The sequence below is a fragment of the Erinaceus europaeus genome, chromosome 20 (assembly GCF_950295315.1).
Source record: "Erinaceus europaeus chromosome 20, mEriEur2.1, whole genome shotgun sequence".
Classification (NCBI taxonomy): domain Eukaryota; kingdom Metazoa; phylum Chordata; class Mammalia; order Eulipotyphla; family Erinaceidae; genus Erinaceus; species Erinaceus europaeus.
This window is the reverse complement of record NC_080181.1, coordinates 5,109,614-5,253,792: the sequence shown is the minus strand read 5'-3', so window position 1 is coordinate 5,253,792 and position 144,179 is coordinate 5,109,614. Positions and strand designations below refer to the sequence as shown.

Sequence of the window (144,179 nt, the reverse complement as noted above, 5' to 3'; positions counted from 1 at the left end):
TGAAGGGGGGGGGGTCACTTTGCAAGCGGTGAAGCAGATCTGCAGGTGTCTATCTTTCTCTCCCCCTTAATATCTCCTTCTCCCCTCTCAATTTCTCTGACCTGCCCCCCCATAGTCATAGGAGCAGTGGATTCATAGTACAGGTACTGAACCCCAATGATAACCTGGAGGCAAGAAAAAAAAAGAATAAGAAATACAATTAAAGGGCACATTCTATGAGAATGACAAGTGATACGTTAAAATGGAATATGTGTACATTACTTTGTGCTACGTGGCATGTAGCATTTTCACTGACTGCTACCTTAAAGGTTGGGACAAGTAAGATTACTGAACTTGTCTGGGGTCTGGGATTAATTTTGCTTTTGATATATTTTTGTCTCTTCAGTTTTAAGTCTAAACAGAGTTTTAACTCTGAGTTACTAATCACCAGGTTGACTGACTTCCTTTTTGTAGAAAACTCTATTTGGCTATAATAATGTTATTGGGGGGCTCCCCTGCTCCCCTCAGCACATGTGATCTAGTTGAGGGTGAATGCTTTTGTCCTCTCTGTAGTGAATGTGCAGTTCAGCAGGATGTAGGGATCTTCACATCAAACCAGTTGATTTAATTGTAGACTTCTGAATCACTTGTGGTCCAGGGGCCTGCAAACAGAAGTCACTATGTGCACTATTGCTTCCTTGCCAGGTGAATGTGGTTAATGCTGGGGGCTAGGAGATAGCTCACCCCATAGAGTGTGACCATGGATGAGGCCCTGCTCCCCTGGGAGCACCACAGACCTCAGCAGAGCAGCGCCATGAATGATGAAGCAGCACTATGGTGTCTCTCCTTTCTCTCTTTTTGACTCTCCCTCTCTCCTGTCTCTTTCCTTCAAGGTTTTAACACAGGGAGGCCACTTACCAGTGGTACTTTCTGCACTTCGCACCACCTGTGCTTTACCCAGTGCGCTACCACCGGATTCCCAGCAGTGATACTTTTTGAGGTCCTGGCTTCATTCTTCAGCCCCCAATTAAAAATAGTGAAAAATCATTGATTTATGGAATGTGTCCCTCCAAACTCTTCAGTTTTCATGTAGCCTGGGAAGGACTGGACAGTGGGTAAAGGACAAAAGTTTTCTTGACAAATTAAGACTGGGAGGTCTCTTCAGAGTACCACATGTACTCTGTTACACATATGCACTTGCAATTCGGCTGTGTTAGATATTTTAATAATGCTAATAAAATGGTTTCATGACGGACTTCTCTTAGAGAAGAAGATACATTTTCTTCATAAAGCTTTTAATTAAGGACCAGGTTTTATCTTTTGCAATGGAGTTCACTGATCTGATTACTCTTTTTTTTTTCTTGCACACCAATAGCATAGCACTGACTTACTCTTTCCATTGTTGAAGCTTTCCTTTTAAATGCTAGAAATCTTAGAACACTTGCAAGATCATCTGGATGCTACATTCTTCTAGATTTTGTTCGTCTTTCTCCTTCCCCACCATTTTAAGTTGCTAGCCCCACAGTTCTAGGCGAATTCCTCCTTTCCCCTCCCACCCTTCTTCATTTCCACCCTTTTCTTTCTCTGTCTCACTGTGGCTTCTCTTCCCCATCTCCCTCTCTCCCCCTCTCCTAGCTGACTGCACTTCATGTAATCTTTTTAAAACCTTCAACTTGGTTCTTAGAAATAACAGCTCTCTCTGTCTCTCTACTCCTATTGCATCTATTTACATACTGGTTAATTGCGTTACAGAAAAGCAATGCTAAGTGCAACTGGTATAAACAGGCTTAAGGATCCCTGTAAACATTCTCCAGCTGCTGGGTACTTTAGTAGTGCAGTGTGATTGGGGGGGTGGGCTGCTGAGGGGTGGGATGCCCCACTATAGAAGCCTTTACCAAACATTAGAACTGTCTACGGCCATACCACCCTGAACACACCCGATCTCGTCTGATCTCGTAAGCTAAGCAGGGTCGGGCCTGGTTAGTACTTGGATGGGAAACCAAACATCAGAAACACAGCATCTTAAAAAAAATAATTAAAATACCTCCGTTAACAGTGGAATGTCAAAATTTCAAAAACATTAAAGAAGAGAAAAAATTGGTGTTATCATGCCATTAGTAATTAGTTCCTCCCAATCTCTCTGTGGCCCCATACATTTTCACTTATGGACTTGGGCTCATCTTGGACATATACTTATTAGTTTTATTTTGCCATCATTGATATATACTGTAGTATTTCTATGTTACATATTTTTCTCAAGGTGCACTTTTCTTTAAACAAATTTCACATGGTTTCATATTGTGAATTCACTAGAACTGTATACTCAACTATCCTGTAGGTTTAATTATTTCTAAAGACTATTTCCTTTTATAAGGAGAAGTAGACTAAATAAAAACATAAACTTTGGGGGCCAGTCGGTAGCGCACTGGGTTAAGTGCACATAGTGTGAAGTGTAAGCACCCACACAAGGATCCCAGTTTGAGCCTGGGCTCCCCACATGCAAGGAGGTCGCTTCACAAGCATTGACACAGGCCTGCAGGTCGGTCTCTCTCTCTCTCTCTCTCTCTCTCTCTCATCCTCTCTCAATTTCTCTCTGTCCTATCCAACAACAATAACAGCAACAACAACAATGGAAAAATGGCCACCAGGAGCAGTGTGTTTGTGGTGCTGACACCGAGCCCCACCGATAACCCTGGAGGCAAAATAAATAAATAAATAAATAAATAAATAGGTAAATAAACTTTATGATCAGAATCTACTAATTACACAACATAGTACAGAGAGGAAGTGCCCAAACATGATAGTTAGTGGTATCTGGCAAAGCAAATCTTTCTTTCTTTCTCTTTCTTCCTTCCTTTCTTTTTTCTTTCATTTTTCTTTCTTAGAAGCACTAATTCCACAGCTCCTGGACTGACTTTTTTCACTTCTTTATGTAAGATAGAGAGAAGGTATAGGGAGAGACAGAGAGAGTAGGGCAGTCACCTAAGAACTGCTCTGTCATCTGTGGAACTTCCCTTGGTTCCATTCATGATGCTTCCATGGGGTGCTGGGCTTGAACCTGGGGCCTTGAGCATGGTAAGGCAGGTGTTCTGCCCTACCTCATACATTATTATTATTTAAATTGGGTGGCATTGATTTACACGTTATCAAATTCTTATGATTATGTGTTTTTTAAATGGAAATCTGTGTGTCAGTCATAAACTGTATCTACATCCTCTATACAGATTTTCCAGGAACGTGCTAGGGGCTGGAAGTCCAGATCAAACACAAATCTGTCAGCTGCACCACTTATGGGTCTCACCATCATGGAACAGGTGCTACTGTCCCGTCTATCTCGGCCTTTACCTCAAGTCGCACAGTTTGTTTATTGCTTACAGAGTTGATATATAGTTCTTATGCTTATCCCTAGGTACAAGAGTTTTGTGACTATTGTAAGACAAAACTTTCCTTCCTGTTCTGATTTGCTAGATTATGATCCACTGAACTCATTTTTAGTTTTCAATTTTCTTAGTTCAGTTTTTGGAGTCTTTTAAAGGCCTATTTAACACAATGGGTCATTTCAATTGAATGAAGACTAACAAAAAGTAGAAAAACAGAAGAAAGATGTGTTCAAATCAAGTAGATTCAGCATGCACCCAGTTTATACTGATGTTGTTTTTTCTGATAACTGAAAGTTGTGAACACTAGTTTCTTAGCCACTCTGTATTTGACTATTAGTACATTATAGAACTGAATTGCAACACTCATCAATACTCTTTATCTTTTAGGGTAAGTCCTAAGTCCTGAAACGAAAGTCATATCATTCAATCAAACACTGAAAGTGATTGAACATCTATAGTTCTACCTTAACTGTCATGAGTCTTCCTCAGCTTTTGAACAGGCACCATTGCATATGCGACTGAACTACTATGCAGTGGGGAGTCTTAAGCATGGCTATGCTCAATGTAGAAAAACACGGTGGAGCATTGGTTTTGGTGTTTACTTCTTTCTTTCTTTCTTTCTTTCTTTCTTTCTTTCTTTCTTTCTTTCTTTCTTTCTTTAATTTTCATATATATAAAAGGAAACAGTGACAAAAAACATAGGATAAGAGGGGTACAATGCCACACAATTCCCACCACCCGAACTCCATATCCCATCCCCTCCCCGATAGCTTTCCTAGTCTTTTAAATTGCTACCTACTTTCTATTTTTTGAATGGTAAAGCTAATATAAAGAGTTATATGGTGTTGAAAACAATTGTGTTGTTTAATCTACCTCTACTTTTGCTCACTCTTTCTCCACAAGACTTAATGAAGGGAGGGCTGATTTCCTACCTCCAACTCCTTTCATTGTGGTTTAAAATCTTATATCCTGGGGGCCAACCACAGGTGAAATGGCAGGACTTTTAACTGAAAAAGTACTTCCACTGCAATAGTCTAAAGCAAGAGCTGAATTTCAAGCTTCCTGTTCTTTCTCCCCTGAATGCCATGCTCCCCAGCCCACCATCCAGTACTTGCTCATCACTCACTCATTCACTCACTCACTCATCACTCACTCATCACTCACTCATCACTCACTCACTCATCACTCACTCACTCACTCATCACTCACTCACTCACTCATCACTCACTCACTCACTAATCACTCACTCACTCATCATTCACTCACTCACTCATTACTCACTCACTCATCACTCACTCACTCATCACTCACTCACTCATCACTCACTCACTCACTCATCACTCACTCACTCACTCACTCTTCACTCACTCATCACTCACTCACTCACTCACTCACTCACTCATCACTCACTCATCACTCACTCACTCATCACTCACTCATCACTCACTCACTCACTCTTCACTCACTCATCACTCACTCACTCATCACTTACTCACTCACTCACTCACTCACTCATCACTCATTCATCAGTCACTCATCACTCACTCATCACTCACTCACTCACTCATCACTCACTCACTCATCACTCACTCACTCATCACTCACTCATCACTCACTCACTCATCACTCACTCATCACTCACTCACTCACTCATCACTCACTCACTCACTCATCACTTACTCACTCACTCACTCATCACTCACTCACTCATCACTCATTCATCAGTCACTCATCACTCACTCACTCATCACTCACTCACTCATCACTCACTCACTCACTCATCAGTCACTCATCACTCACTCACTCATCACTCACTCACTCATCACTCACTCACTCACTCTTCACTCACTCACTCATCACTCACTCACTCACTCATCACTCACTCATCACTCACTCACTCATCACTCACTCACTCACTCACTCTTCACTCACTCACTCATCACTCACTCACTCACTCACTCATCACTCACTCATCACTCACTCACTCACTCACTCTTCACTCACTCATCACTCACTCACTCACTCATCACTCACTCATCACTCACTCACTCATCAGTCACTCATCACTCACTCACTCATCACTCACTCACTCACTCACTCATCACTCACTCACTCACTCACTCATCACTCACTCACTCACTCACTCACTCACTCACTCACTCACTCACTCACTCACTCACATGTCTCAGCAGCTACCTACACAGTGACGACTCCTTGTGCACTCAACTCAGAACACTCTGAGCTCAGAATGCCATTACATGATTGTTGCCTGATGACCAGGTGTTTAATGGCCCATGTTTGAAACCCAGCTCTCTTCTCCCTTGGATAGTTAGCTGCTATGCACTAGGCCACCTCAATCTAAGCCTACAAGTTAGATGATCCATAGAATCAGCAGGTCTCACCCGGATTCTCTTACTGCTGCTGTTTTCCCTGATTTCGACCTCAGAGCCTTAGGAACAGTGTTATATAGCAAGTAAAAATACTGTTTCTCAGGGACTGTATTATATTTTTTGCAGGCACTGTTGCTTTTATACTTAAGCACATGTTATCCACGAAACACAGAAGGAAGATAATATTATTGTAGTCTTGCCTATGAAGAAACAAAAGCTAGAATGAGGTAAATTAATTATCTAAAGTTAATGTAACTGATAGTAGATTAAACCTGTTTTCAGTAACATTCTCTAAGCCATAAGAGTTGACTAAACAAACCAATAATTTCCTTACTCATTAAATTTTCTGGGAAATGAGATTGCTTCCGTATGTCTCAGATAATCTAATGGCATAGTTTCTCACAAATTTACACTGTTATTACATACAAGCAATAACTAGAAAGTTATGTGGCCTGAGAAAATTATGGAAATGAATTTCCTGTCACAGTTGCCAGATAGTTTATTAAGATAAATCAACATATAACATTGTATAAATTGAAGGTATACAGCATGATAATTTCATATACTTGTAACTGCAAGAAAAACTCCACCACAACATTAGTTATGCCTCCACTATGCCATCTGCATCCCCTCTTTTTGTTGTTGCAGAAGCATTTAAGTTGTACTTTGAAGTCTATTGTCACCACATGCACCAGATTCCCAGAACTTATTCATCATATAATGGCACTTCGCATATTTTCTTTATCAATCCATCCATTAATGGACACATATCAAGTCCCATAGCTTGGCTGTTGTGAATAATGTTGCAATGGGAGTGCAGGTATTTCTTCTAGAATGTGTATATGTGTGACAAGAGGGAATGAACCCAGGGCTATACAAGTGTGCAGCTCCACTCAGAAGGTGGCATGCCCATGAAGAACTATTCCTTTATAAAAAGAAACTAGAGTAAGAAAGAGAAGAGAGAAGGTTTGGAGAGAGGGGAGAGGGACAGGCATCACAGCAGCACTCTACCATTTGTGGAGCTCCCATGTGGTTCTGGAACTCAAACTCAGGGTCTTGTGTGTGGTAAGGTATGCACTCTTTTGGGTGAACTATCTCCTGACCTGGGAGTGCAGATATTTCTTCAGTATCCTGTTTGCATTTCCTTTGGCTCTATACCCACAGGTGGGATGCTGGATCATATGGCAGTTCTATTCTTAGTCTTCCGAAGAACCCCCTTCCTGTTTTCTATAGTAGCTGTGACAGATGGCATTCCCAACAACAGTATGTACAAACTGTTCCTTTTCCACACACCCTCCCTAACACTCATCTTGCCACCTCCTTCTTCTGCCAGGTGTAAAGGAGCATCTCATTGATACTTTGATTTGCATCTCCCTGGTGACTAGTAGTGATGCTGCACATCTTTTCCATGTACCTTTTGGTCAAATGGATTCTCAGCTGAAAGACAGTTGTTTCAGTTCTTCTGCCCTCAGTTACATTAGAGTTTTGCTACTGTTATTTTTGAATTGTATAAGATCCTAACTTAAGTTGAATGCCAATGATACAGATAAACAATTTGCAAATACTTTGCCAGATATACAATTTGCAAATACTTCCTCTCATCTCACAAGTCCCCTTTTCATTTTATTGTAATTTACTATTTTATTGCGATAGTTTTTCCTTCTATTTTTTTTAAAGAATTTGAACTTTTCAAAAAAAAATTAGGGGGCCAGGTGGTGGCACACCTGGTTGAGCACACATGTTATAATGTGCAAGGACCTGGGTTCAAGCCCCCAGTCCCTACCTACAGGGGGAAAGCTTTGCAAGTGGTAAAGTAGTGCCACAGGTGTCTCTCTATCTCTCTCCCTCTCTATCACCCCCTTCCCTCTCAATTCCTGGCTGCCTCTATCCAATAAATAAACAAAGACAATAAAAAAATTTTAAAAATGTTTAATTGCATAGAAAGAGACAGAGAAATTGAGAGGGTGAGAGGGGTGGGGAAGATAGAGAGGGAAAGAGACAGAGACACTTGCAGCCCTGCTTCACCACTCATGAAGCTTTCCCCCTGCAGGTGGGGACGAAGGGCTTGAATCTGGGTCCTTGCAGAATGTAATGTGTGCATTAGACCAGGTAAGCCACTGCCTGGCCCCTTCCTTCTATTTGTTTTAATCAGTGGTTTATAGGATTATAAGATTACAGGTGTACAGTTCCACAGCACACCCATCAGATTTGATAGTTCCTATACCATAAAAAGCAGTCATCTCAAGCTTCTAGAAATATTAAAAAAAATCTATCATATGATCCAGCATTTTTTTTACTTCATGGGGGTGGGGGTTAGTGGATTACAGTACAGCTGCTGACACACTAATACAATTTCTCCTCTCCCCATGACAGGTATCTAGAAAAGTATATATACAGCAGACCTCCCACCAGCATTATACTCAATGGAAAGAGACTAAATGCTTTCCCATTTAGATGAGGGATAATATTACTATTAAAAATAGTCCTTGAATTTCTAGCCATTGTAATTTGTCAAGATAAAGGAATAAAAAGGACACAGGTTAAAAGAGAAGAGATAAATGGTCACTACTTACAGATGATAATGCACCTAGAAATTCAAAAGATTCCAGCAGGAAAGTCCTGGAGATTACTAAGCAATATAGTATAGTTTTAGGTTAAAAGATGAATACACAGTCAATAGCATCCCCCATGTAAACACTAAGTTAGAAGAAGGAAAAGATCAGAAATTGACCTCATATAGTATAGCAGCAAAAACAATCAAATGCCTAGTAATAATCCTAGCAAAGAAAGTGGGAAGACTTGTATACAGAAAACTATGAGTCACCACTCAAGAAAACAGAAAACAAATGCAGAGATGGAAAGATAGGTCTTGTTCATGTATTGGAAGAATTAACATCAAAATAACTATTGTGGGCCGGGTGGTGGGGCACCTGGTTGAGCACACATGTTACAGTGCACAAGGACCCGGGTTTGAGCCCCTGGTCCCCACCTGCAGGGGGAAAGCTTCACAAGTAGTGAAGCATTGCTGCAGATGTTTCTCTGTCTCCTTCTCTCTATCTCCCCCTTCCTCTCAATTTCTGGCTGTTTATATCAAATAAATAAATATTTTAAAAAATCTATTTTACCCAGAGCCTTATACAAACTTAACCCAGTCCCTATAAAGATCACATCAAATTTCTTTAAGAAAACAGGACAAAGGTCACAAAAGTTTTTCTGAAATCAGAAAATATGTAGGCTTGCAATATATATACATATGTATATATATTTAATATGGTTATACTTACTCATGTTTACCTTTTAATATTTATTTATTCCCTTTTATTGCCCTTGTTGTTTCATTGTTGTAGTTATTAATGATGTCGTTGTTATTGGATAGAACTGAGAGAAATGGAGAGAGGAGGGGAAGACAGAGAGGGGGAGAGAAAGATAGACACCTGCAGACCTGCTTCATCGCCTGTGAAGCGATGCCCCTGCAGGTGGGGAGCTGGGGGCTCGAACCGGGATCCTTATGCCGACCTTGCACTTTGCGCCAGGTGCGCTTAACCTGCTGTGCTACCACCTGACTCCCACTTATGTTTACTTTTAATGCCTGTGATTTTGGTGTTACATTTACCTGCATAAACTTTATTAAATTTTACAAATGAGGGAACCCAGCAAAGTCATAAGGAGTACAGTCCAGAGAGGACACAGCTGTAAACAGCAGCAGTGTGACAGCAGAGATCTCAGGAAATGTCTGAATAGACATGTGTGAAGGGAGGACTTGATGTGAGGGATCACAGGGCACTTAAGGCATGGATGCTCCAGAAAAAAAGGAGGGAAAACACTTTTAGGGAGATACAGCAACATGGCTCAAACTACAGAGCCTAGGAAACAGTGTGGTGGAAGCCAGGGGTAGGTAGAGGCAATTACTTTCATATCTTCATGCTGCCTACTGCAGTTTTCCAGCAGGGGAATACTTCTGGGACTTTTCTGTACTTAACTGAGGAAGGGAAAGAGGCTTATCTGACCACTGAGCATGCAAAGCTCATTCTCTGCCTCCCTCTACCTTCCCCCCCCCCCCCACTTGTCCACCTCTTTTCCTGCTAACTTCTGAGTGACAACTCAGATGAATGCTCAGGCCATATTGAGATTCAGGTTTCAAGGTTGTCTTTCTTCTATGTTGACCTAACTCACTAGGGCTCTCAGGGCAAGACTGTGATTCGAATTTCAGAAAGGTTGACCGGAAATGTGAAGACAGACGGTGCCTAATCTGGTTTGTTCCCCCAAATCAAAGCAAATACTTGCATCAGTCTGTCTCATGCCTCTGTATTTATCCTCGACTGAGACTTTGTAAGAGAAAAGGGAGTTGAAACTTGACTAACTAGTTTCTAGTCCCTTTAGATGTTAGTGTTGGGGAAGTGTGAACTCTGCTTACACAAATGAGTCTGCCAAGGCCAGCTAGAAACCTGAATTCTCAGGCAGGTGCTATCTGGAACACACTGAGGACAGGGCCCTGGCTCCTCTGGGTAGCACACCTCAGTTTCACTGACATTTATATTACCAGGCTCTCCAGTCCCAAACAGTGATGCCAACTCAGGTTCGCTTGTTCAGAGGCGCCACCCCAGCTACTCCTTGTACAGCTTTCTTTTTAGCATCCTTAAGCCCTCCACACTTGTGTTTAAAACAGTCAGAAACAAAGTCATGTAATGTAAGAGACCCCTGGCTCATCCCGCCAGAAAGATCAACCACCAGACAGCTATCTGAGAATATGTGGAAAGTAAACAGCACACTCCTGGAGGGGGTGGCATCAGCATCATGGTGCTGTAAGACATCCCTCCTTCTGTCCCCCCCTCTTTTTTTTTTTCCCCCTCCAGGGTTATTGCTGGGCTCGGTGCCTGCACCATGAATCCACCGCTCCTGGAGGCCATTTTCCCCCCTTTTTGTTGCCCTAGTTGTTGCAGCCTCATTGTGTTATTATTGTCATTGTTGACGTTGCTTTGTTGTTGGATAGGACAGAGAGAAATGGAGAGAGGAGGGGAAGACAGAGAGAGAGGGGGAGAGAAAGATAGACACCTGCAGACCTGCTTCACCACCCGTGAAGCGACTCCCCTGCAGGTGGGGATCCGGGGGCTCGAACCGGGATCCTTACGCCGGTCCCTGCGCTTTGCGCCATGTGCGCTTAACCCACTGCGCCACCGCCCGACCCCCCTTCTGTCCCCTTTTTAACAGTGAAGCTACCACTCATTCAAAATCAAACAAAAGTACCTCTGTGAGAGCTGTGGGATCCTGCACCACCACCTGCTGCAGCCTGGGGCATGTCTGGCGGCCCCTTGCAGCCAGACATGAGCAGACAGGCCTCAGTCAGGGCCGCAGAGCCGTGGCAGAAAGGAGTTCTTCAGGCTGGAATGGGAAGATATTAATTAGTGATGTGAAGACACAGACAGGAGAAGCACAAAGGGGAAGAAAAATATACGATCACCTTGAGAAAGATCTGATCCCATAATAAATAGTATGATGTGTTTCTTTTCTTTTCTTTTTTCTTTTCTTTTCTTTTTCTCTTCCTTTTCTTTTCTTCTCTCTCTCTCTCTCTTTTTTTCCTCTAGGGTTTTCGCTGGGGCTCGGTGCCTGCACTACCAATCCACTGCTCCTGGAGGCCATCTTCCCCATTTTTGCCCTTGTTGTTGTTGTTGTTATTGCTGTTGTTGTTGGATAGGACAGGCAGAAATTGAGAGAGGAGGGGAAGACAGACAGGGGGAGAGAAAGACACCCGCAGACCTACGTCACTGCTTGTGAAGTGACTCCGGTGTAGGTGGGGAGTTGGAGGCTCGAACTGGGATCCTTGTGCTGGTCCTTGCACTTTGCAATGTGCACTTAACTCACTGTGCTACTGCCTGACCTTCCCTCTCCCCGCCCCTTGGATCTTTTAAGAAGGACAGGGGAGCATGGCTGCTGCGTAGGCCACTGACTATGCCTGTCTTGGCACCAAGTACCACCTTTCCTCACACTGGTAGCCTGCACTGTGGAGCAGGCGACTCTGCATTCAAACCCTGATATATTTGGTTCTTCAGGTGACCTTCAGCAATACAGAGTCTTGTTTTATTTTTGATCATTAAAGTCTTTTATTAAATAAGATGCAGCAGCAAACATTAAACCACGAAAACTTTTAGGATTGTAGCTTTAGTTCTTGATTGTAAAGATTTAAAAAATAGTTGCTTCTTTCTTATTGAGAGAGTGAGAAAGAGAGGAGGAGAAAGAGAACCATAGCACCCCTCTGGCATATACAATGTCAAGGACTGAACTTGGGAACTTAAGCTTGAGAGTCCCTCGCTTTATCCACTGTGCCACCCTGCAGGCCTGGTTTTAGTTCTTGATTTAATTTTTTTGCTCTCATATTCCTAAGTCTGACAACTTCCTGCCCCTAGAAAAACCACTGGAAAATGTACAGATTGCATTCATCACTTTGCTGTTAAAGATTTTTCTTGAAAGATACATCAAAACTCTTCCATTTCTACAACATGAACTTGGTTCTGTATCTTTACTACTGAGTATGGAAACATTTATCGAGTTGGAGTATTAGCAGCAGGTTTTGGTTTGTAAGTTATCAGTGGTTACCTAACCTGCCTAACACAAAGACAGTGCCATGATGTTCTGAATGAACAAACTGTAAATTATGCAAAAGTCAGTGTCTGTTATTCTAAGGAAACTGAGATTTATTCCCTGGATTTTAACACCAATGTGTCACAAAGCCTGAAACAGATAAGGAGAGGCACAACAAATCTCATTTGACCTAGTTTCAGACAATGTTTGAGTTAAAGTTGGTCTCAGGCCAATAATGACCGAATCAGAATTAAGTCGTGGCCATGCAATAAAACACCATACTCATTTACCACTGTCAGTGTATGGAGGGTTGCTTTAAAGTGTTTGAATTCATTCTAGATGAGTTAAAGTTCATAAGGTTTAAGGCTATAGTCTATGAGGAGTTAGGAGAATATATCTAGGGCGGGAAATCCAGCCGGGTTAAGAGTTGTACTGCTTGTGTTGATATGCTCAGAATTTGTTCACTTGATTTTTTTTTTAAGTAAACAGACTTTTAGTGTTACTTTCCTGAAATATTTCCCTACCTGAAGTTGTGTATTTATTTATTTATTTATTTATTTATTTATTTATTTATTTTGGATAAAGACAGGGAAATTGAGATGGAAGGGGGAGATAGAAAGGGAAAGAGAAGTCTGCAGCACTGCTTCTCCATTTGTGAAGCTTCCCTTCCTGTAGGTGGGGACCAGGGACTTGAACCAGGGTCCTTGAGCACTGTAATGTGTGCACTCAACCAGGTGTACCATGACCTGGCTTCCTGCAGCTGTAATTTTTACCTTTGTACTCAGGAAAAAAAATCAGACTTCCCTTTTCCTGACTTTATAAATGTGATGTCTCAAGACTGTGATGAGGAAAGATTTTTCCAAGGGGTCCCTGTGTGGGAAAGGGTGGCCCCACCACCTTGGCCCAGCTCCAGTGCCCCTTGTCTACATGGAGGCCTGGGCATAGATAATTTCTACAACCCCTGGATGTGGTTTGACTCTGCTCCTCTCTGGGTGATCTTGGATGGGCTGCACCTCTTCTGTAAGCCTAGATTCCTTGGTATAAATTACTAATAAATTGGTTTACTTCACAAAGCAGCCCCTATAGAATTGTGGGAGTATGTTATCATTTAATTCACAAAAGTGACTAGAAACTAGATGTATACTATGACTTGAGCCTTTGAATGGGGGCAATTAACAATGCTGACACTCATGACTCCCTGTCACTATCTTGATGCACAGAGATGAATGCTTTACTGGCTGGATACACACTGCTCTGAGCACAAACACCTGGAGGACTTGTGACAGCTGTGACTTTATCTGTGTCAGTGTTTACTATATGCAATTACTCATTCGTGTGAATGTACAGGTGTAAAGAAAAAAGAATACTCAAATATTTATTATGATTTGTTAATATATATGATATATATGTTAGTATATATTATATATGTTAATGTATATGTGAATGAGCCAGCAGCCATGGGGGATGCACATAGCAACAGGATTTCTGACACATGGCTCTGATACAGAGGACAGAGGTTCAAAACTAGCAGAAAGGCAAGATCATCTCAGAAATGAGGAATGATGATGTAGGAGTTCTTTCAAAATGCATGTGGTAAAAGTTTGAGCTGAGGGTTACATTCAGGTCATACCAGAGCTAGAGCAAAGGTGTGTAAGAGAGGGGCTTAGCATTTTTCCTCTAGTGTGAAAGAGACCTTCTTAATGACATTTTAAGTATACAGTACAGACTTGTTGACTACACAGTATGCAAGCAACTCTCCATCACTCAGACCAAGAGGTTGCTAAAATAGGACTCCTTCCCCCTTCTTTTTAGTGGTTGAATAGCAACCCTTTCCTTTCTGTCTTCTTCCTTTCCTTTTTTCTTTCTATCTTTTTTTTTTTCAGAGTCAGGGCCTCACATGAGTGATTCCCCTCTTTTTGGACCAACTTACATTTAGCCAGAGAGAGAAAAAGAAAGAAGTTCCACATGTGGTTTCAGCTGAGTTCATAAGACTCTGCTGGACCTCTGTGTGGGAGGACACACTGCTGGCTTCCTAGCTCACCTCCCATGTTTTTCTGATGCCTTGGTGGTTACACACAGGAAGGACCGAAATTCTTATAAAGTCGAATGCCAGCATATTTTTTTAATTTACCATACTCATTTCTTTCTGGACTCTGGCAGGCAGAAGAGATTAATTTTCCAGGCTTTTTTCTACATGGAGTCATGTTCTTTTAGAAACATTTTCAAGTTGATTTTATCATGATTTGTTCTAGCTTTTTTTCCCCAGGCATATGGACAGGGCTGACTCCGGGCCAGAGCCATTCATTGCTGTCCTCAGAAAAGACATTATTGGCATTTGCCCAAGCTGCAGACATTTCTCCCATCTATCATAATCACTGGAAACAAATTTCACTGTGAGTGGCTGATAGCCACACTTAACAAATAACCATCCAAAGAGATGTACTGCAAAGTCACACAATCAACTTCCATCTACCAAGTGTACAAAATGCAATGCGCACAACCCAGTCACCTGTGAAATCACCAAACCTTGGCCATAGGAGATTAGAGGCTTCCAGAAGCCCTGACAGAGTCTAGGAAACTGTTGACCAGTAAGGAAAACTGCCAGTTTCTCAGTCTGTCCAAAGTACATTCATGAACACACTCGGTTTGTTGGGGAAAAAATGATTCTTGTGTGCCCAAGTTTCAGTTCTGAATGAGTAATCATGATTTCTCAGTGTGTTCTATATTAGCCATTTTAATAAAATATAAATTCTATTTTGATGTTTGGAAATGTCAAATGTATACAGGGCCTCCTTACCGCCCCTCTCATCTTGACTGGAGCCTCCACCCCACTTACTCAGCAAGTGCGTTAAGGCTGGAAGGTGACAGATGCATGGAAGGACAGGTCTCAGGTAACCCAAGTGGAGTTTTCACTGATGCACTCAGTTGTTCCTCACCAATTATAAATAATAACACAAGGCCCCAAAATAAAAGTGTGGCAACAAAGAGTTTAAGTTTTAGTTAAGGAGACAGAGAAGTGGGCAGGAAGTTACAGCCAGACTGGGAGAGGTAGAGATCCACCAAAGACTGAGTCTTTGGGACGCTTCCTTCCCTCCCCTGGAGTCATCTTATGGTGCTCAGACTTTACTCTTTGGTTTCACTTCCCTGTTTCTCATATTTACAACCTTCCCTGTCTTCTAGCAATATTCCCCTGTTTCTGCTTTATTTCTTCAAAGGCCTGATCTTTATTCTGAATTGGCCAAAGAAGCTACTCTTAATATGGTAGTAACTGGATAGGCCACCGTTTCTAGACAACATTGCTTAAAAATTAAGTTTAGTTACTAATCTTAAAATACATTTCTTCCCCAAGCCTTTATTAAAAATAAATTCAAACTTTAGGAGTGAAAACTCTAGACATTTTTCTAGACAAATGTGCACCCCTAAAAATAACATAGCAGTTTAGGGTTTTCAAAGCATATAACTTTATAATAATTCCTTAATTTACCTAAGATTTTGACATTGTAAGAGTGTTTTATCACGTAATATGCACATCAAGCCTCAATATTTTTTTTTCCATTTTAAATGCAAGGAAGCAGGGAGATTAGGTCAGAGTCACAAGTAGTAAATGACAGAATCTCAATCAAAGTCTACATGTGACTTTCAAGCCTAGTGTTTTTACAAGACATTTTTGTTGCCTTTCCAGTCGCAAAAGCCAAGTTTCTGAAAATGCTCAGCCATGTATTTGATTTGAAAGAAAGGAATGAGAGGAGAGGGATGGGGGAAGGCAGGAGAGAAGGGAGGTGGAGTAAGAGCAGTAGTGCAGGTGTAGGTGCAGGTACAGGTGTGAGGTGAGCCAGTCAAGTCTGGTACCTCAGAAAGCCTACAAGCTTCTTTTCCAGAATCTTCTTTCAGTGCTTTTGCCAGCAGCCAATCAAAAGTAAGAGTCCACTAAGGCAGAATGGATGCTTAAGAACGGAACTGCTCTGTCACCTTGGTGTTCGAATTGATAAATCAGAAAGGCAACAGCTGGAGAAGCATCTGCAGTTTCCCAAGTCAGAGATTCCTGAAACGTTGTGGCATAGTCATAAGATGACTCGCAGAACCAAAGAGCTGCTCTCTGCTGTGGGATGACCTTTGACCAAGGTGGAGTAGCTTTCGTGCTGAAGATAAGTTTAACTTAAAGTGGGTTTCATATATTATTTGCATGTATACAAAGAGTAGAGCTGATATAGAAAAAAATCAGTGATTTAAGTAAAAATCTCAAGGAACTTCTCTTTAGTCAAAGCATCCCACATTAGTAGCTCTCTTTCTTTGCTTTGTATATTAATTACTGAATCTACAGTACGATTTTTAGTATTTTTCATGGAATTTCTTATGTTAACCTTATTTCTTCTCTAGGTATGTATCTTGATATCAATGGTATGTCAAGTGATTTTCATAAATGCCTGGACATGCCTAGCAGAGCACCACTCACAGAAATTCAGAAAGTACTTATTACAAATAAAAATAGATGGAAAACTTTATCAAAAGACAAACTATCTTCAAGAGAATGAATTAAATATCATATTTTGTTATCTTTTTACACAAAAGGGTAATGATCTGATTATTTTTTAATTAGTGATTTAATAGTGATTTACAGGATCATAAAAAATAGGTGTGTATGACCTCACTACACCCACCACCTAAGTTCTGTGCCCCCTCCCACAGACCCCCCCCCCATTGATAACTACCATAGTTACCAAGGGCTTAAAGATAGTTTTTTTTTAAATTCTAACACGTTCATGTGTTTCAATCCTCTGTATTCCACTATAAATGAAACAATCTGGTAATTGACTTTCACTTGCTTTCTTCACTAAACATAATAACCTCCAGTTCATTTACTTTGTGCTGAAAAGCCCAGTATTGCCTTTTTTTTTTACTCAATTATTGGATCTTATTAATAAAACATGCCATACAGTGAAACCTCTTTAAACTAATATTGCTGTTCCAAATAATCAAAGGCTGAAAACAAACAACCAAAACAAACAAGAAAACAGGGTGAGGGTGGCGCAGCGAGTCGAGCAACCACTTTACCATGTTCAAGAAACAAGGTTCATGCTAGAGAAGAGTGAGTGCTGGTCGGCCTGAGACTGAGGCAGAAAGAGAACACACAGAGTGAACCTTGTATAGGGGACACCAAAGCAAAGGACTTTGGGGAAGAGCAGAAGAGGAGGATCAGGGGTCTCTGGGGCCCTAGACTGGGGGCGAGAGTATTTTGCAGAAACCCATCATAAGGTCCTGGGAAATACCTCCCAAGTGTAGACAACTGTGCTCTGAACCATTGACCCCCCCCCCCCAGAAAAGAAAATATATATACTATTCAAAAAATGTGTCCTATGAAAAAAAATAATAAAGAATAGAGAAGTTTCAGATAGAGGATATGGGATAGGGAACTCTGGTGGTGACAACTGTATGAAACTAAACCGTTATCTTACAATCTTGTTAATCATCATTAAATCATTAGTAACAAATTTTGAAAAAGAAAAAAGAGAAGCTGGGGTTCAAACCCCTGCTCCCCACATGCAGGGGGAAGCTTCATGAGCAGTGAAGCAGGTCTGTAGGTGTCTCTTTCTCTCCCCTTCCCTTTTCTTAACTCTTTCCCTTCTCTCTCAACTTCTTTGTCCTAGCAAATAAAATAGAAAGAAAAAAAAAAGGGAAAAATGGCTACAAGGAGGGGTGGATTCTGGATTCATAATCCTGATGGGGGAAAAAAAACTAGAAAAGGTGCCATTTTAGTTAACTTCCCTTATAAAACTTTAGTACAATATTAAATTAAGCTTAATATTAAGTAAGTCTAAATTCCCTTACTTTCTATTTCCTCTTTATTTCTATCTGTGTTTTGCTGAAATGTGTTTTGAGATGGCCAGCACTACTGTCAAGTCAAGAAACTTAAGAAAAACAACATCTTCTCAAAAAGGGTGCCTTGTTTTCAAATTTCCAACAAGTGGGATAGCTATTGCATTTGCATTGTGAGAAAGAGACAGCTGACTTCAAATGAGCACATTTGGTTAGCTGAACTTAATCATCTTCCTGGTACTCTGAATGTGAGGGAAAGGCCCACTTTAGGAAAGTAATATTTCTTTGTTTGAACATTTATACTTTTCATACATCTCTATGAAAAGAGAGGCTTAAAAAGAAATTTATTAACTTGGACTTAATTCTAAATTTAGTATTAAATCCAAGTTGATAAATATATAAATATTTCAAGTAGCAACTTGGAACCACTAAAAAGAATAGTTGGTTTGCCCAAAAACACATCTGAAATAATGGAATCAGTAATTTATCTTCTCGATATTGTCCTGTCAAATAACTATCATTCTTTTACTCTCAAGATATTTTGTTTGCCATTCTGTACAATGCACCTAATAGCTTACACAAGCATAAAATGTAAACATTTTCAGCATTTCTCCATTTTAGGCAACACATCTTTCTACAACTAATATGTCTTGTTGAGTTGAAGGGTAGGTTCATTTTAAACAAGTAAGATTTCCACTCTAAGTAGAAAAAATGAGTCATAAATTTAAAAATTATTAGTCCCTAGAACATTTTTAAAACCTAAACTCCTGATGAGCGCTAGTTCAGTGCACCAAAAGAAAGCAAGGGGCTGCATCCCAGGTCCCCCTCCTATGGTGGGCCATCGCGGGGTGTGACCTGGCTCCCTGACTTCATTCAGAATGAAACCCCTTCCCCTATCCATCACCATGACACCACATCCTGTTTTGTCCTCGTTCTGAGTAGTTCAATGTGCTTTCAAGACTGTGCTCTTAAATTGAGGCCTAACCACCATGACTTGTAGGTTACATCTGTGTTGCATACTGTTGAATCCGGGTAGGTTTTGTCCCTGTGCCTGGACGAAGTCTTTGTTCCAGGCCAGCCCCACTCTGTTCTGAAACCATAGGGTGTGGTTGGCAATCCTGGGCAGTCTGGTGGCCAGAACACTGATGAGCAGGCAGCTCTCACTTGGATAGATAGCTTCTACTGTGTTCGAGAAACTCTGACGTTAATCAACATCCCAGTGCACTGCCTTAGCACAGCAGTCAGCACTGATAGGTGACGCTCTGTGGCAGGTGGGCCATGAGAAGCGGCTTCAGACTAGGAGGCCCAAGAACGCTGGGTTTGACCTCAGGGCCTCCTTGTTGCTTTCACCCCTGCCTCAACAGACAGATGCCTGGTTCTGTTCTCAGAGGAGCCAAAATGATCATCTAGATATATTTTTTTCAACTTTTAGATTTCACAGAGTCTATGCTCCCAGTTATCTGAGAAGCAAAAGCTCTGGTGACATTGTGTCCTTCAGACTCTTTTCCTCCCCTAATTTTTAAAGAATTGCTTTATTACTGAGCAAGAGAGAGAGAGAGAGAGAGAGAGAGAGAGAGAAACCAGAACACCACTCCAGCACATGTGGCAAAGCCCTGCACTTTTCACTGAGCTATTTCCCCAGCAACCAGATTCTTAAAATACAGTTTGTTTATTCTCTCAACAAAACATTGCCAGATGTTTTATTGAAGAACAGTATTATTTATATATAAGAAATCAGTATATAAGGAAACTTACAAAAAATAATGCACAGAAAGCGCAGCAGATTTAAGTGATAAACATTTGGCACAGATCCAGTAGCAGGAAGCACAGGAGGGATGGGAATGAGCTCTGTGTTGAGTCTCCCTTTGCCAGTCTGTGCAATCCATACAGAGCAGTGGTGGGGCACTGCCTGGGAGCCTGTTAGAAACGCAGACTCAGGACCCTCCTACACCATGAAATGAGACTGTGTCTCTGAACAATCTTGCACCATACTTTGAGAAGTGCTGCTCTGAAACTGAAGATTTAAATCCCTCTGGAGAACTGGGGAGGTATCACAGTGACTGTGCACCAGACTTGTATGCCTGAAACCCCAGAGGCACCGGGATTTCCGTGCCAGAGCTGAGAAGTGCTCTAGTTTCTCTCTCTCATGAACATAAGCTAACAGATGAATACTTCTGTCGTCACTTGTGAATGTTTGAGCAGATGTCCTCTAAAATGGGAATGACCAGTGTTAGCCTCACAAGACTCAAGACTTGATGGATGTGAAACCCCTTTATGAAGTGCACAAATCATGTACAAGTGAAAGCTGCCTGCACTTTCAGAAAAAAAGGTTTTTGTGGAATGCACATGGCTTTGAGTAATCTGGATGATAAGTGTGCAGCCTGGACATTTGGTTTCCGACATCCACGTAACTAACCTCCCTTCCTCTCCCTAAGGGACTTGGTATTTGACTTGCTCTCCTGAATTGTCTTCTGAAGTGTTTTCCTTTTGTTTCGCTTTTTTTTTTAATCATAGAACTCTTGACCCATTCTACTTCTCCTGGTAGTATGAACTCAGTCTTTTCTTTTGTCTTGGACATAGGAAATCATCATTTTCTCTCAATGAATTCTAAAAAAAATAATGAAAGGAAGAGAGGACATGGGCTTATGAATAGCAACGAACTAACAGGTTAGGTCCTCATGGAATTGTGGCATCAGCTACAGAGAAATGGCCATGATGCCTTGAGCCCAGTGCTATCAGGTAGAAAGCCTCCCCTCACATCAGGATGATGTGTATGTGGAGAAGCAGGTATGGAAGGGCTGGCCTGACCCCAAGGATAAATGATTTGTTTTCAGTGGGGAGGGGGGAATCTATGACAATAAGCACAAAAATCACCAATCAATAGCATTATTATTGGTACAGATAAGTAACATAGACACTCACCTATAAAATGGCCGCATACTAAATTAAAGCTCAGGAAGTAGATGCAAAGGATTTTAGGTTCCCATTGTTAGAAACTCAGAAGCATATGAAACATTATTTTTCCTACTACTGATCTTATATCCCAATGGTATGCTGGTACAAGATAAACAACACCTGCTTTAGTCTTCCAAGCTTTTTTTCTTTTATCTTCTGCTAGCCACTACATATTTTTTTCTTTGAAAGCATAACATGTTAACAATTCATCCCATCACTGATAAGAAAGAACAATGCTTATTGCCAGAATATGGAAGAATTTCCCATTAATTGTGAGGCTTATTAAACAGAATTAACACTGAAAGTTGCTGGGCAAACTTCTATTTAAATACTTCCAAGACCATATGGAACACTGAAGGATGACCATACCTACATTTTATTATCGGTTCCTTTTGGCAGGGGGTGGTGAGAGTAGAGAGCAAAGACTTCCTATATATTTGAGGAAACTCCTAGGTGGGAAAATATTTTTCTTCCTAGAGAATGAAGCTGCTTGTCAAGTAGTAAGTAGTGGACTGAAAAATCAGTGCTTCACGCATTTCATTTCTAATGGGACACAGTGGAGAATAGCTGACATGTTTAGAAAGATTCTACTTATAAATAAATAAGAAAAATAAGTTAAGTGCATATGATGCCATCCTCATTCATGCCCCATCCTCAAACTAGAATTTGTGAGAAAACACTGGTTCACACTCTGCTGTGCTACCTAGAATCTATTTCCTACATGCATGTCCCTGGCCTCTGACTCCTCCATGTTTCTTATGGTATCCGGTTATTGAGGCTCAGAGGACAGTCATATTTGGTATGACTTATCTGATTGGTGTCACTGTTAGAATCTATCTACATTCACTAAGCCATCTGCATTTTCTTTTTCAGTGTCATGGATGATAGTTGAGGGCTAGGGAATTGACTACATTCAGAAAATCAAAAGACTTTCCCAGTGCTCTGTTCTTTCTTAAGAGAAGTGTTTATTTAATCTAAATGTTACATAATGACTTTCATAATTGCTTCCAAGATTTTTTCTCTCCTTGGAACCTGAAATTTCACAAGTATGTTCATTAATAATAACGGTTTGCAGTTTCATGGCACCCTTTTGTCTAAGAATCTCAATGTTTACCTGACCTTTGTCTTATCTTCTGAGAGATGTGAAGCTGTGATGTTTTCTGCTTCTTTACTTTGAACTGCAAGAAGTACTCTGATTCCAAACACCCACAGTCCTCAGAAAATCACTGGAGGAGGAGCTCCTGAAGGCTCTAGAGCATGACTGATGAAGACCGCACCTTCACTTCTTTCTGTTTACTTAGTATTTCTCACTTTACAGGTATAGGCAGTAACTGTGAACAGTGAGCTCTGCCGGAGCGGAGCACAAGCTGCAGGGGAAGGGCATGTGTACAGGCAAACTCCAGTCAGGGGATGGCTTCAGAGCCAGAGGTTAGGCCTAGAGTCCCTGAGTTAGCAATCTACTGCACAACAAATGAATATAAACGCAGGGGCTTAAACAACACATATGCCTTCACAGCTTCTCCAGACCCAAGTCTGGGCACAGCTTAATTGAAATTTTTGCTCAAACATGCAATGAAAGAGCTGACTGGGCTGTGTTCTCATCTGGAGGCATAAGGAGAATTCCCTTCGGAGCTTGTATGCAGAACACATTCTTTCTGTTCTGAAAGACCGAGAAGCCTGGCCTGCTGCTGGTTGATGGATGGCCCACTCTCAGATCCCAGAGACCACCCTCAGGTCATTGCCGATTTGACCTTCTACCACCACCCCTTCTTCGAGACTATCTAGGGAGGAGTCTCTCGAGTGAATCTGCCAGTCAGGGAGTCTTACACAAGGAATACAAATACAAGGGTGATGTCTTTTCACCTTTGCCACTTTTTCCTGGACAGGAGGTCCTGCTCACACTCAAGGGAAGATGAGTGTTTAAGGTGGGGATCATGGGGCCCACCTTTGGTCATTTACTCTTGAATTTGTCTGCACCTCTTGAGATTAGCTGTATACAGTTGAGGAAGCTAAGTTAACTGCAACTAAAATAGGACTTTGTTTTTCTTCTCATCAAAAACCAGAAGGAGGTAAATCCAAAGGAAAATCTATATAGTCTGTACTTATTCTATGCAATTCTTAGTGTGTGTTCAGGACAGTTTCTGTTGGGTTGTTGGAAAAGCCATGACACATTTCTGCGTAGAAAAACATGGAAAACTGCATTATGAGTTTTCCGACAGCCCAGTGGTTTCAAGGTCACCTTGAGTACTATGGCTGTTCATACCTAGACATCACCCTCAGGAAGGAGGGGAGGAAGTCCGACAGGAAGCTTCACCTAGCCAGCATAGCTCCTCCAGCAGGCCAAGGCCAAAGGGCTGACCATCAGTCTGACCAGACCTCACCTCCAGTGGGGGCCTCTTAGGGCTGAGTCCAGAGGGCAGCTGAGAAATTCCCTTTTTAACTGCAGTCACTGTTGTCCCAAATAAAACGGCATGTGCCACCAGGCATATCTCTGTGTTTCTGGAACGCTGACTCTGATGGCACCAACTTCAAGCTTCCTCTGACTCTAGGTCCTTATTGGCCAGATATCCTCCTGTAGAAGCCATGCTCTGGGCAGCCTCCAGCCACCCAGACAGAGAAGCCACCCTCAGGCTTCCCGGGCTGGTCCAGGTGTCTTCCTGGAAGAAAGTACCATGCACTTATCTCCCATCCTTTCCAGAGTCCCCATGCTGGACACATGAGCAAGGATCTAGCCAGTGCTCCTTGGACTACACCTTGTTTTGATGAATTCCGCCCTTCATCTCCACTAGAGACCCTGGCTCAGTGCCCACCTCCCTTCCCCTTGGAGATTTACGACCTGCTCTGGAATCCCCATCTCTGCGCTGGCCCTGTGTCAAGGCATGGAGCCTTCCCATTTGCGTCTTTGAGGTCAGGTCCTTTTTAGGGCAGGTCTTGTGCTCTGCCCCTCTCTTCAGCAGGCTGTTCTGTCCCCTACCCCTGAGGTGCCCCCCGTGTCCCCATGTCTCATTGCCTGTTGTCTTTCACATCTGCCTGTGGTACAGTCTGCTACTGAAGGAGGTGGACAGAACAGGTGAGCCAGTGGCTGCATTTCCAGAGAAGAGCCGAACTTACTGATGCCAATCTCCCCCTCAGACTCCGGCTGCCCTTTCCCTCTCAGAGAACATTCCCGTACAAGTCAAGGACCACCCAGACCTCAGGCATGAGCCTTTTTTTTTTTAATTAAGTTTTATTTTTAATCTATTTTTTTTGGAGGAGTGGGGTGTCATGCATATACAATATATCTATTCTAGCCCATTTGTTCATTCAGATAGGAGCAGCAGCAGCAGAGAGAGAAGCGCAGGCACTAGAACTCCTCCTCCCCTCATGGCTCAAACGTGGCCTGTATCTTATGGCAAAGTATGTGCCCTCCTGTGTGAGCGATCTCTCTAGCAGCAGTCTTCAGACCTAACTCTGGCAATGCCCAAAGTAATGAGAGTGGAGGTCTACTCCTTGGTGAAACATAGGGGTGGGTCGGTGGGTAGGGTTTTTGTCCCTAGTGACATGGCTACTAAGGTTGGAATTGTCAGGGTAAGGGAGAGACTGGATTCTGCTGAGCCGCCTGGGGCTTCTCTGGGCACCATTCCATCTGCTGTTGCCATCGGCAGCCTCCTTCCTTCTCACAGCTGCAGCACTGCTGTTGCAGACGTGTAGTGTGTGTCTCAATGTTTAAACTCCGGATGCTGCGGTGTGCCCATCAGAGATGGCTCTCTCTGTGAACATGGTGCCAGCCACAGGGCGATCCAGAAGCAGACCACTGGTCAGCCTGCTCTGCTGTACAGGCTTTGGTAATTGACTGAGGTGTCTGTTTTTCTGTTTTTGTCCTTTAAGTTCTCATTCTTATATCTTAGAGTCACCAGTAAAGAATGAACCCAGATATCGGCCCCCCAGCCTCAGCTGTAGTCAGAGTAGAGTTCTAGGTCTGAGTGCCTGCTAAGAAGCCACATGAGCAGTGGAACAGTGCTGCAGTGCCTTCCCTCTCTCATTTTCTATCTAAGGGAAAGAGACAGAAAAAAAAAATGACCACTAAGCACCAGTGGTAACTTTGACAGCCAAAAAAAAAAGAATTCTAGATTTTCTCTTTCTCTCTGTCCTTGCCATGTGACTCCAAACATGCTTTGTGTGCTTCTATCACAAACATAAGGGCAGCAAGTTTCCTAAAGGCTATGCTGACAGGCATCCGCAATCAAAGAGAAAAACTACCGAGGGGCTGTGTGAGCTCCCTGGGCAGGGCTCCTGCCTTGCCGTGTGTGTATGCACGTGTATGTGGCTCAGTCTCGAGCACCACATGGTGCTGCAACACTTCTGCGCTGTGGTGTCCCTCGGACTCTCTCTGCCACTTCTGACAATAAGGACGCCATGCAGGGTGCGATGCTAAGTGAAAGGACCCATTGGAGAAAGACTTGTGTTGTAAGACATTACTTACATGCAAAACTGGATTTAAAAAAGCTAAACAAATTTGTTTGGCTTTGTATGTTAACTCTCTTTTCAGCCACCAGGTTCCAGATGCCAGCATGATGCCAACCATCATGCTAGCATCTTCCCTGGACAGACAACCCCACCAATGTGTCCTGGAGCTCCGCTTCCCCAGAGCCCCACCACACTAGGGAAAGAGAGAGAAAGGCTGGGAGTATGGACAGACCTGTCAACGCCCATGTTCAGCGGGGAAGCAATTACAGAAGCCAAACCTTCCACCTTCTGCAACCCACAATGACCTTGGGTCCATACTCCCAGAGGGATAAAGAATAGGAAAACTATCAGGGGAGGGGATGGGATACGGAGTTCTGGTGGTGGGAATTGTGTGGAGTTGCACCCCTCTTATCCTATGGCTTTGTCAATGCTTCCTTTTTATAAATAAAAAAAAAAGTTAAACACTTGGAAATAGAGACTAGAATGGTTGCTGTTGGGGGCTAAAGGGAGATCAAACGGTGCAGACTTTCAGTCACAGCCCAAATAAGTCCTGAACATGGTGACCACAGTTCATAATAGTACTTGCTGTACTTGAAACGTGCATTTCCTACCCCCCACCCCACAACCCCACAGCACCTATATGAAGTGACGGATGTGTTTATCTACTACTGGGTTGTTGGAAAAGTCACGATACACCTTTGCATAGAAAAACATAGAAGGGCCAAGTGGTGGTGCACCTGGGGACCAGAGGCTTGAGCCTGGTCCTTGTGCACTGTAATGTGTGTTCTTAACCAGGTGTGCCACTGCCTCCCCCATATATTATAATTTTAGACTACAAATCAAGAAAAGTCTAACATATGCTGACTGAAAAAAATACCTTCCACTAGAGTGAGTAATGTTGACACAATCTTGAATACATCCAGATAGCAAGCTGCCACTAAAACCAGTGAGAACGTGTATGTGGCTAAAGAGGGGACTGTATAGCTGAATGTCTATACCAACAGTGTCTGGAGGCTGAGGTTGAGGGTGGCATTAGAAATGATCTCCTTGGGTTAAGTGCATGTGACACAAAGTGCAAGGACCAGTGTAAGGATCCTGGTTCGAGCCCCTAGCTCCCTAGCTGCAGGGGAGTAACTTCACAAGTAGTGAAGCAGATCTGCAGGTGTCTATCTTTCTCTCCCCCTCTCTGTCTTCCCCTCCTCTCTCCATTTCTAACAACAACATCAATGGCAACAAGAACAATAATGATAACATGGGCAACAAAATGGAAAAAATGGACTCCAGGAGCAGTAGATTCATAGTAAAGGCACCGAGCCCCACATATAACCCTGGAGGCAAACAACAACAACAACAAAAACTCCTTATGTTCCTTTTACAGTGAGAAAAATATATTTTTTTAAATTAAGTACATAATAAACTAGGAAAAAAAACAGAAATACAATCAGGCTCCCCCTGAGCATCTCTCCCCAGCATGCATCACCACAGGATGGAGCTACACTTCCCACTGACCCTCTGTTTTGACAAGATTAAGTATTACCTAAGGCTAGATTTATCAGAGGCCTGCCTGGGCTGGGGTGAAGCCATGTGCAGTCTCGAGCTACAGGGAAATGGAGCTTCAGACAAGCTAATGAGAGAAGAAACAGACCTCTCAAGTCGTCTGCTTCTCATGGAGCTATGAATTCTTTCCCCATTCACTTCTCTCCTGCCAGTGGTGCTGTGTCACCCAGCATTGTGCCCAGGAGACCTTGTGTGTCTAAGAGATCATGGTTGAGCAACAACTCACCCACACAGAAGGACTTGTATGTTTCCCAAGAAGAAGAAGTCAAAGTATCAATTCCTATACCGTCTAATCTTTCATTGTACATACACAACCGACTAACAAGACATATAGAGACATAATATTTCACAGTGGTTCAGAAAGAGGGAATCAGATAAGTCAGTATGGGTGCATTCCTTCTACTTCCCCCATTTTTTATACTCCTAGATAATTAGTAGTGTAGGACTCTAGTCAGCATGTGCTGAAAGACAGAAATCATTGTATTAATATGACAATTTACAATTCTTAATAAGCACAGAGATTTATATTTATTTACTTATTTTGCCTTCAGGGTTATTGCTTGGGCTTGGTATCAGCACTATGGTAATCCCCCCCCCTCCTAATTTATTGGACAGGATAGAGAGAAATTGAGAGAAGAGGGGGATAACGGGGGAAAGAGAAAGACTGATACCTACAGACCTACTTTGCTGCTTGTGACGTGTTCCCTCTGAAGGTAGGGTGCCAGGGGCTTGAACACAGATCCTTGTGCTGAGTACTCTGTGTGCTTAACCTGTTGTGCCACCGCCCAGGCCCCCTCACCCCACAGAGATTTATTTGTATGTGCATAATAATCTACTTGATGCTCCAAGTTGGACCCAAAGCCCTTAGAGTAAGAATGATCGTTAGAGATTGTCTTGCCTAGTATTGATTCCTGTGGAGGCACAGCAGCTTAGCTCAGAAACTCTACAGCAATAGAAGGCAGGGCAGAAGCTGTATCAGACATGATCTCTGAGGAGGGATGCACTTCAGTGAGATTTTTTTTCTCTGGGGCTCTCGTCTGAAAGGCACCGAGGCCTGAGTTGTTGATTGTAATGCCTGAGGACATTGTTGAGGGTTGCCACATGGGCTGGACTTTGACAAGGGAAGACACACAGAAGGAAGAACCCCAGGTTATGTGCATAAATTCTCCTCACGTTCTTGCCTAACCCAGATATACATATACCTGCAAGTGGAGTGGGGGGGGTGTGTCTAAGGATCCCAGAAAAAGCATTAGCTGAGGGACTGAAGGAGACTCCATGCACAGGCCTCCATAAGGGATCGAGGGTTTGGAATTTGAATCTGACCCTAGCTAATCATGGAAGTTCCCCACAACTTTAAGCTGTAGTAGTAAAAAAAAAAAAACAAAAAACTAGACCTTTTGATCCCAGATCTAGAGAGGGGTAAGATCCACTCCCTGGTGTGTAAAACCAAGTCTCCACAAGTTCAGCCATTACTGTTACTGCCTGTTAGAACAAACTTAGCACCATCCACAGAGTAACAGAAGAGCATCTGCACTGTAACAACCATCATATCTGGTGCATTTTAGCAATCAGCAGGCTTGCGAAGACACAGAGAAATGTGATTCACAGTCAAAAGAAATATGGGTCAAAAGCAAGCAGCCCTGAGATGAGGTGGATGTTGGAAGGAGCGACACAAATTTTAAAGTAGCTGCTGCAGCTATGCTCAAGCTGTCAGTTATCTGTTTGTTGTTTCTCAGCTCCAAGGCTCTCTCTGCCCTGCTTTGCTACTGGAGTCCATGAACACTGCTCCTCTGCCAGCCTGCACACTGCTGACCTTTGCGAGTAGAAGATGTTGAGGGGGCATCACAGGGAGAAGAGGCTACTCCTACTGGTCCTATGATTTGATTTTATCTATTTTTTTTTAATTGCCACTGGGGTTATCACTTGGGCTTGGCTCTGGCACTATAAATCCACTATACCCAGTGGCTATTTTCTCTTTTTATTTTTTGTTTCTATTTTATTTGATTAGAGCAGAGAGAAATTGAAAGGGGAGGGGGGAAGATAAAGAAGGAGAGAGAAAGAAACAAATGTAGACCTGCTTCATTAAAGCTTTCCTCCTGCAGGTGGCGAGTGGGGGCTTGAACCTGGGTCCTTGCACAAAGTAACATGAGCATTCCACCAGTGCAACACTGCACAGTCCCCTATACTGAGAAGGAAATAACACAAAGAAGTGGGAGGCAGGGACTATGCCATCTGCCTTCCCTCTTTTCAGTAACAGGCCTTCGTCTCTAGGCACAATGGGGCCCTGAGCACTGCGTGGCGGGACAGGTGAGGACACACATTCCTGTGCAGTGACAAATGTTTGTAGTGCCCATTAAGTGCCGCCTTGGAAGTGAATTCTACAGAACACGGTCATGACAGATCAATGCTATCACTAAATCAGAAAGAACACTGAAGTCATGAATATAATCAAATCTGAGTTTTAAACCAACCGGTGCAGTCTAAATTATTATACCAAAAATATTTCTTCAGAGGTACAAAAGTATATACAGGATTATTTTAAAAACCTGTCCCAGCAATATGTTTATACATAGCAACTTTAAAAATATCTGCTGGAATATAAACATCATAAAGTGAAATATTTTGAATACACACATAACTTATATACCTTATCCTTGAGTTGTTCTAGTAATGAAGAGCAAGCTAATTCTACTTTATTTCTAAGACAGATTAACCCTCTAAACTACCAGTGAAGTAGGTATCATCTCAGTGTCAGCATCTTAGGACCTGAAGAACACCACTAAAATAATACTCCTGCCCTATTGATTTTACACATCATGACTGCGAATACTTGTAGCGAGATTAGGTCACACCAGCAGTGAGATACGATGGCTGTCCACAGAAAGGCAACAAGTCTTGGAGCAGATGAGTGTTAGTGGAGAAGGCATGTCGCCCCAACCCCCTTTCCTTCTAAGCTGTGCATGGACGTGCCAGTGTTGGCACCGCTCAGTGACAGACGTGCAGGCAGCACACAGACTATCAAAGCGGGTCATTCGTGGGGGAGACCAGCCAGGGAGAAAGACAGGGCTGCTCAGTCTGCTGTTTCCCCATAACTGTCAGACTGCAGGGAGCCCTGCGGGGTTAGTTAGTCTCTGGGCTCCTCTGTGGTCCAGCTACAAGCATGCAGGAGACAAACATCATAGGATACCCAGTTTCCTTCCCTTTGTTATTGGTCTTTCAGTCATTGGGCATTTGTGGCTTTACCTGTGTCCCTGTACCCTCAAGCATTTACCTTCACATATTTTTATCCACCTTTGTTAGTTGTTCTTATTGTTGCTTAATCAGGTAGACATGAACTCTCCGCCCACCTTCTACAGAGCAGCCAAAATAATCTTTTCAAATCGTGGGTCAGATCATATTACTGTTGCAGTGGAGTCCTTTTCAAGGTTTATTAGGCCACTCAGAATAAAACCTGAGCTCCTTACTGCAAGCAAAAGGCTCCATAGGGCCCAGCTCTGACTTCCCTCCAACCTCTTCTACCATGGTCTCTGGTCTATGTCTCTTACTATGCTCCACCTGCCACAAACACCTTTCTGTTCTCAGGTTGGAATCACTACACACACCTTGGGATCTTTCATTCCTTTCTGCGTGGATTCCCCCCTACCCTAGAAAGCCCTGTGGATGATCCCTTCCTAGCTGGTTATCCAGAACTCCACTTAGATGGCAACACTTCAAACAGTCTGTTCCTGGATCTCCACATCGAAGAGCTTGAGAAGACATGATTCACATGGAGGTCTGTGCCAGTGGCACTGGAAGTGTGCAGAGGCCAGTCCTGTGCATCCCATGCATCCATTCCTGACCACTGGCTAAAACTGATCCCTGCCAGTCCTGGGCACTGTACCTTATCACTACCTGAAAGTGGGTTATTAATCGTGTTTATGGGATGCATGTTTGCATGCTGTCATGTTAATCCCAGGAAGGTGGGGAACTTGTGTTATTGTTCACTGCTGTTCTCACAGAGTCGAGCAGAACCTGCAGCATGCTTTCCCACTTCTTACACATGTGTGCAATGAGCATGGGTGGGAGGAGCACCTCCTGCTGGCTGCAGGCCACACACAGAACTTGTCTGATCTGCTCTGGTGGGGTCTGGCAACTCATTTTAGCTTCTTGTGCCAGATGATAGGAGTCTAATTAATATCTGTTGAGTATAATTACAATGAAGATACAGTAAAGTGGCATAGTATTTAAGCAAGGATAGAGAGTAATGGAATAGAAAGATACCAGAAACAGAGCACAAAAATACAGACAACTGATTTTTGAAAAGATCTCAATGCAAATGAAAACAAATTAAATACTTTACCAGTTAGTGGTACCAAAGGAGTGAGAAATTCACAAGGAAATGTGGTGTTTTACTTCCTAGCTTAAGCCAAATATAAAAATGTGGGAGAGGTCATAGGCCTACAAGTGAACACAAAAACTTTTAGAAGGAAACAGAAGGACGGCTTTAAGGCTTGAAGTATACAAGTACAGTTTTTAAACAAGAACCCAAAAGCAGTACCCACAAGAAATAAGACACCATCAAAATTTAAAATCTGCTCATCAAAAGGCATCATTAAGAAAGTTAAAAACAAGCCACACACTGGGAGACGTCACTAATTCATACATCTGACAAGAATTTTATACACTGAATATTTAAGAGAGATGGTTCACAATCCTATTTTTAAGACACAAATGACACTAAGACACTTCATAGGATAAAGTATCTAGAAAGCTGACAGATATAATAAAAATATTCTAAATACCATCACTCATCAGGAAAATATAAATTAAAAGCATAATAATATACCAAGCACATGCCTACCAAAAGGAAAAAAATTAAATGGCTGACAATACTATGTGTCTCTAAGGACTTAGAACAAATAGAAAGTTTAAGAAACAATAATAACTCAAACTAAAGATAATTCTAAGTGCATCAATAGGATACTGGCCGGGGCAGGAGTAGATAGCATAATGGTTATGCAAACAGACTCTCATGCCTGAGGCTCCAAAATCCCAGGTTCAATCCCCTGCACCACCATAAGCCAACAGGATACTGGCTAAAGGTATGGCTATACTTACAAACCATCGCTAAATACACGATGGTCTTAAAATACTACAAAGGGGGGCCAGGCAGGCAGTGGTGCACAGGGTTAAGTGCACATGGCGCAAAGTGCAAGGACAGGAGCAAGGATCCCAGTTTGAGCCCCCGCTCCCCAACTGCAAGGGAGTCACCTCACCAGTGGCGAAGCAGGTCTGCAGGTGTCTATCTTTCCCACTTTCTTTCTGTCTCTCCTTTCCTCTCAATTTCTCTCTGTCCTATCCAGCAACAATAACAACAACAATGGAAAAAAGATGGCCACCACGAACAGTGGATTTATAATGCAGGCATGGAGCACCAGAGATAATCCTGGAGGCAAAAAAGAAAAAAATACTACAAAGAGTGAAAGAAGGAGTTCTGATAGCATGTGGTTCCTTTTAACATGAAGATTAAGAGGGTTATAGCGTTTTTATTGGAGTGGTGATTACATGGACTTAAGTATATGCAAGAAAGATTCATTGAACTGTGCAACTAAGAATTCTGTGTTCTATTGCATGTAAGCCATAATACATTAACACCTAGATGAAATTTAAAAAAAGAGTCAACAAAGTCACTCACGTGGATAGTGAGCTACTTTTCTATGTGTGAAACACAGGTATAAGCGTCTGTGCTGTGTGTACTTTCTCCATCTCTCTCCCTGCCTTGCACTTTATATTTGAAAAAGAGAAAAATTTAGCCTGGAGAAGTGAAAGTCTAGAGATAACAGAGGAGATGTGGAGGAGGAAGGAGGGAGAAGAGGAGGAGGAGCAGAAGGAGGAGGAGGTACAAGTAGAGGAGGAAGAGGTACAAGTGGAGGAAGAGGAAGAAATAAAGGGACTATAGCAAAGCAAAAGATTGTGGACTAGGGGGAGATGGAGGAGTGGCCCAGAGAACTCTGAGTATCCTGTACGCAATGGTGAGGGGAGACATGGGTTGGAGGTGGAGTGGTGTGTAGACACCTACAGTCAGGGAGATAGGACACTGCGCATGTACCAAAAACTCTCCTGTAAACCACTACCAGCCCAATAAAATGAATTTGGAAAAATAAAATGATAAGTCACGTACTGAACAAAAGAATAAGGAAATTATTTAGTACACACAAATAAATGTTCAATAAAGGTTGAAAGACATTTTTCATTTACAGTCACATCCACTGATTTCAAAAACCTATTACTAATGCAGACGAATGTGTTAGAACGCAAGCTACATATGCTTTTTATTTTCTTGTTTTATTTATTTATTATTGAATAGAGAGAGAGAAATTGAGAAGGGAGGGGAGATACAGAGGGAGAGAGACAGAGAGACACCTGCAACACTGCTTCACCACTCATGAAGCTTTCTCCATGCAGGTGGGAACCAGGGGCTTGAACCTGGATCCTTGTGCATTGTAATGTGCGTACTTAACCAGGTTCGCCACAGCCTGGCCCCTCAAGCTACGTATGCGCAATACACATTTCTATCCAGAATTTTAAACCAAAAGTTCAAACTGATTGTTAACTGAAGAAAAACATGATTTCAACACTATATGCCACAGAAAATACCCTAAGGCCAGAATGCTGCAAACAGGTGATATCGTACTGTGGGCAGCAGTTCTGTACCTGTAATGACAGTGAGATGACCTTCCCCTCTGACTCCATGAGATAAATGGCTTGAGTGTCACAAACAGCGCAGAAAGAAGCAAAAATGGAACATACGGATAACTGTGCTTTGCACGTTCCACATTCTTTTCTTTATGTTTTTCAAATTCTGCCATTCCCTATCTATCTCACTGTGTCTCTTATACTCACCCTACTTTTGTTTCTTTGCTTTTTTGTGTTACAGTTTCACATGTTCCCGTGATAGGTACCAACAGACCAAACTCTCCACCAACTTGTCCTCTTCCTCCACCCCAGGACACTGGGCCTGCCATTTTTATTAGTGATTTAGTAATGGTTCACAAATGGTAAGATTCCAGGGGTCTAGTACAGGATTACACTACAATCACCACAGGCAAAAAGTGGTTTTGCAAATCACTTCCACGCCTGGTGTTCTGAAGTCCTGGGTCCACAGGATGTGTGTGTGTAGTACATAGTAGCAGCTCTGCAGCTTCAGGGAGCCCTGGCTTCCATTTCAGTAAAGTGGGATTTCCTGAGCCTGTCGCCTGGGGTTCCAGTTTCATCAAAGAGGGAAGAAAACCATAGCCCCAGCACCAGAGGGATATGAGTGTTGTCCAAGTAACTGAACAGGAGCTCATCCAGCAGAGGAGGCAGGGAATCCCTGGGCTCGGGGCACATGGAACAGCAGAGGAGAGGAGAGCAGAGCAGAGGAGAGCAGAGCAGAGCAGAGCAGAGCAGAGGAGAGCAGAGCAGAGCAGAGGAGAGTAGAGCAGAGCAGAGCAGAGGAGAGTAGAGCAGAGGAGAGCAGAGCAGAGCAAAGCAGAGGAGAGCAGAGCAGAGGAGAGCAGAGCAGAGCAGAGCAGAGGAGAGCAGAGCAGAGGAGAGCAGAGCAGAGCAGAGGAGAGGAGAGCAGAGCAGAGCAGAGGAGAGCAGAGCAGAGGAGAGCAGAGCAGAGGAGAGCAGAGCAGAGCAGAGGAGAGCAGAGCAGAGCAGAGCAGAGCAGAGGAGAGCAGAGCAGAGGAGAGCAGAGGAGAGGAGAGGAGAACAGAGCAGAGCAGAGCAGAGCAGAGAAGAGCAGAGCAGAGCAGAGGAGAGCAGAGCAGAGCAGAGAGAGCAGAGCAGAGGAGAACAGAGCAGAGCAGAGGAGAGGAGAACAGAGCAGAGAAGAGCAGAGCAGAGCAGAGCAGAGCAGAGAGAGCAGAGCAGAGGAGAGCAGAGGAGAGCAGAGCAGAGCAGAGAGAGCAGAGCAGAGCAGAGCAGAGCAGAGGAGAGGAGAGGAGAGGAGAGCAGAGCAGAGCAGAGCAGAGCAGAGCAGAGAGGCTCCAGCATCCCCTGCACCCTTGCAGGAGGGGCTCCACCTTCATCTGCTCTACAGACTGTGTTGTCTTCGAATATTTGGTCCTGAAAGTCAAATTAGACTTTAAAAAATCTTGAAAACTACTGAAAATCTCTAATCCTTTCAAAAACAAGGAAACCAGAAATAAAGTTGAGGATTGTTTCAGAAAACCAGAGCACTCTTCACTTGTGAGTCTGTTTGCAGTAGCTTACATGGTCTCCATGGCACCTAATTATCTACAAATTAACGGGCTACTTGTTCTGATGGGCTAAATCACGGTCCCTACGCAACATGTACACTGAAGTCCTAACCCCCAATGTACTGTATTTTCCCGAGGTTATCAAGGTCAAATGAGACCCTTAGACTGCACTCTAATCTAGGGGGTCATGCTCCCTCTATGAAGACACATACATACCCAGAGAAGACACGGCAGGAGGATGACCATTGACAAGCCAAGGAGAGACCTCAGAAGAACCCAGCCTTGCAGACACTCTGACAATGGGTCTGCAGCTTCCAGCACCGTGAGGGAGCCAGCTCCTGCAGTATGGGCCATGCTGTTCGTGGTACTTTGTTTCGGCAACCCGAGCTGATCAAGGCATTTGGGCCCCAGCTACAGAGGACCAGACAGGCTCAGAGAAGACTGGACTCAACTCTGTCTCACAAGTCCATAGCACTGCCTCCTGGACCTGGGCACCTTATGACAGCTTCCTGCAGCGGGGGACCATGAAGAAAGGTCTTGGCTCTCCATCCAGCACCGTCATGAGGAAACACTGGCTCTGGGGCCAGAAGAGCCGAGTCCTAACTTGGCCACAACTCCGAGCTCCAATTTCCTCACCAGGACAGAAGTGTCGGGACAAAGAGGTCTGCAGTGTGTATGTTCTACATGCTGTTCTGCCTTTAATGTGTCTGTTTATTTATTTGTGCCACTGTTGGGGCTCTGTGCCTGTACAACTCCACTACACATGACAGTCTTTTTTTTTTTACTAGAAGGTGAAAGACAGAGGGAGAGAAACAGAAAGAGAGAGACATGGTAGCACTGCGTCCTCCCTGCAGGCACTCCCATGTGATGGCTAAGGGTTCCAACGTGTGTGCATTTCGTCCAGTGAGCTGCCACCCAGCCTCCAGTACTTCATGTGTTTTAATTCATGTGATCTGTGGAATTAGATACCCTGTTCTACAGTTTCCCATGGCTGTCCAGCTTGTAATCATTACCAGCCTGTCTCCAGAGTCCACTTTAAACTTCCAAGCAGCGCTGTGGAGGGCTGCTGGGCCATGGAGTCAGGTCTCAGTATACAGTAGGAGCACAAAGGGCAGACACTAGCCCCACTTCCTTGGAGATACAAATCAAATCAACAAGTCTCAGCACTCTCACAGGCCAGGGGCCATGCCAAATCACCGCAGATGGGGACATATCCATCCAGTCATTTAGGTTTGGACATAGAGCAAAAGAGAGACGGAAGCCAAGAATGAGTGGCTGTTTACAGTGGTTGAAGGTAGCAACTAAAACATATGACACCATAGGTGGGAGATAGCACAATGGTTATGCAAAAAGACGAAAAGCTCCAAATTCCCTGGTTCAATTCCCCACACCATCTTAAGACAGAGCTGAGCAGTGCTCTGGTCTAAAGGAAAAAGGAGAAGGAGAAGGAGAAGGAGAAGGAGAAGGAGAAGGAGAAGGAGAAGGAGAAGGGGAAGGGGAAGGGGAAGGGGAGAAAGAGAGAAAGAGAGAAAGAAACAAACGTATGGCACTACTTCCACAAGTGACCCATACACTTATCTGAAAGTTGATCTACACACGTTGTGATGACAAGCAGTTCTACCCTGAAAAATGACAAAAATATATTTTCTTTCTTTTGGTGACCCAGCTTATCACTGGGGATCAGCACCCACACAGCTCCACTGTTCCCAGGGGCCCATCATTCCTCCCTGTCACACTCCCTCCCTTGCTTCCTTCTTCTTAGGTAGGACAGAGAGAAAATGAAAGAGAAGACGGAGACAGCGAGCGAGAGAGACCTGCAGCAGCGCTTCTTGCCTGTGAAGCTTCCCTTCTGTAGGCGGCGCCAGGGCTTGAACTCAGGTCCTTGTACATGGTAATGTGTGCACTCAACTGGTCAAGGAGAGGGAGGCATCTCTGGCACTGCTCCACTGCTTGTGCAGAGTTCCCTCTGCAGGTGGGTGCTGAGGGCTTGAACCTGGGTCCTCGCGCATTGTGATATGTGCTTTCTACTGGGCGAGCTATAAAGTACTTAGGGGAACACTCTTGGAATGTTTGGAGTGGCAGAGCAGAAAACTAAGATTCCCAAGAGTAAACACTTCTCACTTTTACTTCTTAATCAGAGAGCAACCTGTCCCCAAATAACCACAGATATGGAAAGACTATACAGTTGTGAAGAAAAGAATGTACACCGGCTTTTTTAGTTAATGATCAAGATGAGTGAAGATTTCATGTTCAATTGTATGAAGTCACTTCAGGAATCCCAGACTATAGAGGGGGATCACTGCTGCTGTGCCCCTGCCAGCCCTGGGATCACAGTTCATATACAGACCCACTACACCTCATCCTGGAAGGGCTGCAGTGTAATGGACGATGCCATTTAAGGCCAAGCTTCTGAATGCAAATACACAAATAGTAGGCAACAGCTGCCTTCCCCAAGAGCTTACTGTGCACTGGAACAATAGCGTTACATTATTACGGCATTTACTTATGACCACCCTCCAAAAAAATAATGAAGCTCACCCCAGATTAACTTCACACTATAAGGCTTGATCTTTGAAATTGACAGCTGTCAAAGGAATGAACAAATGAAAGGGAAACATTCCAAATTGTCTTTAAAGCTCATTCAACCAGAAACATCATATTTCTTTAACCTACTTCATCTCCTGGAATGGCAAACCTAGGTGGATTTGCTTTGTGGTGTACTAACTTATTGTGAGGGACTGCTTTCAGTGAACATTTAAGAACACCCACTGACAGCTCACTGCCCTTTCAGTGACAGAAAGATGAACGAGGGACAGATGCCAGAGAGCTCACAAACATGAACATCAACACGGGGATACCAAAAGTGATACCTGGGTTCTCAGCTTAGGGAGTTCATGAAGGGCCCCTGGAAACCATCAGTTCACCCTGCCCGTTGTATACAGTAAACCCTTTGTGAATGGCATGCACAGTCCCCGGTCGTCAGAATCCATAGGCTCCTTAGTTTAATATCTTAAATTCAAATGGCTAGAAAGCCTCCCTCCTGGCATTGGGGGCACAGTATGGCTCACCCCACACATGCTATTTGTTGAGGATTCGCATGTTTGTGTCCTGCACCATTTCTGTTTTTTTTTTTTTTTTCTTAAAGAACATGTGGTCTTACTCCACCTTTACTCCTGCAATCTTAACCCTCTGTCTCAAAGATATTCAAGCCATGGAGCACAGCACCCACCTTGGTGCCTTGGGAGCATCGCCCACCTAAGTCAGTAGTTTTGGAGTGACTGGAGAAGCACACTAAGGCAGTAGACAGAAGAAGAAGAAATGTGCAAGAATTAGCACAGCTAGTTAGGGCTAAAAAGGCAACAGAAACGCTATGCAGAGAAGTGAGGGGAAGAAGGGCATTCAGAGAGAAAACATAAGCAGCAAAGGTCAGACCAGGACGCTGGCCATGAACAAAGATCTTGTGCAACAATGCCTGCCCAACGGCCTGCCCGCCACTGTCCTCACCTCACTCAGCCTGCACTGGTTAAGGGCATAGCCACTGGGCTCCCTGCAGATGCATGTTGGAGGGCTGTGCATAAAGCTGGGCAGTGCCTCCTGTGTGTGCGTGTGTGTTTGCGTGTGCGTGTGTGTGCGCGCGCGTGCGTCTGTTTATGTGTGTGTGGGGGGTGGAGGGTCAGCCAAATTTAATTCTGCTGAATTTGGTAGTCAGCAGCCAGGCCCAAGTCTTCAGTAGATTCACTTGGGAATAAAGCATGTGGTGGCTCACGAAGGGGAGAGGGTGGCAGGAAGAAAGCCAGTTATGGTGAGCTTGGGGAGGAACTCAGGGGTGGGAGTGGACTCAGGCCATCCTTGGACCTGGCTGCAAAGATCAAATAGGACCTCTGCCCTCCTGTGGGTCACAGGTACTGACTCACCCTAAAGGGAGCCTCTTCCTCTTCTTCTTCTTTTTATTATTAGTGATTTAATAATTACTGACAAGATTGTAAGATAACAGGGGTATGATTCCACACAATTCCCACCACCAGAGTTCCTTGTCCCATCCCCATCCACTGGAAGATTTCCTGTTCCTTATCCCTCTAGGAGTATGGACCAAAGATCTTTATGGGGTGCAGAAGGTGGAAGGTCTGGCTTATGTAATTGCTTCTCTGCAGGACATGGACATTAACAGGTTGATCCACACCCCCAGCCTGTTTCTATCTTTAAAGGGAGCATCTTAGTGAACAGCCTGTACCCTAGACTCCATTTCAGAGTTCTTCAAGGAGCCAGATCTGTGACAGTAGTCAGAATAAGACTTCAGTTGTCTAACCAGCGGGCAGTCAGAGCCTCGGGTACAATGATGGCACTGGGAACAGAAAGGCAAGATATAAAGAACTCCATTTCTCTGTGGCATGACTTTGCTGTTATGTGAGTCACTGATGAGTCTGATTCACATTCATTAGGACCAAATCTCTGAGGTTGCAAGAATGAATGATTCAGCTGAGTCCATTCAAATCCTATGCAAAAACATGAATGAGTGAATGAATCAATGAGCAAATCAACAAGTGAAACAGATATGGGTAGTCCCTTTATAGTTCTGGGAATAGAATGCATCCAGAAATTCAGATTCACCATTTGCAGGGCTGTGCTAACAAGCCACCGAGGAGCCAGTGGCTATCTCTGTCCTCACATCTGAGTCTTCTGCACTTGCACAGACAGAGACTGCCATGGGAAAGCAGCACGGAGCATTTTCAAAGAGCTATTCACTAACCCAAACTGCAAATCCCCTGAATGGCAATCAGGGATTTGAGAGACCCTAAGCAGGTAACCCTTACTGCAGTCCACTGCCAGCGGGGGAGCATGAAATGCTCTCCCACTTCCATTCCTGGCTTTGAAGGAGTGTACACTGGAGCTCCCCCTGGCCAGGTTCAAATACCTGGAACTGAAGCAACCAGGATTTTCCTTTTAAATGAACACTTTCATTTTATAAACTAGGAAAAAACAAACAAACAAACAAACAAAAAAACAAGATGCCATGCAGAGTGTATAGTCAGTTTGTTCTGTTGGAATTTTTCTAGCTCTACTAAAGATAGCAAATAAAACTTGAGTCCATTTAAATATCACTGGTCTAGGATTCTCTCTCTCTCTCTCTCTCTCTCTCATACTTTTTATACTATGAAAGGAAAGCTCAGGAGATGGCTTCATTTCTCCCCCGAGAGAGGTGGCTTTCTATCCTGTGTCCACATCTCAGATTGGCTCTAACTGTCCTTGATTCACAAAGGAAAGTATTTAATCAATAGATTATTATCAACCAGGTTGCTTTTGCTAATTCCAGAACTATCCCCGACTATTAAACATGTGCCAGAGTACCATGCTACGACGGGAGACTAGATGTCATGAAAGGACAAAATCATTCCAGGAGAAAGGGAGGAAGAAGAAATCAGGGGAGACTTTTTCTAAAGTGCCTTAAAGGGAAGGATTGCTCCCAGTGTGACTATTCTGAGGGTTAAAATACAGTAAGGGGAGTCGGTGGCGGGTGTGGTGTAGCCATCACAGGGAATACAGACAGATGCAGGCACATCCTGTGGAGATAAGGAAGGGAGGGAGAGGGAGAGTGGGGACTTAGAGAGAGAACAGAGAGAGATAGCACCGACACTTCATTCAGTGATGTGGGGCCAGACTCAAACCTGAGTCACAAACATGGCAAAATAGCTCCCCACTCAACCCCAGTGAACTGTTTTCAGACTGATATAATGCCTTTCTATTCAGTCTTCACAGACAAAGAAATTAAGATTTAAGTTTCAGTCACATATCAAAGCAAACACATCCACTAAATGGTAGAGTAACTGGCACAGAAAATAGTTTTGCAGGAGCTAATTTTACCGGGCTGCACAATGTTTAGGACTTAAAAACAGACACTTGGAATTTTCTCAAGAATTCATACCGATGTTGCTTCCTTCTCAACTAGCAGGAGCTGTGGGTGCAATGACCATCCCACAGCCACCCAGCCTAGAAGGACAGACAGTCCAAGCAAAGGCAGAGGGAAGGACATGTCACCTTCACGCCCAAAGCAACGAGGGCTGGACACTGCCACACAGTGTTAACCCCTGGAAAGAGCAGCTGCCTTGATTCACACACAGACAGTGCCTGCGACTTTTGCAAGTTCGCTTTCTGCACCTAATTTTCTACTAACCGTAAGACAGGAAAAGTCGTACATCAATGGCTTCATACCTGACAGTACGGTGACTCACAGGCTAGGTGATTTCTAGTAAAATAATTAGCAGGCTAGGGCCCGTTTGCCAATGCTCAACAAAAAGAAGTTGTCAAAATAATCTGTCTTCATTGTGGACCAATTTATGATCCACACTGCACTCAAAATTTGTGTCACAAAAGACAGGAAACCCACCAATACAGTGCTACGTATCTGTGACTTTTTTTTTTTTTTTTTACTAGCGTGTCTGTATTTATCATCTTTTTTGTTTGTTTCATCAATACTTCAGTACACGTGAACTGGGGTTTGCAGAACTTTCTTCTTTTTTAAAGATAGATTTTCATAAAAGAGAAGAGCACTGCTCAGTTCAAGCATAGAATGGTGCTGGGGATTGAATCTGGGGTCTCAGACATGGCAGTATGCTGTGTTACCACTTCACTATCTCCCAGGCTCACATCTTTTTTTAAAACTTAATTTATTTGTAAAATAGAAAATATCAACAAAACCATAGGATAAGAGTGGCAAAATCCCACACACTTCCCACTACCAGAGTTCCATATCCCATCCCCTCCACTGGAAGCTTTCCTATTCTCTAACCCTCTGGGAGCATGGACCCAGAGTCATTATGGAGTGCAGAAGGTGGAAGGTCTGGCTTCTGTAATTGCTTCCCTGCTGAACAAGGGCGTCGGCAGGTTGATCCATACTCCCAGCCAGGCTCACATCTATCTCAAGTTCATGGAGGAGAGTGAGCCTTCCGAGAAGGTGCCTTAGGATGGTCCTAAAGGCAGGCTCACTCTCCTTGCTCTCAGTCAAGATTTATGATTCACGGAGGTCAGCCTTCATGGACTAAGCGGCTGGGCATTTTTGGTCTTTCAAATGAGACTTCATATTTTTTCACGGTTTTCTATTGCTCTAACTACATGGAGTGGCTGCTTGTCCTATGTCTCCTGTCAGCAGCTGCTTCCCATTAGGTAACTAACGACAGCCTTCTGGCTATTTCTGAAAGCATGAGTCAGGTTGCCAGAGCCTGACTACTTTGAAGCACTAACCTGTCCAAATAGAGGGCTATCTCAGAAGGCTTCCTCTCCAACCCCATGAGCAGATCCCAGACACTGTGTGCCCTTTGGGCAAAAGAAATAACTGCAGTTAGTTGCACAACTGCTTAGGCACTGTGGAAAGGAAACTGGGCCCTGAAGTCAGTGTGTGAATGAATGCTTGGGAAATTGCAAGAGGGTGTGCTTTTTAAAAGAAAGTTGAGGACTGAGGAGGTAGCATGATGGTTATGCAAAAGGACTTTCATGCCTAAAGTCCCAGGTTCAATCCCCACCACCATAACCCAGAGCTGGTGGCAAAAATATTAATAATAGGAATATAAAAGAACAGAAAATTGACTCAGTTACCCAGCCACCCCAGGAAGCAGTTGGGAAGTGAGCTTTTTATTTGCCCTTCCCACCATCCCTCTCTGTGACCTTGCTTTCACTTCCTGACTTCTCAGATCTATGTGAACCACATTAACGAGCAAGGAGACTTCCTAACATAATGTTCCAAAGCCACCTGGTGGTGTGAGTGTTACTCACTTCCTAGCAGCAGGTTCTGGAGAGGAGCACCTAAAGGTGAGGACTGTTTCCTCATGGAAACGACTCTTCTTTCAACTAAAAGCTATTCCCTCAGGGCCAGGCGTAGCTCACCTGGTCAAGTGCACACATTACAGTGCACAAGGATCCAGGTTCCACCTGCAGGGGGGAAAGCTTCACAATTGGTGAAGCAGGGCTGCAGGTGTCTGTAAATTTCCCTCTCCCCCTCCCTTTTCAATTTATATCTGTCTCTATCCAAAAATAAATAAACAAAAATGTGTTTTAAAAAGTGCTCTTCCGTATGCGCACACGTGTCCATAAACTACTGCAGAATATATACCTGAAAGCAGGATTACACTGGAGTTTGCAGTGAGTACCTCCCCAACACTTCCTCTCCACTATTCCAATCTTGGGATCCATGTTTGCTCAACAAATTGTTTGGCTTTGTATGTTAACTCTCTTTTCAATCACCAGGTTCCAGATGCCACCAGGATGCTGGCTAGGCTTCCCTGGATTGAAGACCCCACCAATGTGTCCTGGAGCTCAGCTTCCCCAGAGACACACCTTACTAGGGAAAGAGAGAGGCAGACTGGGAGTATGGACCGACCAGTCAACGCCCATGTTCAGCGGGGAAGCAATTACAGAAGCCAGACCCTCTACCTTCTGCAACCCTCAACGACCCTGGGTCCATGCTCCCAGAGGGCTAGAGAATGGGAAGGCTATCATGGGAGAGGGTGGGTTATGGGGATTGGGTGGTGGGAATTGTGTGGAGTTGTACCCCTCCTACCTTATGCTTTTGTTCACTAATCCTTTCTTAAATTAAAAATTTAAATAAAAAAAATAAATAAATAAATAAAAATAAAAAGTGCTCTTCACTCATTTATCAGATTTCCTCTGTCATTGTCTTTGATTGCACTTACCAAAAAGAATGAGCACAATAAAAAATTCTGAAAATGTCACAAAGGAGATCAGAGATCTCCACACACACCCCATAGATAAGACTTTAGAAGGGAAGACAACCAGATCTTTTCTTTCTCAAATTCTTAGGGAGAGACTCTGAAGCTAAGGAAAAGGGGTTGTTTGTCTCTCTCCTTCAAACAGAATCACTGACACATCACTGATTTTTGCTTTCTTCCTCCCAAGTTTTCTCCTGGGAATCTGAAGTGCCCAAGCATGGTTAGAGAGGCTTTATTCCCATCTCAGAGAATTAAGAAGCTGTTTGGCAATAGAGGCTGACCTTACTACGTGAAAAATTCTTACACTAGGTCCCACTAGACAAATGAGACAGCTACTTATAATACATGAACATGGGGAATGTTTTCACTGTCGTGTGAGTATGTAGTCACATGATACACACACAGAGAAGATCTGTTATTTTTATTTTTTATTAATTTAATTTGCTATTTTTGTTATATTTTAATTGCCACCAGGATTATCATCACTGGGGCTTGGTGTCAGCACTAAAATCCAACACTCCTGGTAGCCATTTTTTTCCTTTCCTTTCCTTACCTTTTTTTTCTTTTCTGAAATTAGATAGAACAGAGAGAAATTGAGAGAAGAGGGGAAGATAGATAGATAGATGGATAGATAGACAGATAGATAGATATATCTGCAAAGCTGTCTCACTGTTCATAAAGAGAAAGGAAAATCTTTTTAAACATATGAAATGATTCAAAATAAGTATGAACTATAGACTTCCACTATAGTTTTTACTTTATTTAGTAGAATAGAGAGAGACTAAGAGGACGGGGAAATGGAGAGGAAGAGAGGCAGAGAGATACCTGTAGATTTGCTTCACCACTTATGAAGCTTTCCCCCCTGCAGGTGGGGATTGGGAGCTTGAACCCAGATCCTTGAGCATGATAATATATGTGCTCAACCATGTATACCACAACCTAGTCCCAACTTCCACTATTTATAGAGATCTGTCTAGAAATGGTATACTATTCCTAATACACATCTTCTGTGGAATAACTGGTTATTAAACTCAAAAAAATTAGAAAACTCAATGCAGTACTAAAACTATTTATAATCATGTGTGATTCTGAAAAGGGCCAAAATATAACAGTTGGTGGCCTACTATTTTGGAAAGTTTTTTTAAAAATTTTTTTTCATTATCTTTATTTATTGGATAGAGACAGCCAGAAATCGAGAGGGAAGGATGGGATAAGAGGAAGAGAGACAGAGAGACACCTGCAACACTGCTTTACCACTTGTGAAGCTTTCCCCCTGCAGGTGGGGATAGGGGACTCGAACTCGGGTCCTTGTGCATTGTAACATTGCGCTCAACCAGGTGCGCCACCACCCAGCCCACGTTTTTTATTATCATATGTGACTCCAATAAATGAATATGGAGTGCCTCACACATGCATGATACCATATTCTGAGCAGCCTTATTCATTCTTTGAAAGAGAGAGAGAGGGAGACAATCAGGGAGAGGGAAAGGGAGAGAGAGAGAGAAAGAGAGAAAGAGAGAGGGATAAAAAATAGGGAAGCAGAGGACCTAATGGGGGTTGAATTGTTATGTGGAAAAGGGGGAATGTTATGCATGTACAAACTATTGTATTTTACTGTTGACTGTAAACCATTAGTTCCTCAATAAAGAAATTAAAAAAAAAAAGAATAGGGAAGCTTCCAATGAAAGGGATGTGATATGGAACCCTGGGGGTGGAATCATATGGAATTGTACCCCTCTTATGCCACAATTTTGTTGACTGTTATTAAATCACTAATAAAATTAAATTTAAAAAGAAGAGAGACACCCCTCCACTGTGCCATCACCTATGGTGTTCCTCCCATGCCATAGCTAGAGCTCCTCTGTGGGGCCAGGGTCTGAACGTAGGGTCTTGCACATGGAAGGGATATGCCTTCCAGGTGAACTATCTCCTCACTCCCATTTTAGGGGAAAAAATGGCTATAAGTTAGCAGGTTTCCTTGATAAATGGTGCTGGTAAATATGTAAAATTATATATAGACGGATGAAATTGGATTTCTATCTTACACCACCTATGAAAGCTGACAATAATAAGGATAACAATAATAAACAACTTTAAAGTAAGAGTGGGAACTGGACGACTCCTAACAGAAAACAGGGAAACAGTTCTTTGACACAAGTCTCAGCCAAGGCTTCTTCACTATGACACCAAACACACAAGCAACAAAAGCAGAAGTCAACAAGTGGGACTTCATCAAACCAAAAGGCTCCTGCACAGCAAAAACAACATGAAAGACAATCCGTGGAGTAAGAGAAGATTTGTGAGCCATACATCAGATAAAGGACGACTTACAAAACACATTAGAAATTCACAAAATTCAGTGGTAAAACACTAAAACCTGACAAAAAGTGGGCAAAGGACTGAACAGACAAAGAAAACACAGAGAGAAATGGTCAGCGTGTGCTTGAGCATGTTGAGCATGTGCTCGGCAGCAGTGGTCCTCAGGACATTGCAGGTGAAAAGCAGAGTGAGCGATGGCTTCCCAGCTGCTAAAACGGCTGTTGTGGGGCAAACAGGAACTAGCAAGTGTTGGCAAGGATGCGGAGATGGGAAGTGCTGTGCACACTGTTGCTGGGAATGTAAACTGATGCCATGGGAAAGAATACGGAGGTTGCTAAAAAAGTTAAATGAAATGACCCTGTGATCTCACAATTCCATTTCTAGATCTATAGCCAAAGGAAAGTAAAACAGGAAGAGCTATCTGTGCTTCTCTCTCTCCATTATCTGTGTTTCTGATCTTCCATTTCTATGTCCAGTCACCCACTCTCAGCCTCATTTCAATTAGCCCTATAATTATAAATGAATGATCATAAAGCAATCCATTTTAACTACAGAGGGCTTATATTTTAATAAACTGGAAAACTAGTCCCTTCTCTTAGCTTTCCTTTCCTGCAGTGTAGCTATTTTTTTCTCCTCTGAGGCCTTGTGTTTGCCCAGTTCTACTGCTCCAAGATGAATCTTTTTTTCCTTTTAAATTTCAGATAGAAATAGAAAAGGAGAGGGAGGGAGAGCGAGCGAGCAAGAGAACGTCACTGCTTCACATTCATGGGCCATACTCAATGCCATGCACGTTGCTCTCCTGTGGTGTTGGGGATCAGACCCAAGTTTTCGTGCCCGGAAAATCGTGTGCTCTACCGGGCAAGCTATCTTGTAACCCTCCCTCCCAAGCTATCATGGATATTTATTTTTCATTTTAACTTTGATAGCAGCTTTTCTAACTCCAGGGGCAAAGTGCTGGAATGTTCGCTGGGATCACATTCACTGAAGCACAGTGGACATCTTTATGCTCAGAGTCATCATCTTCACATGCAAGGGATATGCCTTTTGTATTTGCTCACATCTCTTTTTGTGTCTTTCACAACTGTTTTGAAACTTTCTTCATGCAGTTTCTGCACATTTCTTGCTAATTACATTCCTAAGTTAAAAAAAATGTATCATTCTGTTTTAAAAATAGTTTTCCACTTAAATCGTTATTTTTGTTCATATATGGTCATTTATTTCTTTGTTAACTTCATGGTTTGATACCTTGGTGAACATTTTCATTGATTCTTTAGAGTTTTCATTTGAACTAAAGGTAGCTTTTCTGTGTTTCCTTAAATGTGTGACTATAGTTGTTTTCTGTTATCTATTTCTTAGTACCACCTGCACACTCCAAAACAGTAATGTTTACTACACTCACAGAATAAATCTAGCCAGGGAATATTCATCCTGCTTCTTTTCTGGAACTTTAATTCTGTAAATTTGTGATTTCCCAAGAAACTAAGAATGTAAATGATAATTTTTCATCAATTTATTAATGTCTTAACATTGAACATTTTTTTTGCAGTACCATAAAAATCCCATTTGATCACTTAATTTGTTATTTTCTAAGTATTATGCAGGATTATGTTTGCTTATCTATTTTTTCATGATTTTTGCATCAAAAATCACAAGCAGTCTTGGCCTACAATGTTCCCTTTTGATGAAAAAATAGATTTTTTAAAAAATAGTTTATTTATTTATGAGAAAGATAGGAGGAGAGAGAAAGAACCTGGCATCACTCTGGCACATATGCTGCTGGGGATCAAACTCGGGACCTCATGCTTGAGAGTCCAAAGCTTTACCACTGTGCCACTTCTCAGACCACGAAAATAGATGTTTTGAAAAGCACTGAGTGCCAACAAAGAGGATGTTTATCTAAGGTGTGCGTGTGTGTGTGTTCGCGCTGAGACTGTTGTTTCATGAAAATATGGTATCACATGAGTGATTAATGACTAAGAAGTAATGTTTTAATCATTTCCTATCCTAACATGCTCATTTATATATAGTTGCAATTAGATTATTCTTTTTTCATTATTTTCTACTTTAATATATTAAAATGAGCTCCATAATATAATAAACAATACATAGTTTTCTTGTTTGTTTGTTTGTTTTGTTTTGCTTTGCTTCGCCACCAAGTTTTTCACTGGGGCTTGGTGCCTGAATGACAAATCCACCACTCACAGTGACCATTTTTTCCTGTTTTATTTTTTTCTTTCCTTTTTTTTTTTTTTTTTTTGATAGGACAGATAGAAATTGAAAACGGAGGGGAAAACAGAGAGGGAGTGAGAAAGATAGACACCTGCAAACCTGCTTCACTGCTTGTCAAGTGTCTCCCTTGCAGGTAGGAAGCAGGGGAGGGACTTGAACCCAGGTCTTTACACCTGGTAACAATGCAAAGGCATTTTAAGGAAAACACATAAAATAATTGTGTTGGAGGTTGGTAGGTGGCGCAGCGGGTTAAGTGCACAAAGCACGAAAAGCAAGGACTGGCGTAAGGATCCCAGTTCGAGCCCCTGGCTCCCCACCTGCAGGGGAGTTGCTTCACAATTGGTGAAGCAGGTCTGTAGGTGTCTATCTCTCTCTCCCCTCTCTGTCTTCCCCTCCTCTCTCCATCTCTCTTTGTCCTATCCAACAACAACAACATCAATGACAATAATAGCCATAATAACAATAAAACAACAAGGGCAACAAAAGGGAAAAAAATAGCCTCCAGGAACAGTGAATTCATGGTGCCAGCACCAAGCCCCAGCAATAACCCTGGAAAAAAAATTTAAAATAATAATTGTGTCACTGGACAGAAAGTTAGTACATAAATTATTTACTATGTTTCAGTAGCATTAAGAGATTGGTTGAAATTTTGCATTGGCACCAATGAATCATAGTGTTTTTACATTTACAATAATAATACATGGGCTTCTCATTAATGTTTTTGCATATAATGCAACTACTTTAGTGTCACCAACAAAAGATAAAAAAGAATTCAGGACATCACTCTCTATCCTGTTTTCCCAGTTTTCTCCATAGTGAAAACACGTAATAAAGAAAACCTAGTACAGTTTTGCTCCCTGGTTGCCTCCCTGACTGCATCATAGGGTCCGGAATGCAGGCACTTTTTCTTTCTTTCTTTCTTTTAAATTTTTATTTATAAAGAGGAAACACTGACAAAAACCATAGGATGAGAGGGCACAACTCCACGCAGTTCCCACCACCAGAAAGAATTCTGTTTGACCTTGGAACTTTTCAGTGCCTGGACTAGCGCTTGACAGAGACTTGGAGTTTAAGGGTTATCTGCCACCTTGGATCTCGTTACTTTCTTAGTTCAGCCTGAATTAATCAATACATATAGTACCCCAGCACCTGACATTTGTTGGAGGTGGGGCTGGTAAAGTGAGTTGGAAATTAGACATTAGACATTAGTCATGAAAAGATAGATCAATCCCTTAATTCATGGCAGAGAGAGAGAGCACTTAGCCAGAAAGTGCCAGTACATGCTGACCATTTCTTTTAAAAAATTTTTAAATATTTATTTATTTATTCCATTTTGTTGCCCTTGTTGTTTTATTGTTGTAGTTATTGTTGTTGTTATTGATGTTGTCATTGTTGGATAGGATAGAGAGAGAAGGGGAAGACAGAGAGGGGGAGAGAAAGACAGACACCTGCAGACCTGCTTCACCACTTGTGAAGCGACTCCCCTGCAGGTGGGGAGCCAGGGTCTCGAACTGGGATCTGCTGGTCCTTGTGCTTAGTGCCACGTGCACTTAGCCTGCTACACTACTGCCCCACTCCCTGACCATTGCTTTCTGACTATCCTACTGGCTGAGAGAATCATATAAAAAAACATATGAAACCAGTATGGTATAGACAGCTTGAAGGAAACTTGAAGGAAGGGCTTGAAAGACAGGGTAAGAAACCTTCATGCATAAAGCATATAGTGAATGATGATTACAGTGTGCAAGGAGAAATTAAATAAGAAGATAAGAAAATAAAGCCACAGTTACAGCTATACTCAGTACAAAGTGACCTATAAAATCTAGAAATTAAAGAAATGGGATAGATTATTTTTCTTAGTATACCACCAGAATGTTTCGACACTGAGCATTGTTTTTTCCTAATTGAAAACTGTGTAAGGGGCCTGGTGGTAGCGCACTGGGTTAAGCACACATAGTATGAAGTGTAAGAACTGGTGCAAGGACTCTAATTGGAGACCCAGGCTCCCCATAAGCAGGGGAGATGCTTCACAAGTGGTGAAGCAGGTCTGCAGGTGTCTTTCTCTCTCCCTCTCTATCCTCCTACTCTTCTCTCAATTTCTCTCTGTCCTATCCAACAAAATGGAAAAGAAAGAAAGAAAGAAGAGAGAAAGAAAGAAAGAAAGAAGAGAGAAAGAAAGAAAGAAAGAAAGAGAAAGAAAAGGCCTCCAGGAGCAGTGTATTCATAGTGTCAGCATCAAGCCCTAGCAATAACTCTGGAGGAAAAGAAGCTGCTCAGTAATGTGGCAGATGACAAAGAATCTGGGATTCTAATATAATAGTGATGTGTAGTAAAATGCAGTTGGATAAACAACAGGTGCTCAACAAACCTATATGGTAGTTACTTTCAAGGAAGTGAGTCAGTATATACAGCAGTCGTGTTCATACCACAAAGATGCTTTCATAGCACTAATGGAATGACTGACTGAATGTTAGAAAAGGGGGAGAAAGGAGTCCTGTACAACAGGATAAATAGCTTGCCTCGCCGAACCTAAATTAGTACAGGCAATTTTTAGTCTGTGATTCTGCCCTAGAAGACCCCTGGGAATTGTAGGGAAATGTGGAGAAAGAAAATTTGTTTTTTTCCCAGATGAGTGATACCAAGATATTCCTGAAATACATTTTAAAAGGCTTTATGTTCCAAAGATAACTCTCTTTCTGTCAGTCTTGGGGAAAATAAAAAGGTGGAAAGTTTATTTCTATAATGCAACATTTCCTCCACTCAGCCCTCTCCTGGGTGGACACACCCTCTTCTATGGGTGGTGGAGAGAGTCAGGGTGTCTGTCAACTGTGTACATGCATTAAAAATATTTAAGTTAGGGCGAAGGTCCGGTTCTGTTACATTTCAGAAAAAAAAATACTCATTTTAATTTTACTTTTTTTTTCTGATCACCATTTTATAACCAAATCTAGATGGTTCACTGATCAACATTACTTGCTCACTATATTTTTAATGTGTTAAAATGTCCAGTTTCTGCTCCAGTATGTGAGGGTCTTGGAAGCTGCAACTCTTTTCTAACAAGTAAAAAAAAAAAAAAAAAGAACAAATCAAGTATCATCAACTTTATCTATATCTGCAAGAAAAAGCAATTCACAGGGAATATCACTCACTGTGTGCCCCACCAACAAGCAAGTAGTGGAGCAGAAAGTTTCTTGGAAACCAGTAGGAAAAGCCAGGCTGTAATCAACAACTTACTGGAGCCACAGAGCAGACAAGTATTAAAGATAAACACTCAGGGGTACCTCCTCATCAAGGAACCACCCACCCACACCTCAAAGTGAATATCAGAGTAAAATTCCTGAGTGCTCCCTGCAGGGGGAGAAAAAAAAAGACATATTTCAAAATGTATCAGATCTTTCTGTTCTTCTTTTTTTAAATATTTCATTTATTAATGAGAAAGATAGGAGGAGAGAGAGAAAGAGCCAGATATCTTTCTGGTACATGTGCTGCTGGGGATTGAACTCAGGACTTCATGCTTGAGAGTCTAATGCTTTATCCACTGTGCCACCTCCCGGATCACCATTCTGTTCTTCTTAAGCTCTGTCCTCAGGTGGGGTGAGACTATCTAACCAGAGCCTGCTACTGCCATAGAGGAAAGGAAGTAAGTGTCCAACTCCAGCCCACTCAAGCTGTCAATGGAAAGGAAAAGAAATTCTCAACTCAGCTCTTTTAGTCTTATGCATGGGAGAACAGAAAATCAAAACTCAAGTCCTTTCAAGCCAGCCTGCCCCACCTATAACGAGTGAGGGAACAAGAACATGTGAGGGACCCAGTCCTGAGAGAAGGGTGCACTCAAGGCAAAGACCAGCTTGAAGAACATTCCTGTCAGGCAGAACATTCCTGCCCCACAAATACCTCACCACCATTTTATTAAAGGTCTATTGACAACAGTTCTGTTTACCCAGTGCATCATGTCTGACATAAAAAATTACAAGGCAGTGCAAGGACTGGTGTAAGGATTCCCAGTTGAAGCCCCCAGCTCCACACCTGTAGGGGAGTCGCTTCACAGGTCTGCAGGTGTCTTTCTTTCCCCATCTCTGTCTTCCCCTTCTCTCTCCATTTCTCTCTGTCTTAACAATGACGACATCAATAACAACAACAATAATAACTACAGCAACAATGAAGGACAATGAGGCAACAAAAGGGAAAATAAATAAATAAATAAAAATTAAAAGGAATACTAAGAGACAAAAATGTACCAAACACACACACACACACACACACACACACACACACACACACTTTGAGGAGACAACAAATATTAGAACCAGATTCAGATATTGTAGGTAGCTGTTTAAAACAGCTACAGTGTAATATGCTAAGGTCTGTGATGCATAAAGTAGACAGCATGCAAGGGCTGGTACTGTAAACAGGAAGTTGGCAGTCCTAGGGAATCCAAAAAGAATCCTAAGAGTTTTCAAAAAAGATTTTCTCTCCTAGCAAAAACACTGTGACAAACAGCAGGACTGCAGAGATAGCATTATGGTTATGCAAAAAGATTTTCATGCCTGAGGCACCATAGGTCCCAGATTCAATCCCCAATATTACCACAGCGAGATCTGAGCAGTGTTATGTTAAGAAAAGATAATAAAGAAATAAATAAGTAATAATAATAAAGTTAAATTCAGTTCAACTGAAACAACAACAGAACTGTGGTAGAAACAAAGCATACTTCTGACTGACTTATTAGTAAAGTGGTCATAGTTGGGGAAAGAATCTTAGTACTTTAGGATTTAATAGAAACCTCCAAATATCAACCACAAACTGGAAAAAAAAAAAAAACAGAATAGCCAATAACTTTGAGAGAGCTACAAAATGTGTGACATGTAGTGGGAACACTGGAAGGAGAGGGAAGAGAAAAGGGGGAAATTTAGTAAAAGCCATAACTAGAATTTCCCCCAAATGGTTATGAGACACCAAACCACATATCCAGAAATCTGAGAGTATACCAAGATGACCAATTGAAAATCAAGCTTACAGCTACAGCCATATCTATTATTTTAACGTCCCATGAAATCAAAGAGAAAGAAAGAGAGAGAGAGAGAGAGAGAGAGAGAGAGAGAGAGAGAGAGAGAGAGACATGCTGGGGCTGGGCGGCGGCATACCCAGTAGAGTGCACACAGTGTTATGAGCACCCAGTGCTATCGGTGTCTCTCTTTCTCCATTTCTCTCCCTCCCTTTCTATGTCTTTCTGACTCAAGAGAGAAAGAAAAGAGCAAAAAAAAAAAAAACCAAACAAACAAAAAACACACACACAAAGAGAGAGAGAGAAAGAGAGAGAGAAAGAGAGAGAGAGAGAAAGAGAGAGAGAGAGAAAGAAGAAGAAGAGGAAGAGGAAGAGGAAGGAGAAGGACAAGGAGAAGAAGAAGAAGGAGAAGGAGAAGGAGAAGGAGAAGAAGGAGAAGAAGAAGGAGAAAGGCAGGCAGGCAGGCCAGTGGGAAGATGGAGACTTCTGCAAGGGCATGATCCTCAGAATAACTCTGGTGGCAAAACAAGTAAAGGAAAGAAGAAAGAAATTAGTTGAAATAAAATAGGAATATATATGGGCTCTAGGTCAGATTGATGGGGTTAATAGTTGATAGTATTTATATACTTCTCTCATATTTGGGAGCTGCTCTCTGCCCTAATCCAACTTTCTAGGCATATTCTCAACTCTGACACCATCTTCCCAGATAATACTTTCAGTCCACCTGCATGCTAGCTATCAGGCTCAGGCAGAAATTGCTAAAGTCATGGGCCACATTTAACATACTTGAAAAAGACTCCCCAGATTCCTCCCACACAAGAGAAAGACCCCCTATTCCCATCTTTGGGTGCCTATTTATTGAACAATTTGCTTTATATCATACTGCCTTTTAGCCACCAAATTGCAGATGCTACCATGATGCCATCCTGACTTCCCTGGACAGACAACCTCACCAATGTGTCCTGGAACCTCACCTCTCCAGAGCCCTGTCCTAATAAGGAAAGACAGAAAAGGGATGGAGGTATGGATTGACCTGCCAACACCCATGACCAGTAGAGAAACAATTACAGAAGCCAGACCTCCCACCTTCTGCATCCCCAAAAGAATTTTGGTCCATATTCCCAGAGATGGATAAAAAATAGGGAAGCTTCCAATGGAGGGGATGGGACACAGAACTCTGAAGATGGAAACTGTGTGGAATTGTACCCGTTATCCTACAATCTTGTTAATCATTAGTAAATCACTAATAATAATTAGAAAATCATTTAGATATACAGCTCAGTAGTTTGAAGTAGTTCCACATTTTTACATCTGTCACCACCATCCCCCTCCAGAACTCTTTACATATTACAGGACTGAAACTCCACACCCATTCATCACTTCTCACTCCTACCCTGGCACTAAATCTTCAGAGAAAAATGAATTTGATAAAAGTGCTACTTTTTTTTAAATCTTATTTTCCATTCCATTCATAGTGTAGCTCAGTGATTGGTCACTGAACTCTCTCAGAAACTTCCCACCAGTTTTTCATTTTGTGGCTCTCTGGATTAGGTTTCTCATACCCATTCTCTTAACCATGCATGCATTCTGACACAAGATGGAGAAGACAGAAAGATGGCTTTCACGGGCTCAGTCTCAAGTCACAAGGTCTCTCCATCAGTGACAGAGCAAAGATGACAGGGAAGGTGTTGTAATAGTACTTTTAAGTCACCACAGGCACCATTTCAAGGCATCTCAGAATGTGTTCTGACCCTACCCTGCCGTTCTGTATCACCCACAAGTTCCTTGAGGCTTTATAACTTGCTCCCTTCCAGTGTACTGTTCTAAGCTACTGTCAGTTCTGTTCCTCTTCTATCAATAGTTGTGACCTTGCTGTGTGATTCATCCCTGGTTTAATCTGGGCTCCCATTGACCGCAAGCCTAAAGTTCCAGGAGAATGAAGAGCAAGGGTATGAGTAACCTCAGATCAGCCTGGGAGCTGAATGACTGCCTCCCCTCCACCAGCCCCCGCCTTCATTCCAGCTTTGTTTCCCACGATTTGTTCCTGTCCTTGACTGCTGCCTTACTAGCAAGACAGGCTACCACCCACGTCTCTCTTGCCATCCAGTCTTTATCAACAGACATTTTGATAATGTCTGGACACTTTCTTGAAAGAAAGCTACTAGTTTGTAAATTTCCCAGATTCTACCTTGAGCAAATCCACTACTCAATCAGTTATATTAAAGTTTCTTTCTTAAAAAAAAAAAAAATCCTCCTGTTAAAAAATAAATGAAATAAAAGTTTAAAATTTTAGGCTGTTTTTCACTGAATCATAATTTGCCTTCTTAGATTTTTTTATCAAACACTCAGATTTTTCACAGGTTCTGCAGGAGGAGAATAGGACTAACTTGCATAAAGTGCTGGACTCTGGACGTTCCTTGTTCTATGACATTTGCAGGTGATATTTACATGCACAAGGTCATACACCCAACATATCAGCTCCCTTAAGTTTGTATTTCACTGAGTCTTTGTGGTTCCATGTCCTCTATTTTCTCAGTGTGGATTTTGAGTGCTTCACACAGATGGATTCTGTTTGGAATCCAGTGCATCTGACAATAGTCCAGCAGTTAGCTGACCCAGACAGTCTCAACTTCATTCTGTTTTTAAGCCCTTAAATATATTTAAGTCTGCCTCTTCTCTCCCTGAAGCTGCAAAAATAAGCAAAGCTGACCTTTGCTATTTCGCTAAAGTAGACCCGTTTCCTTTGAGCTTCCCTCCTGGGATTCACTGGGCATTCCTCACTAGTCCTATGATCCTTACTTCTTGGATTTATCTGCTCCCATCTTCTTTGGTTTGCTTTCCTACACATTAGGCATTAATACTAAGAGGTGGACTCTAGATAAATGTTTGTTCCTGTGAAATGATGAGATATATTTCATTAGTAAATTGGAACTCTGGTGACAACTAACATAGATACTGGGAATAATCAGAACCTCATTCTCTACATACTGGTAAGAGGACATAAAAGTTTATCTTCTAGGGCCCAGGTGGTGGAGCATCTGGTTGAATGCATGTTATAGTGCAGAAGAACCGGGGTTTGAGCCCCTAGTCCCCACCAGCAGGAGTAAAGCTTTGTGAGAGGTGAAGCAGTGTTGCAGGTGTCTGTCTTTCTTCCTCTCTAGAGGCCTTTCCTCTATATTTCTGAGTTTCTCAAATAAATAAATAAATAAATAAATAAATAAATAAATAAATAAATAAATAAATGAGTAGGGGTGGGGAGTCCGGGATCCTTGCTCGGGTCCTTGCCTTCATACTATGTGTGCCACCGCCCAGTTCCCAATAGCCGAATTTTCTTAAAGGATCAGACAGCAATTTTCAGCCTATGTCTTTCTTCTTTATTGTAGCTGCTTAATTCTGAGATGTAGCAGTGACACACACTGTGTAAGCACATGTACATGGATGAATGTGAATAAAGCTTCATTTGCAAAAACAGACAGCAGGTCAGATCTCACCTTGGATCACAGTTTGCCAACTCATGGTTTGCACAATGAAATTTGACTTTAAAGAAAAAATTTATATTTACTTATTTATTCCCTTTTGTTGCCCTTGTTGTTTTATTGTTGTAGTTATTATTATTGTTTCATCATTGTTGGATAGGACAGAGAGAAATGGAGAAAGGAGGGGAAGACAGAGAGGGGGACCGAAAGATAGACACCTGCAGACCTGCTTCACCGACTATGAAGTGACTCCCCTGCAGGTGGGGAGCCGGGGCTCGAACCGGGATCCTTACTCCAGTCCTTGCACTTTGCACCACCTGTGCTTAAGCCGCTGCGCTACAGCCCGACTCCCAGAAATTTGACTTTTTTTAACTGAAGAAAATCTCTATAAACTGACATAGACTGAGTTTAAAGAGATCTAGCCTAAAATGCAAAATTCCAAATCTAGGACCATCACCATAAAAAAAAATAATAATAAATAATATAGTGTATAGTAGTTCTAAAATTTATGAAAATAAGTTAATTAATATTAGGGAAATAAAATTTTGTAATTTTATTTTTTGCCTCCAGGGTTATTGCTGGGGCTTGGTGCCTGCACTACGAATCCACTGCTCCTGGAGGCCATTTTCCCCATTTTGTTGCCCTTGTTGTTGTCCCTGTTGTGGTTGTTATTGTAATTAAGCTGTTGTTGTTGGATAGGACGGAGAGAAATTGAGAGAGGAAGGGAAGACAGAGAGGAGAGTAAGATAGATACCTGCAGACCTGCTTCACCGCTTGCAAAGCGACCCCCTGCAGATGGGGTGAGCCAGGGCTCGAAATGGGATTCCTTATGGCAGCCCTTGCGCTTTGCGCTATGTGCGCTTAACCCACTGCTACTGCGCAGCTCCCTGTTATTTTATTTTTATCTTTTTGCCTCTAGGGTTATCGATGGATCTCTGGTGCAGGCACTATGAATTCACTGCTCCTGAAGGCCGTTTTTCCATTTTGTTGGATAAGACAGAGAGAAATTGAGAGAGGAGGGGGAGACAGGGAGAGAGAATGATAGTCACCTGCAGACCTGCTTCACTACTTGTGAACTGTCCCAGCTGCAGGTGGGGAGTTGGGGCTCAAACCCAAATCCAGGGGCTGGGCAGTGGTGCACGGGTTAAGCGCACATAGAATGAAAGGCAAGGACCTGCTCAAGGTATACCAGTTGGAACCCTGGACTCCCCACCAGTGGGGACGGGTCGCTTCACAGGCGATGAAGCAGGTCTGTAGGTGTCTGTCTATCCTTCTCTCCTCCTCTCTATCTTCCCCATCATATTTCAATTTCTCTTTGTCCTATTAAAAAAAAAAAAGAAAAAGGCCTCCAGGAGCAGTGGATTCATAGTGCAGGAACTGAGCCCAGAGATAGCCCGGGAGGCAAACAAACAAACAAAACCCAGACTTGTGCTCAGTACTATGTGCTCTTAACTGCGTGTGCCACCGCCTGGCCCCTCCCTTGTAATTTTACAATCCTGTAAACCGCAACTAATTCACTAATGAAAAAGAAAAAGAAATACCAATATGTACTTTACCACAAACTACACTCTTGACTCCTCAGAATTAAAATTAAAAAGTAACACACCAACAACAATCCTGCCAAAGCAAAAGGCTCTTGTTAATTTTACTTGAGAAAAAATTTCAGTAATATTTCATGTATTGTTTCATTAATTGTGTTTGAAAAGTAACGAGTAAATGAACCCAATCTTGTTAAAGATGCTGTTTTTAGTTTTGTGTGTGAAATGTTAATTTGCCCTCTTAGATGTAGTATCACAAATGTGGTGAAAATTATGTGCTTTCTATATGGTTTGAGTATCTAGGGAAACAAAAAACCATTAGTGTGAAAGAGGCTATGTGTAGTACGACTAGATTTTCTAACAAATCAGTGTTTTCTCTCAGTGTCACAGATATTAATAACTAAAAGTGTGGTGCTTCTGTAAACAAATACAAGCATATGAAGCCAAGTTGTATGGCATTTTCTTAGATGCCAGCTGGTGACTGACAAGAAATCAGTTATTAGGTGCTGGGAAAAGAGTAGTGCACATTATGTGGTATAAATGTGGCAGGAGAAAAAATTGGTAAAACTGTCACCTCGATTACTTGAAAGACAATATGTGTGCCTAATGAGATTTTAATTGTAAGAAAGGCTTGGAAAAAGCAAACGTGCAGAGCAAATGTTGATGAAAGTTGGCTGCACTCAACAACTTAATTCAAGAGATCAGGACTGGAAAGTTTGCAAGGAAAACTAAACAGTAACAGTCCTCAAACTCAGAGACCTAAAGGGTTGAAAAAATGCTTTGAAAGGGTTGAAAAAATGCTTTGCATGCGAAAACAGTAAAGTATAACGTTAAGACACAGTGTGGGCCACAAGGTCCACAAATCTGTGTCCAGTCAAGACTATAGTGACCTCAGCCATTGTTAACAGCCTGGTGGATTTAGAAGGCAAGAATAAATCCTTCCACTGGAAGGAAATGGCACAAGCGTGTGGGGCTCTCTTTTTGACCTGACGATGTGCAAGGTGTCTGCATTTGTAAGAGATGTCGAAAGTGTGAGAAAGAAGCATGTGAAGATGGGGATGCAATGAAACCAGGCCTATCTAAGAAACATGTCTAGGTAAACGAGAAGTGTTGTTATTTTCATATGAAGCTGACTGGAATCAAACAGAAGAATTCTGCATTTCCAGGATTTCATAAACCTGAGCTAAGGTTAATCCAGATCACTATTAAATAACATAAAAGTGACATTTGGATCTTTACTTTTTAATTCTCTGACTCTAGAGGAGTAACCTGGGACGTGGTAAGGAGACTATCCTTGCAGTGTGGTGACTTGTATCCATCACAAAATGGATTTGGAGTTTGATAGTGTGACAGACTGTGATTTTTTTGTTTGTTTGTTTGTTTCCATTTTACTTGAGGGTTGAACACTTGGAAGAAGACAGAGACTGCTATCTGTAAGTGCACTGTGTTAGTGAGCAACGCTGCTTGAGAAAGAATTGTGTTTCTCTGACTCTAAGCAAATGATAGGACTGTACTTCCTGATCCCTGGTAGTGGGTGGGGTTCTGTTCCTAGTGTTCTAGGAAATGAGTCTGATCCAGAGACCCAAGACCTCCACGAAATGTTCCTCACTGTTCTGCACAATGGTTGTTACTCCATCATTTTTTGTGCTAAAGTAAATGGTGGAGCTCTAATGTGAACACAGAAGGAGGCGCAGTCTAAGTAAGAAGTCAACATATATTGTTTATACATTGGAATCTGGGGGCTATTTATTCCCACAACATAATCCTCCTTTTAAACAAGCAGTCCTTTGTGGGTAATCTGTCTGTTCTGTCTCTCTTTAGGATTTTTAATTGTTTGCTTCTGTGTCATTTCACTATGATGGATCTAAGTGTAGACTTAACTTGCTTTTTCCTTTTTTGTGGGGATTTACTGGGTTGTTGTAATCCAAGGATTGTTAGCATCCATCTGACCTGGTAAACTGTCAGACAGTTATCTCTACAAATAGTGACTGTGTTCCCATCTTTTTTCTTCACACACCCTCCTTTCATGTGCATTTACTAACCTTGCATCTCTTCTTGCTTAACACTGGGTGGTATTTTTTTACTTTTAAGTTGACTTACTGTTCGCTGAATTATATCAGCTATGCCTTTAAACCCACCCATTGAATTCTTAACTTTGATTATTGCTTTACTGAATTTATTTATTTATTTATTTATTTTTATATTGTGAGAAAGAGAAAGACAGGGTGACCTGAGTGTAACTCTCCCATTTTATGAGGTGCTAGGGATTAAACCCAGGCCTCATGCATGCAAATCCATGAATTTTTATCTATTTTTCACAATTTCAATTTCAGTGTTTATCATTTGTCTATATTGCTAGAATTTTTGAGTGTGGCTTTATTCCCACGAACATGCAAGGATTATCTTCAGGTTGTGTCAGTTAATTCTAGAGTTTTCAGTCTACATGGTCATTTCTATCCTGGATTTTTGTTTGTTCTGGTTCATTTATCTTATTTATTTTCTCTTCTTTTCTTTTTCTTTTTCTTTGCCTCCAGGGTTAACTCTGGGGCTCGATGCCTGCACTACAAATCCACTGCTCCTAGAGGCCATTTGTTGCCCTTGTTGTTGTTATTGTTATTGCTGTTGTTGGATAGTGTGGGGAAAGAGCCCACTGTCTGGGAAGTCCAGGCCATTATTTCCATGAGAGTCTGAGTGGGTTGACCCCGAGTTCACCCCCCTTTTCTGGGGGGAGGCGGTAGGCAGGTCCTTGCTTGCCCTTATGAATTTATGATGATGATCCTTTTCAGACTGGGAACTTTCCTGTACATGCTACCCCATCCCTTTTAAACAAAGACCATAAGTTACTGTGTACAGCCAACGTGAAACCAGCCACAAATATTCTGACTTTGCTCAGCCACTCCTTTCCCCCCCTGCCCGGAGGTGCTTGTAATTTACCCTTAGAGAAAAAAAAAAAAGCCTGCCTATGCATTGTGTGTGAGTTAATGATTGGCTCAACCGTCCTTCTGAGCCTTGGGTATATCTATATCTACTTGCTTGTATCCCTCAATAAATGAGTCGTCCTAAGAGGCTTCTCCCGGAAATGATTGGTCGTGTGTTCCCTTCCTTTCTCTCTGTGCACATCAACTTCATCACCAGTGCCCCCCCAGGATCCACAGGGGCCAATCCTGGTCTCTGCCACCAGTGTCCAGGGAGATGGAGAGCCCCAGGACAACCCACAGGATAGGACAGAGAAAAGTCGAGAGAGGAGGTGAACACAGAAAGGGAGAAAGAAAGACAGACACCTACAGACCTGGCCCCCTATTTACCTTATTTCTTAGTGACTTCTTTCATCTTTTTTTAATTGCTTAGTATTTTATTCTATAGATTATTGGGAGAGATCATTTGAAATCTCAGCTAATTTTTTTCCCTCTAGGAGTAATTTTAATTTCTTCTTGGTGACGGGGGTCCAGCTGAACTAGAAAGGTTGTGCCTCCTCTTTGATTACCTCAAGGAATAAAACTATGCAGGTGGGTAGCAATAGCGCAACTCTCTTAACAGGATAAACTGACACATCTGGGTTGTTCTTTTCACTAGTCAGCTGTTTAATCTTTTCCTTTACTGTTTCAACTTTTGGTATTTAGAAAGGCATTATCTACCCAAAGATCACAAAGAATTATTTTAAAAGGTCGTCTGTATATTTCTCTGGTTGAGTTTTATGGTTTTAATGTCCCTTAAAGGTGAGGAAGATATTGAAAATACTATATTCAACTCAAAAATTAATATAAATTTCATACTGGTCTCATCATACTATCTTTTTTTTCGAGAGAGAGAGAGAGAGACAGAGAAGGAGAAAAGAGTCCACAATACCGACATTTCCTTCAATGTGGTGGGAGCTGGACTTGAACCTGGGTTGTGCACATTGCAAAGCATCATCACACTAATCAAGTGAGCTATTTTGTGGGTCCACAAACTATCAATAAAAAGTATTATATAACTTGATATAGACTTTTGACTGTATTTTAGATTCAGTTTTAGTAAAACTGTCTAATTTTCTTCATAAATCTTGACTACATTTTGTATTTTGTAACTTTTACTATTTTTAAATTGGATATTACTAAGAAATAGGAAAAAACTACAGGATAATATATATGTTTTAATTATATGGTGATAAAAGCAAATATGCCTGACTACTATTCCACATTTCCTACTCCTCAATTCTAATAACCTCCAGTTAAGACTCTTAATAACAGGGTAATAGTATCATCTATAAACTAATAGGATTATATTTTCTTTCAAAAATTTCCTCTGATTTTTCCTGTTTATTTAGTTTATTGCAAAGTTCTTAGTTAATAAGCAACAGTAATAATAACATCTTTATCTTATCCCTTATACTGATGGAAGCACCCTTCTTATTTATTTCTTCAAGTAAATCTTATCTGAAATTGTGTCTTCACGATTTGTTTTTGTCATGTTAAAAGTGTAGCTATTATTTTTCACTTACAAAACAATTTTTAATGAAGAATATATTTACCAACTATGTACATTGGATCCATGGAGATTATTTTTGAGTTTTAGACATTTTAGAAAAGGAAATTCCTGTCTGCCTCAGTTGGCACAGATGAACTGATCATAGTATATATAGAGAACTGATGTCCAGTGAGAGGAAACTAACAGCCTACCAAGAAGCTCAGTTCCTGCTCACTTTTTCTGTATCCACTGAGCCTGGGTGTGAGAAATCAGTCTTCAGACTCTGCATGAATCAGCCACTCCTCTATTGCTCAGCCTATAGCTAAATGAAAGCGTTTGAATAATTCTATCAAATGGGAAATTTAGTCCAACATGCTTTGTTCTAAATGAAACTATGCTAATAGTATGTTAACAAAATACTCATATGACAATGTTAGGGTTTTAGATCAGTTTGTTAAGCTCAAATCAAAGTGAAAATCAAAACAGCTTGCTATTTAAAATTTAGTTTTTATTTATGTAATATATTAAAACTAGCTGCAAGAGATATTAGATGTAATTATTATAACACCATTATCTGAAAAATGAAGACACTGAGGCTTGAAGCTCTCCATAGCATCTGAAAGTCTGTCATTGACCAGGCCTTAAGAAGATTCCAGGGTATTTTTGTTGTTCTCTGGATTCCACATGCATTAGGAGCCAGAACTTAGGGAGAGTTTTCTCTGCTTCAGATGATGCAGCTGAATTTGTGAGTAAACTATTAATTGTCACTGCTTGCCAACCAACCCCAAACTGCATTTCCCAGAAAACTCCAATGTCAGTGGATTCCCATCAGCAACAGAGCCTCATGCAGCCTTCCATGCAATGCCTTCTTAATGTCTTGAGTCACTAAGCTTCTAAAAATGTTTTCTCAGCCTTTTGCCTCAGATGCCACTAGCAATTTCCTTTGTCCTTCTCATTGGGCTGCTAGCTTGAGACCTTCTATACAATGACCCTTTTCCTTTACTCATTTGCCCCCGATGACTTTTCAAACTACTGCATTATAGTGATTATACTAGCTAGTTCTTGTAAAAATCTGTCAAGTTATAAAATAGTAGAAGAATGTATCTCCTAACCTTCTTCATCACTCAAGATTTGAAAACATTTATCTTGATTCAAAAATAGAACAGTTGACAGAGAAGTCTTGTCTTTTGTTGTTTTTAATGTGGATGAAGAGATATAAATGTATGTAGATAAGGAGGCTAGGAGGATAGCATAGTGGTTATCACAAGAGACTTTCATGCCTGAAGTTCTGAGGTTCAAGGTTCAGTGCCCAGCACCACCATTAACCAGAGCTAAGCAGTGCTCTAGAGTCTCTCTCTCCACCTCCCTCTAATTAAAATAAATAAATAAATAAATACAATATGTAAAAAAGAATACCATCAGAAAGTTACTGAAGGGTCTTCAAGAATTACCATCAGCTTACTGATCAATAAGTGAGGCAGGAAGAGATTAATCCTACCTGAAATCTCGCAACTTCAGTGAACAGCAAAGTAAGAACAAGAACCTGGATTTTCATACTTCCAATGTCCTACTCTTTCCACTTCATCATATCATAAGCTCTTTTAGAATCTTCTCATTCTTTGTACACTAGCTCCCCCCTCTAGGGAAAATAAATGTCTCTGGGATTTACTAGTTCAATATTAACTGTATTTCAAATAATGAGAAAGCATGTCATATCTTGCAAAATGGAAAACTGCTCTCATGTTATATTTACTGCAATGATTTTTTTTTTCAGTGTGAGGGGTGCTACCCAAGAATGAAGAAAAGTGTGATGAGAAAAGGCACAAACAGTTCAACTAATATAACAACAACAAAATTCTGTGTCACATTTTTTTTTAGTTAAGACTAACATGTCCCCTAACAGCATCAGTGTTTTCTAACTTTGCTTTAAATCATAGTATTTAGTTCAAGAAGAAACTATTTGAATTTTTATTTCTCTATTAATTGTTTCTTATAGCTGATGCTACCAAACAGGTAAGTTTGGCATCACTTAAATGAAGCATTTATTAACTAATTCATTCAAGCAACCAAACAGTTGAGTTCTTAAAGGCAGCAATTGTCATAAACGAATTTCAAGCAGATTACCTTACTATATAGTTAATGGAAAATAATAAAATGGCAAAGCATGCCTCTACATAGTCAACTTTTTATATTTATTTTTTAAATTTTAATCGTTTCATTTTATTTTCTTGAGAGATACAGAGGGAAAGATAGGTAGATATAGAGAGACCCAAAACACAGCTTAGCTCATAAAGTGGTGCTGGGGATTGAACCTGGGACTTCATAGGCTCAGGTGTGAAAGGCTTTTGTATGCATAACCATTATGCTGTCTCCCCAGTCCATTATTTTTAAATTTGGATTTATTGTTAAAGCAGGAATAAAGGATCTCAGAATAATCAAGGTTCATTTTTTCAGTGTCAGTGTTCTTTTAGTGATTTAAGAATCAAATTTCAGGGGGTCAGGCAGTGGCATACCAGGTTAAGTGCACGTAGTATGAAGTGCAAGGACTGCTGCAAGGATCCTGGTTCAAGTACCTGGCTCCCCAACTGTGGTGAGGGGGGGCTGGGGGAAGCTGTCGGGGGTTGCCTCACTGCTTGCCTCACAAGTGGTGAAGCAGGTCTGCGCAAGTGTCTTTCTCCAACTCTATCTTCCCCTCCCTTCTCAATTTCTCTAGTCCTATAGCCGTGTCTCCCAATTAAAAAAAAAAAATGGCCACCAGGAGCAGTGGATTTGTAGTACTGACAAAAGCCCGAGCGATAATTCTGAAGGCAATGCTACTCTCATCTCTGATCCAGCTTTCTAGTCTTTTTCCCAACTATGACACCATCTCCCCAGACAATAACTTAGGTCACCTGCATGTTAGATGTCAGGCTCAGGCAAAAACTAGTAGGGTCATGGGCCCCTTGGAATATACCTAAAATAGACCTACTAGCTTTTTTCCAAAACGGAGACCCCAAATCTTCATCTGCAATATTCTTGTCTTTAGGTTCATGATTAGTCAACAATTTGTTTGGCTTTTTATGTTAACTCTCTTTTCAGCCACCAGGTTCCAGATGCTAGCATGATGCCAACCGACTTCCCACCAATGTGTCCTGAAGCCCCACTTCCCCAGAGCCCTGTCCCACTAGGGAAAGAGAGAGGCAGGCTGGGAGTATGGATCAACCTGCCAACACCCATGTTCAGTGGGGAAGCAATTACAGAAGCCAGACCTTCCACCTTCTGCACCCCACAATGACCTTGGGTCCGTACTCCTAGAGGGTTAAAGAATAGGAATCCTATCAGGGGAGGGGATGGGATACGGAGTTCTGGTGGTGGGAATTGTGTGGAGTTGTACCCCTCTTATCCTATGGTCTTGTGAATACTTCCATTTTATAAATAAATAAATCATAAAAAAACAAAAAAATTAAGTTTTAGTTCTGAGTATACTGGTAAAATCCAAAGTTTCAAAATACATGGCTTCTTTTCCTTTTCCCTTTATTGAATTTAGCTGCTTCTGCTCACACTTCTAGTATCCACTTTATTGTCCACCTGTGCATGGCAAGCAAGAGTCACTTTACAGACAGAATTTCAGTCAGTCTGGCTTCCTTTCGTTCAAATGCTTCCGACCTGTGACATGTCCTCCACACACAGCTCCTTGGAGAGGTCTCTTATCATCACTTAATCTGAGTGAGCAGTCACCAGCTATGGTCACAGGAGCCTATTCCATTTGCACCTTAGCCTTTGGTCTTGCTCCCTCTTCTGTGAAAGATCTGTGCAGGCAGGGTCTTTAACTCTCTTGTCCCTAAATGCTACATCTGTGCTTGGCACACAGCTGGCGTGGAATAAATAGCTGGTGAATGAATGAATGAATGAATGGATTCCTAACAGGGGGACTGCTTGAACGACTGCAGAGACCGAGTTCATCCTTGTTGAGAAGTTTTCACTTCGCGAGGGTATGAACACAGACTCAGGATTTCAAGAAAGTCAACTGAACACTGGAAAACAGTTTGGGGAAGCTAGGAAATATCGAGAGTTGCGGGGTGGAAGCAAAGTTCCTTCAAGACAGCAGGCTGCTGGCCTCAGTTGTCAAGCTCAGGAAGTGAGCATCTGGTTCTGGGAACACAGATTGCTGTTCATTTTAAGTGAAGGGTTTCGGTGTGTTCGGGGGCTGGGCATTGGCTAGAAAGGCACGGAAATCTGGAGAGAGACTGCTGCTCTTTCTCAAGCACAGATTTCCTTAGATTTTTTTCGGAGGGAAGCTTCCTAGAAAGTTCTCCACTTGCAGGATTTCTAAATAAGCTGAGGGACGAGGTGAGGGGGCGGGGGGGGGGGGGGAGCGAGCATGTGGCTCCGCCTCCTGGAGGTGCGTCCAGGTCCAGTTGCTGGAAAGCGCGGGCTGCTCCGGGCGCGCCCCCGCAGCTTCCAGAGGTGGGCGACTGGCGGCGGCTGCGGGGAGCAGGCGGGGCCGGGCCAGAGTCTCGGTTGACAAAGAAACTTAGCGCTGCCTCCGGGCTCCAAGCTCCCGCCGCCCTCCCGCGTTCGCTGGCGGCCTCCGGGGCGCCCCCAGGCCAGGTCCTCGCGGAGACCCCCGCGGTCTGGCCACCCGCCGGGGAGGGAGAGGAGTGGGCGGCGAGGAGACAGCGCCCCCTGCAGCGCAGCCCGGCCGCCATGAGCCTGAGCGCGGCGTGCGGGCCCCGCAGGGGCGGCTCTCCCCCGGCGGCGGGCGCGCGGCGCTACGAGAGCCGGGACTACCTGCTCATGGACGCGGAGCTGGACGACGGCGGCCCGCAGCCCCCGCTGCCGCCCTACGGCTACTACGCCTTCCCGTAAGTGCCGCCCGCCGGCCCTCGAGGGCGCGGGCCCGGCCTGCACCGGGGGAGGCGGGCGCGCCGCCGGGGAGCGGGGAGCGGGCTCCGGTGTCCCGAGTCCCCGCACCGGCGGACACGCTGCGTGGCTCAGCCAAACGCGCAGGTGGGAGACGGGCCGGACCACCGGGCACGCAAAGCCGGCATCCCCCGCACCCCGTCTCACTCCGTGGCGGGAAACTTCCGAGAGGGCGTGCGCACGTGTAGGGGGTGCTGTCCCCGGTACCCCTTGGCCCCTGGTCCCCGGCCCCTGCCTGCGGTCCTGGGGTAGTCGGGGTGACTGAAGATCTGCCTTCCCCGTCCGCAGGGTGAACTGGAGGAGCATGGTGCCAGGGTCGTTTTGGCGCATGCTGGATAACGTTGCTATTTTATTTAAAACTTGTAGTTTGGGGGGACAGGCCGCGCGTGGGATGAGGGAGAGGACTCTGCACCCCAGCTACAGCCCCCTTTACCTGAGCGCGCACCTGTTGGCGACCCCAGGTAACTACAGTACCGGGCTACTCCAAAGGTATGTGCGCGCAGGCAGAAAGGCGCGCCCAGGCGGCTGGGTCACGGGCCACTCTGAACAGCGGGGAGATAACATGCCAAGCAGAAAATAGAAAAAGGAACTGATCCTGATCACTCTGAAAGCTGCTATTTTCATATTTGCTTTTAGGACCTATCTTTAAAATACAGATTAAAAAAATTGGTTTAGATCTGAGGTCTCCGAAGGGTGGTGTAGTATATGTTTGGTACTTTAATCTTAAACTGAGTTGAGCAACAAAAACAAAAATCTATATTGCTTCCCAAAAATTGGAAGAGTGGAATGTCCGTCCCATAGGCGAGAATTTTACTTTTTGTTATTTGATATATTTTCCAATGAGGCAGCAAGCCACATGTGAAGAAAACGCTCTGGCCAGTTTTGGGGACAACTAGAAGTTGTTACTTTATGGCTTGTTCATTATTTGTCAAACTTTATTTAGTCTCCCTCATCCCTAATAGATAACCACAATGTTTTCCCCCAGAGGCCTTGTAATGAGTGATTATAGAATGATCAGATGATAAAGAGTGAACATTTTGCCTTGGAACAATCCTAATTTTCCAAAACCAGTATGGGGGGTTGTTTGCTTTTTTTTCTTTTCTTTAGTTGCCAACATGACTACAGGTAAAGCCTTATTCCAGAGAAGGTGACAATGTGAGTGACAGCCTTGCCTGTACATAAAGCAAGACCCCTTTATATAAACATTAGGCTAGAAAAATATCCCCAGCACATAGTAAGAACAAGAAACTTCATTAGGGAGAGGAAAAGAACTCTTCTCCTAAGAACCATTTTTCTTTGGGTGTGCAGGGAATGTGAGTTTCTTTTTTTCTTTTTCTTTCTTTTTTTCCCCTTTTTACACCACCTAACTGACCTAGAAACTGTCACACTGAAAAATACTCCTGGGACTCCTAGAAAACCAAAGCATGAAACAGTTATGAAGTAGCATCCACCATGTAGACTGCCAGAGATTTTTCACTACAATAGCAAGCTCTGCCAGAGAAATCCTCTGTGTAATACAGGACAAGGAACACAAACAAGTAATCAGCTAAGAATGAGAGTCAGCAGAAGATGCAGTCCCCAATGAGAATCACACAAGACAGCAGTATTGAATTCTTAAGAACGAGATAAGATAGCAACGTATAAGAATATATATTATATATGTATATAATATTTTCTAGGTATTTGTAGGTATGTAGGTATATGTTGACAACATATTAATAAAATCAAGCCTCAAGCAAAGAAATAATATGTCTTACGAAAATGCACAGGCAGGGGGTTAAGATAGCATAATGGTTATGCAAAGTGACTTACACCTATAGTCCCAGCTTCAGACCCCAGCACCACCTTAAGCCAGAGCTCAGCAGTGCTCTGGTGAAAAAAAAACGGGGAGGGCGGTGGGAAGAAAGAAAGAAAATGCACAAATGGAAAAACCTGAAGGGTTAAAAGCTAGACTGGCTATAGTATGATTGATGATAAAACCCCGAATGTGGAGACATAAACAGAAAATATGAACAGTGCAGAGTCATGGAGTAAGAAAGCAAGTATTCCAGAAGAGATGGAGAAAACAGGAGAGGCAACTGTTTGAAATTAACATGAATTCTCCTGTTTATGAATAACACTGTCAGTGTTAATCAGACAAGTCCGGGGCCATGGAGATAGCATAATGGCTATGCAAGAGATTTTCATGCCTGAGGCTTTGAGATCTCAGGTTCAATCCCAGCACCCCCTAAACCAGAGCTGAGCAGTGCTCTGGTAGTTCTCTGTATCTTTCTCTCTGTAGCTATCTCATTTCAAAAGTAAATAAATAGATAAGTATTTTTTACAAAGCTAAAAGAAGACAAACCCATTTAAACACAGTGTATGGGAATTGTAGACACAATAGAGGAAACACTGTAAATGAACCCTAATACAAAGTTTCTGAATCCATTTTAACATTGAAAATAAACACAATGAAAATGCACTCATGGTATATTTTGAGACATAAGTGATATCACGAGTACTCTGCAAAAACTGTGTTTTCTTTTTCTTTGACATGAAATAATGATTTAGAGTTCAGAGCAAACTTAGCCCTGGACATTAGTGGAGGATTTGCACCTTGAAAGTTGCTGCTAAAGGGAAGTTAGTGTGGTCTTCATTTAGCATCTATAGTCATTTGGATGGATGGGTCCCTTTTACAAATGAATGAAAGAATAAATAAATAACTTCTTTATGGTAGAGAGAGGAGAGAGAACTAGAGCACCGTCCCGATGCATGTGATGCTGCCCATCCAGTGCTCTGGGCACTGCAGAACCTCCTGGTCAGCTGGAGATATTTATATCTATCTACATATCTATCTCCTATCTTCCTTCCTTCCTTCCTTCCTTCCTTCCTTCCTTCCTTCCTTCCTTTTTGGCCACCAGGGTTATCATTCAGACTTAGTGCCTGCACCACAATCCCATTGCACCTGGTGGCCATTTTTTCCTTTTATCTGATAGGTCAGAGAAAAATTGAGGGGGGGGGGGAAGAGAAGAGAGGAAGAAAGGGGAAGGAAGGAGGAGAGAGACAGAGAAAGAGAGATCTCGAGAGAGAGAGATCTACCAACCTACCTGCAGACCTGTTTTTACCGTTTGTGAAGCTTATCCCCTGTGCGTTAGGGAGTGGAGGTTTGAACCCAGTTCTTGAGCACAGTAACGTGTGCACCCAATTGGTGTGCCACTGCCCCGTGCTCTGGATGGATATCTTTTTTTTATTTATTTTTATTTATTTATTTATTCCTTTTTGTTGCCCTTGTATTTTTATTGTTGTAGTTATTGTTGTTATTGATGTCATTGTTGGACAGGACAGAGAGAAATAGAGAGAGGAAGGGAAGACAAAGAGGGGGAGAGAAAGACACCTACAGACCTGCTTCACTGCCTGTGAAGGGACTCCCCTGCAGGTGGGGAGCAGGGGCTTGACCTGGGATCCTTACACCGGTCCTGGCGCTTTGCACCACCTGTGCTTAACTCACTGTGCTACTGCCCCACTCCTGGATAGATATCTTTTAATAGACCACTTTGGAGGTCTGTATTCTGATGACAAAATTACCTATTCAGTTCCTAAGCCTCCCCGGCTTGAAGGTAGCAACACACATTGATACTGACATTTTATCATTAATAATTTTGTTAGGGATCACTATCGTAGGTTGTGGCTATTGCCAGGTAGGTTGCAATGCCCACATTTATTTTGTAAGAAAAGCTGCTTTGTCTCTAAGAAGACATTGCACTCCCCTCCCCAACAGTTATGCCCCTTGAATTACAAGAAGGAACATCATAAGGCAATTCATTGCTGCCACTTAGAAAAGAAATCAGGAAAAGAAAATATTTCTTGAGTCCATTCTTGTTTTTCTCCTTCTTTCATGAAAATGCTAACTGTAATTGGATCCAGATTTAAATTACCATTTGTGATTGCTCTTTGTTTAGGAATCTCCTGCTGACTTTCAGTACATGGATAAATGCTCATCCATATGCGACACTTCAGTTACTTTGGCACTTAATTTTGATATGCTATTCAAGATGCTTAAGTCTCTGGAAGGAATTAAATCACATTTCTTATAGACTTTCTGTTCAGAGCAGTATATAAAAATGACAAACAACTATGTTTGTGGCATAGTGTTCCCTGCCTCATTCTGGTCATTCAGCCAGGACTAGGAGGGGACATGACGTTAACCAAAGTTATTTATTCTTTAATGCAAGGTGCTGTAGCTGTAGAGAACCAGTGCAAAATATTTGCGTATATTTGGGAGGTGGCTAACACTGAATTCCTGTTTAAGTTCTCTTCTAGGTGTCATACCAAGCTGCCACTGAATAGCTTTTAATTTTCATTTCATAAATAACAACACTGAAGTCTAGAATGCTACACAATGTTCAGAAAAGTACACTGACAGTAAATTCTCATCATGTGGACAAAGCCCACTTAGTGAGTGCAGAAGGACCGACAGGTTGCACAAAGACTCCTACGCTCTCAGCATCCACCAAACCCCACTTTTTCCAGCAAGGCTGGATACAGGCTCGACTGTGCTTCTGAAAAGGTACTTAGCAGTCCTTTCTCCATAGGTGCCTGAGGAGCTTATGAAGAGGTTGGTTGTGATCTATTAAAGCAAGATTCCTCTTGTGCTCCTTACGTTTATGTTAACCCTGGGAGCAAAGGAAATAGGAAGAAACATTTGGCTAGAAGTGAAAAATATATTTAACTTCTCTTTCTATTGATCTCTTAATCACTTTTGAAAATCAAAATTGATGTATTTTTGTTTTACCAGAGAACCGCTCCACTCTGGTTTATGGCGGTGAGGAGAACTGAACTCAGACTTCACAGCCTCAGGCATGTAAAGTCTTGCATAACCATGACACATCTCCTCTGCCCAAGGATCAAGTTTAATATCCTACTCCACCTCTTCTGCCATGAGTTCATTAATCTATACATCATTTCTGACATTACAGCCACATATATGTCTAATAGTTATGAACACAGCAGGAAAATTTATTAAGGTATTAGCTTGTTTAATACTTACAGACTTATGAGGTAAATATTTTAACAGTTTCTCATTTTACTTATAATACACAGCACACAACACACAGTAAAAAAGAGTCAAAGGATTTTCTAAAGATGACACAGCTAGCAGTTAACAGAAGTGGGAAGAAGCAGAAGGCTGCATTTTATCATTTACCTCCATAAACAGTGAGACTAGGTTTGGAAAAACTATCCATCCTTGCCATCAAAGGAGCTCATAAATGTAGCAAAACTACATGCTGCCTTTTTCATTTTTGCCAGACCACCTACAAGTGGATACTGACTCTCTAAGGATCAGAGAAGACGAACCTGTGTTTTCACACGTCACTGCTCTTCACTGCATGGCTGAGCTCACTATGCTCTAATGCTGGCTGTGTCTGAAAAACAGACCTGCCTGCCTCTAACTTTAGTGTGAAGCTGGAGCTCTCACTGCTGCACAGTATTTGCATGAAAAAGTGCATACTGTCAGCAGTCAGTTACAGTGTGGACAGTCATGTGAAGACGGATTGCATGCTTCAGTGGCAGTGGTGCTGCGGTGTGGCAGGTGTGGCACAGAGCATTTTGCCCTGACATGCAGGGGGCCAGCAGGGGGTTGGGAGAAGTTTCCTCTTTGTGGGATTACTAACAAGAGTTTTCCTGAGAGTCAGAATAAGAATTGGAAATGACACAACATTCACATGTCTTTTAAGATTTTCTTCAGATAGATTGTTTAGACAAGATTCATTTTCATTCTTATAAGGGTAACACCTTTTAAAGAGCGTTTTGCACTGAGTAGGTTGGAGGGTGGCAGCGGAGGCTCTGGAATCTGATCCCTGAGCTGGGAGAATGTCCACTACTCCTAGGAAAAGGCTTCCTTAGAAATGTGGGGAGGGGTAGACACTGCTCAGTCTTGAAGGATGCATCTATCTTTGTTTAAGCCCCTTTGATGTGCCAGACTGATATGTGAGAATCACAAAGATCATATTTCATTAGGTCTAAAGTTCTATTAGTTATAACCTGCCCTAATATTTTATATGCTTTCAAAAACTTTTATCAATTAAACTATAAGTCAGATCTTATATGATGCCTATTGAAACTGCTACTTAGAGTAACTAGAGTCATATGACCTTTGCAGATGTAATAAGTAACATTGAAACAAAATAAATATGTTAAGGTAGTTCTACTGTCCCTTAATGTTCAGAATGGCCTTTTCCTGAGTCCTTTCTAAGCAGACTTCAGTGCCCATGTTTTCCCTCATGGTATTTCCTGTGCCAAAAAGAAAACTGACAACACAGCTTTTCATCAAAGAATCTGGAGGGCCTGCCACAGACCAACAGGCTTTCTGTGCTGTGCAACTGTAGTGATTCTGGATTTGTGCAGTCCCCAAATGCTCCCAAACAAATTGTATTCACAGCTGTTGATGTTTACTCCACCTTTTACACACACACACACACACACACACACACACACACACACACACACACACACACACACACTCATACACACTATAAACCTCTGTTTTGTTTCATAGACTTAGTTACTGTTTCAAGATCTATTTTATAGCCACTTCCATCTATTCTGAAGCTTTGTTATTCCTCTTCCACATGCAGTAGAAATGAAAACTATGTCATAATAGCCACAGACACTTGAGTGACAGCAATTGCAAGAGAGCTTAGATGATTACATGTTATTTTCCAGGGAGGTTAAAATGGGAGACCTGTGTATCCCGAATCTAGAAAATATGGTATTTGCTGTGTTATTAGAGTCAAGGTAAATGAAAGAGAAAATGACATGAAAATTTATAAAGCAAATGACATATTTCATGATTTGTGTAGAATTTAAGAGACTTGAACTTTATTATTATTACTATTTGGTCTCCAGGGTTATCACTGGGTTCAGTGCCTGCACTACTAATTCACTGCTCCTGGAGGCTATTTTTTCCCTTTTGTTGCCCTTGTTGTTTATTGTTGTTGTCAGTATTATTATTGTTGTTATTTCTGTTGTTGCTGTTGGATAGGACAGAGAGAAATTGAGAGAGGAGGGAAGACAGAGAGGAGGAGAAAAGACAGACACCTGCAGACCTGCTTCACCTTGTGAAGTGACCCGCTTCACCCCTGTAGGTAGGGGTCAGGTGCTTGAACCTAGGTCCTTGCATATAGTAATGGGTGCATTTAACTGGGTGTGCCACTACCAGTCTCTCTAGCTGATTCTTTTATTTATTTAGCCTCCAGGGTTATTGCTGGGACTTGGTGCCTGCACTGTGAATCCACTGCTCCTGGCGGTCATTTTTCTATTTTATTGGATAGGACAGAGAGAAATTGAGAGGGGAGGAGGAGATAGGGAGAGAGAAAGACAACTGCTGACCTGCTTCACTGCTTGTGAAGTGGACCCGCTGCGGGTGGAGAGTGGGGGCTCAGACCCAGGTCCTTGTGTGGGACCTTGTACTTAGTACTATGTGCGCTTAATGAGGTGTGCCACCGCGTGGTCCCCTCTAGCTGACTTTACAGCAAACACGTTTCCATGCTTGATGACCTGGGTTCAAGCCTCTAGTGTCTGCTTGCAGGTGGAAGCTTAACAAGAGGTGGAGCAGTGCGGCAGGTGCCTTTCTGTCTCTCTTTCCCTCTCTTACCTCTCACTGACTTACCCTCTATCAAAAAATAAAATAATGAAAGTAATGTTGGGAAAGGTGTGGAATTATACCCGTTACCTTATAATTTTGTGAATCAATATTAAACTACTAAAGAAAAAAATGAAAGATACTAAAAAATAGTAATGCAGGAATAATATTATAGCGGTGTCCTGCTTTATTCATGTTAGTCGGCTTAATCCTCAGCAAATTTTCTGTGAGCTCTCAAGTATTTACACTTGCAAATGAGGAAACAGAAGTTCAGAGAGATAAAATACATTGCCCAAGGGTCTCTGACTCTGAGCACATCAGCTGGCGCTTGAGCTCGTTTGTTTACTTGAGCACATGCTTCTTTGCTTCCTCGTTAGCTTTTGACCCTCACTGCCACACACTCTCCCCATCCCCCTAAACTGTGACCCTGCCATGTGAATGACCCAGGCGCAAGTCTAGCCCCCTTCCCACTGGGAGGAATTTTGGGCCTGTGATGTCTCTATCCACCTCTCTCTCTCAGTCAAGCCCTGGAGATAACCAAAAAAAGTTAAAAAAAAAAAAAAAAAAGAATGAAATAAGAACATAAAAAGGATTTGTATGGATTGTATTAAATAAAGATCCTTCTGTCCTCCCAGCCTGAGTAGCCCTCTCCAGGCAGTTGTCAAGATGTCTAATGGGAAGGGAAAAAGGCCTTTTAGAAGTCATGATGATGCTCCTTTGGCCACACACATGCGGGTCTATAGCAGTTGTGATGTTGTTCACATAAAGGGAATGGGCACTGCTCAAAAAGGAATGCCCCCTAATGTTACCATGGCAAAACTGGAAGCGTCTACACTGTGATCCCACATGTTGCTGGCACTGCTGGAAACAAGCATAAAGGCTAAGGTTCTTGCCAGGAGAATTAGTGTCTGTGTTGAACACATTAGGCTCTCTAAATGTCGATACAGCGTCTAGAAATGTGAAATAGATCAGATAAAGGATAAAGGAAGCTAAAGAGCAGTCTACTTGAGTTCAACCAAAGTGCCGGCATGCTCCATCTAGAGAAACAGCCTCTCCCTCTCCTTCCCCCCCCCCCCCCGTGTGTGTTTGCGTGTGCGTGTGCGTGTGCGTGTGCGTGTGTGTGTATGAATGATTGCCAATAAGGTTATTGCTGGGGCTCAGTGTCTGTATCACTCCCAATAGCCATCTCCCTTCTTTCTTTTATTTATTTTGTTGCCACCAGGATTATTGCTGGGGCTTGGTGCTTGCACAAGGAATCCACCACTCCCAGCAGCTATTTTTCCCCCATTTATTTATTTATTTATCTGATAGGTCAGAGAGAATTTGAAAGGGGAGGGGGAGATAGAGATAGATATAGAGAGAGAGATCCCTGTAGTACTTGCTTCACAGGTCATGTCCAGGATATAACCAGGGGCCCCGAGTTTGCAAGTCTTAAGCTCTATTCAGAGCTGTCACATCTGATAAAAATAAATACGTAAAAAATGAAGAGGCTGACCTCAGGTTTTTTTTTTAATTCTAGAAGATATTAGGAAAATAAGTCCACTTTTAATATTAATCCAAAGGGCCAGGGTCAAGGACTAAAGCACTTTTACTATTATATTTGGACTCACATAGTAGATGGCCACCTGCATGTGATTATGAGCCACATTTTATTATGCAGACTTGGATTTTGGTAGGAGTATTTGGGACAAAATTTGAATCATTTATTTTTTTTTAAAATTTATTCCCTTTTTTTGCCCTTGTTTTATTGTTGTAGTTATTACTGCTGTTGTTATTGATGTCGTTGTTGGACAGGACAGAGAAAAATGGAGAGAGAAGGAGAAGACAGAGGAGGGAGAGAAAGACAGACACCTGCAGACCTGCTCCATCGCTTGTGAAGCGACTCCTCTGCAGGAGAAAGTGGGGGGCTCGAACCAGGATCCTTTTGCTGGTCCTTATGCTTTGCACCACATGCACTTAACCCACTGCCGATTCCCTAAATCATTTATTCTAGAAGAAGCATTTTCACATAGTGAAAGAAGCAAAATAAGGAAAGAGGATAGAGAAGGAATTTTAAAGTGTGTGACTTGCAATGGGATTTCCCATAGCAGTGTTCTGAGATACACTTAGGGACTGCCCCAAATTGACAGGTACTAAATATACTAAATATACAGCTGCTTCTTCAAGTACTGTCTCCTTCACGGCCTTACAAGTTCCACTGAAATTAAGTGTTTTATCCTAGTTCCTTATCTTCCTCTTTCTCCTGTTACCATTTTTTTTTAAAATATTTGATGTGGCTTTCTTGTCCCTTCTCTGAGAAGGTAGAGCAGTCAGACCTGTCACTGCTTGTGAGACATCCTCCTATAGGTGGGGAGCCGGGGACTCGAACCCTGATGCTTGTTTGGGCCCTTGTGTTTAGTACTATGTGTGCTTAACCAGGTGTGCCATCACCCAGCCCCCTAAAATAACTAACCTGTATGCTTGTAATAACTTTGATCTTTTACTTTTGACCTCATAAACAATAAGTGGGGAAACAGTACTCGAGTTTTCTATGTTATCATTGTTGATTTATCTATTTATTTACTTATATAAAAGGTGAGTTACTCTATAAATAAATTACTACTGATGCAGAAGGAAAACCCCCACAAGCTCTAAATCATTTAGAGCATGCATGACCTTCTTGGCAGAGAGGTATAGTAACTGCTATATTTAATGGTGCCCTGTGGCATGAAAATACATTAATTTTATTTATTTTTTTAAGCATATAGGTTTTTATTTTTACTTTTGTGTAGTATAAATGAGTTATATTTTTATGTATGCCTTCATATACTCCAACAAAGTGTAAATTAAATCAAGTTATAAAACTGTTTTCACACCAAATACTGATTATTTGCAGCTCCCCCCTTTTTTATGCTTTTATTTATATATTTATTATTTTTTTTCAGAGGTGATACTCGTTGCATTGATTAGGTTGGGATCAGCGGATTCAATATCATTTGGTATGAATTGAGAGAAGCATGCAGGAAACATGCTTCTGTTTATTTATTAACAATAAAGATAGGAGGAGAGAGAAAGAACCAGACGTTACTCGGTACATGTGCTGCCAGGGGTTGAACTCTGGACCTCATGCTTCAGAGTCCAAAGTTTTATCCACTGTGCTACCTCCCAGGCAATCCTCCCCCATTTTTCTTTATAAAAATATATTTAAATTGAGAATGATTTTAAGAAGCATGGTTGTAAACAGTGCATCTTTAGAAACATTTAAAATAAAGTGCAGTTAGTAAAAGTGAGCTTATGCTCAGCGGCTTGATAGTACACTTGAATCCCTTCATGTGGATTAGTTTGTACAGCAATCAAACACCATCTGAGGCCCTCCTGGTGGGCAGCTCTGGATGCTAGCTGCTATAGCCTGCATTCTTCCCTCTTTCTCCTACGGCAGCGTCAGTGTCAGCTCTCCTCATGTCCTCCTGGGCTTTGAGCTCTATTTCTTCAGAGTCCACCCTCTGTCTGGATTACCTCTGCCTCCTTCAAATTATGCACAGGCATGCCCCTTCCAGGAAGCCCTTTCCAGCACCCTCTCTTGGCTCTGTGATGGACCTGCATCTGGTCTCCCTAGAGCAGGTCTTGCTCATTGCTCTTGAACACTGCAGGCCAGTGATTCGTTTCGTTTGCCTGCTCTTTGGAGCTTTCAGGGATTCATGGGCAGGGGCTAGGACTTTGTTCATTGCAGAACACTGTCATAGGCAGTGTCCAAAATGTCTGAAGCGTGGAAGGATGGCTGACAGTCACTTTCGCTAACTTAAATGCTAGGCAAGGAATGAAAGCAAGTACATCAAGGCTAATGTAAAGGCAGGAAATACTGAGGACATGGTGGCCTTGAGAAGGTGCCCCGTACAGAAATGACAGTGTCCATTCAGTCCTAGCTCACAGTTACCATGAGTCACTAGAGGCCTATATTCTTAAGTCCTCTGGTTTTTAAGAAAGGGAGAAGTAAGGATTTATATGAGAAATATTCTGGCTTCAGATACCATATGGTACAAAAGGGCCACAACTAGACTTAACTTCCAGATTGAGAATTTTTAAAGATTCAGGATGAATGAAAGGTCAGAGTACATAAAACCTGAATTGGTGGGTAAATAAATGTTTTTCACCAATATAATGCCATAATGAAAGCTACTACTCTACTTATTAAAAAAAAAAAAAAAAAGAAAAACTATATAGGGCTGTGGAGATGGCATAATGGTTACGTAAAGAGACTTTCATGCCTGAGGCTCCAAGGTCCCAGGTTTAATCCCCAGCACCACCATAAACCAGAACTGAGCAGTGCTCTGGTGTCTGTCTCTCCTTCTCTCCATTATCTTTGTCTCAATATCTCTCATTTGGTATTGTGAAATTTTTTTATCTTGTTTTTCAGCTTGGCCTGATAGATGTTACTTTTCCACAAGATGGTCAGTTATTTCAAAAGGAGCTATGTTAAAAAGACAAGCTATAGGTTTGGGTGGTGGCACATCCAGTGAAATTATCAACATTTTATATCCCTGTCTGGATCTAGAAAAAAAATGATTGGCTCACAAAGCAATCTGGTACTGCTCACTGGAAGCACAGATGTTCTCTGACATCTGTTTTACACTGAAAATGTATATCCTGTTTTTTTTTTTTAACAAACTTGTGTTCATCTGACAATGAAATAATTTTCCTAATGCCCTTTCCCCCCCTCCCCAGATGTCATATATGCATTCACAACTTGCACACATTTAGATCTCACTGTATGTGCACGGGCACTAAGATAAGGATGGGGAAAAAAACGAAAGCCAGTGATTCACAGTGATAACTTTAAACAGAAAACACCCTCCCAGCCACTCTCCAAGTTCAGACCACCCGTAAGCCCTCTGAACAGGAAAAAGTTAGGAAGCCAGAAGGAAGGCTTCTGAAGTAATGGGGCACAAGGGAAATGCCTTTCAGCATGGTGAAAGAGAAGGGTGCCCTGTGATAATGTGAGAGAGCCCTGTGGAAGGGAAGGAATAAGACAGGGCCATATGCTCCCTGTGTGGCCAGCCGACACTCAGCAGGAGGATTCTGCTTTGGAAGAGCAGGTGGAGGAGGCTGATTTCACCAAAGAGAGTCAGTGGGGTGATCATCTGGTGGACACACATGCCCACAGCAAGCCACCAAGACTGCTGCCTGTCCTCCCAGCGTCCCTGGGATGGTGCAGAGCGAGGGCTCAGTGAACGCCATCTAAGCTCTGAGAATCATCAACTCTGGGTAATACGAGGAAGCAAACACGAGAGCAGCCTGGAGCAACCTTGGCCTGCAGAGTGAAATCTTGTAACCTGCTTGAGGACCCTGAAGCACAGAGAAGGAGACCGGCTGCTAGGGGGCAGGGAGTACAGTGTGTGAAGGGCCACATGCCCATACTCAGGGAGGAAATGGGGCTGGGAGCCACTGACAGAGCATCCAGCTCTGAAAGCCGGTCCAGCTGCTGCCTGCCTGTCTGAGCCTACAGTTTACAGTAACTTCCTTTAATTTTTAGTTAAGATTTGGCTATATTTTTAAGTGTTTTCCTGTTGGCTGTCTGGGTGAAGCAGAGAAAGCAGTTCAATGAGGCTGGTAAGTGTCCTCTTCCTGTTGTCTGGCCCTGACAGTCACCAGCTGAATTGCAGGGGTCAGTGTCTTTGCAGCCAGAAGGCCACTCAACCCCTCTTCCTTCCTTCCTGCCTTCCTTTCTTTCCTTCTTTATTTTTTAAAACTATATTATTATATAGTTAGAGATAGCCAGAAATCAAGAGGAAGGGGGAGGTAGAGAGGGAGAGAAACAGAGAGACACCTGCAGCACTGCTTCACCACTCACAGAGCTTTCTCCCTGCCAGTGGGGACTGGGGACTTGAACCCGAGTCCTTGATCACTGCAATATATTGCAGGTGTACCACCACCTGGTCCCTAACAACCCCCGTTTCAATACAGTTCATACCGATTCAGGCACACATGGGAAACATGAACAAGTCTAGCACACTGAGTGTTTCACTCTTATAACAGGTTAATTTTCTATTACTGCTCAGATTTCAAATAAGCTTAGATGCCTATTTTATATGCAAAGCGTGACATAAATGCAAACAAATGTTTAAAAACATGAACAAATGAAAATAACATTTTTTCCTGCCTAGCCTGTCTCTGAAACTAGCCCTTTAATTTAAAAAACAGACAAACAAACAAACAAAAAAACCTTAAGTGAAAAAGGACCAATTCCACTTTGAGTTCTTTTCCTAGATGTACCAGTGTATACTGACTGTCTCATGCGTTCTTTTCCTAGATGTACCAGTGTATACTGTCTGATGAGTTCTTTTCCTAGATGTACCAGTGTATACTGACTGTCTCATGCGTTCTTTTCCTTGATGCACCAGTGTATACTGTCTCATGCGTTCTTTTCCTAGATGTACCAGTGTATACTGTCTCATGAGTTCTTTTCCTAGATGTACCAGTGTATACTGACTGTCTCATGCGTTCTTTTCCTTGATGCACCAGTGTATACTGTCTCATGCGTTCTTTTCCTAGATGTACCAGTGTATACTGTCTGATGAGTTCTTTTCCTAGATGTACCAGTGTATACTGACTGTCTCATGTGTTCTTTTCCTAGATGTACCAGTGTATACTGTCTCATGAGTTCTTTTCCTTGATGTACCAGTGTATACTGACTGTCTCATGCGTTCTTTTCCTTGATGCACCAGTGTATACTGTCTCATGCGTTCTTTTCCTAGATGTACCAGTGTATACTGTCTGATGAGTTCTTTTCCTGGATGTACCAGTGTATACTGTCTGATGAGTTCTTTTCCTTGATGTACCAGTGTATACTGTCTCATGCGTTCTTTTCCTTGAGGTACCAGTGTATACTGTCTCATGTGTTCTTTTCCTTGATGCACCAGTGTATACCGTCTCATGAGTTCTTTTCCTAGATGCACCAGTGTATACTGTCTCATGAGTTCTTTTCCTAGATGCACCAGTGTATACTGACTGTCTCATGCGTTCTTTTCCTAGATGCACCAGTGTATACTGTCTCATGAGTTCTTTTCCTAGATGTACCAGTGTATACTGTCTCATGCATTCTTGCTGCTGCAGACCCTGGTCTGTCTGCCTTGAATACTGCTTCCTCTTTCCTGTAAGAGCCTCTTCCACTTAACTCTGGACTTTGACACATCAGCTCCCTGTGTGTTCTGCTCCACTGTGGGAGCTCAGGGTGTCAGGTTGTGTATTTCCAGGTACACTACACAGGCCTCTAGTCTAACGCCAAGACCAAGTATGAAAAGTGTGCCCTTTCCTCTCCCTCCTCCCACTTCCTCTTTCTGAAGCAATGCCTTGTTTTACAAGCCCCTTTAATATGGTAAATATCAAACACACTTTTGTGGAGAAAATGACATCTAAGTACATTGACTGCAAGTCAGAGGATGTAGGAACACAACAGATAGAGGAATTTTTTCATAACCTATTGGTAGAATGTTCTAGAATTCACAGTGGACCTGAGAAGTATGCCAAAGCCTCAGCAGATGAGCTGGTTAAGGAGGGAAGCGAGCTGGAGCACGGACTGGATAGATCCTAAAGTGCTGACCATCAGCTTAGATGATTACATTCAAATGCATGAACCAGCACTACTTGGTTTAGGCAGACATCATCATGTTAAGGCCTTGCTCCAATGGTGTGCAAGAGAGCAGGAATTCATTGGTGGTGAGATGTCTAGCCCCATTCTATGTTGTCGCCTTGACATTTGTTCACAGGTCAGTGTAGGATACCAGTTGTAATGCAGGTTCAGGAAGAGCATTAAAAAGCCTGTTCAAGGAGAAACACACAAGACTGGCAATGGGGTGGGCAGTTGTGTTGAGGACAGATTTGGTTTCTACACTAGGCCTGTTTCAATCCTCGATGGCCAGGTTGGAGTCAAGTCACTACAGGGTCAGAACTTGCTCAGGTATATGGTCCTGGATACCAGCTGCTAACTTGGCATAGAGAGAAAAGACTGATGGATTCTTTTTGGTTAGGCTTCATCCTACAACCATTTTTTTAAAATCTTTTTAAAAGTATTATTTTTTAATTTGATAGAGATAAATTGAGAGAGGAAGAGGAGAGAGAGAGGCAAAGAAGGGCCTAGCAGAGGCACACCTGATTAAGCACACACATTACAGTGCACAAGGTCCTAGGTTCTAGGTTCCAGGTTGAAGCCCCCAGTCCCTGCTGGGGGAAAGCTTGATAAGTGGTGGAGCAGGGCTGCAGGTGTCTCTCTGCCTCTTTCCCTCTCAATTCCCCCTCCCATCTCAATTTCTCTCTTGTCTCTATCCAATAACAAATAAATGAAAATATTAAAGAAGAAAAAAAGAAAAGAGAAGGAAAGATATATGCAGCGCTACTCCACCAGTCGTGAAGCTTCCCCTCCTGCAGGTGGGAATGGGCACGGGGAGAACTTAAACCTGGATTCTTGTGTGTGGTAACATGTGCACTTAACTGGGCGCAGCTCTGCCTAGTCTATCTCCACCCCCCCACACACACACACATACCTACACTCTACAGCCTTCATCTGACTTCCCCTTAGCACCATACTTCCTGAATTTCCATGAACCCATTTTCTCTTTTCACATTAACAGAATGCAATTTAGCTTCTCTGTTTTTGGAGAAAAGAACATTTCTTTTTTTCTTCTTCCCATTTCATTTCTACCACTCAAAACACAAAACTACACTGGACAGAGTCTGTCAGTATTTGTAACTCTCATTTGTATCCACATGTAATCAATCATCTGCACTTCCCAGGACCCAGAACTTTGACATTCTTCTTCCACTGGTTTAAGAGCCTCAGTACCAACGGAAGTAGTGTACAGTTTGAAGAAGCAATATGGACAGATTGGGACATTTCTACTCATAGATATTTTTTAATTAAGTAATCAGAGATTAAAGACAATTTATTTTGGAATTTGTTGTTGGAATGCCAACTGCTCCTCTATTTTTGCTTGAGAAAATAAAAATGGAGAAAAGAAAATATATCTCAAAAGTAAAACTTGAAGTTTCTGGTATACCTCCTTTCTTTCTGTTTTGTGTTATAATGGATTGATTAGTTTTATTTTCTCCAAATGCCTCCTGGACCATTTTGAATTTTTATGTAAGACTACAGAGACAGAATGTAATATTTAGGGACAATTAATTTTAGATGACTAGCAATTTCTTTTTCTTTTTCTTTTGACTAGCGATCTCTGAAGAATGTGGTAGTTCTGTAATTATTTTTTTAAAGATAGGCCTATGTGAATTTCACATATGAGACTGGTTGGCTGTTCCTTGTCATCTATTTTTCTTGTCTTTTAACATCAAATATGACATGGTGCACCATGGAAAATGTGCACAAAATGATCCTGGCCTCACTTATATATAAGCACAGCTTTCTGCATCCTGCAAATACTTTATAAACTTTAAACATACTATCATATTGATGTCCAGAAGTGTGAAGGGTCTGAGATTTTTATTTGCAAACTTACTTTTATTTACAGTTTTCAGTGATCTTACACTTGATTAAATTTATTTCTTTTTAAAAATTTTTTAAAATGTTTTATTTTTAATAGTGATTTAATATTGATTTCCAAGATTGTAAGGGGTATAACTGAAATAGGAGTGTAATTCCTTACAGTTCCCACTGCCTGAGTTCTGTGTCCCATCCTCTCCACTGGAAACTTCCTTATTGTTTATATGTCTGGGAGTACAGACTGAAATTATTTTTGTGGTGCAGAAGGTTGGGAGGATTAAATTTCTTTCTTTCTTTTTTAAAAAATATTTATTTTCCCTTTTGTTGCCCTTTTTTATTATTGTTGTTGTAATTATTGTAGTTATTGATGTCATCATTGTTAGATAGGACAAAGAGAAATGGAGAGAAGAGGGAAGACAGAGAGGGGGAGAGAAAAACAGACAGCTGCGGACCTGATTTACTGCTTGTGAAGTGACTCCCCTGCAGGTGGGGAGCCGGGGACTCAACCGGGATCCTTACACCAGTCCTTGCGCTTTGCGCCACGTGCGCTTAAGCCGCTGCGCGACTGCCCAACTCCCTAAATTTATTTCTTTAAAAAAGTTCAAAGTATTTATCCACTTGATGTTATTAATAAACCTTTTTGATTTACTTTTTAGATAATTTGTGAATGTATAGCCAGCAGTGACTTTTGTGTACTGGCTTTGTAACTTGCAACTTCACTATGTTTAATGTCTTTTATTTTTTGTGACATCTCTATGGTTTTTCCTACATGGAAATTATGTTTAGCTTGACTAAAGGAAAAAGAAGATTCAGTAAAATACGAAATGAAAGAAGACATGACAACTGGTGCAGTGGAAACACAAAGGTGGTGGGGCAACATAAAGAAGCATGCACAAGCAGATCTGATGACTTACAAGAGACCGAAGCAACCTGGAAATGTGCAGCCTGCCAGCTTTCAATTGTGAAAAGAATAGAAATTCTAAAACATACTTCGTGAGTAAGGAGAATGAATCAATAATCAAAAATCTTCCAACAAAGAAAAGACCAGAACCTTTTCACCTAACTGGTTAATCCTATTGAAGACTTAAAGAAACATCAAGACCAAACTTCAAACTCTTTTTAAAAACTGAGAACAAGGGAACACATCTGAACTCACTTTGTGAGGCCACAGTACCCGGACTACCAGTGTCCAACAAGGAGGCTACAAGGAACAAAAATTACAGGCCCTGGTAAACACTGATACAAAACATCTTCAGCTTTTTTTTTTCTCTCCAGAGTTATCTCTGGGGATCTACAAATCGATTGATCCTGGAGGCTTATTTTTGTTGCCCTTTTTGTCACCCTTGTTGCTGTTACTATTGTTATTGTCATTGCTGTTCTTTTAAGATAGAGAGACATTGAGAGATGAAGGGAAGACAGAGAGGGGGAAAGACAGACACCTGCAGACCTGCTTCACCGCTTGTGAAGTGACCCCCTGCAGGTGGGGAGCCAAGATCCGTATGCTGGTTCTTGTGCTTCACACCATGTGCACTTAACCTGGTGCGCTACTGCTCAGACTCCTATCTTCAACTTATGACTAGCCAATTACAGTCAGCAGTAAAAAAAAAAAAAAAAGTCACATACCATGATCAGGTAGAATTTATCCTTGAGATTCAAGGATGGTTCAACATATGCAAATCAGTAAGTGTGATATATCACAGTCAAGTGTGATAGATGATCATCTCAAAAGATGCAGAAAAGGTATTTGACAAAACTCGACATCAATCTGGGATAAACTCAGTAAGTTAGGAATAAAAGAATGTATCACAACACAAGAATGCTGATATTTTACCAGCCCAGAGCAGCATCATACAGCACGGTGAGTTATGTATTCTCTCTCCATAGTAGCTGCGTTATATTCAATTGTAACGTGTGCACTCAACCCAGTGCACCACCACCGGGCCTCATTATATTCAACTGCATGGAATAGTTTTGTCATTTTTCCTCCAGAGCACTGCTCAGCTCTGCCTTATGGTGGTGCATGGGATTGATCCTGGGACTTTAGAACCTCAGGCATGGAAGTCTTTTTGCATAGCCATTATGTTCTCATCACCCACCCTTTCATAAAGCCTTGAGTAGTACTCTCATCTCATTTTACAAACAAGTGCATTTGCTTACGGATACAGCAACTCCTGTAATGGAAAGGGTGGGGCATTGCTGTCACACAGAATGGAATTATAACCTTGGACAAGATACATAACCTCTGCAAGTCTCCCTTTTCCTTGTCTATAGGTACAAGAAGCCTTTTTTCTTAGACTGTTGGTGTGGTAAAATGAGACAGAAATGTTTACTGCCTGCCATATAGTTAGTACAAGAAGAGAAGAAGGAATGAATATTATTTCAGAAGCTCAAATTTTGGTTCACTTGACTTATGATCAATTTGCTGGAAATTCTGTGTTAGACCAATACTGAAATAACTTCAGGACTTCCATGTTTTCAGCAGTGCTAAGGAATCTTAAAATGATCATGGGCATCTCCTAGAGACAGTCTATGTGTGAGAATTATGTGTGAATATATTGGAGTGCAGCATATTTATTGACAGAACAGTTGCATTCTGGTGTCAGAACTGGCTAGTTGTTTCTTGTTAGTGTTCCTCCATCTGCTATGCAGCCTTGACTATCAGGAACTAATGAGTCGGCAAAGAGAAGCAGGAGAGACTAGGAGCTTAGTGCCTACTGAGGCAAAAGGGAATATAGCAGTGCAGTGATCCCTGACTCCATAGCTGTTGAGTTCTTGGAAACTGCCTTTAAGCAAAACATCCTTTAGCAAAACCAATGCAACCATACACTAATTGCAGCAGGTAAGAGTTAAATCCCTGTGGCTCATTTCTAGTCACAGAAACACTGCTAGACTTCTAAATAGACCCCCAAAACTGTCAAGCAATAACCAGTATTCAGTTTTGATTTTCCAATCTGCTCATTCCAGCTATGGTCAGGGAGGCTCAGGCCTCTCCTGGAAGCTCAGGGCACAGGAGGGGACCAGCCTTGGACAGGACACTGTTCTACCACATGGTGCCTCACAGCACCCACTCATCTGGGAGCGCTCAGACAAGCCGGTGAGACTCACATGCATATCTTGGGGGTGCGGAGAGAAATGGAGTCCCAGGAGAGCCATCACACTTGTACTTGCTGTAAACTAAAATAAGTTGTCTTCACACTCTCCCCTTCTTTATTGCCCTATTCATAGAAAGGAATGAGTTAATAGTTAGAGGGAAGGAAAATTAATGGGGTCCCATCTGTGTGAAAGCAGGTCAGCATAACAGATGCAGCAAAAACATATGGGTCAGATCAAAGTGACACCTGTATTTCATACCTGACGAGAAAATAAAACCTGGCCTAGTATATCGAGACAAAGGAAGTGTTGTAGTGGTTAAAGTTAATAGAAAATTAAGATAAGGTCCTTGACCATCTGCTTACATTTTAGTTAAATAATGTGGGAAATTCTTAAATGTACTGACACTAAACTAAAAAAAAAAAAAAAAAAAGCTGTGCATGTTGTCCAACTATCTGGTATTCATCAGGTGACTCTGTGATATGGCTAACAGTCTGGGCTAGTGGTTCAAAGACCTAGCTTCACTATCAGATATCAGGTCTCAAGAAAGCTGTTTTACGGATTATAAGACAGAAGCCAATGTGTTTATAAACACATTATTTTTCAAATATGTAGTCAAAAGTTTGACAGGGTAAGGACTGTAGATAGGTAAGTAAAGATCTGTTTCTATTCAGAAATAAAGTCTTATTTTGCTCTTATTTAGATATTTATCTGTCATCAAGATTGTCATTAGAGCTCTGTGACCCCACCACCGTTTTCCAGAGACCGTTTACCTCCCTCCATTCTTTCCATTCTTTCTGGATAAGTACCGCGCTAACCGATGGCGCTACTGGAGCTCCCCATTCTTGCTTTTCATAGATGGTAAGAGGCAGAGAGATACAGAAGGAGAGAGACAGAAGGAGAGACAGCTGAGGCACTGCTCCAGCTGCTCCTGAAGCCTCCCTCCTACAGGTGGGGATCCGGGAATTGAACCTGCGTCACCACACACGGTAATAAGTGTGCCACAGATCCCAAATCTATTTTTTGTGTGACTGTTTCTATTTAGACTTTATGGTGGTCACATGCTGAAACAGCTGGGTGTTCACCAGCAAGTTCCCAAATGTTATTTGATCCTGAAGTTTTATTTTATTTTTTACTGCCACTAGGGTTATAGTTGGGGCTCAGTTGCCTGCACTATGAATCCACCAGTCCAGTTGGCCATTTTTAATTTTTTTCTTTTTTTTTTTTATTTAATAGGACAGAGAGAAATTAAGAGGGGGAGGGGGAAATAGAAAAGGAGAGAGGAAGATAGACAACTGAGCACCTGTTTCACTGCTCATGAACTGTCCCCCTGCAGGTGAGGAGTGGGGGTTCAAACCTGGCTTCTTACGAGTGGTAGCATGTGCACTCAACCAGGTGTGTCACCACCCTGCCTCTGATCCTGAAGTTTAACACATGCTTCCTACATATAATTTAGTGGTGCTTCCAATCCATTTTTATAAGTTACAAAAATGTATCAAGTTATTTGGTAAGGTAAGGAGTGCCTGTGGCCAGCTATCTCCCAGCCCCTGGCAAATTTTGCACAGCACTGGGCAAACCCCATAACTTCTGTGTCAACGGTATGGCATTGCACACTCGTGTGGAGTTTAGACAAGTTAATAGTTGCACGTACCTTCAAAATTGCTCTTCTTACACAGAAACCTGTCACTTTATTAAAAATGACTGCTACAGTGGATATATTAACTTATAGCAAAATGGGTACAAACTACATTCTCAGAACATTTTTAAGGATTTCAGTAATTCAAATGAGATCATCCCTCTCTTTCCCTCTTATCTCTTTGCTGTCACTTTCTTCACACTCTACAATCACCATACTTTATTTTGTCTTTATAACTTTGCTGAGTGCCTGCACTACAAATCCTCTGCTCCTGGAGACCGTTGTTTCCCATTTTGTTGCCTTTGTTGTTGCCCTTGTAGTTGTTGTTATTATTGTCGTTACTGCTGTTGTTGTTGTTGGATAGGACAGAGAGAAATCGAGAGAGAGGGGAAGATAGAGATGGGAAGAGAAAGACACCTGCAGACCTGCTTTACCACTTGTGAAGCAACTCCCCTGCAGGGGGAGTTGGGGGCTTGTACCAGGATGCTTACATTTGTATATTTACTTTATTAAAAGTATATTTTAAGTCACTTGCATTTTTTGAAAATTTTTTTTAATTGAGTGGATGTTTTCTATCTATACTCTTGTCTTTTCATTTTCTTTAGTGTTTATTAAAGAGAAGTTGCAAATTGGGTGAAGTACAGTTTATCAAATTTTCAGTGATCTGAAGAAATCTTTGTCTAATCTGCAGTCACAAAAGCTTTTGCATATGTTTCTTTCTATAGTTTTATTTCTTATGTTAAGATATAAAGCCCGTGACATTTAAAGTTATTTAGGTTCAACTTGTGTTTCCTTTTAGAAATATATCTATGTCCCACTCACTTATGGCAACCTACATAAATCACGCTTTAAAGATTTGTTCAAAATTGTGTTTAGACAATTTATTGGCCTTTGCAATTGCAAAATATTACTTTTTATCTTTATTTACTTATTGGATAGAGACTGCCAGAAATTTAGAGGGAAGGGAGAGGGGACGAAGAAGAGGGATAGGGAGAGAGAGAAACCTGCAGAACAGCGTCACCACTCACAAAACTTTCCCCGTGCAGGTGGGGGCTGGGCCTTCGAACCTGAGTCTTTGTGCATTGTAACAAGTGTGCTCAATCAGGTGCACTACCGCCCAGCCCCCCAAATATTACTTTTTAGTAGATACTATTCTTACTCCATTTCTTTGTATGTTTTCATAAGTATCATGACTTTTAGAAGTCATAACAAAGGCTTATATTTTAGATCTTGAAGCACTCAGTCAAGGTAAAACTCACTAGGCATAAAAATAAAAAGTTTAATTGTATATTTAATTGCATATATAGACATCATTTTGCTTCTGAATATTATCTAGGATTGGCTATAATAGTGATGATCAGTAACTGAAGTAATTATTTACATAAATCAGACTAGCAAAACTACCCAGTAGAATTATATCTGTTTCAGCAAGAGGTGTACATTTTCACTTGTAGGTATTCATTCTCTTCAGTAATGGGAATAAATAGAGTGACCAACTTTTCTTTTTTCAATCATGAGTAGCTATTTGACTCCTAGTCACGACTTACTACCTATTTAGACAGTATTTCAGTCACGTGCCCAATCTATTTGACTGTCTTCTAGTGATTGGACCTTTAAATCACAATGGTGAAGGCACTAAACACTGAGGAACAATCAATAACCTGGATGCAACTATGGCTCCAACTTTGATTCTTTTAAACATTTATCTTGAGATCTATCTTCCCTTCCAATAAAGAATCCACCAGTTAGATACACCAGTTAGTCTACTGGTTAGACCCACCAGTTATTTCTACCGGTTAGATCTGACAACAACCAGACCCTACCTTAATTACCCATGCGTTGCCATGGCAGAAAACAATACAGACTTTCAGACATGGCCTGTTTCTGACGGTAACAGAAGTTATATGGGTAGTTCTTAGCAGAGGAGTTCTACTTGGTTCCTCTATTTTTTTTTAAATTTTTTAAATTACTATTTATTTTCACTTTTGTTACCCTTATTTTTTTGTTGTTGTAGTTATTATTGTTGGTGATGTCATTGTTGGATAGGACAGAGAGCAATCGAGACAAGAGGGGAAGACAGGGGGAGAGAAAGAGAGACACCTGCAGACGTGCTTCACCGCCTGTGAAGTGACTCCCCTGCAGGTGAGGAGCCAGGACTCTGAACAAGGATCTTTAAGCTGGACCTTGCACTTCTCACCATGTGCGCTTAACTCACCGCGCTACCGTCAGACCCCCATTGGTTCCTCTTTTAAGGTACTGGAAAACATCATGATAATCAAAGCTAGTAAACATGCACCCATGCTAGCAAGCCCGAGCTTTAGCTCTGGAATTATCAAGAGCACTGATAGTGTAATGCTGTGTGCACTGGAAGGCAACTGGAAATGACACCATCCAGCCCGACTCCTCTATGGAGTTGTTCAGTCCTTGGCAAAAGCAAACACGTCAATCAAATTCACAAGTAGACTTTCCTTATTACAGCACCTCCTCCCCAGCCTGTCCTGGGTCTACGATTTCTGTGTCAATTTCTGAGAGGTGCATTCAGTTTCACATATGGAAGCACAGTTAAACAAGAATGAAATTCAACATTCTCTAAGTACATATGATAAATGTAGGCTCTGGGCCTTCCATAAGCCTGAGAGGAAGTGCAAATGATAAAAAATTTAATTGTAAAGACTGCTCATCTCTATGTCATGGCTTAAAGAATAATTAAAAAGGGCAGGTGAAATAACTCACCTGAAGGGCCAGGTGGAGGCACACTCCATAGAGCAGCATGTTGCAGTGCGCAAGGACCCGGGTTCAGATCCCTCATCTCCACCTGAAGCTGGAGACTTGATGAGGGTGAAGCAGTGCTGTAGGTGTCTGTCCATCTCTATCTCCTCCTTCTCTCTTGATTTCATTCTGTCTCATCTAAATAAATAAACAAATGAGTGAATAAATAAGTAAATAAATAAAATAACTTAAAAAAAGGAAATAACTCACTTGGACAGTGTACTATTTTGTCATGTGTGTGACCCAGGTTTGAGTCCAGCCCCCACCACACTGAAGGATTTTCTCTGCCTCTTTCTCTATCTAAAAAAACCTTAAAAATAAAAACTAAAATGATAGCTTCTGTTTAGCTGTACAGAAATCTGAAATCCTGTGATTTGCAGCAATTTGCGTCCAACTAGAGAGCATGACTCTGAATGAAACAGCCATAATGAGAAAGACAAATTCCTACAGCTACATGTAGTGTAAAGACAAAACAAGTAAAGAGACCAACTAAATAGAACAGCAGCAAACTTTGGGACTTGGTGGTCACTAGGAAAGAAGGATGGAGGCAGGGTGGAGGTGGGGAATGTGTATGTCAGGACCAAAGGAACCGGGCTGGGCACGTACATAACAGGACTGGGGCATGAGCTGGGGGTGTGCACATCAGGTCCAACGGGACACATATATAATGATTTTTAGTGCTGTTTTGATACACTGATACTATAGTTGGAAACAAAAAAAAAAAAAGGAAAAAAGGGTTAAGAGAACTTAAAATAAGAAAAGGAATTCATTAGGTACCTACATCTCTGAGTTCTCAAACAGCTTGTTGGGCCCTGCATGGTTTGCTGTTTCCTTATCTGCTAACTTCCTTCCCCCAAGGTTGCAGAGCAGAGGCCTTGGTCGTTTTCTGTGACTCTGCCCCATGCGTTACCTCATTTCTGCTCTTGATAATTATTTCAGCACTTCCGAGAGAATGGACATTCTATACACAAACACTGCACAGTGTCAAGTGCAACTAAAGAAATCCGGAATAACTGTTTCATCTTCTTATATAACCCACTCAATTCCATGTCATATTTTGGCATAACTGAATGTTTAAAAGTGAGTTAGTATTTCAAATCTATAATTAATCACAGAACAAAAGAAAAAAAAGATTTCACTGAAACTCCCATGAGTGACTGATGGCAGATGCCTCTGCCACCTGCCAGTTTCTCACCCTGCTGCACCTCGTCTGCTCCAAAGAGGTGGCCTCACTTCAACAGTACCCATCCCGTACATCAAGTCAGCAGTTGGGGACATTGTAAGTAATTCTCCTTAAGAGACAAGCATAACTTCCTTACAAGAGGAACCACTGAGCGGCAGGAACACTGGCCTGATTTTAAGACCACTACTCACAAGCAGTCTCCCAGAAAGTGTGTCTCGATCAAGTCCAGGATTTGGAAGATAGTGACAACAGAAGAAGCACAATTATTATTTTTTTCCTTTTGATCTTCAAACTCCTACATGTAAACAACCAGACAACTATTTAGTAGGAGCCAAAATGAATATTTGTAACGAAACTGGTGAGCAAGTGCACCTGAAAACTCCAAAGGTAGAGAGCAAGGGGGTGAAGCAGCGACCGTGATGGGTGTTGTGGGGCGTGGGGGGTCTGCACTTCAGCAAGCAGACAGAACCTGGCACCTGGGAAACTGGACACAGGCTACTTCAAAGCAGCCTGTGAGGATGTCCAGGAATACTGATTCAGAACAGTAACTGAAACTGGGAGAATTGGGCTCACTGCAGCAGCAGAGTCTAGGGGGTGATGGTCACTCCTCAACAAGAGAGCAGTCTAGAAGAAATCAGAAATCCCAAGGCAGAAACTCTAGAGTTCCTTTCTGGATCCAGATCTCACAATGAAGAGCGGAGTCAAAATTGAGCATGTTGTTATTTACAATAGTTAGAGCTAAAACATGCAATCAACTTAAATGCACACCAATTGATGACTGTGTAACGGAGCTATGGAACATATGTCTGGTGGAATATTATGTGAGCAATAAAAGGTGGGATTGTGAGTTCTGTGGGATAAAACGAATGAAACCTGAAGAAAGTATACTAAATAAAATAGTTAAAAAACAAAGATTCATGGATTTACAAGTCTGGTATTTAAAGTACATAGAGACCACTTAGAAAATATTTCTATTCCTTTCATTCAACAGAGTTAAGTATTTAGCTACTACCTTCTAAAAAAGAAAAGAAAAAAAAACACTTCTGTTCTGAGCAGTTTGATAGTTCCTGAGACCTCACACGTGCATATGCATAGTCTTACGTACAACCCCCTCCCCTCAACACAAATGAATCGTGTTTCCTGTCACCATAGTGCATAGTACTGGGACTATCATTAAAAAATGTAAATTGGGAAATCTGGTTTCCCTTGATATTATTTAAGAACATTTGCTTGTTGAGTCAAATCATTATGAATATAAAATAAGCAAAGCAAAAGACTTTGCTTCATCAATTTTTTAAGTGTCCTAGAGGCTTTTATTTTAATTGAGTATAGGTTTTCAAGTGCTGTTTTTTAAAACTTGTGACTTATTAATAAAAATATAACAAACATAGAGGCAGTCATTTCATAGAGTTTTGCAAAATCAAGAAACCCCATTTGGCATTTATGTGAAATGTGAATTCCAGAGGCAAATAAACATTTTGTAGGAAATGAAAAAAAAGAAACAAAAAGAAACAATTTTTTTTCTGTAAAGGTATAATTACACCTACTCTAGCAGTAGTACATGTTATAAGAACTCTAAAGACTAGCTTCTTTACAGTATGTTTTGAAATCACAGCCTTTTTTTTTAATCCCTTCAACATTTTGTGGGCAGTCAGTATAATTCCCAGGAAACATAGTCTATTCTATTCTATTATACCAAAAAATGCATTCCCTACACTTTGATTTACCCTCTTTGTGGCAGGATAATTAAAGTTTCCTCTACTTGTATAGATAAGCCTTTAAGGTTGGTAATCTTATTCCTCTTTAACAGGTGGTGAAAGTAAAGTTATTCATTCAGGATCACTCATTTAATCACAAATCTGAAATTCAGACTAAATCCTACCTGACTCCAGAGACAAAATCCTCTCCCACACCACCTCTCCAATGAAAGGATATATTAAGAACTATAGTCATTGGCTCCAAAATGATGTTCCTTTGAAACATCATTTTGTTTATCTGTTTCTCCCATGGTTATATAAAACTCAGTGGCTAAAGCAATTGAACACTAGACTTCAGTATATTTTAATCTTGTCCTCGTTATCTTGCCCATCTCTTTGTCTCCACCTGTGTTCTCATCACATACCTAGCCTGCACTGTGAGCAGGTGGGTCTAGCCCTCCTGGCAAAGGCTCAGGTGTGTTTCAGACCTACAGCTGGAGTCCAGTACCTGGGCACCACTGCTCTCACAGTCAGTGGCTTCAGCTTGTGCTGAGCATACAATTTCAACAACCCTGATGCTTCTGTGACATCACATGTCCTCTCAGCCTCAAAATCAGAGTTGGTTTCAATTTTGAACATCAACTTCAAGTGCAGATGAATAATCTTAGTTACAGGTTCATTTTTTAAGACTTTGTACTGCTTGAAGTTGCACGTGGGTGTTGTTCCTGACAGCTTAAAAGGGAGAAAAATAAGCTCAGAAAGGTGAGGACTGATGATGCATCACTGACTCATAAAAAAAAAAAAAATCTAGACACTCACCGTTTTCTGTGTGCATATGTTTTCATAAGTGATGTGTGAAGGAGTCACGCATGGCCAAGTCAGATGCACATATGGAGTGTGAGCTATTGTTGATGTGATGTTGATGGCTCACTCTTCACCTCTGCACTTCCATCTGCCTGGGGGAGGACCAAGTGTTGACCCAAGGGGACAGCGTCCATGGGCCCTTTCAGTTCCGGCTTTGGGCTGAGTGCAGGCCATGGGAAGCCCTGATGGGAGAGCAAGAAAGTGAGCCCAGGGTCCCAGACTCCCCTACTTGACTTGAGAGCTCACTGTTACCTTCTACAAAAGGTCAGGAGTTCTGTCAGGTGGCACTTGACTTAAAGTCGGGTCACTGCTCCTTTCTTTGGCCCATTTGTGTATAAGTCTCCATGGCCTCGGACCTGAGGACCACACCGTTTTAAGTTGTATTCTCCTAGTACCTTCCCACACATTCTAAGAGTCTCTTCGTTAAGTGCCTAGATTAGCAATCAAAGTGCACTGTCTTTTTTCCTCCCAGATAGCTGTTTATAGAATAGTTTATTTGTAGGATGCTGTGCAATACTTGGGCTATGACAACTGTTGATAATAGAAGTGAAAAACTTTAAACCTCTACCTTTGATGAAATAACTAGGATTCATGTTGCTTGTATTCAACGTAAAGTTTAAAAAAATGTTCCCGAAACGACTCTATCAAAATAAACATTAGGACCCAACACTCTACTGAAGATCATTTCAAAGGAAGACATGCTACATAAAATGAGTTAAACCGTAAACTAGAAACTGAAAAGACACAAAGGCATTTTGACTTAGTCACTTTATAAAAGAAAAATCAAGCTTCTATTGCCTTTCCATCATGTCCCTACATTTCCATTCTCTCACATAGTTAGGTTTCTAATCTGTGCAAAGAAGAATAAACAAATGCAAGGTAGGAAACATGCATAAGGTATTTTCAGCCCCACTTTTGCTGACTCTCAACTAAAAGTGACAAAACAGTTCAGGTTTCTATCACTGTTCTGGCAAAGAAGGGGGTGGCAGTAATGTAATTTCTTACTGTTCAAGTAGAAGATTAGAATTTGGTGCAATATAAGAGAAATCGATGAGGAAAATTGAAGCTGACTGAATTATCAAGATAAACAACTGCTATTTTGAAAATGACCTAAGAGTTAAAGAGACTTGGTCAAGAGCTGTGTATGATGTCAAGCTAGGCAGAGAGAAGAGGCTCTTTGTTTTGCTTTTAAGGAAATCACCACTTCTACATCAAGGACAAACCATAGGATGCTATCTGGAACCATGTCTCTCAAATTCCTTTGTTGTCTGTTAAGATTATTGCTTACTTGAAGTAAGCAGAAAAATATTACACAGGCACCAGAGCAAGCTCCATTTTAACTGTATGCCTCTTCATAGTTTATAGGGGTTTGCACTACAGTGACTTGCTTAATTGGGACAAGGAGACTTTGAACTTATTTCTTTGACAGAAGGACTCATGTACTTGACAGCTGTCTGCAGAATTCTGTCAATATGCATTTCAGATAAGCCTTTGGGACCCTGTGGTGACTAAGGCAAAATAGACCTTGCCCTCACAGGATGAAGGAAAACCACTCTTAAACTATTTACTATTCTCACAACCTTGAAGGAAAGGCGAGGGGTGTGTGTGACCAGAGATTAAGTAGAGAGAGTAAAAAAAAAAAAATTCATGGGTTTAAAATTAGGATACAACTTTTTACCAGTCATCCCCCTAAAGGATTCTGCAAATTGCTGTTTTGTATTCATGCATGCATGCATGCATGTATTTTTATTACCACCAGGGTTATTGCTGGGGCTTGGTGACAGCACTATGAATCTACCACTCTTGGCAGCCCTTTTTTTTCATTTTTTTTCTTTTTATTTTATAGGACAAAGAGAAATTGAGAGGGAAAGGGAGAGAGAGAGAGAGAGAGACCTACAAACCCATTTCACTGTTTGTGAAGCATCCTCCCTGCAGGTGAGGAGTGGGGCCTTGAACCCTGATCCTTGTGTATGGTGAATGTGTGTTTAACCAAGTGTACCACCGCTCAGCCCTCTGAAAATCACTGTTTGTATTGATGGCTAAGCTCCATATGCCCAAGCTGTAAATTTTCCCATGGACAACTGTGCATGCAATAAAATAAATAATCTGGAATTCCCTTTATTTGCTCCTTCCTAGGATGAATTTAAACATTTGCTTATCCATGGTGCCTTGGAATAGTTACGTGCCATTCATATTTTTTAAACTTCTGTAACAGAACTAAGTTTAATTAAATTATTTTCAAAGTGAAAAATGAAAGTTCAGCTCGATAGCTCCTATGGTGTCTGTGTAGGGGCAGTTCCACTTGATGCCAGTGTTTCATGTCTGAGCAGGAAGTAGAGGAAATTACTGCATTACTCTGGGGACTCAAGCACACAGCCAGTTCAACTCAAGCTAATATGAGCTGCTGGTCTTTTCAGTGCAGATGGATTATTCCAGCTCTCACTCTGTGGGGGAACAAGCACAATTTCACCTACAAAGAGAAGCAGGACAATGAGGTACGTGAAACAGTTAATTTTAAGGAATGAGCCAGTATCTGAGAGTCACAGAGGCACTCTTTTTCAGAACTGTTATTTATAGATTGTGGTAAAAACAAATTTAAAAAATATAAATTTGAAAGTACGGATTACTAAATATTCACTTATGCTAAATATGGCTTATGAGCAAAGACAAGCATTTAGTGTTTTTCTTAAATAGCAGAGACAACTTTCCAAGAGTGCCCTTTAGAGTGAGAAAAATAAAAATAAAAAAAATAAACATCTCGTATTGCCTGGGTAAAGTTGTTCCTCTTTCTTGCAGGTGGTTCTTCTAGATTTCACATATTAATGTATTATTCCACAATGTAGCCTTATAAAACCCACTCTGAGAGTAGTGATGTCATCTAACAGCATCTAAACTTTTCTGGAACATTTCAAATGTTTGTTACTTAAAAATGATACACAGTTTATTCTTGCATTTGAAATTCAGGGATCAGGTAACAACACTTGTGGCAAAACAATGAACACAGTAGCTTCTGCTGCTTCTTTAGCTTTTGGGAAGAGGAAAGGGCAGCAAAGCCAAGCACAGCACAGCATCCTGTCAAAATGCAGTCTTCCCTTCCTCTCACTGCCACGCAAGGAAGCACTGCCTGCTTGTGCATGCAATGCTTAGTTTCCAATAGCAATTGTGTGACTATAAATATTCTGCGTCTGGCTTTTCTGTTGGCAAAGTGCAAAACAGTGATGATAACGTGGTCTTTATATAAGAAGTGTATCTGCCGTTTATGTTACTGTGTCTGATTAATATTTGTTATTCTGATGACTGAGAGGAGATGCTGTAAGACTGAAGAAAACAATGTTTGTGGAAATGCCTTTTTATTCCTTCAAAAGGATGGAAGCTATAGGTATGAAGATACAATAGTTTAGAAGGAAATAGGACCTGCCTCTAGAACTAAGGGTCTGTCAAGATAGAATGTTTCACCATTCATATTAATAGGCATTCAAGTCATAAATCACTACTTAGAAATGTTCAGATTAAACATGTTAGTGCAACTCACTCAGACGACTTGTACTTCAATGTTAATCTAGAGGTGCTATAAGAAGAGATGTGTTTTTACAAGCCAGGGGAGCGGAGGTAGGCGGTAGCTTGGTGGCAGAATACTTGCCTTGCTGGTGGGAGGCTCTTCGTTTGGTCCTTGGTACTAGAGAAAAACAACAAAGCAAACTCCACAGATGATGGAGCAGTTCTTTATATCCCCCCCACCTTGAAAAAAATTGGGTCAGGGAAGTGGTTCATGATAACCTATCTGTCTAATTCTTGAGCTTGGTCTTTGGCACTGCATTAAAAAAAATGATATTTAGGTAACTTTTCATTCTGTACAACAAACAACAGCAAAAATTTACTTCCATTACTTACCATTTTAGTAGTGGCCTTTTCATGAATCTTCTAATTGAGTAACAGCAGAAACACTGTGCTCTTATTCCTGTAAATTCTTATTTTTTGTGGCTGTAAAAACAAAAAAAACAATGAAACCCAAATTTAAGCACTATGTGCATGATATTAATTAACTTTGAAAATACCTATGAGCTATATTGGGAACAATTATCTTTTCCATTCAAATACAAGAGAAAGATCAAAACAAACACCACCAACAAAAGGTTTGGCCACTTGTTAGCTGATACTGGTTTTTGTGTTTTTTTCTTTCTTTTCCCCAGTGACACAAGAACACTTGCTGCAAGTTCTCACTCCAGAATCATACTTCTTAGCAGCAACTTTTACTTATTCATTTTAATATTTTAATGAGAGAGATAGAGATACAGAGAGAAAGACCAGAACACAGCTCAGCTCTGGCTTATGCTGGGGCTGGGGATTGAACCTGGGATCACAGAGCCTCAAAAGGCATAAAAGTCCTTTGCATAACCATTATGCTGTCTCCCCATTCCTTCAGCAGCAACTTTTAGAAAAACTGTAATATAAAAGAACAAAGTTTTTAAATTATTGTCAATCTAGAATTCTCTAACCAGACAAATTTAGCTCGGAGAAAAGAAAAAGTAATTTTTAGAAATGTAAAACCTCAAGAAATTTACTTCATCCCATATGTTCTCAGCTACTAGAGGATGTGCCCTTCTTGAACAAGGAATAAAATAAGAAAGGGAATGGCCTGGGGCTTCAGAAAGCAAAGAACCCAACATAAAAGCAAAGCAAAGGGAGTCCTGGGAAGGATGCTAAAAAGGAACATTCAAAGACAGTATATATTCTTCAGATCTAAACACCAACTGATCCAGACCAGCGAATCAGAAGGCTACAGAAGCAAGCCTTCAAGAAGCTAAAACCACAATAACACATAGTAGGAAGAGTATGTTAAGTGTGGATTTACATGGAAGAATAGTTTTGCTGAGTTAGTCATAAATACATGGAACCTTACGCATATTAATACAAATGTAAGTTAGATAGATAGATAGATAGAGAGAGAGAATCTACCAGGTTTCACTGGGCCTTCACACTTGCATAATTCCATAGCTTCTGGCAAATGTCTCCCTTTTTTTTTTCCCCAAGATAGAAGATGAGACAGAGAAGGAGAAAGAGAGACAGAGAGAGGAGAAGTACCACAGCATTGCTCCACTTCTCATGAAGCCTCCCCTTGCATGTGGTGGCTGATCCCAGGTCTCCACTCATGGCAAAGTATGTTCTATTGGGTGAGCTGTTTCTTGCCCCTCCCCCCAAGCCCCAGAAAAGTCTTAACTACTGAGTTTCAGGATATAGAGAAGGTACACAAGAAATAAAATCCATATATAGTACTTAAACTGTTAAAATGCAAATAATTACCAGTGGAAGTTAAGATATTGCTAGAGTACAAGAATGATATGGGACTGTGATGTCGGGATGCATGTAAGAAGGCATAAGCAGGGAGACTGTGAAAGTGAGTTAAGCCCTCAGCTTTCATAATGGGAAACTATATATAGATAGTGCAAACTTGGGAAATATAATAATAATGCTATTACCAAGTTCTATGGGTCCAGAAATGTAAGTTATGAGATAGATAACCAACTAACATAGGTGGGACTGACTGCTTCTGGGGGCCAGCAAGGAAGGAAAAGGGACAGTTGTCTTGTTTTTTAACAAGCTATAGAGTCCTTGAAATATGTACATGCATAACTTTGATAAAATTAAATAATAAATAGAAATAGAAAACAAAGCAGATGGTGGTTTTAAGCGCAAGGACTGACTAAGGATCCCGGTTCGAGTCCCCGGCTCCCCACCTGCAGGGGAGTCGCTTCACAGGCGGTGAAGCAGATCTGCAGGTGTCTGTCTTTCTCTCCCCCTCTGTCTTCCCCTCTCTCTCCATTTCTGTCTGTCCTATCCAACAATGACGACATCAATTACAATAATAATAAAAAACAACAATGGCAACAAAAGGGAAAATAAATATAAAAAAATTTAAAAAAGAAAACAAAGCGTATGCTACAGAAAACAATGTAGTTGTAGAAATCATGCCCTTATTACTTAATAGAAGTTATATATATATATACTATCTAAAGATATCCCTTATAATAATATATATTGCCTAAGTATACTCCTTATTATAATATATATTATCTAAAGATAACCCTTATAATAATAGATTTTATCTAAAGATACCCCTTATAATAATATGTATTATCTAAATATACCCCTTATTATAATATATATTATCTAAAGATATCCCTTAGCCATTATTTGGTATCATAGAATACTTATTTCTGGCTTTTGTTTCTTCATGTCATTTGTTCAGTTTACAAAGTTGTCACTTTAGTAACACAACAGCCTGGTAGGTTTTTTTAAACATTTACTTATTTATTCCCTTTTTCTTGCCCTTGTTTTTTTTTTTTTATTGTTGTAGTTATTGTTGTTTGTCTTCAGTGTTGGATAGAGCAGAGAGAAATGGAGAGAGGAAGGGAAGACAGAGAGGGAGAGAGAAAGACACCTGCAGACATGCTTCACCACCTGAGAAGTGACTCCCCTGAAGGTGGGGAGCCGGGGGCTCGAACTGGGATCCTTACACCGGTCCTTGCTCTTTGTGCCACGTGCGCTTAACCTGTTGCACTACCACCCAGCTCCCCAGCCTGGTAGTTTTGAAGAGGCCTTGGTGACTGAAGGAATCATTCCTAAATGAACTAGAAACCTGTGACTATTTAAGCATGTTATTCAAACTCCTTGAGGAGCTATAATTCTCTGAGTGTTTCACATTTTGTTGACCTCTTTAATCATTACTTTGTCATGGACAACAGGACCTGGAGATTTGGCATCCAATGAAGGGTTCATAGGGAAGTGGGTAGGGTAGGTAGCATAATGGTTATACAAACAGACTCTCATGCCTGAGGCTCTGAAGTCCTCATCCCAGGTTCAATCTCTGGCACCACCATAAACCAGAGGTAAGCAGTTAAAAAATTTTTTAAAAAGGAGGGAAAGAGGTTTGGGCTTTATTGGTCTAGCCACTCTGGAGGAGGTGAGGTTTCTGAAGTCTTTGAATTGATTCAAGTTCTCCTCATGCATGTCCCCAGTGGGTCTCTAGTTGGTGACAGCAATCATGCTCAAGCCCTTCAAGTTCAAAAAGCTTTGAGACCTGGTTCCATAAAGGAAACATTCTCGCTATTGCATTTTAGTTGGGGATGGAATCACTTTCTCTTGTTAGTACAAACTGAAAGCCTGCACTGAAGATGAGATGCCCCTTTGGCATCTGTCTACACTAAAGAAGGCTTTCTCCTTCTCACCACCTTTACTCAAGATCCCTGTGAATTTGTAGTGGAGTCCAAGCATTAGTTGTTCCCCGACTGTGGCATCTAGGTGTTGCCTGTGTGGAGAGAGCTTCCCCCAAACACTCTCATTGACTCCCACTCATCCTTCCATCTAGCTTTTTTCTAGGAGCTAGGGTAGCTGCGCCTACCATAGGCTTCTCTTGGCAAAGTGCTCTTAACAAGGCCCCCTGTTGCCAATTTCCTCCTTTGGACTGTATGTTTATAAGGGCAGGAAAAGTCCTACTTGCTTTCACCATTGGTTTTCCTGGGTCAGTCACTAAGTAGGTGCTGACCTGAATGAACTTAATCTCCCTCTTTACAAAGTATGCCCACACTCTGTATCACAGTGATAATGATGATTCTCCCTATGCCCGCACCTGTGGTCAGAGAACACTCACCCAGCTCTATGTGAATGGAGCAGTGAAAGTAGGGACTTGCCAATTTCTCCAGGCCAAGCTGGGATGCTCAGATCTGCAGAGTACTCAATATTCTATCGTTGCCAGGGCTTCACTGCTCTGTACTGACTTTTTTGGACACAGAGAGAAAGAGGTGTGTGTCGGAGAAGAGGTGTCAGCACCAAAACTTCCTCCAGTGTTCTGGGGGCTGGGCTGGAACCTGGATTGTGCTTATGACAAAGCAACATACTATCCAAATGAGATATTTTGCAGGCCCATGCTTGGTATTTTCAAAGAAGTTCTTAGAATCCACTAACAAATACGTCTTCACTGTATGTTATCACTAGTGAAGATGAGATAGCATCTACTACACTTGAGGACTGCATTAGATGAAGAGCTGGTCACTCAGTACATTAAAGTGCTCTTAATATGATTTGTTCACAATCTTTCTGTTTTCTGACAGTCGAGGCACCGACAACAGACTGACACACCGGCGGCAGACGATTCTCCGTGAGAAGGGGAGAAGATTAGCTAACCGGGGGCCAGCGTATATGTTTAATGACCGTTCTACAAGTCTATCTATTGAGGAGGAGCGCTTCTTGGATGCAGCGGAATACGGCAACATCCCAGTAGTGAGGAAGATGCTGGAGGAATGTCTCTCCCTCAATGTCAACTGTGTGGATTACATGGGCCAGAATGCCTTGCAGCTAGCAGTGGCCAATGAGCATCTGGAAATCACAGAACTTCTTCTCAAGAAAGAAAATCTCTCCCGTGTTGGGGATGCCTTGCTTCTCGCTATCAGTAAAGGCTACGTTCGGATCGTGGAAGCGATTCTCAGTCATCCTGCTTTTGCAGAAGGCAAGAGGTTAGCGACCAGCCCCAGCCAGTCTGAACTCCAGCATGACGATTTTTATGCCTATGATGAAGACGGAACGCGGTTCTCCCATGATGTGACCCCGATCATTCTTGCTGCTCACTGCCAGGAGTACGAAATTGTGCACACCCTTTTGCGGAAGGGTGCTCGAATTGAGCGGCCTCATGACTACTTCTGCAAGTGCAGTGAATGCAACCAGAAACAGAAGCATGACTCCTTCAGCCACTCCAGGTCTCGAATCAATGCCTACAAAGGCCTGGCGAGCCCAGCGTACCTGTCACTCTCTAGTGAAGACCCAGTCATGACAGCTTTAGAACTTAGCAATGAGCTGGCAGTTCTGGCCAACATTGAGAAAGAATTCAAGGTAGGTGTCTAACCAATATGGCTTCACCCTCCACAAACCCAAGTCAAGGGGTACCAACTGACAAGCTCCAGCTATGTGCTTAGCACTATGTTAGCTGTTGTGCACAGTAGGTGGATTTTATAGATTCTTAAAAATAAGATTTAATTATAACTTTATGTAGTAAGAACTGTGATCACTATTATTTAAAGTGACTTACTATTTGTTAAACATTCTGTGTTTATTACATCTAATCATTATCACAACCTTGGAAACTAGTTCTTATTCAGTGGTGGGTCTGGAAAGGTTGAGTCAGCTCCCAGACAGAGCTGAGACCTGAATCTAGGTACACAGTGCTCTAAAATCCAGGTTGTTTGTCCAAAGAGTCAGTGAATGTCAGTAACCTTGTCCTCAATGAATATTTAACACCTAACAAGAAAGGAATCACTGGCTATAAATCAGAAGCCCCACAACCCTCACCTTGAGTTTAGTTTGCTAGAGCATTCGCTGAACTCAGGAAGCTCCTTTATTCACAAGATCACTGACTTATTACTGAGCAAGGTAGTCAGGAGTGGCCCAGGGGATGAGATGCTTTAAAGGACAAGGTGTGGGAGAAAGCCGCAGGGCCCACTGTCTGTCCAGGTCACTGCTCTCGCTCTCCCCAAATCTCTATGTGCCTAACAGTCCAGCTTTGTGAGCCACATCCTTTTGGATTTAATCTCCATCCATCCACTGCCCCCTCCTCCTCAGGTCAAGGAACTTCCAACCCACTAATCACCAGTGGTTTAATCTCCTAAGTGCTTCCAAAAGCCACCTCATTCCTACAACCAAGAATACCTTTATCACCCTCTACATTTCAGAAATTCCAGTATTTTTTGGATCTGTGAATAAAAACAAATGTGCTTGGGAAGTACATTTTGTTAGTCATATGAACTAACAAATTCTTTTTTTCTTCTTCTTCCTTAATATCCCAACCACATTGACCTTTTCTGTCTTTCCCATTTGAGGCACCTTCATTTCCTGCTAGAAATGTGCGTCAGAGCAGAAATATACAGGAATCCCTCAATGTCTAGGTAACTGGATTAATCAGTAACAGGGAGGAGCAGGAAGAATGGAAGGGTAACAGTGAGAAAGTCTTTTACAATGAGGCAAAGTAATTATTTTCAAGAAATTCAGTTCTAGAAAAGTTGAAAAATGGGCATTGATTACCTAAAAACTACTGATGCTTTTATGAATTCTTGGAAAGATTCCACATACCTCTCTTTGGAGGTAAGAAATCTATTTTGTGAGAGCCAGATAAGGTGAACTTTAACAAAGATTTCCAAATCTCTGATATAATAAGATATAGTTCCCTCTAAAATGCCTTCCAAGGTCTCTCTCTCTATATTTGATAGTCTCTCATCCATTAGGCAAGAGCCAGGGGAGTTGCACTCGAGTCCTTAGGCAATTTCAGCCTTGCACTTAGAATCTCCTAAACTCAACAAGTATTTGTTTCCCATATCACTAGAACTGAGGCTAACTCCATGCAGAGATGACAAGCAGATTATAGCAGAGAAATCTAACAGACATGAAGCCACAGGAACTAGAAGGAAATGAGTAAGCCTGGGAAGTTGCAGGTTTTTAAAGAGAACAGGGAGGTAGACTGTAGACAACTGGCATATCTGACAAGAATCTTCCAGGACTGCTGCGGGAGAGGTGGCGGAATGCAACGAGGGTAGTCTAAAAGTGTAAACTTCCAGGTAGGAAGGAGACAGTTGAAGTCTACTGTAAGGCATGATGGCTAGAGTCAACAGTGCTGTATGCGATGACGTGAGAATTGCTGACAGTCAGTATTAACAGCATCACTTGGGAAAATTTCTGTTATTATCTCCCTCTCTGAATGAGATGATGGCTCTTCACCACACTGGCTGTTTAATTATTTTGCAATATATTTAAGTTACTATACTACACACCTTAAACTTGTGTAGGAATGCACACCAATTATCCCTCAACAGGAACACTCCCAAGCACATTCTTTTTTTTTTTTTTAATTAGTATCTTTATTTATTTGATAGAGACAGCCAGGAACTGAGAGGAAGGAGGAGATAGAGAGCAACAGAAAGATACCTGCAGCACTGCTTCACCGCTTGTGAAGCTTTCCCCCTGCAGGTGGGGACTGGGGACTTGAACCCAGGTCCTCACGCACTGTAACGTGTGTGTTCAACCAGGTGTGCTACCACCCGGCCCCCTTCCCAGCACTTTCTTTAAGGTATCACTCTGATACCCCAATAAAAAAAAGTATAAAAAGGCCAATTACACACTGAAATCTGTGATGATCACTGATGCAAAAATCCCCAACAGTCTTGACAAATTATCCTTCAATAAAACTGAAAGAATAAGAAAGAATGGAAAGAAAAACATCTATTTTTATTCAAAATTTCTATTGTATTTTTTATTGTGTAAGAAGCATGAAAATTCATCTACCTTAAACTTAAAATTAACTTAATTTTGGCAACAAAATCAAACAACATTAAAATATAGAAAAACCCAGAATGTTGACTTGTAATTGTTGTTGCAGGGATTTCATCATTCTGAGCTGACTTTCAGCTAGGAAGAGAGACAGACAAAGGGAAAGGGGAAAAGACACACAGCACTGCAGCTGCCTCCACCATGATGGGGACTGGACTCAAACGTGGGTCCCATGCATGACAAAGCAGACACACTTACCCAAGTGGACTATCTCACAGACCCTTGGCTGTTTCTGAAACAAAAGAAAGAGAGCACAACTCCTAGCATCTCCCCTTGATTCTGAGGTTATACTCAGATATGGAAGAGTAATCTTAAATGCAAAAGAACAGTGAGAGGAATGCTTTTATTTAGTCAGTCATTGCATTATCCCAAGTTCTCATTGTCCTTTAGCATCTTAATACTTACCTATGACTTATGGCTCTAAACCCTTTTCTTGAGCCTGTTTCTATTTTAGGTTGTTTATTACAACAAATAGCATTCCCTTTAATTGTGCAAAAGACACTTTCACAGGTCAGGAATTGGCCTTTTCTCATCATTCTGGATTAGTAGACTTCCTGGAGCTTTTCCAGATCTTTCATGGTTTCCCAGTGCTCTGTGCTTGGACGTGCACATGGCTCTCCAGATGCCCCTTTCTGCCTTTGACTTTGAGAAAAGAGAAGTGGAGACACTCCTGCTATGACTGTTTGTAAGCCGTTGCTATGCCCTGCTGCTGAAAATGTCAGAAATATCTGTCATCGTCTGAAAGAGAACCAGCTTTTAAGAAAAACAGTTTTCAGGGGCTGGGCGGTAGCACACCAGGTTAAACGCACATACTATGAAGCACAAAGACCCACGCATGGATCTTGGTTCGAGCCCCTGGCTCCCCACCTGCAGGAGGGTCACTTCACAAGCAGTGAAGCAGGTCTGCAGATGTCTTTCACTCTCCCTCTCTATATCCCCCTCCCTTCTCAAGTTCTCTATGTTCTATCAAAAAAAAAAAAAAATTGGGGGAAAAAAGTGGCTACAGGAGCAGTGGATTCATAGCACAGCCCTAGTGATAACCCTGGAGGGAAGAAAAAGAAAGGAAGGGAGGGAGGGAGGAAAGAAAGAAAGAAAAAGAAAGAAAGAAAGAAAGAAAGAAAGAAAGAAAGAAAGAAAGAAAACATTCTGTTGTCAGAAAGGCAGTATGACTGTCATCAGGCCAGAGGTGTCACTTAGAAGCTAAGTTTCCCATAAGGCAGAATTTCTATACAGAGGCATAAGGTTGGGACCCAGACCAAAGAGGAAAAGGCCATGGGCAGTGTTGAGCTTTCTGACTAGCCCTACATTATGAACACTGACTTTGCTTTATAGCAGCATGTATTCCATAACTAGGAGAATTTAGTTGGAGGACAGGAAATAAAACACCCTTTCCAGAATCACACACAGAGCAAGGCATCAAATCCAGCCACACACCACGCTGAGTTACGAGGACTCAGAGATGAGTCTGGTGCATCCCTTTTCCTGGAGCATGTTTGTGTCTGCTTTAAAGATGAGTACAACGCAGTGCGAGTTCTTCCCTTTGCATTTCCTGTAGCATAAGTGATTGGTTTCACAAATCTCATTCTGGCGGAAGTGTGGATTGTTGCTGAGTCCACAGGGAGGGAAGTTAAGTACTGCATTTGATTCATGAGAAGTCCCATGTCCTCAAAGTGTACCTTCATGACTGTCCACCCACCAGCGAACTTCAACAGGGTGGAGAATTACCAAGCCGAGGGAAAAAATAAAAGCTATTTGTTAAACAGATAAGTAGCTGCTACCGATGGAGATAATCAGCAGAAAAAAGTCAGTTCCATCTTGCACATCTACAATGGCTATTTCCTCAACCCCAGCTTTGAAACACCACATTTCTTTTTGCCTTTTCTCTGGTTAGGGTTAGTGCTTTGGTAAATAAATAAATGTAGTAATCAGAAAACACAATTGGCTACATCCAGGGAGACAACACGGATAGCGCACTCTGTACTCTCAGGCGGAAAGGACTGAATTTGATCCTTAGCACCACATGTGTCAGAGTGGTGCTCTGATTCTTTCTTCTACCGCCTCTCTATCTCATTAACAGATTTTTAAAAAAGAAAACAGTTTCCTTTTGACTCATATGTTCTCTAGTTGCTGAAAATTCTACTACATGGCTCAGTAAAATATGTCACTCCTACATTATATTTTCTTTCTTTTTTCTTCCTAGAATGACTACAAAAAGCTTTCAATGCAGTGCAAAGACTTTGTTGTTGGACTCCTTGATCTCTGCAGAAATACTGAGGAAGTAGAAGCTGTTCTGAATGGAGACGTGGAGATGTGCCAGAGTGGTGGAGATCACGGTCGGCCAAACCTCAGTCGTTTAAAACTTGCCATTAAATATGAAGTAAAAAAAGTAAGGTCAGGCACGAATGCCCCTTTAACCTACTTCAGTTGTTGCTGGTTTTAAATGAACAGGATGAGCTGGCATCCTTAGGTTGAGCGAGGCTTCCCCAGTTAGCAGTTATGCTGGCAGATTCTCTGATGGATACTAAGAGTGTGTGTGTGAGGTGTGTGGAGCCACACTGTCAGTCTTTAAAATCCAGTGCTCTGTTTGCAGAATACTACGCTGACTGACATTTCTCTTCACTTAACCAAAGCCGTAACAACTTCATGCATACAGACCTCAAGGCAGTACTAGAAATTAGGAGCATCGGGGGCCGGGTGGTGGCGCACCTGGTTGAGCACACATGTTACAGTGCCCAACGACCATGGTTTGAGCCCCCAGTCCCCACCTGCAGGGGGAAAGCTTCACTAGTGGTGAAGCAGGACTGCAGGTGTCTCTTTATCTCTCTCTCCCCTCTCCATTTCAGATTATCTCTAGCCAATAAATAAAGATAATAAAAAATTAAAAAAAAGAAATTAGGAGCATCATTAGTTAAGGTCCAACTCAATTTCCTCCTTTGTTGGTTTAATTTGGGACCACTGCCTGCAGTGCCTTCCTCACCTCCCCTGTGATCTTGAATCTTCTGATTTACACATTTTATCTGTAGACAAGATTCCTAGATGTGGAATTAATATGGAAGATTTTATTTTAAAACTCAAAACATTGCTAAGTTTCCCTTCAAAATAGGTGGACCAACTTTCAAATATACTAACAATTATTAATTTTTGCACAGTACTGCAAAAATGAACACTATATTTTAAATGATTTTTGAGGTTAATTATCTTAATGACCTCTCTTTGTTCCCTCCCCCATCTACCCTCGATCTGGAAAAAGGAGAGAGAGAGAGAGAGAGAGAGAAGAATCTAGTAGGAATAGTGGAATGATGTAGGCAAAAAGTCCCAGTGGGGAGTAGAAGAGAGACTCATTTATAGTTCCTTTACATATTCTCCTTACAACCTACCATCATCTAATTGTTTTTCATAAGAACTAGAGATTGAGAGAGAGACACCAGTCATGTGAACTTAACTCTGTCATGTGAAAGGGCCAGGAATTAAATTTACAGCCTTTGGAGCCTCGAGCATGCAAATCCTGTGCCCTAATGCAGAGCTATACTTCTAGTCCTCAAATCCTAGAATGTATATAATACATTCCAGAAACTCCTGCCATGTTGCTGGATGTCTGACAACTAGATGACTTATGTTTATTCTTTAATGCTAACTCTGTGTCTCATGGGAGAATAAAATACGAAACACAAGAAAACAGTTTATGCTGAAACACTCTTTAATCAAGCTGTTGAATATTCTGTCACTTCCCTGCTAGTTTGTAGCTCACCCAAACTGTCAGCAGCAGCTTCTGTCCATCTGGTATGAGAACCTCTCCGGTTTGCGGCAGCAGCCGATGGCGGTCAAGTTTCTCGTGGTCCTCGCCGTTGCCGTTGGGCTGCCCTTCCTGGCTCTCATCTACTGGTTCGCCCCGTGCAGCAAGGTGAGTTGCTGGAGGTGAAGGGGGACTGCTGTGATCTGGGAGTGTGTCTGGGTGGACATGCCGGAGCCATTTAAGCAGGGGAAAGATTCCCAAGTGAAGATTTCAGGGATGTCAGAGCTGAGTTTAAATAATGTTATAGTGTTTACTACCACAAAATAGCATGCATGTGTTATAAGAAATAGATAAGAGAACTGGCAAAATGAGAACATTTCCCTGCGGCTTCACCACTACTGTGGGGAAGAAAACCTTTGTTAAGTCGGAGTATATGTCTTTGTGAACTCTCTTTCCAGGGCTACCTATACATATATGATTATATTTTAATGTTATGTTTAGTGTAGAGCAGACTTTTCAAATGACATCCTAAAAGAAGATGGGACTTTTATCCCTGTGACAAATTTCACTGTTAAAGTCTTTGTTTTTGTTCTCAGCTAATGTGAACAAAGGGACTTTAATTTAAATGAAGAGCAAGTGTATAAATACTAATGCACTCCTTGCTTCAGTGAAGAAAATGCTCTTTTTTTCCCCTTATTTTATTTTATTTTTGAGAGAGAATCAGAGAGAGAGAGAGAGAGAGAGAGAGAGAGAGAGAGGCAGAGAGAAACACCAGAGCTCTGCTCAGCTCTGGCTTATGGTGGTGCAGGAGATTGAGCCTGGGATTTAGGAGCCGTAGGCACGAGAGTCTGTTTGCATAACCGTTATGCTATCTCCCCCACCCGAAGAAAATGTTTTAAGGACAGAGGACACTGTAGCCTGACAGCAGTGATAGCTTGTTTTGTTGGCAAAGTTTATCTCCTCAGCCTTTGGTGCAAACACTGCTCAGTGGGACCTGGCCTTCCATTAGTGTCCAGAGCTGGCCTGCAAAATGGTGACCCGCCGTGTCACTAGCAGCCACATACCCCACCTCTTCCAACAGTCTCCTTCTTGATGTTTCTGAAAGTACCTTTCTGGCTCTGTGTAAGTCTCAGCTCTGAGAGTCTGACTGAAATAATTCTAAAGCAAAGTGGCTAATGTGACTGTTGGACCATCTATTTTGTGCCATGTAGAAATGTTAGTTGAATCATCTGCTGTTCTCCAGCACAGTCATGACTCATTTTGCAGCATTTGTAACGTGGGAGAAACACGTCGATCACCATCACTGGCATGCTGTCTTGTTATGTCAGCACACGTCTGTCTGATGGTTCAGGTCTGCAGGGACTTTTCTAAGCAGCCTGTGGTGGAAAGTTGGTGCGAAAAGTCTCTTCTACATAGTGGAGACCTCACAATTACTTTTAGTGGTGATATATAGAACTGTGGGGAAATTCATGATGGTAAAAGCTTCACAGTTAGTGGCGGCTATATAGTCAGTGATAGAGTGCATGCTCTTATGTATTGGTTTTTACTATCATCTGGTTTTTGAAAAGTGACATTCAAATTTATTTTATAATATTTCCCTTTCGTAATGGACATAAACATTGTTTATGGTTACAGAATCACGTCTTGTGGGAGAGAATGGTCAAGCTATATTGATGTATTGACTTAAAATACAATCTGAAGTAGCTTCAATTTTCCAATGCATCTTTAAAAATGAAACAGGTTCAATCAGGAGACCCACAAACTTTGGCAGAGTCCCTGTTTCTGTTTAGAGCAGGTCTCCTCTCCTCAAGTCTGCTCTCTACTTTCAGAAACATTCAGTTCTTGTGTTTTCTTTTTCTACCACAACCCAGATGTCAGTGGTTTATGATCATCACAGTAGAAATAGCATACTGTTATTTCAAATCACATTAGTTTAAGCTAGCTTCACTCTTTTCTACTTATACTAGTACTTATACTATGTTTAGTAAGTATCCGACCTTCATTCAACGCTTGAAAAGAGTACGGCAGATAATGTTTAAAAGTATCATGTTAGTAGTCAACCTCAAAAATTTGTAGGCACATCAGTTATTTACGTTAACCCTCCTTCTTAACAATTTTTAAAGCATTTATTTACACTCTAGAATATGCAGATGAAAAATTTTCCTACAGGAGAAAACTCATTTTAATTCCACACATCTGTTTACTGAATGGTGGCAAAAATGCCCCTTAATTTAAGAGAAACACAATTCTCAGTAACTGAGGTAACTAACAGAGGGTATGAAAGTTAGAGTGCACATTTTAGATTCTCGCCAACCAATATTGTGCTTGTTTTTAGTATATGCCAGAACATTCAGAAAGCAGCACAGTGTCCAGTCCAGTGTGATAGTCTGTCTCCTCTCTGAATGACATAAAGCAGGCGTGATGTCACCTGACTGAGGACCAGTGATCCAGTGAGGAAGGGAGTCAGCCAGGTCAGGCGGGAGACACAAGCCCCCAATAACTGAGCCTGACCTTGACGTGCCCACACCAGTGCACTGCAGTGTGCACCCACTGTGGTGGGAGGGGTCTGCTCCTCTCCTGGACCTGCCCTAACACCTCCTCCACTTCTACCTATTCCTTCTCTCTCCTCTCCCTCCTCCTCCTCACCGTCACCATCCTCATTCCACTTCCTCTCCTTGGGCTCTTGATTTGTGCTTTTGGTAACTTTACATTCTTAAATGTCAATTTGTACTTTCGGTGATTTACATTTTGAAGATTTGCCTCTAGTCATTTCTGGAGCAAGGCAGGAAACCAGTACATTTTAACAATCCCAGTTTTTCTCAGCAAATACATTAAATTAAAAAACAAAAACCTGATGTTATATGTATAATGATAGCTTTTTCCATGAGAAAAAATTATGACTCTTGTAAATAAATTTCCATTTTCAGTGATAAGAGAAACCATATATGGCAAACCTTACAAGAAGTGAAAGACACATTGATAGCTGCTTCTTGATCTTGTGTTTTTACACGTGATTTTTTAATGTGCCAGGAAGTGAAGCCTCTGGTAGAGTGTACACATTACCGTGCCCAAGGACCTTGGTTTAGGTCCCTGGTCCCTACCTGCAGAGGGAAAGATTCATGAACAGGAGAGCAGTGTTGCAGGACCTACCTCCCTCTCTCCATCCTTCCTCTTTCTTTCTAATTATGTCTCTATATATTAAAGAAAGAATAAAAGAAAAATATGGCCACTGGGAACAGTGGAGTCATCACATAGGCTCTAAGCCCCAGCAATAATCCTGGTGGCAGAAGAGAGAATATAGCTTAAGGCCAGTAAAATAGCTCAGCTGGATAGTGTACTACTTTGCCATGTGCTCAGCTGCACTGCACTGAAGGAGGCTTTAGTGTGCAGTCTCTCTAATTCTTTCTCTCTCCCTCTCCCTCTCTCTCTGTTTAAAAAAGTATCATTTTCTTTATTTCATACGAGAGAGAGAAATTGAGAGAGGAAGGTGAGTAGAAAGGGAGGGAAACAGACACCTGCAGTATTTGCTTTACCACTTATGAAGCTTCCCCCTTGTAGGTGGGGATTAGGGGCTTCAAACTGCCTCCCTATTTCACTGTTTTTGGGTTGTTTGTTTGTTTGTTTTTATCTCTTTCTCTTCCTGAAAAAGTCTTCCCAGATGAATGAATCCTTTTCTGGTGGTTCATAAAATAAATAAATAAATAAATAAACCCTAACTAAGGAAAATGGGAAAAAGAAAAGCAAACCTACTTTGTTTTGTTTTGTTTTTAAATTTTTTATTTAAGAAAGGATTAATGAACAAAAACATAAGGTAGGAGGGGTACAACTCCACACAATTCCCACCACCCAATCCCCATAACCCACCCCCTCCCCTGATAGCTTTCCCATTCTCTAGCCCTCTGGGAGCATGGACCCAAGGTCATTGTGGGTTGCAGAAGGTGGAAGGTCTGGCTTCTGTAATTGCTTCCCAGCTGAACATGGGCGTTGACTGGTCGGTCCATACTCCCAGCCTGCCTCTCTCTTTCCCTAGTAGGGTGGGTCTCTGGGGAAGCAGAGCTCCAGGACACATTGGTGGGGTCTTCAATCCAGGGAAGCCTGGCCGGCATCCTGGTGGCATCTGGAACCCGAGTAATGAAGCTGAAGGGTTGTCATTCCACACGTGAAGTCTCTGAACACAGTCTGAGGTGAAGCATGTTGAGGTGGCGATCGTTGCGTTGGTTAGGTTGTGATCGGCGGATGCAATATTATTTGGTTTGGATTGGGAGATGCATACGGGAAAGTGGGCCCTATCCAAGGGTTCCAGGACTGGGGGAAGTAGGGGCTCTATAGTGGAGTTGTGAGGTTCCTGCTGTCTTAGGGTTCAAAAAGACAATCGATAGTTAATGTTATCATCACATTATTTGTTAATTGGGTTAACTTTGAAAAGTCCTTTTGTTATGGTTTGCTGTACAGTATCCAGTATCTTGTATATAGCTGTGCTATTGGATGCTTCTAATCTGCTTGGTCTAGGCTTTTGAGAGAGTCCGCATATCAAATACACAGCCTATATATTAAAAAGATTCAGTTTGTGTTTTGAGAAACTTTGAGACATACAATTGATTTTCCCCCTCTCATATTAATTAACTACTGATTTATATGTCTACATTTTGCTAGGAGTGTACATAAACACCATTCCCACCACCAAAGGACTGTGACCCATCCCTCCCGCCCACTCCCACCCCCCACTGGCCCAGGAAGCTGCATGTCTACCCCTCACCACCTACTTTGTTTTTTACTTTTACCTTCATATGACTATTAGAGTCCTATTTAAATAGTATCTAAAACATCTTCAGATTCAGTCCAATGGAAGTAAACTTTTTAGAGATTACTTTTACAGCAGGTTTTTAGACAGCAATAGAATTAGCTATACTACATATTCAAGTGGAAGGGTCATTTGATTTACAACAATATAGGTAAAGACAGGCAGACAAGAAGACAGACAGACACACACCCTGATGTCCTGTCTGGCTTTCAGTTCTTACTATTAAGAGAAAAATCACTTAGCCATATGACTCATGCTAGTTCTATGTTGTATGATATTGCAGTAGGCCATATAAATAGTGGGTTGCCAGAAAAGTCATGGTGTATTTTTATCTCTGTTTTTCTATGCAAAAACGCATCACGACTTTCTCCACAACCCACTAGTTTATAGAAAAAGAGAACATCACTGGTGGGGGTAAAAAAAAAAAGAGAGAGAGAGAGAGAACATCAATTGCATTCCTTCCATTATAGCATTTAGCTTTATAAACTTTCTTTTGCTTCATTCAGCTTTTTCATTTTACCTTATTTTTAGTCATTTTTTAAATAGAGATAGAAAGGGAGAGGGAAGGGAGAGACAGAGGAAGACCGAAGCTTCCAGGTAAAGCTTCCTCCAGCAGGTGGGGACCAGGGGCTTGAACCTGGGTCCTCACACATTGAAGTCTGTTTGCTCAAACAGATATGCCACCACCTGGCCCCACATTTAGCTTTTTTAAGTCCTAAAGGAAACTTTTGTTAATTTTAAATGGATTTTATATGCCTTCTAGATCTTCTACCACTTCTGAGCTATGTGGTTTTTAAATAAATTTTTGTGTCTCACTTCCTTAGTATTTTCATTTGTAAAATGGCATTTTAGTAGCACTTACCACTTTGGGTTGTTGCAATGATTAAATAAACTGTCATGCACAAGAACTAGCCCAGTGCTGGTGGTATTATTATTAATTCATATATTTTTCCCTGCAATAATAATTTTTAAAAAGTGCTGGAAGTGATGGACCCCTCCTAAGAAAAACACCAGCACCCACAGACCAAGCGCTTGGCCCATCACAGGCCTCTGGACACCACCACCACTTTGCTCCAGCCAGGACCCCTGCATTTCACACAGAAATTAGGCCTGGATCATGGAAGCATGAGATCTTTTATTGTCTCCACATTTTATAGGAAGAATCTGATTTTTACATTAGGAAAGTCACTTGTTACCACTCAGTTAATCAGGGGACAAAATCCAGACTGGAAGCAGGGCTGCTGGACTCAGATCTGGCTCTGCTACAGGACAGTATGGACAGTGCCTTGCTGCCCTCCGCTCAGCTGCAAGTTCTCTCTTGATACTTGAGACTTTTACTCCATTTACAGTATCAGCAGCAGAGCAATACTAACTGCAACTGGCGTGCAGCCACAGCATGAAAATACGCACGAGGATGATAATCCAGGCAAGGGTCCAAGGAGCTAGATACTGCACAGGAAACTCAGTTCAGTCTTTTCATTGTTGCTTTCTCCATACTTTGTGCCCACTATGGAGTCTCTTTTCTATGAATAGTGTCAATACTGCGTCCTGCCTTTTATCACCATTAAAGTGGCAAGATTTTTTATTACTGCATCAGTCATATGTATGTAGTAGGTGAAAACCCAAATATCATGTCATGGGAGGATAAGCGGGGCTGGTAGCTCACTTTGTGCTTGCTTTGTCATTCACCTGACCCAGGTTTGAACCCAGCACCCATCCCACTGACGGGAGCTTTGGTGCCGTAGTGTCTTTCTGTTTCTCTACCTTCATCTCTGTCTTTCTGTCTGAAAAAGTCCTCCTGAGAAGGTGAAGCCTCGGTGGTGATATATATATATATATATATATATATATGGTAAATATACTTAATGATTCGCAGGAGCATCAGCATATGTGAGAAGTGTGACTAAGATTTCATAACAGCATGAAAACTGCTATTCTAGGGGCTGGGAGATAGCTCACCTGGTAGAGTGCACCCTTTACCATGCTGGTTTCACACTTCTGGCACCATGTGGAGACACCACCTACCCTGCATGATAGTGGGGTGGTGTTGTGGTATCTCTCCTTCCTCTATCTCTCTGTCCTCTGTTTCTATGTCCAGGGGTGGGAGGAGATGATGGGGAGCAGTGAAATCATGCAGGGGCCTCAGAGAAGCCCCAGAAACAAAAGAAATGTCGTTCTTCCACGTGTTCCATAAGTATGCACCACTGTATACAGGCGATCACTGCAATGCACTGATGTTTAGCGTGTTTGCAGAGCAGGTCAGGAACACTAAGTGTGTGCTGTGCTTTGGTGTGCATTGTTGCAGATGGGGAGGATAATGCGTGGACCATTCATGAAGTTTGTAGCACACGCTGCCTCCTTCACCATTTTTCTGAGTCTGCTCGTCATGAATGCAGCTGACAGATTTGAAGGCACCAAACTCCTTCCTAATGAAACCAGCACGGATAATGCAAGACAGCTGTTCAGAATGAAAACCTCCTGCTTCTCATGGATGGAGATGCTCATCATATCCTGGGTAATCGGTAAAGATCGCGTTTCTGTCATCCTTTACTTCTGCAGCCTGAGGGGCACTGAGTGACTCCTTCACACATTATCATGCAGACACAGGGAGCACGGCACAGGACGCCACACACCATAGCCGCCTGCGTTGCTCAAACACACTTACTGTGGGTCGATTATCAGTGCCACTGTCATTGCATATGCCATGTGCTGTTCGAACTTCCAAGAAAAACTCAGGAAGAAAAGAAACAGCCTAGTACTCGGGGGTGGGGGGAGAACATCCGACATTCACATATTGGGAGAGTTGTGACTTCAAGCTTAGCAATATCACATGATTTTAAGTTGAGACTTAGGACTTGAAGCTCACAGACACACACATTTATCATGTGCATCACTGCACATACACCAACATGTACTGTGTGCCAGCGCTGTATATACATAAAATCAGATAATCGGTTCATGCCTTGAGTTTCTTATTTGTCATAGTGATGCAATTATCAAGCCCATTTGCTTTAAAAAGATCTCCCCGATGGGAAATGAGAAGCAGGGGTGCAGTCCTGACTTATACCACCTGTCTATACAACCAGTCACACATGTAGCTGTGATTTAACAGAGTGCAAGCAAGAAAAAACTGAGTATTTATGAATGAATGGATTCAGTGACGTTGAAGTGAGGATCTGATAGCTGGACAGTGAGGACAGGAGGTGAGTGAGTGTGGGCAGCCAAGGCAGACAAGCCTGGGGTAGGTCGGAAGCACAGCATGCATGCTGATACCATTTGCATTCATAATTCTTTCTCTTCATTATAACATTCTATTAAAAGTGTTACAAGTTTTTATCCTTTTCATTCAGAAAACTAAACCAAGAATATGACATTCTTTTTCATTTAGTGAATAAAAAATATTTCCCTGGAACTACTGGACTAGGATTTGAGATTCAAAGATGTTTTTATTTGTATTTGAGATTTGTATTTGTAATTCAACAATGTTTCTGTATTTGAGACTCAAAGATGTATTCAGAGTTTTTTTAAAAAATATTTTAATTATTTTAAAGAAAGTGATATAACGAGAGAGGGGGGGAATAGAGCCTGCTCAACTTTGGCTGATGGTGGTGCTGGAAATTGAACCTGGAACCTCAGAGCCTCAGGCATGATTTTTTTTCCCCCATAAATCCACTGTGGATCTCGCCAGCCCTTTCACAGAATTTTTGAAGAGAAAACTATGAGCACCTCAAGAGAGTCAGCTGATACTGGAAACATGTGCTAGTTTCTTAAGAGTTCCTAACGTAGCACAGCTTTTCCTTTTTGGGAGTTAGTCTTAGAAGTTGTAAGACTTGGACATATTTAAAAGAATTGGTCTACATAGATCAGATACTGTTGGGAAAAGATTCATGTTTTTATTGCGCACAGAAGGCAAACTGATTTTTACTTGACAAAAAGTTGGAGGACTGAGCAGGGGAACTGACATTTGGAAGACAGAACTGGAGAGGATTGTGGAAGCTTACTTCGGAGGGAGGGGTGGTGTGGAACCCCTGTTTAAAGGGACCTATTTAGAGAAGAATGCAAAACAGAGCCTTGGAAGGAGCCTGGGCAAACAGGCATCTTGCAGCTTAAGTTTTCAAGGGGCTTAGAGCTTCTAGCTCCCTGGAGCAAAGAACATTCTTGCTTTGTTCAAAGGCAGAAGGGCCGAGTCTCTCTGCTGCTGCTCTAGGAGTCAGAATCAAGCCATGGGAGCCACAGGGAAGAGGCACTTGCTGAAAATTCAGCAGTGGGCTGAGGAGTGAACATACCAACTCCTCCCAGGGTCTGACCTTTGTGGAGAAGTCCCTGCTTGCTAGAGCCACTGGAGGGGGTGGGGGAAGAGAGATAGTGAGAGTGTTAGTTGTGTGTGTGGGGGGTCCAAGACATGCTCAGTGATGGCCAGGCTCCTCAGGAGAAATGTGATAGAAATTCCTCCAGACAGGAGAGCTCATTGTAGCCTTAATTACCCCCCCCCCCAAATTTAAGAAGTAGCATTTTAAGCAAGGTTCTACTCTTTAGAGAGAAAGAAAAGATGGATGAAAACAGTTACACCACACAAGTTCCAGTGTCCTTTTCACCCCTGTGCTTCAGTCTGTGGTATCCTAGGTCTCTATGATGCTGATGATTGATGGTTGGTGACTGTCATTTATAAAAATCTCTTGAGTGCCACTGACTCATGACATGATACAGGTTCTAGGTATAGAAACTTACATGCCAGCACCTGTATAAACTGCATTACTGTACTCATCACCGGAAGCCTAGTTTTCATCCGTCACCATACAAGTATCCACTGCACTTGCCCTTTCACATCTGAATGCTACTTTGGAGAAAATCACATAAGAGAACTGATGATAGGTAGATAGTTTCTTCCCCCCCCCCCCATTTTGTTGCCCTTGTTGTTGTAGCCTTGTTGTGGTGGTTATTATTGTTGTTGATGTTGTTCGTTGTTGGATAGGACAGAGAGAAATGGAGAGAGGAGGGAAAGACAGAGAGGGGGAGAGAAAGATAGACACCTGCAGACCTGCTACACCACCTGTGAAGCGACTCCCCTGCAAGTGGGGAGCCAGGGGCTCAAACCAGGATCCTTATGCTGGTTCTTGAGCTTTGCACTATGTACGCACTACCACCTGACCCCTGGATATTTTCTTAATAGCTACAGAACTCCACAGCCATTCACAGGGCGAGTTCCGTGCTAGAGAGTCACGAAAACTGTTAAAACTGGTGTAGGAAGTTGCTGGGAGAAGGCAAAACAAATAGTTTCAACTAGAGGACAATGGCAGGCTTCTTGATGGAGGTGGCGAGGCTCTCCTCAATGGCTGGAGTTTAGATTTCTCCAGATGCATCTATGAGGCAGGAGATCAGAGGAGGGTATTGTAAAGGCAATACCGGCAAAGTAATGACTTCTCTTTAATAAAGCCAACCTCTTAAGAACTAAGAAGTAGGGAGTCGAGTGGTAGCAAAGCGGGTTAAGCGCACGTGGTGCAAAGCACAAGGACCGGCATAAGGATCCTGGTTTGAGCCCCCGGCTCCCCACCTGCTGGGGAGTCGCTTCACAAGTGGTGAAGCAGGTCTGCAGGTGTCTGTCTTTCTCTCCCCCTCTCTGTCTTCCCCTCCTCTCTCCATTTCTCTCTGTCCTATTCAACAATGATGACATCAATAACAACAACAATAATAAGTACAAAAATAAAAACAACAAGGGCAACAAAAGGGAAAATAAATAAATATATAAAAATTTTAAAAGAATTAAGAAGTTTTAAAATAGTAAGGGCTCAATAAATGTTAATTATTTTTCCAAGTGCTACATGTAGTACTGTGCATATTACACTATTTTTGTATTTGTCTTTTAGCAACTCTGTGAAGCAAGTACAAACTACTATTGCTCCCATTTTATAAATGGATGCTTGGGAAGTAAGATGATTTGCTAAACATCGCTAGTAAGGAGAAAAATAGCTCAGTAGAGAGAGGGACTTCCATGTCTGAGGCTCCCAGATGGGTCCCTGGTGTAGCTATACAAGAATGGGGCTCTGGCTCCACCCCCAACCCCCTCTCACTCTTACTCTCTGTTGTGAAACTATCTCCTATGAAATAAAATACATCTTAAAGATTAAGTGAAGAGGGGCCAGGTAGTGGTGCACCTGGTTGAGTGTACACGTTACAATGTGCAAACCTGTGTTCAAGACCACCTGTGCTCCCACCTGTCGGGGGAAGCTTTGCAAGTGGTAGAGCATGTTTCAGGTCTCTCTCTCTCTCTCTCTCTCCCCCCCCCCCGCTCCCTCTCTCCCTCTTTCTATCACCCACTTCCCTCTAGATTTCTGGCTGTCTCTATCCAATAAATAAATAAAGATAACACAAAAAAATTTTTTTTAAGGAAGTGAAGAAACAAATTCTCAATCCCCTGGCAGCCTGAGACCAAAACTCTTAAATACCACACCAAATCTCAAAAGAATACGTAATATTATTAATATTTTTGTCGTCAAGAAAAAGTTACTATTAATATGTTCTTGCACTGTTGTCTGGTCACTCTATTTAAAGCATACAGCCATGGACTAGAAAAAGGTTTCTGCTTTTTAAACTTAAAATCTTTAAATGTTTATGACAAACATTTTCCAAAGTGTTTTAATCCAGGTCCTCCAAGAAACAAACAGGAAGATGGGATTAAAGCTATGAGACCTTTTTAATTTTTTTTTCCTCCAGGGTTATTGCCGGGGCTTGGTGCCTACACCACGAATCCACTGCTCCTGGAGGCCATTTTTTCCCTTTTGTTACCCTAGTTGTTTTACCATTGTTGTGGTTATTGATGTTGTTGTTGGATAGGACAGAGAGAAATGGAGGGAGGAGGGGAAGACAGAGAGGGGGAGAGAAAGATAGACACCCGCAGACCTGCTTCACCGCCTGTGAAGCGACTCCCCTGCAGGTGGCGGGCCAGGGGCTCGAACCAGGATCCTTCCGGGGGTCCCTGCACTTTGCGCCACGTGCGCATAACCCACTGCGCTACTGCCCAACACCCTACTATGAGACCTTTTTAATGAAAACATTTTGCAAGAGAAAATGGTGGTGGGGGTAGGGAGAGGAAGGTTGCTGCCCTGATGCCCTGATGAGGGAAGGAAGGCTGGGTAGAGACATTTTAACTCTCTTTGGAAAGTTTGACAAGACTATGAGGAAATCTTTGAGACAAAGCTGTCATCAGAAAAGCCACTGGTTCCCACAAGAGATGACCTTAGTCCTTGCATGGAAACAGCCTGCAGGAAGTTGGCTTCGGGACAAAAGCAGCAGTCGTTTTCTGAATGCTGTAGCTGAGACCCACTGGTCAACTACGTTCCTGCAGCTAGAGCTCCATGTTATTGTGAGCACTACCCCATGGCGATGGGATATATCAGTAGCTTAAGAGCACTACATCTGTGGAACTTCCGTGATTGTTTCTACTCTGATATTGTGTGCGGGTATTGGTGTATTGTTTTTTAAAAATATTTATTTCCTTTTGTTGCCCTTGTTTTATTGTTGTAGTTATTATTTGATGTTTTTTGTTGGGTAGGACAGAGAGAAATCAAGAGAGGAAGGGAAGACAGAGAGGGAGAGAGAAATACAGACACCTGCAGACCTGCTTTCCCGTCTGTGAAGCTACTCCCCTACATGAGGGGAGACGGAGGCTTGAACCAGGATCCTTATGCCCATCCTTGCTCTTTGCTCCACGTGCACTTAACCTGCTGCACTACCACCCGACTCCCTGTATTGGGTTTTTATGAATTATCTTGCAATGAACATATTTATACATTTTGCCGGTGTGGAACTAACAGAGAAAATAATATTTACCACTTTAAGATTCTTGATGAATTTTGTCAGATTTTGGTCAAGTGACAAATGTCCTGACACTGCTGGATATAGGATGTGTGTGGGAGGGAGAATGACTGGTAGGGTAGGTTGGGCAAAATCTTGACGGAGTTGACTGGCAAGTTGAATGGTACCATTCAAATTCACTTTGTTTTACTGAAGAGCTAAGACTGGAATGGAAATTAATTGAAATCTTAAACCCTTTTCCAATGCAATGCAGGAATGATATGGGCTGAATGCAAAGAAATCTGGACTCAAGGACCTAAGGAATACTTGTTTGAGTTGTGGAATATGCTTGATTTTGGTATGTTGGCAATCTTTGCAGCATCGTTCATTGCAAGATTCATGGCATTCTGGCATGCTTCCAAAGCCCAGAGCATCATTGATGCAAATGATACTTTAAAGGACTTGACCAAAGTCACCTTGGGAGACAATGTGAAATATTACAATTTGGGTGAGTTCACTGTATTGTCAATATAAGTTAATTCTAATGCAGAATCTTCCTGTAAAAGTAAAGGTTAGTAGGGAGTCGGGCTGTAGCGCAGCGGGTTAAGCGCAGGTGGCGCAAAGCACAAGGACCGGCATAAGGATCCCGGTTCGAACCCCGGCTCCCCACCTGCAGGGGAGTCGCTTCACAGGCGGTGAAGCAGGTCTGCAGGTGTCTATCTTTCTCTCCTCCTCTCTGTCTTCCCCTCCTCTCCATTTCTCTCTGTCCTATCCAACAACGACAACAACAATAATAACTACAACAATAAAACAAGGGCAACAAAAGGGAATAAATAAATAAAATAAATATAAAAAAAAGAGTAAAGGTTAGTAGTAGTTCAATTGCTACTTAAATATCATGAAAGTTCAGTGAATTTGTAGCTTCTTCAGAATGCCTGTATTTGAACAATATTTCTGCTTCTTCTTTTGACTTTTCTGTTTCCTGGAAACTTCTCTAAGTCACAAGAGTCAGTGGATTTTATCTCTGGGATCAACTGGATAAGTACCAAATTCCATTAAAACTGCCTGTCTTGTGTCTTGGATTAATCTTTTCCTTATGCCTATTAAAAATAGTCCACATTTAAGTGTTGTTTCCATTTAAGACATAAAAACTATCTGAAAGCATGGGAACCATTGAGGAATATCTTTGCTCCTCAGAAGGTCCTCCAGTAAATAGTACCCACTGTTTTCAACACGGGTTTTGAATTGGATGCGAAATAAAACAGGAAACTAATATGGAGTAAAGTTCAGAGAGGCTGACACAGTTCTCAGCCCATCAGCTAATGGTTCAACAAAAGAGAACCTAGGATTCAGCAGACACAGCCTTCCACTCTAGACAACAATCGATGGGATAGTCTACCCCCCAAAAGTGTGGCAGCCAGTGCCTGGTCAGGTGGGAGCTCCCCATGAAAGACCAGAGGAGAATTTGCGAGACAGAGAGGGGAGTGCTGAGCCCAGGATGCCTATATCTTTTCCTCTCAAGCAATCAGACAAATCATCCCACCTCCCCACAAAGCAACCAAGGGGTAGAAATAGATTCAGTCTTTTGCTTAGGGAAAAAATCTCTCTGTAAAAAGTTGAAGTGGAGAAAACAGATTCCCCTTAACCTTCTGATAAGAAATCAGTTAACATTCAGTTGAGATGTCTGTGGGCTTACTGATTATCTCATATGTGGCTTGATTTTTGATTAGCCATTTTTAGTGTTTAATGTCTAATTTTTGAAAATTTCAATATAAAGAATTCAAAAAGTTACATCACATGTGCATAACATTTATATTCAAAGCACTATAGGAAGGAAAACAGGAGTGGGGAGGCGCATTGGGTAGAGCACACGTATTATCATGTGCCGGGACCCAGATTCAAGCCCCCAGTCCCTATTTGCAGGTGGGAAGCTTCATGAGTGGTGAAGCAGTGCTGCAGCTGTCTTTCTCTCTCCATCTCTCTATCCTATTAATTAAGGGGGGGGTGGAAAAAGGAGGAAAAAATGGCCAGCAGGACCCATGAATTTGTCATGCAGGCACTGAACCCCAGCAATAACACTCGTGGCAAGCAATTAAAAACATAAAATGGAAAGGGCCATGTCATGGGACACATTTACATATTACCATGTGCAAGGACCCTGGTTCAAGCCCCCACTCCCCACCTGCAAGGGGGACACGTCATGAGTGGTGAAGCAGGTCTGCAGATGTCTATCTTTCCCTCTATATATCTCCCCTTCCTCTCTCAATTTCTTTCTGTCCTATCCTATAAAATAGAAAGAAAAATAAAAAAGGAAAAATGGCCGCTGGGATTGGTGGATTCATAGTGCCTGCACTGAGACCCAGTGACAACCCTGGTGGCAATTAAAAGGAAACAGTTTTCATTAGTTTCTTGTATCCTTTCTTAATTGTGCTTCTCAAAAAGTAGTTATTCACTTATAATAATAATTTTCCTCTTTGTTGTACATTCTTTCCTATTATTCTTCATAATGGTTTCTTAATTGAGTTTTTGTTGATATTATACAATAATACCGGAAAAATCCATAAATGTACAATTTCTGTTTCACAATGAAAATAGACTTGTCTGAATGGCCAATACACATTACTTTAGTAAGTTAAAACATCTGAATGTATTCTAGAAGCCCCAAATTATATTATAGTGCATTTATAGTTTAAGATTAAATAATGCATGCTACCACTTATTAAGGACCTACTGTCTTATTATAGTTTAAAACTGAATAATAAATACTATCATTTATTTAGAGATAGCGCTTTTTAAACATGGACATGCTGAGCTCATATAGTATATCTGAGAGAGAAGTGTTATCTATTTTTTTTATTATTTTATTTTTAAAGATAGGAAAATAAAGCTAAGAAAAGTTACATAATTTATATGAGTTCTTCCAGTGGTGTGTGTGTGTGTGTGTGTGTGTGTGTGTGTGTGTGTATACACGCACATGGTATACATGTGAATAGATACACACACACACATATATGTGCACTTACACATACACATAGATGAATCTGTAGTTTGAACTCTTACCCAATATGCTATACTCTAATGGAAAATTACCAGCAAACCAATAGAGTCATTTTCTTAATAAATTCAGGAGCTCAAATACATCTGAGACTGAAAAAAAGCCTCTTAAGACAAGAAACTTTCATTAAGAACTGAACTGCTAATATTATATCTATTTCTCAGAAAAGAAACCACCTGTAGACAGAAAGAAACTTATCATAACTCCTGTCTTTCCTTTTTCCTAGCCAGGATAAAGTGGGACCCCTCTGATCCTCAAATTATATCTGAAGGCCTTTATGCAATTGCTGTAGTTTTAAGTTTCTCCAGAATAGCTTATATTTTACCAGCAAATGAAAGTTTTGGGCCTCTGCAGATATCACTTGGAAGAACAGTAAAAGATATCTTCAAATTTATGGTGATATTCATTATGGTGTTTGTGGCCTTTATGATTGGAATGTTCAACCTCTACTCCTACTACATTGGTGCAAAAGAAAACGAAGCCTTCACAACGTATGTGATCTCAGATATTTGGAATGGTTGGAATTGCAGATTAAATAAATGTTACCTCAATTGTACTCATATATGTCTATGAGATACTATTTTAGGAAAGAATTTATCTTCAGTTCCTCATTAGCAAAATTAAAGGATTTTTAAATTAGTTAGAATGGGGGTGGAAGATGGTTAGCCTGTGGAATCCGTGAGCCTGGCACTGCTTGGGAGGGAGTACTGGGGCACCAGGGGAGGCTCTGATGTCTCTTCCTCTCTGTGTGTCTGTCTCTTTACAATAAAAAAGAATGAGGAGATTGACCTCAACTTGGTGAAATTAGGCATGCCGAGGTCTGAGCGCCACAACATAAAATAAATGAATAAAAATAAAATAAGTTGGGATAACTTGAAAATATTGTAGCAAGTAGTGTTTCTAGAGTCAGGTATTACAATAGATTCTCCACGTGCATGGTTTTATTATTTCTACTTCATAAAAGTGGAAACTGAAGTCCATAAAAGTGAACTTGTTAAGCACTGTACATTTGCTAGTATATAGGAAAGTCAGGGTGTATGGACACCTGTCCACTGCCCCTGGCATGCATACTCTTAGCTGCTGCGTTCCTGGGTTCCCCAGAGACTCTAAGTTCTGGCTATGATAAGAGATGTTTACCTAATTCAGTTGATTGAATCTTATTGGGATGATCCAATTTATCAGTAGTGACAAGAGTTCTGATGTTTGTTACAAAAGAGTTACATTTGCCTTAGACAAAGTCTGTGTGGAACAGATTATTCAAATGTTAGAGGTCTTCAGTGTCATAGTGAAAAGTATCCATGACCTATTTTTACCCACGTTCCTGTAAAGTGAAGCTTATAAGGAGAAATGAAATCACTCTGTTAAGAGAGTGGCTTCACTTTGATCAGTAATTATGCCTAAAGGATCTAAATTCCTATCTAAGTCATATGAGTGACTGATTTTGGTAACACTGGCTGTTTTAAATTGTTATATTTTTCTTGACACATACTATTATATGGTTCTAGAATATGAGTGAGAGCATAGTTAGCAGAAGCTGATTTTTTTAAACAAATTGTTTTATTTTATTAAGTAATATATTTAATAGTCCATTACCAAAGCTATGGATTATTCAAATGCTAGTGTTTGTGGTTATGAAGTTATACAATTTACTTAATGCAAATTATGTTCGTTATTGGCTAATTTGTCCCATATACGTGATATTAGATCATCACTGCACCAATCCTGGAAATAAAAAGATATTGTACCTATTTTGCAAAAAATTGAGATTCAGAAAAGTAAAGAATTTTCTCCTGAATACCAGGGAGTGATTCATCAGGTCCTAAATCATCTCAGTTTTGCTATGTTGCTGCTGACATTCATTTATTGTCCCCTTTCTGTTTTCTCTCAGAGTTGAAGAAAGCTTTAAGACATTGTTCTGGGCTATATTTGGACTTTCTGAAGTGAAGTCAGTGGTCATCAAAAATAATCACAAGTTCATTGAAAACATTGGTTATGTTCTTTATGGAGTTTATAATGTTACAATGGTCATTGTTCTGCTAAACATGCTAATTGCAATGATCAACAGTTCATTCCAGGAAATTGAGGTATAGTCTCTATGCATTTGAGAGATGTAGTCTTATTATTGGGGGAAAAGATTTAGAAAGACTATGTAGTATGAATTTATATTTTGTTAAGCTACTGCTTATGAATACTGCCATTCTTAAATCTTTTTTTTTTTTAGTGATGTTCAGAATAGACCCTCCAATTTAGAGTGATAGTGTAAATGTTCACTCTAGAAGTTTGGTCTCCTTCCCAAATTAATGATGATTGAAGTGTTACAAAATAAGGATGGATAATTTTCATAGGGTTTCTCAGAATGTAGGAAATACACATTTATTTGTCCTTGTATTTATAAATGCATGCAGGGTCTCTAGTGTCTTGTCCTGTTAGCCTGATATAATTTTAGACAGATTTAGGAGAGAGTGTTTGAGGAGAACTTATTTTGAAGCAATCTTGGAGTGACTCTGGGTTTTGAGCCTCACAGTGTTTGCAGGTTTCTTGACCCCCATCTTGCCTCAGAGTGGTAGAAGCAATTCTGTTCATTTACTTCCTGGCTGAACTGTTGTGTCTCTGTCTAGGATGATGCTGATGTGGAATGGAAATTTGCAAGGGCCAAGCTTTGGTTTTCTTATTTTGAGGAAGGAAGAACTCTTCCTGTTCCCTTTAACCTGGTGCCAAGTCCAAAGTCCCTGTTCTATCTCTTACTGAGGCTCAAAAAGTGGGTTTCTGAGCTGTTCCAAGGTCATAAAAAGGGACTCCAGGAGGATGCTGAGATGAACAAGGTAATCATCCTGGCTTGATATTATTGTAAACACTATGTCTGTTATCCCCACTGCTCCATACCCCTTTCAAAACAAGGCCCTGCCTGTCCATCTCCATGGCCCTCTGATTATCAGGAATGTTTATGTAGTAAACAGTGAATGTTTACTACTTAAACCATGTAAGAAAGATTCATGAGGTATACCTTATGAAATGAGATCATGGGCCCCTTAATCTGCAGTGAATACTAAACAGGAAGGCAAGTGTGGGTCCCGTCTTCACCCTTGTGGTTCACTTTACCTTCAGTTAGGTAAAGCTGCATAAGTAGCTGGTCTGTAGGGGAATCAGACTGACACTTAAATCATTTCAGCACAAAAGTTCAGGAATCAGTCGCTTGCATGCAATATGAAAGGCTCGACTTGCACGTAAATAGTTTAAGAAAGACGGAGACACTTGCACAGGAAGGTTGCAAACTTGAAAGTTATGATTTCTTTTACCACCATCACCGCTTCAACAAAAGCTACAACATACACAGCAAAGTGAGCATAGAATCTCAGATAAACTAACAACAAAAGAAAAAAAAAAAGCCCAGAATCCAAGCCCAAAAAAACAGAGACTCTCACATCAAAGGTGAAAATCTACTGGCTACTTGGCTTCCCAACACAGTCACATTCCAGCTGCTGCAGCCACCTACCCATCAGAGTTCTCAGCACTGCCGCCAGCAGGACCCAGCTGGATGCATCTGCCTCTGCTGCTGTTGCCTGCCCTGCCTAGAGGAAGGGGCAACAAAGCCTATATTCCCTGTGGCAGTGTAGGCGCTTGAGAGCAGCCAGGGGAAATCTATACCATTGGGCTAAGACAGTACTTCATCAGAGCTCTATGGGCTTCAAAGCAGTGATCACAGCTCCCTGGTACTGGAACAAAAACAGAGACATAGACCAATGGAATAAAATTGGAAGTTCAGAAATGAGGACCACACATTCAGATAACTAATTTTTGACTAGTGGTCCAACATATTAAATGGAAAGAAGAAAAAAATCTTCACAACAAATGGTGCTGGGAAAACCGGGTTTAAATGTGCATTTAATGGGGCCAGGCGGTGGCACACCGGTTAAGTGCACATAGTACTAAGTGCAAGGACCTGCACAAGGATCCAGGTCTGTGCCCCTGCTCCCCACCTGCAGGGGGGACACTTCATAAATGGTGTAGTGTTTATCTTCCCCTCTCCCTCTCTATCTCCTCGTCCTTTCTCATATTCTCTCTCTCTCCTATAAAATAAAATGGAAAAGAAAAAGGAAAACATAGTTACCAGGAACAGTGAATTCATAGCAATAGCCTTGGAGGCAAAATAAATAAATAAATAAATAAAATGTATTTCTTTATTTACCAGAGTATTGCTCAGCTCTGATGTTTTGATCATGCAGAGATTTGAACATGGGACTTTGGAGCCTCAGGCATGAGAGTTTCTTTGCATAACCATTATGCTGTCTGCCCCCAATAAACATAAATAAATTAGTGTGCATTTAACAACATGTCACCATATATAAAAGTCAACTCCAAATGGGTCAAAAACTTGGGTGTTCAACCAGAAATTATGAAATATATAGAAGAAAACACTGAAAGAACACTCTGCTATGTTTGCTTCAGAAGTGCCTTTCAAAATCAAGTCCAACAGCAAGGAATGCAAAATTAACCAGTGGGACAACATCAAACTATAAAGCTTCTGCACAGTCACTGGAAATATCACTGAAACAGAAAGACACCCTAGTGAGTGGAAGATCTTTACATGCCACGTGCCAGACAAAGAACTAGTAAACAAAATAATATAAAGACCTCACAAGACTCAGCAGCAAGAATAACAAAATGACCTCATTAATATACTGAGGAAATATTAGCTGATGATTTCCCACAACTTCAAGAAGAAACTAGACCTCCAGATTCAGAAAGCTCGAAGACCTCCAAGAAAAATGGAGTGGGAGCTAGCTGATAAATCTGAGGAAGGAGGGTCAAAGGTGATTGAGATGAGTATAGTTAGATATTCCCCCTTTGAGGAGGATAGTTACTATTCTTTCAAATGCAGGAAAGGGAGGCTCTGGGTAAAAAAACTGCAATGTGTTCGGTTTTAATTCTGTGCAGAAAGAAAACTGTCACAGGAGCTGCCCAGCACAGTGGTGTGCTGTCACAGGAAGTAGCCTAATTCCCATCACTCAAGTAATCAATCACTGTTGGGTGACAAACGTTAGGACTTCATAGAAAGTCTTTCTACATTGTGTAAGCAATTGAATCAAATGGTTTATAAGGTTTCCTTGCAGTTGTAAGCCACTCACTGAACAAATGGGAAATGTTCTAACCTCTGCTCCACTTGCCACTAGCTACTGGGATTCTCGAGTAGTGACCCCCCCAACTGCTGTTCCTTTAGCTGTAATGTGGAAATAAAAATGATATCTTCATCATGATAGTCAAATCAGGCAGATATGTAAAAGTGCTTTAAGAATTCCTCAGGGGCCAGATGGTAGCGCAGCAGGTTAAGCGCACGTGGCATAAAGTGCAAGAACTGGCTTAAAGATCCTGGTTCGAGCCCCTGGCTCCCCACCTGCTGGGGGGTCACTTTGCAAACAGTGAAACAGGTCTGCAGGTGTTTATCTTTCTCTCCCCCTTTGTCTTCCCCTCCTCTGTTTCTCTCTGTCCTGTCCAACGCCAACAACAGCAATAACAGCAACAATACAATAATGACAACAAAATGGGAAAAAATAGCCTCCAGGAGCAGTGGATTCATGGTGCAGGCACTGAGCCCCAGTGATAACCCTGGAAGCAAAAACAAAACCAAAAAAAAAAAAAAAAACCTCCGTCTTTAGATAGAGCTGTCACTTTGATCATTTTGTATAGGAAATCTTCCAGATGTACAGTTTACAGAACTCAGTGTGTAGAGGGGATGACATTTCCCTCCTATTTCATGTCACTAAGCATATCGTATATGCAGATAATCAGAACACAGAATCAGGAGGGAAAGTCTATGCATTTAGAGAAGAGCTCAGTAAGACTTTGTCTGCCTCACTTAAAAGTTGCTAGAGAAATGAGACCAGGTGACTTTTACAACACTGGATAAAGAAAAAGTAAAATTCATTTCTATAACCCCAGATGTACAATTAGCAACTGCACTTATCTTGCTATCTATCTTTAAAAGAGAAATGAAGAAAAGAAATTTGAAATTCTGGGAAGTCATGAAGACTTATCAAGATTATCCTTGGACAAAAAGCAGGTAAGACCATATTTGAAACTGTGAAGTGATGGATGTGGTCAGTCTTATCAGAAAAAAAAAAAGTGAATTTTCAGAAGCAATTGCAAGAAGCAGGCAGTAGGCAGATTAAAGATTTTTAACATATTTGACAATGTTCAAAGAATCTGTTATTGAGAGGTAAGCCTGCATTGAAGCAGCCTGTTTTTAAGAGAGACATCCAGCATAGTTTTGGTTATTAATGTGTTATGAAATAGAGGAAAGGTGAGGTAGAAAAAGCAACATTACAGTAATGGAGGAATCCTTGGGGCTTGTTGGAGATGGGATTAACATAACCAGTAAAAAGGGAGAATTCACATGTCTGACAGAGCCTCCTTCTTTGTCAGTCACCAAAAACCTGTTGGAAAGGACACTAGTGTAGTGACTATTGTAGCTGGTATTAGCCATAACAAGCAGTGTGCCCTGGAGGCTCATCTGAGTCCCAGTTTGAAGCAGTAAGTCTGTGATGAGGCAGACATGTGAGTCCTTATAGCATGTACATTCTCAGGGTGTGATAAAGCCTTGTCACTCAGGGAAAGAATAAGCCAACTAATTAGAAGAGCAATGTATCAGGTAGACTTGCATTTAGTTAACATAATAAAAACCAAGTCACAGTCATTCAGCATGACAGTGGTCTCCCCTTCATTGATTTAACTGTCCATTCAGGCAGTAGGAGATTGTTGTAAGGAATGTGTGTTGGGGATTCTTCTGGAATCTATGTAACAGAAGAAAGTTTCACCTCCAGTCACTATACCTACTTTTAAAAAAATGACCCATGCTCCCAGAGGGATAGAGAATGGGAAAGCTATCGGGGGAGGGGGTGGGATATGGAGATTGGATGGTGGGAATTGTGTGGAGTTGTACCCCTCCTACCCTATGGTTTTGTTAATTTATCCTTTCTTAAATAAAAAAGAAATTTAAAATTTTTTTATTAATTTATTATTGGAGAGAGGCAGGGAGAAATTGAGGAGGGGAGGGGGAAATAGAGAAGAAGAGAGACAGAGAGACACCTGCAGCCCTGCTTCACCACTCATGAAGCTTTCCCCCTGAAGGTGAGGACCAGGAGCTTGAACCTGTGTCCTTAATCACTGTAGTGTGTGCACTTAACCAGGTGCGCTACCACCTGGCCCCTCTACACCTACTTTTCAAGCATGAAAAAATAAGAGCAAAAGAAAAGAAAAGCTACAAGTTACAGATATGCCTCCCAAGTTACCTCATTAAACACTGACAGTTGATGGGTCAGAACTATATTACAGTCCCTCCCCTTCCCCACCCCACTCTTGGAATACAAATGCCATGGGCTAGGGCTAGTCTCTTTCGTTTTTTAGGCTGAGTATGTTACTGCCCACAACAAAATAGCAATATTCTCTTAAGAGTTCGATACATTATTAATAGAGTAAATATTAAGAAAGTGGAGGGCTCACCTCATCTCTGCCCCTTTAGCAATTCAGTTAATTTCTTTGGATCTCAATAACCTCATCAAAAAGCCACCAATGGTCAAATGAAACACCGATCACAAGACTTACTTTTGGAAACAGTAAATCTGGTGCTTTGTAAATTACAGACACTAATACAAATGTCAAGTAATTATTATAGAGAAGGATCCTTGTTTATAAATAACCTGATACATTTCCAAAATAGGTCAGTGTAAGCTGAATTTTATACTTGCCCTATAAGAAAATGACTGCTAAAAGTGTGGCAAATTCATTATTAGTAATAAATTCATAAGCAAATGGTAGAGATTTCAAGTAGAATCAAAATGCCTTCTTTTTAACATTAGAATAGAAGCTACAGTGTCTCTCAAAATCAGTTTTAAAAGACTTAACTTGAGAATGAGAGAGCAGAACTCAGGACTCACACACAGCAACCCCCGGTGGCCTCAAATGAAGTAATTTTCTTAGTTCTTCAAAAATGCAGACAGATGGAATTTGTTTTATTTTAAATCTGAGAAATACATTCTCTGTGTTTTATTTTTTATTTATTTATTTATTTTTTATTTTTTTATTTTTTATTTAAGAAAGGATTAATTAACAAAACCATAGGGTAAGAGGGGTACAATTCCACACAATTCCCACCACCCAATCTCCATATCCCACCCCCTCCCCTGATAGCTTTCCCATTCTCTATCCCTCTGGGAGCATGGACCCAGGGTCATTGTGGGTTGCAGAAGGTAGAAGGTCTGGCTTCTGTAATTGCTTCCCCGCTGAACATGGGCGTTGACTGGTCAGTCCATACTCCCAGTCTGCCTCTCTCTTTCCCTAGTAGGGTGGGTCTCTGGGGAGGCGGAGCTCCTAACAAAGTCCCCAAACCTAGATATACACCAGTTTCTGTGAGAGAGAGCATATGTTCACACGTATCCGTAAACTACTGCAAAATATATACCTGAAAGCAGAAGTACACTAGAGTTTGCAGCGAGTACCTCCCTAACACTTCCTCTCCACTATTCCAAGCTTTGGGTCCATGACTGCTCAGCAATTTGTTTGGCTTCGTGTGTTAACTCTCTTTTCTCTGTGTTTTAAACCAGGCCTGAGCACCTCATGCTTTTAAATAGCACATTGTGTTTTATCCCTTATGAAAGCAAAAGCTTTGAGAGCAGCACGCTGTAAACCCAAGTTGTAGAGCATGGCTCTCCATGTACATGTGGGCCCCTAGAGACTCTTGTAAGTGCTAATGGTGGCGGTCCTTGCTCCCCTCAACAAGAGACAGTGTCAGGAGTCCCAGAGTGGGCCAGCTGGCCTCCAGACACTCCTCTTCCCTCTCTCTGCTTCACAGGTGAACTAGATGAATAGTCCAGAGGCGTTTGCTGCCTCCCTTGCTCGCACTCTCCTTAGCTTTGATAGACATAATTGAATTCATTGCATACCCCTGTCTTGGCATTTAAAGATTCTTGGGGAACCAAATCAATACTAGTACATACTTCATTTTTCCTTTGCCATAGAAGCTGGTGACCAACAAAAATTGCAGCACATTTTCTACTGCTTGGTTTTATCTGATACATTAAGTATACAAATGGGGAAAAAAAACCTCTTTAAAGCAACTGGTTATATTTCCAATCACTTGTCTATTGTTATTGAGATGTAGTCCTATTGGAATATGTGTGTCTCTGGTTTGTATTTTAGGAAGAACTCTCATGACTCCTTTCCTTATCCCACTCACATGGCCTCTGATCATGCTTTTTCATAAAAACTATGTCTAAGGAAACTATGTCTGCTGGTGGCTCACCCAGGAGAACATGCATATTCCTATGTACAAGGACTTGGGTTTAGAGCTCTGGGCTGCCACATGGGAGTGCTTTTGTGTGAGGGTGGGTGGGGCGGGGACTTCATGAGCTATGGAACAGTGCTGCAGTGCCTGTCCGAGCTGTCTCTTTTACCTCTCTATCTCTCTTGCCTCTCATCCTCTACCTAAGGAAAATACACAAAGACAAATTGTCCACTTAGCTTGGAGGAGTACTGCAGGCACTGAGCCCCAGTGATAAGCCTGGTGGCAGAAAAAAAAAAAGTGTCTAGAATGACAGTTTCACTAGAATGTCTCTCTGCCTCCTTGAAGGCTAAAATGCTGCTCCAGGTACACCAGGGCTATCAGTAGGATAAGCAATATCAAAATACTTTGAGAAACAAAGAAGAGTTCCTTATTCTCTTTGATTGGGTCCTCCAGCTGCGAAGGACCCCTGGATTTGGTGGCTGCTAACAGTAGCTCTTTTAACTTTTCCAGTCTAGAAGAAAGCAAACATTTAGATGCTTTCTGCCATACTGTGTTACAGGTGTGAACCTGAAATGACAGAAATAACCTCTTCGGCGGCTGCTTTGCTCAGTTCTAGAATGGATCTCTACCAAGTTTTCGGTTTTAGAAGAACACTCAGAATAAGCATTTAGGATTTTAAAAAAAATGTTTCAATTATCTTTATTTGTTTGATAGAGATCATCCAAAATTGAGAGGGAAGGGGGAGATAGACAGAGAGGCACCTGTAGCACTGCTTCACCACTTGTGAAGCTTTCCCTCTGCAGGTGGGGACCGGGGGCCTGAACCTGGGTCCTTGTGCATTGTAACAGGTGCGCTCAATCAGGTGCACCACCACTCGGCCACAGCATTTAGGATTTTTATTCCCTAGTCAGCAGGACAGTGTGGAACGTGGATGTGTTATTTTACTATCTTCAGTCTGTTCCACATCAGATAAGATGGGGAGATTTTCTTAAGATCAGCTCCATATCCTTTAATTTGATCAGAAGCTGTCCTTTTAGCCATCTGATACGACAGTCATGGCTCCAATTTGTCACTATCACTGGGGTCACTTCTCTGGGGGGTTTTGTGCAGATTCACAACACTCTTCAGATCTATTTCAGTTAAGATCTTTGGCAGTGGGGCCTGGAAATTTATATTTTAGTAAGGATTCAGTTATCAAAGTATGCCTCCCCATGGACTCGGTTGAAACTAGTGATTGATGGGATTGACTTAAAACTACATAGACATTTATGCTTCTGCACAATAATAAATTACCCACGTTCATAAGACACTATATGCCACACTACAAATTCTATACACCGTGTGTTTTTAATGCTTTAGGAGGCATCTTTACTTTCCTTATGTTATATGAGGAATTCAAGGATAGGATAATAGAGGGGAAGTGTTTTGCCCAAGGACTCATTTCAAGTGACAGTACTGGAATGGAAATATACACCTGACAGCAAAATGAAATTTTACAAATACTGAATACTATACCACCTGCTTCATGCCATACCTGCAACCCTTGCTTTAGCCGTTCTAGTGTATTACATTGTTCCTAGCTTCAGGTCACATGCTAGTTGAGACAGGAAACTTCTAGAACTATCGTTGCTCTGCCCAACAAAATCATAAATTTCAAAGACTATTGTTACTGTTGCCACCAGGGCTTCGATGCTCTGTGCCAACTTTTTTTTTTTCAGACAGAGACAGACAGAACGAGAAAATGTCACTACATCACAGAAGCTTCTTTCCTCAGTGCTGTGGTGGCCAGGCTCAAACCTAGGTTGTGCACATAACAAAGCAGGTACCCTCTCAAATGAGCTGCCTTATCATCCTCACACATGAATAACAAACAAGCTGCATTATGTCGCTCACTCTAACTCTATAACAAAGCTGCAAGATGAGAAATGCCAATAAACTACCAAAATTTGGGAAGGTAACCCAAAAAGAATGCAGGAAATGAGACCAAGGTATATAAAAAAGGAATAGGCAGTGGTTCAGTCGAGTCACAGAGTTACATTTACCTTTTTTTTTTTCTTTAATTTTAAACAGATTTACTTCAGTTCAAAGACCACACTAGTCCATATTGCCAGTCCTTAGTAGAGCTAAAAGCTGGTCTTGGGTGGGTTAGTAAATATATTTACAATGCAATGATTTTTTTTAAATTTTGTCTTTTCACCAGGAACTTACCTAGTCCTTCTCGAGTCTGTGATACCCCAAAACAAACCGCTTTCCACAGCTATCTATTTTATATAGGTCAAGAGATCTATAGATATCCAAATCCTTAAGTCTTAATCATTATTGCAAATTCAATTTTCTTGTATGTACAAAGAGTGTGACATAACTTGCTAGTCTATTTTAGTAGCTGTACATGGAAACAATTATATATTAGATGTTTCTGCCACCAAGTGGTAACAATGCTTCTTTACACAAATTACTAAGTTTCAAAAAACAAAACAAAACACAAAAACTCTCCATGTGAGTTTATAACTATTTAGTCATATATTAATTAGTCATTTAATTTTTCTTTTATTACCACTCCCAGCAGCCATGTTTTCCATTTATTTTCTTTCCTTCTTTCCTCCTTTTCTTCTTTCCTTCCTTCCTTCTCCTTTCCTCCCTCCCCCCACTCTCTCCCTTCCATCCATCTATCCCTCCCTCCCTCCCTCCCTCCCTTCCTTCTCCTTTCCTCCCTCCCCCACGCTCTCCCTTCCTTTCTTCTCTTTTCCTCCCTCCCTCCCTCCCTTCCTTCCTTTCTACTTTATAGAAATAGGACACAGGACAGAAAGAAATTGAGAGGGGAGGGGGTAATAGTGAGGGAAAGAGGGAGAGAGACCTACAGACCTGATTCACCACTATCCAAGCGTCCCCCATAGATGGGGACTTGAACCCAGGACCTTGTGCATGGTGTATATGTCCTTAGCAGGTGCATCACCACCGGCCCCCTAGTTAACTGAATTTTAACTTAATGTATTTTAATGATAACTTGAAATCCAGAAGCAATTGTATTATAAATTAGTTAATTATATTATTTAAAAATGTTATGATTACAGTTGTTGAAGTGTGCATTCATTTACCAGATTTATTCATAAATCAGCAGGAGTTGAAGGATTAGAGAAGTAAACTAGAGAACTACCTTAATTCTCAGAAGATATTATATAAGATTCGATATCTTGTCTCAAGTTCCACAACTAACTTATGACAGCAGACTTCAGTTTTCATGTTTTTTTTCTTCATTGTTTTACTGGGAAGTAGTGATTTATAAGACAGTTGTTGTCACATGGGTACAATTTCTCACCCTTTATCCTGTCCAACATTCTCTTTTGACAATCTAAGTCACCTCTTTTCAGTTAATCTGGTTGACTGTTTTAACTCAGCACATGGCCATAAAAAGCACCACAACACTGGGATTGAGTCAAGAATGGTAACTGATTCTTGTTGAGGTTCACTGATAACAACTTAGATATCAATGGAAAATATTAAGTAGCGGCTCTCCTCTAGAAAGCAGGTGTATGTCCGAGCACACAAAGCTGGAACTGCTCTGTTTTGCTCAGGTTCTCCTACCTATAGCTTCATAGAAATAACTTCTCATTCAAGAAGCACCTTAGATAGTTTTAAATCTCCCTCATAGCACATTCATATGTATATTAGCTCTCTTTCCTACAGATTATTTGAGTTTTTAAATGTATTTGTTTTGGATAGAGACACAGAGAAACTGACAGGGAAGGGGGAGATAAAAGAGAAGAGAGAGAGACTCCTGCAGCACTCCTTCACCTATTATGAAGCTTCCCTCTGCAGGTTGAGACTGGGGGCTTGAAACTGTGGATACTTTGCACTCGACTAGTGAACCATGACCTGGCTTTATTTCCTTTTGTGTCGTTGCTATTGTTACTACCCTGTTCAGGTAAATATATTGTTGAGAAGCGCTATTTACAATTCCTAAAGTTCAAAGTGTTTACTTTGTGCTTTTCTGGCATCTAAATTCTGCCCCACAACAAAGTCTTACCCCGATTTTTCTGCAAGTGCTTCACTAGTTCGTCATGGTGTGATTCGTTGTAGTTGTTCAGACTGGCCTGTGGCTCCTTCTTCAAGGACGGCAGAGATCACCTGTGGGAAAGTCAAAGCACAATCTCACCACAATGTGAGGTAACAAGGTCTAAGGCACTCAGACAACTTTGAATAGCCAGGAGAGACAAAAACCTACTTACAATGGCAAAGATTTGTCTACAAAGACAAATTCAAAGAGTAAGAAGAAAACCAAGCTAAAATGGCACTATATGTAGGTTATATATGTATTTGACAATTAATATATGCAACTAAATAATCTCAAATTATTTAAAAGACAAATAAAAATAAAATTCTAATGATTATTATTTTTTTAATTACAGCTTGGGCAGAGCAAACAATCAAGTATAAGAAGCTCAGAGGATTTCCAACTAAATAGTTTTAATAATCCTCCAAGACAGTACCAGGTAAATATTTAACTTAAAAAAAAAACCACAATAACACAAGAGGCCAGGCACACCTGGTTAAGCGCTCACATTTTCATTGTGCAGGACCCAGGTTCAAGCCCCTGGTCCCCATCTGCAGGGGGTAAGCTTCACAAGTGGTGAAGCAGGGCTGGATGTGTCTCTTTGTCTCTCTACCTCTCCCTCTCCTCTTATTTTCTCAATATCCAATAATAAATGAATAAAAATATTTTAAATGATTTTAAAAAGAAATGGTAGCACCAGTTGGATGTAATATTTAGAATCTCAAACTATATGTCTCTTTAAATGGAGATGAACTATTGAGTTCTAAAGTGCATGCCACATGGTAGTGACTCCATAAATGTTGACTCAGTGAACTTAAGAGAAAATTCACCCCATCAAAAGCAGCTGTTTCTGTATCGCAATCAAATTAGAAAAATCCAAATGGCTGCATTTGTTGGCAAACAGTGGGGAGCTGAGAGCAGGCACACTCATGAATTGCCACGTGCAGTTACGCTGACTCTGGTCCCTGCCTACCTGAGAGCTGGGTCCTGCTCGAATGCTTCCCAAAGAGCAGTGGACAGCAGAAATCAATGTCTTCTCAAGCTTTTTTTTTTTTCCTCAAGAATTAAAATTTGAGACACTATCCTAGGTGATGATAGACTTTTGGGGAAAAATCTGGACCCAATATACATTCTCTGTCTGGAAAATCCTATTAATTACTTGGGAGCCATCTGTTCAAAAGGTGGCAGAGATTGAGAGACTTAACCCAAGTGAGAGATTTTCTATAAACATAAAACATATGTGAATATGTTTTTCTCCTTTCTCTGTCTAGAAAATAATGAAGAGGCTCATTAAAAGATATGTACTAAAAGCCCAGGTAGATAAGGAGAGTGATGAAGTGAACGAAGGTAAGTTGAGTACCAGGACAAGTTGTCCCTTGAGTGAGAGCCAAAGACATGGGGGTTGGGAGGACATGGTGCTGAAGGAGAGCTGGAGGGAGGACCACAGGAAGATGGGCTCCAAGGAGAAGAGAAGCAAGATCTCTACCATCGAATGATGAGGATACTGACTACATGCCCACAGTCAGACCAGATGTTACTTGCTAATGGAACATAAGCAACTATTTATTGCTCGTGTGTGTGTGTGTGTGTGTGGGGGGGGGGGTTGACAAGGAGGCTTGAAGGAGTAAAGTGGTTGGGAAAAATGAGCAGCTGTTGCCCAGACCCCTGGAACATTTGCCATCAACTTAGCTGAGAAAACAGAAAGTGTTCCCTTAGGAAGCTACTTTGAAAGAATCTGAAATACAGATGTATGTGGAATTAGGATGGATTCCAGTTGACCTGAGAGTCACTAGTTTCTCTGTATTTTCATTCATAGTTGATTTCTTATCACTCTTTGTTTTTCAAAGGGGAACTGAAGGAAATTAAGCAGGACATCTCAAGTCTCCGCTATGAACTTCTAGAAGAAAAAACTCAGAACTCTGAAGACCTAGCGGAACTGATTAGAAAACTTGGAGAGAAATTATCAGTGGAGAAAAATCAAGAGGAAAGCAATAGATAATGTAAAGACTTCCTTTAAAAATTCATATTTATTTGTCCAGTTGAAGCCATATTATTTTTCTGACTTATTTTTTTAAAGTGACTGTGTGACTATCCTTTAGAGAAGAAACATTTCAGAGATGAAGTGAGTCATTATACTATCCAGACCCCAATGTTTAAATGGTTGGTGATTAAATCCTATTGTTCTATAGGTTATGATAAAAATGGTGCCCCATTGTTTGGTGCTTCTTTCATAAGCCGCTTTCTTGGTTGGAATTATTGTGGTGATGTATGTGGTGTCTGCCTGGGGACTGTCTCAGCTGACAGGGACGAAGCTCCATTCTGTCACTTCAGTCACCTCGGGACAGCCCCAGGGGCCCCCACTGATATCTTCTGATCATGAGGTCTAGAGGAAAATAGCCTGGTTACTTAGAGAATGCTGTTCAGCAGCTCACCCAGCACCCCTTCAGAAGATGACTGACAGATAATGTCTATGCAAAATGAAACCCTTTCCCCAAAACCTGTCGGATTCATCCCTTTGAAAACACACCAAAATGGTGAAAATGCACTTCCATCACTGAAGTCTAGGAACGTGATTCCACTGTGTGTGGATGCATATCAGCATGTGCCCACATGCACTGAGCGCTTGTCCTGGTTCCTCTGGCAGTCAGCAGAGACACTTTGAAACTCCTTTCTTCCTTCCTTCCTTCCTTCCTTCCTTCCTTCCTTCCTTCCTTCCTTCCTTCCTTCCTTCCTTTCTTTCTGTGCCTCCCGTGGCTGGAGCTCGGTGCTGGCACTACGAATGTGCTGCTTCGGGCGGCCTTTTGTTCTTTTCTTTTTTTTTTTTCTTTTTCCCTTTTCATTCGATAGGACAGAGAGAAATTGAGAGGGGAGGAGAAGATAGAGAGAGGCAGAGAAAGATACACCTGCAGACCTGCTTCACCTCTCATGAAGCATCCTCACTGCAGGTGGGGAGCAAGGGCTCGAACCCAGATCCTTGTGCTATCCTTGTGCATAGTACTATGTATGCTTAACTGCGTGTGCCACCGCCTGGCTCCCTCTTTTTGCTATTTTTAATATGACCAAAACATTCATCACTGACCTGATCAGAATCTGTTATTGGTGAAAGATAAAAATTTGGCCCAATTAGCTGCATGATTTCGTGCTATTTTAGAAGGCCTTCACATGTAAACCCCAAACTTAGTATCAACTGTAAAGGAAAAAATGTGCTGAGGAAACTCACAAACACCTTCTTATTTTCAGTATGTAAAACAGGAATTTGTATTCGTGAACATTCACCAAGCACCAAGAAGGAGAGTGTGGGAGTCGGGCTGTAGCACAGTGGGCTAAGCACAGGTGGTGCAAAGCACAAGGACCGGCATAAGGATCCTTGTTCGAACCCCGGCTCCCCACCTGCAGGGGAGGCGCTTCACAGGCGGTGAAGCAGGTCTGCAGGTGTCTTTCTCTCCCCCTCTCTGTCTTCCCCTCCTCTCTCCATTTCTCTCTGTCCTATCCAACAACGACAACAACAATAATAACTACAACAATAAAACAAGGGCAACAAAAGGAAATAAATAAAATTAAAAAAAAAAAAAAGGACAGTGTGAGGCACTATCTAAAACAACTAAAGGAATGAAGGTTCCTTTGTTCAACTACCCAGACTACCAACACTGACTGAGCATCAGCTGCATGCACTGCTTTAAATTAACAGATTCCCCACCTGCGGGGGGGGGGCATTTTACAAATGGTGAATCACGGCTGCAGATGTCTCTTGTTTCTCTCCCTCTCTGTCTCCCTTCCCCTCTCAATTTCTGTCTCTAACCAGTTTTTTAAAAAGTGTATTGCCA

At 41.7% G+C, this 144,179-nt stretch overlaps 1 protein-coding gene across 4 annotated transcripts; it reads left to right on the top strand.

Annotated features, from left to right (window-relative positions):
* Positions 1-67,260: 67,260 nt before the first annotated feature.
* On the top strand, positions 67,261-142,569 carry TRPC6 (transient receptor potential cation channel subfamily C member 6). Of its 4 annotated transcripts, XM_060179716.1 has the most exons (15): positions 67,261-67,896; positions 104,389-105,163; positions 109,848-110,033; positions 111,384-111,548; positions 118,487-118,703; positions 124,247-124,480; positions 127,254-127,518; positions 128,916-129,111; positions 129,646-129,849; positions 133,011-133,085; positions 140,382-140,468; positions 140,711-140,794; positions 141,627-141,702; positions 142,203-142,355; positions 142,433-142,569. In XM_060179716.1, exons 1-14 carry the CDS (start codon positions 67,739-67,741, stop codon positions 142,352-142,354), a joined length of 2,874 nt encoding a protein of 957 aa, XP_060035699.1. In that variant the 5' UTR covers positions 67,261-67,738; the 3' UTR covers position 142,355; positions 142,433-142,569. The 4 variants fall into 4 exon arrangements, with proteins under 4 accessions (XP_060035699.1, XP_060035701.1, XP_007520783.2 ...); XM_060179719.1 differs by lacking the exon at positions 67,261-67,896 and adding an exon at positions 73,486-73,523 and having other exon boundaries at positions 142,203-142,569; XM_007520721.3 differs by lacking the exon at positions 140,382-140,468 and having other exon boundaries at positions 67,268-67,896; positions 142,203-142,569.
* Positions 142,570-144,179: the final 1,610 nt, after the last annotated feature.

What these genes read in the sequence shown, in the direction of transcription:
- TRPC6 (XM_060179716.1), top strand. Translation starts at nt 67,739, where the DNA reads ATGAGCCTGAGCGCGGCGTGCGGGCCCCGCAGGGGCGGCTCTCCCCCG. An exon ending in ACATTGAGAAAGAATTCAAG is followed by an intron (nt 105,164 to 109,847) that starts GTAGGTGTCTAA and finishes TTTTCTTCCTAG; the next exon opens with AATGACTACAAAAAGCTTTC. An exon ending in GGTTCGCCCCGTGCAGCAAG is followed by an intron (nt 111,549 to 118,486) that starts GTGAGTTGCTGG and finishes GCATTGTTGCAG; the next exon opens with ATGGGGAGGATAATGCGTGG.